The following is a 138,294-nucleotide window of genomic DNA, read 5'->3' as shown; positions in this document are numbered from 1 at the left end:
ATGAAAAGCAGAACTTTCTCACTCCGGGGCTGTGTGAACCCTGAAACCCTGCCTTCCCCGTTTCTGGCAGAGCTCCCACCGAAACCACATACAATCTTAAATGTCTCCTCACACACACACATGCACTAAACACACACGCAACATCCTCCCACCCGCCAGCCCCCGCATTCTTGCTGACTATTTGAACTTTTCAGCGAGGGCAGTCTATCTTGGAAGCATTGACCAAACGTCAGGTGTTATTAGTCGACGTCTCATTCACACAGATCACTGCTGAGGATAATGATGTCTGCGGATAAAGGTCCACCTTTGTCTTGTCACAAACCAGCCAATCTACTGGAAATGGCCCCCACATGCAGACACACACACGCTGCCCGGACCCACAAGCAAAAAAACCTGCGATAGAGACATCAGCACAAAGAATAATGAGCAATACCGTGTTGCGGTTGAACTTTGGTTGGGCTTAAGAAACAAGTCTGGCACCGTGGCAGGCAGAGCTTGTTGTACTATATGCAGAGATGCGTGAAGCTACCTTTTGACCTGCAGATTCTCTCCCATAGTTTGGCCTTATCTCTGCTGCTCGTGGCTTTGAGTTTATGACAGCGCTGAGGCCGGTGCTGTATCTGGTTTCTCTGAACTGGAAAAGAAGGGATCTCACATGAGACTGTTTAGTAAGGGTATATATGGAGAAAGGCCACTGATTGGTCCCGATATGTTCTTCTTGTCAACATTACACATTGGTAGAGCAACATAGGCTATTTATAAGCTATAGGAGTGCATGATAGTCCATCCATCCATCGTCTTCCGCTTTATCATATTCAGGATCGCGAGTGGGGGGAGCCGATCCCAGCTGACATTGGACGAAGGTGGGGTACATCCCGGACAGGACGCCAGTCCATCACAGGGCCGACATGTAGAGACGGATAACCATTCTACAGGCAATTTAGAGTCATCAATGAACCTATCCCCATCCTGCTTATCTTTGGACTGTGGGAGGAAGCCGGAGTGAACCGGAGTGAGCCGGAGTGCATGAGATGCGAATGGTAAATATGTAGAACATTCTGAAACGATTAATTTGTGGAAAACGGGTCCATTAAATGCAATTGATGTTTACCTGTTTAATAACACTGCATTCATTGTTAAAAACACAAATTATGTTATTACATTTACATGTCATTACAGTGATTTAATATGTTTTATATGTTATTTTTCTATAATTTTTCTTTAATCTAACAGTTCATCTGTGATAATGTCGGAACAGAATATTTTTTTAAGTTTTCATTATTGTTCATGCCTCATTTTCCCCCATCATAGCTCTTCTGGGTTGTTTTATTCTCGGGTCATTAATAATAATTTCAACACATTATAACTGATGATTTGTATTAATGCTGGACTACATCAAAGAAGGCTTTAGGTGACAGTGTTTGGTTCATTGGAGACTATTACAGTGACTTAGTTAAAACATATAAACTTTCTTACAGCTGTAAAAGTCTGTGGAACGAAAATAAACAGTTTGTCTCTTTCTCTGAAATCTGCAGAGTCTGGTCTTCAAGCTGCCGGATGATGGTCTAAATACAGCCTGCTCTCGGGTACCGCATATGTCACCAAAGTAAGGATAATTCATATATCAGAGCATGCTTTCAGTGGATCTTTGGTATTGGGAGCAGTGAATTCATTATAGAATAATAGACAGTCACCATCAAGGTAAATTGGCACCATACAGAAAGTACTGCAAACATTCAGAAGGCAACAACAGTACATTTCTTTTTATCATAATTGATGTGAAGGGTGGGGGAAAAAATGACAACATTGTCTCAGGCCCGCTCCCTGGACGGTTGCCGTGGTAACCAATGCTTACGCTGTCTGTTGTCTGAGGCTAAATTAGGAGAAGACTGAATCGCTGCCAGATAACGTCCTCTGCAAAATGCAAACGGAGAAAGAAGTAACTCCACCAGAACTCTATGGTATATAACATTAGTCATTCTGCCTCCTTGACAGATTGTTCTCCTTGTAATGAGCACGAGGGAAAGCCTCATTGTATTCCCTCATTAACCAAAGCCAGTCTGCATTGATTTCCTAGAAGACCAAAATCACAACTGTTTCCCTTCCAACTACAAACATTTTTAAAATATTGGTCACAACCCTTTCAGACCCTGAGTGAAACCTGATGATACTAATTTTTTAGAGCCATTGGCTCTGCAGTAATCTGAGCTTACATTTGTTTCCATATTCACATATATATATAATATAATTTCACCAGTACAGCTCCACTTGATGATCTAACTTGATTGACATTTAGACAGTTTGAATGACTCATCAACGCATTATGTGAACATCTGTAATGTCAATCTCCTGGGGAATGGCTTACTGTCTATAATCAAATCATACTGAGCATAATGTAGCTACATGTCCTTGACTGGAGAAAAACATCCCTGCTGTAGTTTTCCAGGAATACTGTCCTTTAAAACACACACTTGCATTAAGCCGAACCTGCAAAGCTTTTACGTCAACCTCGCGGGGATAGAGAGAGAGAGGAGAACGTGTGTCACAGAGTTGTTGTCTTTTTTATTTCTCCTACAAAACAATGCCTCTGTTTTTATAACTTCACACAGAATATATCACAACTTGCTAAAAATGGTTCTGCTATACTCCCACAGCAGGGTGGGTGGCAACAACAGAGACCACTTTGAACCTGAAACAATTTACATTGTTACAGTTGGATCGGTGCCTTCACAGCTCTCGGGTGTAGAACCGCATCGGCACACACACACACACACACACACACACACACACACACACACACACGTAATCACTCACACACATGTCGCAGTGGTGTGGAAATAGACTGTTTACCTAAGTGGAGGAGCCGGCTGTAGTTCCTACAGTGGTTTTCTTTGGACGGTCTCCATGTTGGAGATCTAGTGGTTAGTGTGTGGTTCACTTCAGCTCAGGGCTGAGGTGGCGGTCTGGTTAGCAGATTCGTCATATGTGTCACATTGCAACCAACACTCTGGGAAAATGAAGTGTTGATTTTCAATTCAGCAATGCTGTGAAATTCCTGCAAACCACTAAAGAGTAAAGCAAAAAGCCGACGTTTACTACACATTGAAAAACGTCCCAAATTTAGTGCGATAAAGGTATGGCGTTTATTTCCAAGTGCACTAAGTGACGAGCCGATGACACGATAAAACTTAATCGGACATAGAATTCATAAAATGAAACTTGTAAAAAGGCAAACAGGAACAGTCCATTACACAAGTCAAAGGGTTTGGTCACAACCTGCCCTTTTCAGCTTTTATGGCTGTCTATAACTCACATCACCAGACACACATTTTATGAAATCCTGTTTCTGCCCGAGCCCTACATCTAAAGTCAACAAATGCTTGTTCATGTTTTTAGGGGGTGACATTAATTGAAAGCAGCTGTTTGAAGCCTCTGCAGCTGGAGTTGACAGTGCAGCTGCAGACAGGTCAGTTTGCCAATAAAAGACCGACCACAACGCTAAAAGTTAGGAAACTCTGTAAAAAATAGACGCAATCAAGCCTTAGAAAAGACCTAATGCACAGACCGCATACATACCACGTCTTTTATCTGATATTTTGGAAATAGTTTCACAGAAACATGTAGCATGTTAAATGTCCTTTAGCTGCTATCACCACATTGAGAAAAACCTCTTACTCTCCTCTCTTAACTCTTCAAAGCCCACAGATCCCAAAACTACACCATGCCACGCAACGTATGTGCTCTGTTCTCCAGCAAATACCTTCTTCAATGAGCTAAAAAAAAAAGGTAAAAAGAAACTTACTGTGTTGGTGGTTTTTCACAATTATCCTGCAGGAGAATTCTTCGGGTTTTACTTCAAACTCCCACAGTTCCAGCAGTTGCTAGCTGTTTACATTATCACTTTGAAGAGGGTCATCTGGTTTCCCAGAAGAGAGGCAACTGCTGCTTTGCCTCTGATCTCCTGAACTCCCTCGGCTTCTCTGTGACGGCGACTGCCTATTCTCACAGAAAAGCAAGGCAACTTGTCGGAGGAGGTTCTGGAGAACGACCTTTTAAATTTAATATATATATATATATATTTATATTAAACTCTGTATATATTTCCCTAAATCACATGATTTAAAGCACTTCAAAGCCCGATATTTTTAAGGATAATACTAAATGTTTAATAAGCGGGAATTACTGGAAAATCTGTATCTAGCTATAAATGGAGGAAAACTGCAGCGATCTCCTGCCAGGCATATTTTCCCTCTGCTTATTGAGCTCGCATCATGTTTCTAAATTTCGCTTTCGAGGAGGACATAGCACACAGCGAATGCTTGCCCGCTATCACCTTCCTCCCACATACTCTCTAACAGTGAGTGAGTAGGATGTGCTGCTCTCCCTCTTTGCTGCACCTCCTGAATATATCAGGCAGTATATGTGGGATGCATGGCCGTGACAGGCCTGTCTGGATGCAGTTTGTCTTATCAAAATAATAACACTTAAAAGCCCATCAAGCACCAAGAGAGGGAAAAAATGTTCTATTTTTTGTCTTATTGTGCAGATTTCCCGCTATGCTGAGACATCTTTAATAATTATGTTGTTGATAAAGATAGATATTATCCATCTAATGAGAATCCAGATGTGTTTGAAGAGAAATCACAGGAAACCACCCTTTTATTTAAGTTGGCAGCAGCTGATGAGTTAAATTTAGATGTTTCTCTTTTCCTCCCCACTCCACTGCTGTTGTTGTTGTCTTTGCACGGGCTGATAAAACATTCATTTCCTGAGCTTTCTGCAGCCACTGAACCACACCCATAGGATAGCCCCGGCCCAAGAGTGCACCCAGCGGGGTCAAAGGTCACAGTCAGATGAAGGCAAGTTATTAAAATAAACATCCATACGGCAAGGCTCAGACACATCCTCCATTCTGCCATAACTCTGAGCTGTTATTGTATTTTTGCTTTACCAACACAGACACCTACACTTACACCTACACACACACACACACACACACACACACACACACACACACACACACACACACCGAGAGAAAGTTTCTGAAATGATGCCATGTCTGGTAAAACTTGTCAAACAATATTCCTACACTACACTGCCATCTAGTGAGGACTCTGCAAACATAATGACAGTTAAAGATGTCACCTCTCTTCCTGTGTCTCCTGTCACAAACACTCTCGTGCTCTCTCTCTCTCATTTGATTTTTGGACAGGCTGAACTAGCTATCTGGAAAATCAAGAAAATAAGAAGCAGTGGAGGCAGGGACGTCACTCTGTGTATGGTTGGTAGCTTTGGGCCGTGAGGTTCTGAGCCTCAGATTTGGCCAAAACATGCAGTTTGTTTTTTTGAGGACTGTCGGTCAGATATGTTGTGTTGTTGATGTGCTGGGCGAGTCGAACTACAACTGCAAAAATGTATTTAATTTTAGTGTATTTCAATAATTATATTTAGTATAATTAAGACACTTTGACAAGACAATTTGTTTTATGAGAAAACGAGACTAGCAATAGGTATAAAATGCGATTTATTAGAATATTAGAACATATTAGAGGTCAGAATCCCTATCGTTTTGCAGTGAAATTCCAAAGAATTGTTTTCATAGCAACTCCCCCCCAGCAAGCTTTGACTGGGTATGAGATTCATGAGTATTAAGGATAAACATGGCTTCAATATATGAAGGATCTTCTTCAGGTCACAGAGGGAAGTAGTGACATGATCACAAAAATTGGCTACAGCAGGAGATCACCCAGCATATGAGGGAACATGTCAGGTATGTTGATATAACAGATGTGACGAAAATGGCAAAAAAATACTCAGTTTCATCTGATATAGGCGGTTATATAAGCTCCGCGAATGACTTTCATGGAGATATTAAGATTGGATCAATTTAGTTTTGGTTAAGGCTCTGATTCCAACAAAGCAATAAGTAAAAAAAAACACATTTTGCCCTCTTGGGAAGACACTAGAATATTGTGTATTTCAATGAGGTATTCGTCACTGACAACAAGCTGCAACAGGCTGTGAAGCTAAAGGGCGACACAAGTTGAGAGATTTTTATCAAGATGTTTTACAGAGGGAAGCGTTTGTACGAGTGACTGTGACGAGTGAAGTGTCACCTTAAAACTTGTAACCCATCACACACCTTTTTTGAAAGGCTGATGCGTGTAGCGCATCACCTTAATCTGGCAGCGGATGGCAGCGGCAAAGATAGTCTGAGACAGATCTCGTGATAGATATCTCGTGATATCTTTCATGTAGGCAAGAACACCAGCATGCACCAACCAGTGTTTGACTCTGATGTCATTACTTATCACGGAGCTCAACAGTTTTGTAAATAAATCAGAGCTTTCCCCTTGAGGGCTACAGGCCTATGCTCTTTGTATTCAAGGAGTCTTTGCAGCTTGCCATTCTTGTGTTGTGCTCTTGTCATGGGAGGCGTTGCTTCAGCCGTTTACACCAACCAGCTCCTTTGGACGGAAACACACAGATAGGATGGAAATCTTAATCAGGCTCCCCTCATTGACTGGCTGGACCACTCTTGGCTCCCTGCACCCCCCCCCCCCCCCCCCCCCCCAGCTTAGTGCCTGGCCCGCTCGCCCGAGAGCAAAAGAAGAATGGCTCTGATCTAAAAGGCGAAGCCTCAGCTGGGGTTTCACTTTATGTTGGAAGGACAAGGTGCTATCAGACCATATTCTGAAGTACTTGAAGAGGCTGTTGCGTGCACAGAGCAATTATCCGTTGTTGTGGTTGTCATGGAGCCAACGGGGATGCACTGCTGCCTTTATTATAGATAGATTTAGTCCTTTAGTGATATATCACATCTGATAGCATAATTCACAGCCTTTGCTTTACTCTGCATGTTATGATGAGCCTCACAAATCTGTGAAAATGGGAAAAGTGCTATTCACTTCTATAATGGTGTTCATTAGCGGTGTGTGCCAGGTAATATGCTTGACAACAGGCAGCACTATAGCATTAATATTTGAAAGGTAGAGGACTCACTCTGAAAATGACCCTAGGTAGCCTAATGGCTGTTGCAGATATAGTGTAATTTCCTTCTGCCGCACCATAATAAAGACAAAAATAGTCTCTTTCTTTAAACAATTATGCCTCTGTCATCCCAAACAATACCAATGGACTCGGACAGGTTCACTCAGGAGGACATGAGGCACTTCTCCTTGCAGTCTGGCTTAGACTGTCGTTGAATTGCCCCCTACGCTGTGCCACAGATTGCTAAAGCCAGCTAGTTTGAGGAGCCACAATATCTCCTGAGGTGACTCCGGACCTTAATTACCTGAGGAACAGAGGCATAGATGGATATCTAAGACAGCGTCTCACTGAGTACTGCCCTGCTTCAGAATCCCTGTAAGGCAATTACTACCTCTGCAAAGAATCAGGAGGCAGGGATAAAGAAAGAAAAAAACAAACTTCATTAAAATGAAAAACATTAAAAGCATATCCCCTACTGGGATCATCATTTTCTTGTCCTGCAGTTCTCCAAACCTGGCCGAAGCCCAGGATCATAGAGGCATCAGACATAGCAGTATCAAACCGAGAAGGACTTTAAGACCGCAAAGCCCCGCCAAAACCTGCCCGCACAACAAACACACTCAATGACATCATTCCCGTCGTGTCATTTATAACTTAAATTAATTCCTCAGCCCTGCAAACATATCCTCGGAATCTGGAATCGAGCATCTGCCTCAAATTCATCGTTATGGATTAAAAACAATAACTGTCTAATAGTGGAAATCCCAGAGCTGGAGCACGACCAAAATGTGATCAATTGTTCTTTGGCACAAGGCCTACCTGCCCAGATGATATCATGTAAATCCATCCATGCATTCTGAGTATATTTGGTAGAACATAATAATTCAGTGGCAAAAACACAACCCTGTTGTTGTAGGTAATGAGATAGCGTGTGTGAGATAAATATTTAACACATCCTGAGAAACTTTATATAGTTTCTAGGTCAGTGAACGGTTTCTAACATTGGGCTTTAAAGCACAATTATTTTCTAGTTATTTCTAGTAGAATAACAAGGGAACATGTCATTAAAAGTTACTTTCACTGACTTTTAATGACTGAGATGATGATGTGGATGATCACTCCTCTGAGGGCTGTAATACTTTGATATGCCTTATAAGCAGGAGTGATACAAGGACTTTATAATGTAAAACAATGTCGTGAAGGAATTTAATGTTAGGATGTGTGAAGCAGATTTTCTCACTGACAGCGCGATTTGTTACCTTTTTATTGTCCCCAGAGTGCCCAATTATTTATTTGATCTTCCATGGCTTTTTCAAAATAACAAAAGTATTTGTGATCTGAAATACCACGCTGAGTATTTCACATAACACACCTGGTCATTGGGATTCATATCTGGGAGATCAAAAACTATTTTCAACGTTCCAGCTGCAAGAAAAATAACATTTTCAGCTCATTTGCATCACGGTGTTCTCCCGACCCCGAGGTATCAAATAAACATGCATCCGTCTTATATTAGGTGTTTTTGCAGAGGCAATTACTAAAAAAAAAAAAACATTCAGTACATTTGTCTTCTGGTTATTGTCTGTCCAAGATCCTTGAGGAGTGTGTTGAGACTATTCAGCGATAATGTGCGGCAGCAGCATATGTCCAACTTGCACCTGAACTTGATCCCTGGGTGGCTCTTGATGTGATTATCATTGAATACTTGTGGGGCTTCAATGTGCCAGAAAACATTATGTTACTGTAGCAGAACCATTTAGCTCAGGGTTGCGTTTAGTGAAGGAGGGGCAGGGACATAAATGGCTTATCTAACCTTAATTTAATGCTGTGTTTTGTCGCAACTCATCAGGCCCGTACTGATGGCAACATTTTTCATTGTTGGGTGTCAAATGAGGACAACCATTGAGAAAATATTCAGTCTGCTGAAGTTGAGATTGGTTTTGCTACTCTTTTACTCTTTCTTGTTTCTAATTTAAAAAGACTAAGAGTATTAAAATCATTCAAGCACCTCTGTGGGGCTAAATGTTAGCTAAATGAGCATGCTAATATGTTGACGTTTAGGGAATATAGAGGTCATCAGGTTCATATTAGTGTAGTGTTAGCATGCTAGCATATGCTAATTAGCATTCATCTCAAAATCTAGCTGAGGCTGATTGGACGATCATTAAATCTGCACATCATTTGCCATAAACCAAAGAATAATACGAATCTTGAGAAGATGGCTCTAGATGAAAAGGAATCTCCAATATTGTTACAATTCATCAGCATCAGGGGAAAGTCAGTATCCTCTGAGGACCATGAATATCTGTGTTCATTTTGTGCATTCTTGTAGGTATTTTCCTGGAAAGGTAAATATTTTTGACCTGCTTGTTGTCCTAAATAAAACGTTGGGGGTGACAACGTCATCAGGATTAATCCTCTGGAGACCACGACTGTCTGTACAAAAATACCATAGCATTTGATCCAATAGTTCTTGAGATATTTCAGTTGGAACCAAAGCACTGAACAGACTGACAGAGATGTGCCGTAAGCATTCTAAAATAATAACTTTCAGTGTGAACCCTTCTGAAGCTGTATTCTCATCTCAACTCCCCCCCCCCCCCCCCCAGTGCTTATGTCCTGCCCAACAAGAACTCCAATTGTGAAGAAGAGGTGCTAGCAAAGGCCGATGCAACATTAGACATGAAAGCAGAGAGGGAGTCATATAACTTTTTTTTCCTTTAGGATAGAGAATAGGAACATAAATGCAGAATGCAGCAATCTCAGTCTTCTGAGTTGAGACTTCACTTAACTTTGGCCACAGCTGACAGTATAGATCCCAAGGTAATTCATCTCAGGCAACAGTGTTGTACATAACAACTTTTCTTATGTTGAAAGGATCGTTAAACCAAGTGCGAAACCATTCAATATCAATATTCTTCTCCACAATGTGGAAGAACTGCTTTTTGATAGAGGATAAAGAACTGGACATAAGATTATTATTACAGTGGCAAAAAATGCAGTCTGGGGTATTCTTACTAAACACAAACTGTGATTTTATAAATATACAACCACATTGTATATTTGTAATAGATTTGTCAGGAGTGTTGTCAGACCATGCTCAATCCTCTTTCAAAGAACTCTTCCTGCCTTCTGGGAATTTGGGGCTGTGGTGTACATCAGTGTACAAAATATATATCATTTTTTTACATGCATTTTTCAGAATTTCAGCAAATAATGATATCCTGTCAGCTGTATACACTGTTGGTACAGGTGGGCATGACTTCCATGGATTTTTGTTACCTGGATAGTGACAGTTTCCGACAATCTCAACAAATACGTATGGCTGATCATTCTACCTTTAATTTACCAAATTATAGTATTGATTCAGCCGATAAAAGTTAGAATCCTGTACACAGGATATTTTTCACAATGCTAAAAACACACACTGTAGCCGTGTACGAGGTCCACAGCTCTATCGAAAATGCTGCAGCTTATTCCAAACTCTGCTGCCAGAGTCCTCACAAGACAGCAAATCTCTCCGGCACTCAGATCTTTGCACCGGCTTCCCGTTATGAAACATTGATTTTCAAATAGGAAGAATAGATTTTTTTGTAAAGCACTGAATGGTTTGTCCAACACATGTCTGATCTGCAGCCATGAACCTTCCAGAGGTTGTCTGGGGCATGTTTTCTTCTGTCCCCAGTGTTTCTTTCCTCCACAAATCTGAAAACTAGAGGTCTACTTGCAGTTCTTTTAAATCAAAGCTTTAAATGTTTCTCGCTGCCTTTGTAGGAAAAGCAATCAGTCCACCACTCTTTTGAAATATCTTGTAAAATATTGCACAACATTCCGTACAGACGTTCACGTTCCTCCGGAAGGCTGATTTCGGTGATCTTGTATCTTTTTCCTGCAGCGCCACCATGAGGTCGACGTTTGTGGTTTGGAGCATATATTCAAAGTCCATAGAGGATTCATTCTAATGACGTTAGAATGTCTAGCGCCACCACCAGGTCAGAGTTTTCCTTTATCCCTAACAAAAACAACTCAACATCTACTTAATAGATTGGCACAATGTTTGGTGCAGATATCGATGGTGCCAAGATGATGTTTTCCTGCTGACGTTGGCGATTGCATGACACAATTTTTCCTACATTCCTTTATGTTCCTATGTCCTGTTTAAAGCACTTTCAATTTTCTTGTTTTTGAATGCTGTAGAAATGAACTTGACTCGTATAAACACTGGTAAAAAAACAAGTTCAGCTTTTTAATTTATGTCAAAGGGCAGGAATCTAATTTATGCAGCCATAATACACTTATTATACACCTATTAGAGCCGTTTTTTAATTCTTTGTTGTGTTTATTGTGAATTATTTACTATTGTTTGACCTCTCGCTTTATTAGTTAGTCTCTTGATTCTTGATTAGTGTTCAATGAATGTTCCTCAGTCAAATGTCACATTTGCATATTTCTATATTTACACAGGTCTTTGTTTTTTGACAATGGATTGCTGGTTTTTGTTATTATTGGTACATTTCTGTGATCTAATAGAGCAAACTTTCTCCAGGAAAATATTGATGAAATTAAAATTGAAGTTGAAAAAACCTGAAAAATTCAAGACCTTGGGTGATCTCTGATTTTGAGTGGGTCATCAATGTGGATTGTATTTAATCGACGTCTAAAATCTTGTACACACTAGTCTTGTTGTGCGTCTGCCTTTCTCTGCCTTTCTTTGCATTGACTCATGATGCACACTTTAGAAAGAGAGGGCAGATATAGTTAAACTGCACTCTTCTGGGAGAAAACAGGGAGAATGGAAAAGGTTTAAAAAAAAAAGATTCAACAGAAACCCAAGGGAATCGCTACCTATAATTCACAATAATGTTTGCAATAGATAGATATAAAAGCCCGTTTGCTTCATGAAATATAGCCGAGGGTTGGGCGCTGTACCTGGTGCTCTTGGTTGTCATTGTCATTATCAAAGAGCAACACAGTTAAATGAAAGAATTAAGGTCACGACTCCAGTATCTCGGCTGTGATTCATGTTACCCAGCTGTCCTGGGATTTGAACTGCAGCTTTTTGAAGACCAACTTCAATCATTTTAATGAGTTCATCATATTGCTGCTGACTGAGATGTCCCTGATGTCACTGCGGGGTCCACACTAAATGTATTCTATTGTTGTATCCATTGATTTTTCCCCCTCTGTTACATTCATTTTTTAATGAGCCAAGTCTCCTCATTGCCCCTAGGAGACAATCAAAAAAGTGACACATACAGTAGACTCCCCAATGGGGTTCAAACACTGCACTATAGGTTAAAGATGGAGAAAATCACAGGGTCCTGTTGTATCACCAAAACAATGCACTGGTCCTCATGGAGATAATCATCCTATGTGGAGTCTGCAACAGGCAGAAAGACTATACATTGGGGTTCACATCCTGGGTCCTGTCTGTAGTTGGGTTTAAGCAATAAAAGCACTCTGGTTATTTTTATGCCAAGACCAAGGATTTGGTTCAATGTTAATAAAGTTGTTCCCTAGCGTATCGTACTAACATTTTCTAATTAGCACACAACACATTTAGTTGAAAACGAATGAATTGGACAAATTAAAATGTTTACCTGATGATGGCGCTGGAGGAAAAGGTCACGAAAGCGATTTCAATTAATTCTACTTATTTAATGCCAATCAATCCAATTCAGGTTGTAAAGACATTTCACAGAAAAAACATTAACATTAACATTTAAAACGTCATGGTGGTGTGATAGGATCCAAAAGTTGTTGAGACAATTCAGTCAAGGACCAAGTGTATGACCTACCATGTCATTATTGTGCCCATGTTTTGAAGGGTCCTTGGACACCTTGTATGGTTGCTTGTTGCCATTAGTGTGTGTGTGTGTGTGTGTGTGTGTGTGTGTGTGTGTGTGGGCGTCTGTGTGTGAGTGTGAATGATAAATCACTATACAGTTGCATTTACGTCGCACATAAGTTGTACAGCTGTCACCCCATTTTGCATTAAAAGGAACCCACATCACGCTAATATCACAGGATGACATTTTTCTATTTTAATTGAACAGAATCACTGTTGCATATGAATGTAATCTAGGAAAGTATAAAGATGAATGAGTCGTATTGACGTTACCCATGCAGAAGTCACACACAAAAGCAAACTCCCCTCGACTTTTGTCATTTGGTCTTTAAACGCCGCTGAATTAGCATTGTGTTAGCCTCGTTATCGTCTGTCATGACTTACAATGTGTGACAGCTGCTGTGACCGATACCTTTATGAGCAGAATTAATGGGATTCCCATTTTTAAATGATTATCAAAGCCACCATGGGCCAGGAATCTAACAAACAAATGAATCCATCAAAATGCAATTAAATCATCATTAGGGCTCTAATTTAGGAAAATAATGAGATAAGCTCACTTTAGATAGATTTCTTTCATGCATGGCAATAGACTCACTGAGATTTTGATTTTGAAAAGACATGCTAAAAGTGACAGCGAGTTTGTTCGTGTGTGTGTTTTTTTCCCCTCTCTTTCTTCATAGAAGATCTATTTGAAATCATTGTAGAACAACCCAGACAGCGTTTCTTTTTGTTACTTAAGCACACCCATGTGAACATCATATTTTATTTATGAAGTCTGAAAAGTGTGCCACAGAGAAGGCTCGCTACGTCAGGCTTCAAAAAGCTGGATGGTGATCATAAAAGTTTCAGCTCCTTTCAGAACGCAGAGTTTAGACATGTTGTCTTTAATTATTTTATTTCACATTAAAAGTTTGAAAACATTCACTGCATATACAAAAATGTCTCTTTTACCAACCTACGAATCCACTTCCGTCTAAAAAGCCTCGACAGCTGCGTTCCCGTTCACGGGGTGCCATGAAATAGGACAATCACAGCACCATGGAAAATAGAGATACGGGCCGCTGAAATAGGGTGAATTTACAATTTATCAGAGCTAATTATTAAGGCAAAAGAAACAGAGCTAATCTTTTAGCTTCTGAAATAATCACATAAGTTACGCTGCAGTTCCTCCCGTGTAAATGTGATTAGCCTGTCTCACCTGTCAGCAGCTCTGCTCTGCTGTCTGATATGTCCACATTTCATAGAATGTACCGTAATTGATACGTGCCTCATAAATGATGTATTATTTAATTTACCTGCAACCCATCCATATCTACCGCACAAGTTGAGTTGAAATTCCATTTCACTGGAGTTGTACCTTTTACGATTTCATGTGACAAATAAATTGATTGATAATAAAGTTTGCTTGCAGCTTGAACTGCAGTATAGCTGTGAATATGAAATAGCCTGAGCTGTCTGCTGGCTGGAAGTGATATACGATTATTTTTCATTGTATAGGTGTCACAGGCCCCAGGAATGGGGCCCGATACCAGATAATAGGCTGTTTCAAACACATGGCAGAAACCATATTTATTAAACATTTCTTTATCATCCAACTATGCTTTGTTTCCTCTCTTTTGTCAAAGGTAATTTCAAAATAAAATATGCACAAAGATTTCTTTGTGTCTTTGTGTGTATCAGCTTTTATCATTTAAGCCTAGAAAGGAAGTTATTCTCGCTTTTCTGTAATTATATTAAAAACAGGAATAGTTTGGATGTTCTCGCTGCAAAGAGAGCAGGGGTCCTGGCTACTTGTTGGGCTCAGATAGAGTCTCTGGGGGCCAAGTCTTGACAATGGCACTAATTTTGTCTAATTTGTGGTCTGATAAAGCGTACATTCATTAAATTCAGTGCCCCATATTGCTAATTTCCAAGCTACTGAAGCTTGCGGGACCCACCTGAACACCGTTTCCATGGGAACACAGCTGTCGAAGTTTTCGTCATAGTGGAAGTGGTTTAATCTAAATTAGGTTGGAAAAACCATCGTCGCCTTCTGGACTTTCTATAAAAGTCGCCTTCTGTCTCTATAAAAAAAAAAGGGAGAAAAATCAGCACGTCTCCAGTGATCATATCCGACTGCCTTTTCTTTGAGATTTGATTCTTGTTTCGGTGTATCAGATGTATGCAAACTTTTCACACGCTAACTTTTCTCACTCCTTTCACAAAAGCAAAACATTTTAAAAAAAATACTAGTGTTTTCACTGCAGGGCTAAATGGCTACTTCAAAGTCACGCTACAATTAAGCATGCATGAATTTCAGAAGAGTTCTTTGAATTAAGAACCAAATAGAAATGGATGCATCTGTGTTTGTTATCTTAGAAATAACACTTAAAGTCTCACTTGTTATGTCGTGTGCTCCTGCGTAGCTTTAGTGTCCACAAATGTATGGACCACGAAATCTGTGGAAACACCATATCACTGCAATTCATCATTAGGAAAGAGTTTGCCCCCAAAATTTGTGGCTTTGATGCGAGCAATATTTCCAATGCTGTCACATCAAAAATGTTCTGAGAAGCCACTGAACTCTGATAGTCTCCCATGTGTGATGCTTGTACCTCATTTGTGACATGTTCCTCATTTCAGTAGCGCACAACAAAGTGTGCGGCGTGAAGCTGGATGACGATGAGGTCATGCAGTTAAATCAAGTATCAGTGTCATCACCCTAACGCCGAATACTGATGCGTCCGTAAATATAGCCTATTGACGTCACCGCAAGACTCCGCGCGCAGATTAATTTCAACCTACACACGGTTTGTGAATACAATTCTGATGGCCTTGACAACTCTTCTCTCACACCTCCGATAAAACTCAACGGAGGAGTCTGCAAGCCTTTGTATTTGCTTTTCACAGAGGCAAATCTCAGAGGAGCAACGCTACGTCGCGCTATGACAGTCGAGCCTGGGACGTTGAAGTCTCGCACTTTTCTTCTTTTTCTTTATCTTTTTTCCCCCTCCCCTTACTTGGCTACTGAGAATAGGCTGAGTCTTCCCAATTAGCAGTTTTCTGAAGAGGTGTTGTGACAGCCGGGGAATACAATTTACAGTTTGTTAAAGCCTATGTGAAGTCGGAGTCTAACAAAGATAATATTAAGCTTGATAATAATCCGGAAACTCCGCAGAAGTGAAGCAACGCGATGATTGATTGTGCATGTTGAATCAAAGGCGGTCTAATCCTTACAGCACATCTGTCCAAGCCGCTTAAAAAACGCTCCCCAAATTGCAGTTTGCTGCCAAATAATGCCGACCAGTCACAAATCACACCTGCCCACTGTAAGCTGGTGGGAGACCTGCGCAGCTTAACTGGAAACAGGAAGAAAGTTGACAATGGGGGAGATGTGAGAAAATAAGCATTACATTGGTGCTGTTGTTTCCTCTAAGTACTGCCGCTCCATTTATTATTATCTGACGGACGGAGACCGTGAGCAATGTGTGAATGAAAAATGGAATAGAGTCATTTCACAGATCTTTATTAGAAATATGGTCAGCATATTTTATTTCACTATCAAAACAAATTGCCACTATATGAATTAAATGAGCAACATGGATTTTGTCACTTTTGGATGGAGTCCGGTTAGCTGTTTCTCCCATTTTCCAGCCTTTGTGCTAAGCTAAGTTAGCTTGCCAACTTAATAACAGGTGGTGTCGATCGTCTCATTTGACTCTCTGCTAGAATAAGTGTATTTCCCAAGACATCAAACTTTTTCTTTAAATAAGTTCCCGTCTACCACTCGCACCATGTCTGAATCATGAAGGTGATCTCATCGTACCTCCTGGGATCACGCCGTTAGCCAGCCGCTCGCCGCTGTGGCGTTGGGAGCGAAAACAAACATTGATTTCTAATGACGGCTTTTGGTCTTAAATGACAGCTCTCTGTGAGCGCCATTGAGAAAGCTGCTCCAATGAACTCCATTGATTAATGTCTTTTGAAATGGCAGCCGTGAGTCCAGTAAGTACATTTCTTTTATACTGATACTGAGTCAATATGTGACTTTATTGTCCTCCGTTTCACTCAGTCAACTTCCCCACCCGCAGCCCAGCGTGTCTTCGAGATGACGTGGCCGAGATGAAACGGGGTCCGTCAATAGAATGAATGCTGACATACTCTCAATAGGTCCTCCCCCCCTTTGCTGTGGAATAGATTTATTTCATTTTCTCTTTATTCATGTGCCATTGGCGACAGTCACCTGCATGCTGATGACTTCCTCTCCGAGATGCTCAATGCCTGAGCATTGTAAATATGAGCACACACAGTTGCGGCTACAGTTTGGGGGTAAAGCCTGCTGCAGTGCAGACCAGCTCTCTGTGTAATGGAGAACTGGGAATAGCGGTGAAAGGGCTGACCTATATGAAAGGAGCTGTGCATTTTAGACCTTCAAGCTACTAAATTAAAACCTTCATAAGTGGAGATTGACAGCATGGTTGCCTTCTGTGCTCGGGGATTCTCAGGGAAAGTGCTGCCAGAAATGCTGTACCTGCGTCCCTGAGCTGCAGTGCTGGGTCAGTGCTGGAGGTGGCCGCCTCACCTGGGTGTAAAACGGCCAGTAAATCACAGGCGATACAGTGCTTGTGTGTGTGTGTGTGTGTGTGAGCCTGTGTGTGAGGGGCAGACTATGTGTTCAATCTTTTACATTTCAATGCGGTTGATCCTCAGAGCTCAGACTACACAATGCATGTATGATCAGCCAAGAGATTACGCATTCGATATCTCTTTGTGCACTGCTGAATGTTTATGTTTGCTTCCATGCCAGTATTTGCATGTTTATGCGTGTGTTGTGTGTTGTGTGTGTGTGTGTGCGTGCATGCGGGTCACCCTGAAGCTGCCAGACCAGATGTGCAGGAGTCTGGATTGCGCGGAGTGATGAGTGGCTCCCTCGCTGACTCTGCAGACTTGGAACAATGCACACAGGTCTCTCCAACTAATGAGCTCTCTATATAGAGAGCACACAGTGAGAGAGCCTCCACTCTGCCTACAGTTTCAATCAGGGCCTCCATATCTGGGGAGCAGAGCTTTTTTTTTTTTTTTGTTATCCGTGTGCTGGCGTCGGACCAAGGAACTTGATACAAAATTCAAATCAGCATCGAGTACCTGAGGTGGTTCCAGTTTGTTTGTGTCACAAGGTTGCAGAGAGACAGGTCCTTTGGATCAGAATGGAGTAGGCTTAGGAATGCCGAGGCAGCGGAGCTATTTTTTGCTTTAGACTTTCCAACAGATACGAATGCACAGGCTTTCAATTCGGTCACAAAGCAATTTCTATATCTGTGACTGCACCCAAAAATCTTATAAAATAAACAACAACATTTTAAATAACTTCAGCGGTACGTTTTGTGGGCAGACTTACTGTATCACATTTACGCGTCACGGCACAAGGACAAAGATGAATCATCTGTTTTCACGTCGCAAGCTTGTTCAATTGGAAAGCTCCCGCTCCCGATGGGCTGTTAAAACCGACTCAAACAAATATAGGTTACAGGGGGCTCGGAGAGTGATGCAGCCCCCCTTGAGGCAAGTGTCCAAACTTCTCACTGAGAAACGACTACATTATTCATTTCACCTCTAATGTCTTTGTTTTGCAACGGTGCTTAAAACGGAGCAGGAACACTAACTTAACTCTGCTTACTAACAATGGGAAGCTGCCCCCCCGAAAAACGAGCTAAAAGTTCACTCGGCGCCTTAAAAGAAGAAAAAAAATCTAATAATAGAAGGTTTTTTTTTGTCAGCTGAAAATATACAATAAAGGCACCATGGCAACTGTATCTCATCATTATTAAAAGCACCCACAAGGAGGGGGAAACTTCCTTTTATCATCACGGGTAGCAGCAGAGTGAAATAGGGCACAAGCTGAAATCTAGTCTTACCAGTGCTAAATATGGCTCTAATGAGTCGTGGGAATTGTGGGCTTTTAACCTAAGGTAAATATTTTTACCTGTCTTGTGGTTTTTAACCCCAGGGGAGACAATAGAAAACACCACACCGCATGTGTTTGGACTTCTGGCTACATTAAGACTTATCTAAGGTTGGTAGTGATAATTTTTTTGCACAACAGGCAGTTTGGAATGCAAATCTACTCTTATGCTACCAATCATAGCCTGGTAGCGATGTCATAAAATATTCATTTTCACAGGAACCCTATTCTGTGGTGGTGCAAAATCCTCTGCCTCTGATGGAGAAGTACAAAGATAGACTCGCATACCCTACAGTGTTCCTGTGCCATATCGTGTACCTGTCAGGGAAATTACAAAGACTCGCGAGTTCACGTCAGATTTCAAACGCCTAACCTTTCTGTCTTAGGAGTGATTCTCTGGCAACGCTAAATGTATGAGATGCCCTCTAGTATCTTACAAGCTTGCTGTTTTGATCTATGAGGTTGTGATATAAGCTTTGGTTAATAATTGATGTCAGAAAAGGAGGTCTCTCTCCGGCTCCTTGATACGACTCAAAAATGACATTCCTGAAAATAAGAGGGGTCTTCTGCAGGATGAAATATTTCACTTTGTGAATTACTGATGCTCCGTGTGGGAGTTCCCACTCCCTCCCCGCTCCCGCTCCCTTGTTATTGTGCAGAGTTCAGTGTTTTTTAAGTTTTTCCATGGCCTTTAGACCAGCAAGGAAAGGCTGCACGGACCTCATTAGTGCTGACTGGCTAGCACGCAAAGCTAGTGAAGTTTCTTACGCTAAACAACAAAAAAAATGAGCTTCTCTCCTTCTCATACGTGTCTCTCCAAGACTAATGAAGGGGGCTGGAAGATGAGTGCTTAACAAGGAGAAACATGTGAACAGCATGTTGCTGCAAAGCCAAGATCAGAGGAATCATATATTCACTCATTGGCTTTCTTGCTGAGAATGACATAAGAACATCTATGCCGCTCTTATGTGTAAAAATGTGAGCTGCAGCCAGCGGCGGGGTTGCTTAGCTCAGCATAAAGGCTGGACGCTTGGGAAACGGCTAAATAGCTAGCCTGACCAGCTGGTGCAAGGATGGATGTTACAATAGTGATTCTTCTAATCATTATTCAGTAATCTATGACCACAGGTCACTAGGTTTGATGACTCGTGTCATGCGCAAATTGACGAGACGGTTTGAATGGGGACCTCTATAATTGATCATTACAATTGTGCTGCTGTGGTCGAAATGACTTTATATAAACTGTAACAGCTGAGGGATGAAGATCTGGTTTGTCTCGTCATGCCCCAAGATTACTTTAGAAATGTTAGTCACGTGACTTTATTATAGTCACATATGTGGTTATGACTGATTATCACCGTTGCAAAACTGCTGGAGTCATCTCTGAAGTAAGTCCGTCAAAAAGAAAGAGGAAACTGTTTAATGAGGAATTCTTCAGCGGGGTACCCAGCCTTCTGTCACCACCACACAGCCTTTAAGTGGACACAATAGACTTCTTAAAGTTTAATTACAAGCTACTTCAGAACTTTGGCCCGCTGAGCCAATATTTCAATATTTTTCACAGATATTAATGTTTACAGCCAGGGTGTCTCTAACTAGAGGTTATTTTTCATTATGCACTCTCAGGGATTCCTTTTACCACCTGAAGCCCTCTGCCAGGAATCAAATTTGCTAATCTAATTAAGGGATGGATCATCTTCGCTATCATTTCCCAAGGTGTCCATTTGTATAAAGAACAATAAGAATAGAGCCATTATCTGCAAACTATGCGTTTGTTACCCTAAAAGCAACTTTCCCTCGAGTTTAGAAGCATCTTCTCACGAATCACTTTCTTTTTAGAATGTATTTGACCAAATGACAATTATATTTAATGCAACAATGATGTACACCCACGGGGTGAAAGCTAAATCAACATCTCATCTAGCTCTAACTAATGTTTTTAGAACATCTCTTTCTGAAAATGTTACTTTATTAGGCTGGGAAATAATGCAAGGATAATTTTATTCCAGTGTGCAGATCAGTGGGATATTAATTAAAGAGGCTGTTTTTATTTTAACGGAAGGTATGGGCTCAAACATTAATGATGGTTGTTTTACTCAAACCTGGAGGCTGGACTGTAGCTTTTTTAAGAATATTGTTTCTCACAGAGCAAAAGTAATGGCATTTACTTGTGAAATAATTTCACATTATGACACGGAAAATGAAATGAAAGAAGTAATTTTTCATTTAGTGTCGACAGGGAAATATCAATTTTACCCCAGAGCTAGTTTATTTTACTTAACAGGCTTTTCATTGTATTCTCTGCATACTTGGTCTTGCACAGAAAAAAAAACTTTTTCTTAGAAATATGTCCAGTAGAACAAACATCTTTTTTCGTGAGAGAACTCGTCAAGGCTTCATTCCCCACTGAACCTTGTTTATCCAGAACTTTCTTGACAGTGAAACATAAAAGGTAAAATACGACTTTGTGAGTGTGTCTACTGTATAGTTTAGATCTGAATGGATGTTCTTGTTGGCAATGCAAGCAGACGGTAACGTTCACACATTTCCAACATCCAAGCACTGATGCTGTGAGGAACGCCTTATGGAACAATCTGCTGCATTTGTTCCAAAGTGCCATGTGCTTATTGGGGCCTGCATTACCTCTAATATTTGCTTGTTAACAAAACATAACTAGTTTTTGAGTCTTTGTCGGATGCGTAATGTAAAAACGTTTAATATGATCCAAAAATATCTCAGAAGAAATCCGTGTAACTATACACTCTATACTGCTGTTGTTATCGCTGTGAATACTGAAGGTTAAGAGTAAAAAATACAGAAAAAAAAGAAAATGGAACAATGAAAATTAACGTAATGGTGAAGAGGTACTTTAATGGGAAAATCCGCCTCACTGATTACTGAATCTGTGCTGAATAAATTCTGCTTTTTAATCAGACAGCATATTCAGGAGCTGAAGGTTGAAATCGACTGTATCATGAAATATGCAGGAATGGACAGCAGCAAAAGCTATACATGCTGTATATTTCTTTATGTGTCTGTACAGATCTGTGAGATTTGACTTCACTTACAACATATCGGGCTGCAAACCTCATATCACATAGCAGGAAGATAAAGGATGTGTGATATCAAATAGGCAGAAGGCATTTCACTGGGGTCAGAGCACTTAACCTGCTGGCTGTATTGCATTCCAGCGTATCTCTCAATAATGTAATTGAAATCATTATTTGAAAAGGCGATTTCCTCTCCTGGTGCCCCAGAGGTGTGTTCCACACTAATTGAAGTGGCTGTCTCGGTGTCTATAGCTAAAACACCTTCGCTCTTAGCACGAGTGCCTCTGCAACGCATTTGCACGAAGGCTAAAACCGGCACAGAAGTTTCACACTTTTTTTTCTCCTCCGTTTCTTTTTTCAGAGAAAAGCACCGGGTGTACATTATTATTGAACGCTGAAGAGAGAGAGATCATTTTTTCCATGGCAATGTTGTGTGGCTCTACACACACATACACACATTGCTGCTTATATTCAATGCAGCACTTCAGGCAGATGTTAGCTTTTTAGCTGGAGCAGAAGAGCGAGACAATGTACTTTGCATGACTAATGTCCTGAGTGTCTTTGTTCCTCTCCTCTTTTTTTTTTTTTACTGTTATGAGCACAGGAGTTATTTGAACAGTTGTAAAAGTGAACCAGACATCAGAGTGGAAAAGGTCTCTCATTTAAGAGATAGGCTCCACAGAGTGTTCCTTTTCCACTGAAATATGTTTAATTAAAAAAAAACAGGGAATAATCCATGGATTGCTGTCGTCTCGGTCCTTTGTGTGCTTTTCACACTCTCTGCTCACAAGTTTCCATCACAGAAGTATGAGCTCAGGGAGCGTAACGCAGTTTGTATTCAGTATGTGTGACAGGCGGCAAAGCAGCAATCTTGTCTGTCGAAAGACAATGATTCCACTCAGCTGCCATGTTGTGCACACAAATGTGCTGCAAGACATCAGTACTAAAAATCTGTCACCCGGCACAGTGAAATTTAAAGTCTGCGAACAAGTCGGAACCATCCCGCACGTGTGATGTGTGATTTTTAGAGCACGTCTCCCAAAAGTCTGCTCGTACTTTCATTTGCCTACACGGGTTTTGTTTTAACATGTGATCCCTATCCTGGGTTTTGATTTTTGAAAATCCTATGACATTTGCACAGCTTCACAACGGGAAATCCACATTATGAATAAATGCAGAAGGAGTGCTTTCATCCAGAGCTTAAACGCCAAGTCCACTACTCCATTAGTCTGCAATTGTTTTGAATCATTGTTTATGTCATTTTGGAAGTTCTGGCTCCTAAAATGGGACATTTTCTTGTTGTTCACTGATTTAAATCGCTGTAAATTGAATAAAATGTTTGGGCTGTTGTCAGATGAAGCAACTTATTTGTGTGGGGAAATTACGATGGGGCCTTTTTCATTATTCTCTGACATTTATACAATTAATTGGTTAATGCGCATTAGTTTAATCCACATCCCTCTGACCGTTAGTTGCATTAGTCTTTGGGAAATGATTTTCTGCACAGGAATATTCCAAGCAAAAAAAACCAAACAGACAAAGCGCCAAAAATGAGGCATACACAGACCCAGCGTGTGCACAACCATCCGTGTCTAAACTCAGCAGGCAGGTCAGGCAAAAATCCATTATGTTCACTCCACAATGTCATTGCAGATGTATCCCAGACGAAGCCACGGCGAGTTGTAAAAAAAAAAAAAACATGTAAAAGTCGTACAGGTGCCCCCCCACACACACACGAGCATTCGTTAATTTAAGTCGTCGTCTGCATTGTAATAGTTGAACTGTGCATTAGGTTTGCATTACAGTCAAGACTGGAGCTTTTTAGCCAACGTTCTCCATGATTGAAATTCTCAGTCAGCCATCAATCTGCATTATAGACTGGTTTCCCCTTGTCTGGTGGGGGCTAACTGAAACAGATTGAGACAGCTCTTGCTCACTGCATCACTAATGGCTGCCAATGAAAGACATCTCTGTGCGGTTGACCCGTGTGTTGAACAGAAGCACGTCGCAGCTCAGAGCGATGGGGAGAACACAGCTCAATATAGGGAGTCTCTTCGGCATCAGTCACCAGTCAACAGCATCCTCATCCTATTGACTAAACGTTGCCTAGAAATAGAATCTAATCACAGGGTTTGGACAGGCTCTAGTTCTCCTAATGGTTTACCATTAGCTGACTGGAACAAAGCCCAAAGTATAGAGGAACATTATATTCCAACATGTCCACATTGCATGGCAGTAATAGGTTCTCGGTTATTGCGACGGCTCAAATACAACCGCAGAGACCAAAGCTGTTTGATAGGGAAAAGTATTACTTAATTACTTCCTCACCTCTTGTGCGACTCCTTCTCTATTGTATGTCAGACAACCCTACATCAACCTGAGAAAAGGACAGAAAAAAAGAACTTTTTTTTTTTAATCCACTGTGTTGAATTTATAATTCCTGAATGAAACAATTTCCAAGCCATTTTGCAGACAGGACGACAATGTCATTACTGGCATAACATAATTGACCGGGAATGCAGGCAATCTTGTTAATTGATAACCTGGGCATTTGCTAATGGGAAACACAAAAAGCCCCATTGTATCTTCCACAAAGGCCCGAACATCCCCACATAATTACCTATAGGATGGGGATGCAGTTAAATATTTGGAAGAGCAGCCTATCCGACACACTGATGGTCAAAAACAGAATAAAAAGAACCCTCTACAGAAATCTAACTTAATAAAGAGTACGCCCAGTTTCTGGGGTTTTTTCTGTGTGTTTGTTTTTTTTCATCCAGGTTGAGATGGGGATGCGGGGGTATGGCCCCCCTCTCGTCCAGCATTCAGCCTCCAGCTCCTCCTCTCGCGCATCGTTTGCATCACTACTTGGGAACACTTGTCCGCGCGCCACCGCCGCACCTCCCCACAGTGCATTCGCGGACTTTACCAGGTGATGACAGACCGACGCTCGAGAGTGACAATGATATGTTTTTAACACCGCCCGAAGTCGGAATTAACGTATGATGGAGACGCGTCTCGGCCACTGCCTTTTTCTCGTTTTCTCCGAGTGGATTTGGCTCTTCACCCTAACTTCCATCCCGAGCGGAACAACAGTGGAGCTGAGATGCATCCCCTCGTGCCAGCTGCCGCGTTTTGCCGCCGTGCCCCGGGAACTCTCGGAGCTGGATTTGACTCGTCTTGGCGAGGCGCCGGCTGAGGGATTTGTTGGATTTACGGCGGGACCACCGGGCGTCGAATCCGCCGCCGACGGGGACTTCAAGCACGACGACGCAGAATTAACCGCGAGCGAAGAAAGTTCGTCCAAAGTGCGGACGCGGTTAGAGGAGAACGGCGCGAGCTCTCTCCAGAAGGAAGCTCGTGAGAAACTTTCTCGCCGCGAAGTGTTTCCTGGAAGTGCTTCGGCCGCGGCTGCCACTTCTGAAGTGACCGAACATGGCGAGGGAACAACTAACAACGTTGAAAACGGGACGCGGGTCGACGTGGCGCTGGACCGGGATACGGACGTGGCCGGTTGGAGACGAACGCGCGGTGCGAGGAGCGCGGAGACCTGGTCCGGATTCAGAGTCGAGGAGGGCGACGAGGACGCGTCGTTTTCGGATCAGGAGGGGTTCGAGCTCACGAGTTCGACATTCGCGCTCGCCGGGGACACGGCACATAACCAGGCGATGGTGCACTGGTCCGGACACAACAGCAGCGTGAGTAGTTTTTGTGCAAAAAAAAAAGATTTACGCATGGCCCTCTCTTTTGACGCAGTGTGGTCAGCATTCACTCACAAAGGTGGCGTGGTCGTTTGAAGCACTTAAAACATTCGTTTGCATTGATAATGGCCGAACATGGTCGAAGATGGGAGAGAGTTTAAAAATGTGTCTGCTGAGAGGTTGCAGAGTTTGTGGCAATCAGTCCTCCCTTGTTTCATTCTCTCTCTCTCTCTCTCTCTCTCTCTCTCTCTCTCTCTCTCTCTCTCTCTCTCTCAAACACACACACACACACACACACACACACACACACACACACACACACACACACACACACACACACTCTAGGATTATTAGCAAATAAGTTCAAATAATACTTCTGAGTTGGGTTGTCTTTTTCCTTCACAGATTTTAGCTGCAGGCATATTTTCCATGAGAGATCAATTCACCTTTTTTTTCTACGCACCTGACTTCTTGCTGGAGTCTTAGCCCGCCTTGCTCCAAAATAGATGGTTGGGTGATGCGACTGAAGGTTAAGCAAAGCAGCTCGCTGAAAATATAAGGGCAAAAGTGAAACGTGCTCTCTTTGTCTTGTTTTGATTAGTAGTCAAGTAGCGGAGTTTGAATTATTTGTCATCCCTAAATAGACCCTTCAGTCAGGCCATGGAAATTGTGGAACTCTAGCCTGATTGAGATGTAAGCATGAATTGTTTTTTTTTGACAACTTGCTGGCTAAAATCGCACCCTGGCAATATTTCTGAGATGAAAGAAGCTGATTTAGAGGTGTGATTTAATACTAAAGCATCTATCACACTATCAAGGGGGGGGGGGGGGGGGGGTGGACCAGAGATCCAAGGCTCTTGGATGGTGCATCTCCTTAGGCCCAGAGCTGAGGTAAAATTATTAATGTCTTGCTTGTGTAAATTGAAGTTATGATGATATCATCCAAGGGAAGTATGGAGACTGATGAGTCCCAGTCATGTATTAAACATATTCAGAAAGACCAACCCAGTTATAAGAAAGCTGCAGTCAGAGGCTCAGAATGCAGCCCACCAGAACGGAACCTGATACATTTTAAAACCTTCAACTTCTGTAATGCTTTATGAATAATATATCACATTTGAAATGCAGAACTTTTTTTAGGAATATATTACATCTATTTCTTTGTAGTTTTATACCAAAATCCATCCCTTTTTTACAAAATATGACGAATTTCAACCAATAAATTTCAACCAATGATGTCATGACGTCCATCAATCCATCTGCACAGAGCGAGAGAAGGTCGTGAGTGAATCCTTTGAACGATCAAATCGAATTCCTCCCATCGTTATGTCCACAGAGACAACTATATCCCCAACTTTGTTATGCTAAGCTATAAGCTAATCATCATGCTACCTTTAGCTTCATTTTTAGTGTCCAGATACGAGAGTCAATCTCCTCACTTTAAAGATCAGCAAGTCATGCTACATTATTATCAAGTATTATCCATCAAAGTATTTGGGAACATTCTGTTTCCAATTAGCAACATTATCTCCAGGTTCTGGCATCATTCTTTTCACAGGTACACGAGGAACTTTCTAGTCCTGCTTTGAGAAATATCTCCCCCAATCACACAGTCTCATCCAACAATGTAATAATGTCTGTGAGCGTTCGGCAACGTGCCACACCCTCTGTCTGTGTGGGTGCTGGCCAGGTGGTCACCAAGGAAGCGTGCGCATTTCCCAGTCGATTTGCTCATTAGAAATCTATTTAAAGTACTAATCTATTTCAAAAGTGGCCAATTTCCGTTTTTCTATCCCCCACATGTTGACTGCATGAAATCACAGACATTTCAGACATTTCTTAGTTATCTATAACAGTGCAGCTCTCGTTTGTTTGCTGCGAATTGTGGAATCTGGAAATTGGTTTAATTCTACAGAACATCAGCCAATGTGAGCATACAGTTAGTGAGACACATTGTCTGAGCTTGTTATTGACTTTGATATCCAGTTTTTCCTGTCCAAGTCGTTTGCTGCTGAAGCCTAGTTGTTGGATGTTACTGTTCTTTTATCATTTGGCCAATTATCCCGGTTTGATAAGCTGCAGTGTCGTTTCGGCTTTGTAATCAACATGAAAACCGATGAAAATGTAAGAGTGCTCAGTTCATTGCTGCTCAAAGGGCTGGGAAAAATATTGATATGCTGTCGATATTGTGATTAGACTAGATTTTGATTTTGATTTGGGATATTGTAATATGTCACATGCGTTTCAATACCAAAAGTACTCTCTCTGAATTTAACCAGGTGAAGTGCATTTACCAGCACACCTTAAATGTTTGATTACAACTGCAATAGACATATTTCAAATATGAAGCTTACAGTATTTCTAGAATATTTGCTTTCTTCAGAAAGTGGCTTTATTCTGAAGTAGCATCCCTGCTGCCCTGGCCTTGAATGGTTTATCTAGAGGAGCTGGTACAGCAGAGTCATAATTCACTCAGTCGATTCAAAAATTCAAACTCAAACAGACCTTTATTAGAAGTCAGCCAAAAGCATCTTTCACCACATCCTGTGTTACCTTGAGTTCCAGAAGAAAACGTTGTTTTTCTTGCATTCCTCCACGGTGAACGGGCACATTTAAAACGACCAAACTACATCAAAATATCTGTTTACAAACTCTCTCAGAACTTGTGCAGTTTGACCCCAGTCTCATTTATCCAGTCATATGCTGGGCTCGGCCCGGACCTCATGAGGTTTCTAAAATAAAATGAAACAATCATGGTGAATTGAAATGTAGTCTACTTAATACTATAACTCACAAGACATCGGCTCACTTATTGCACCTCTGCCATTTCTCCTCTACTCTTCCCACTGACGATATGAGTCACTCAGCTGACGTCATCCCCCCTGTGCACACACACGCACGCACACACACACAAACACACACACACACACACACACACACACACACACACACACACACACACACACACACACACACACACAAACACACACAAACACACACACACACACACACACACACACACACACACACACACACACACACACACACACACACACACACACAGTTTAGAGACCTGTGTTTACTTTGACAGTCTGCTTTGTGAAGAACACCAACTCGCATTTGTACACTTCTGCTCCAAATATTTGGGGCTTAAGCTCCCACCGATGTTCCCAAACACAATCTTTTTCATTAAAAGTGGTATTAAAAACACTCCCGTGCAAACATCTAATGATTGTGCAGGCAGGTTTATGCGGAAGTAATACATAGCAAAGACACATATGTTTCTACAATCAACAGAAAAATATTAAGTATTCTAGTTTAAATGAATTTGAATTCATGTTAAAGGAGGTGTTGGCTTTAATTGGTTTGATGTCAAAGATATTTTTTTCCCGGTGCTCTAGTTTATCCTCGCGGTTCGTCCACATGCAAGGAAGGTGAATCAGAAGGTCTAAATTGCCTGTAGCTGTGAATGTGTTTGTCATTCTGTGTTAGCTGTCTGAGACTGTCAAACTGTTTTGGGTGTTGCCCAGTGCATGCTGGGATAGGCTCCAGCCCCCCATGACCTTGAGCACATCTGTCCTGTTTTGTTTCCAGTCTATCCAGCTTTTTTAAATGCTACATGCATAATGTTAATCACTTAAAATTCTCCCCAGAAGACATACAGGGAGCAGACTGTATTAGTTATTCGATATCAGAAGTAATAGATAACAAAATAAAAAGGTACTTATTTCCTAATTATGTCCAGAAGCAGTTTGAATTGGACACTGTCTTCCTCTCATTTTTCTTCTTATTCTTCTTCTTCCTCCACATTGGGGACGATGGAGATCTCAACAGCAATCCAGGACATTTCTTGGGAGTTTTCGTCCTGAAATAATGAACATATTGATGGATAGTCTGTGTCTAGTTATCACTGCCCTCGAGGTTAAGCCTGCTCTTCAGTATTTAAGGCATTTAGTCAGAGTGACTTTTTCTCCAGTTCTTGGCAAAAGGGAGCCTCATAATTCTCTACTGAATGGCTGCTTCTGCGTTCTGAAAAACTTTGGTGTCTGGAGCGTTTGTTGAGTTTCTCAATTTTTGGCAAAAATGGCAAACGATAGCCTTTTTCTCCGCCTTGAGCAACCCCGAGGAGCAGCTTCTCAATTCTTGAAATGCCTCCACCATCTTACAGTCATTTAATGTTCATGCGCTGCTCATGCTTTTGTTGCATTTCAGCTCCTCCATTTTATAGCGGATGATATCCACTTTTTCATCACCTTTTTGCTTGATAGTCAGGTGTGAGACTTCTCCTCATCTGCCTCTTCAGATGACGTGCCAGGTACGCACTTGTTCATCCCATTTCTTCTTCTCCCTTCTGTGACTCGCTGACTGAACGGTGAATAAAATACTGTATTCGGTGGCATTCTCCAGTTCAACTTTTAATACCAAGGTATCTGATCTTTGCAGATGTATCTGCTGTCAGTCAGTGCAAACATCTGTCTTATTCTACTTTAATAATTGACCTGTTTATGTAACTACGCATTCTTATGAAAAAGTCCATGAAATTCAACATGTTGGTGCTACTGGGCAAAAAGCCCACTAACACCCGTTGCCATCTGGCTTTTGTCTTTATTGGCAAAGGTTACATTTACATTTAGGTCATTTCGCAGACGCTTTTGTCCAAAGCGTCTTACAATAAGTACATTTGTCAAAAGAAGGAAACAAAGAAACCACAACATATTATTGCCGATAAAGTAAGAGCTAAAAATAGAACAAGGGTTAGATCCTAGTCTGAGTAAAGTAGCTGTTCAGCAAAACATACCTTAAGAGCAACAGTGCTATGATCGGAGTGCTATAGAGGTTATACTCGTCTTTTATTCCCGGGATAAATGACTCTGCAGTAGCCACAGGTATTCATTAGCTCCTCCTCCAATTGGATTGACGGAAAGATGGCACCCTGGTGGACATGCTTGTTTCAGCACCCTTTTGCGGTGGGATGCTAAATGACAGGCTGCTGAAGTTCATTTATTACAATTAAAATCAACATGGATTTGGACAATTATTATAATTTCCATCAGACTCCATTAAGACAACAGTAATTTTAACCTCCCTGATCATCAAATTGCACATTCAATCTCGACTGAAACACAATAAAACTCATCAAATTATTTTGGTTTGTCTTAATTTTTGCCTAAAAAGGACCCCTAAACAGTCTTGGAATTCCATAAATTGTGTATGACTGAAAAGCTGAGACAGAAGTTCTTCAATCCAATCACAGAACCCAAATCACAGCCTGGATTGTTCCATGGTGTTCCTCAAGGTCATGGTGTGGTAATGTGGTATTTTGGAGGGGTTTTGAATCACTTTTAACAATTTTGATTTCTGATTAATGACAAGACACTGACACTAGACACTGCTGAGCCACTTTTATGTGGCAGCTGCTGTTGATCTGATTCCCCCTAAAGATCCCCTGCCCCTCCTTAAAAAAAGATAAAAAGGGCTCTATTGTGGAGAGGAAGAGGTTGACAAAAACAACACAACTAAAAAGTAACTAAAATAGCTGCACCATAGTATGTTCTGCAGTCAGTGTGCAGTATGGCATAAAATTCTGCAACTGAATACACCAACCCCAAATTCTAAACCACATTTATAAATATTCTATTTGATTCGTAGCTCTTTAGTTTCTCTTTGAGTTAGTAATATGATTATAACCATATTTATTACTTCTCAAATAACAGCACCTGCAAGACACACATATATATATGTATTTAGATATTTATCTGTTTCATACACACAGTATACGGTTTTCATTTACATTTATAATTAAATTATTTAAAAGAAATTTACTACTAAGCTTGCCATACTACGGCAACATCTATTTTCTTTAAGATGGGTCCATTTAGTCAGCAATCATACCTGTTCAGCCCTGGCTGTCCATGTTGTACCAAAGGGGGAGGAATGGGAGACTTAATACGAACACCAATTAAGTTCAGTTTAGTCCTAAACACGTTTCCACCATTTAATCTCCCCCGCATTGATTGTGTCTCCTCAGCGTACCATCAACAGGCCTGTTGCGGACACTGCGATGCATGTAGTTTGCTGCATATAGCCCGTCGACATGCTCAAACAACCCCGTGCTGTCAATATGGACGCCCAGCAGCTCCCGTCTCTCCTGGGCGGCTGTGATGGACAGCCTGCTGAGGGGGCAGGGTTGCTATGGCCTTTTTTTTTTTTTACAGGGAGCGAGCATCACGCATTCCACTAAAGAAACATACATAAATTCATTAAATGCATATTGTTAAGAATTGTAACCCCATGATGCAACAAAAACAAAAAAAAAAAAAACATTTATGTTCCCTCACAAATTCCAGTATGTGGAATTCATCGTTCTGGTTTCTTTCCTTCTTCATCTCTCTGGCTAAAAGAGCAGAAATCACATAACAATCCAAAGGATAAAGTTGATTTGTGATATTATTATTTATTTAGTCTTTGTGTGTTGTTAAACCAAGCTCATTTTTGGCAGGTCCATATTTTTTCTTAATGTGCTCTGCCTGTTTTCACTGCTTCACTGTTTTTCAAATTAAACTTATAGCTTTATCCTTTGATATACATTTCAATAAATACAGCTATAATACATTTAAGTCCTCGGATAGTTGGTGTGTTTAGATCCAAACTTATAGTCAGTGCCTCACTTCTTCATCTACGAGTGAGAAATATTGTGGTAAATATAGTGTTTTTGGCCATCGGTCTGTCGCCACCTCATTTTGTGTTTCAGAACTCTTTCATTTTACAGTGGCCACCTGCACCACTCATTCATACAGTATGAGTTACACCATCTGGCTGCTGCATGAAGAGCCTCAAATCCAACCCCTAACTTTGATTTATTCACTGAAGTTTCCTTTTTGGGGATTTATATGCAAACGCAGGAGTTTTCAAACACTGTTGGTGAGCCTAAGGAGGCATATGGTTGAGAGAAATCCTTACCGGGCATATGTATCTAATCGGGTGTTTTACTTTATTCATGTCAGAGAAAATGTAATTTATTAAATAGTCTGGGGAGCTTTTAGTTTGTCAACATGCGACCAATCTTCTACCATTGCACTCGGCACTTTCAAACGGAGTGTTGAAGATTCAAATGTAAAAAAACATGTAACTTTTTCGGTTGGGTTGGAAAAGCCACCCTCTTACTTCCTAATGTTGCATTGATCAGACTCCCTCCTTCTTGCACACTGAAGCTTCCGAGCTCAGCAGGCCGCTGTAGCCTAGCTGCTGAACTAGCCTTGACTTTCATTCATGGTGAAGAAGCGAATGATGCGACGCTTTGAAGCCTGAAGGAAAGCCGTTTCAGATGACTCGTCAACCGAGCCGCGACTTCCACACGAGGGCCGTTGTCTCAGCGCGAGTCGGGCAATTTCCTTTCTGCTTGAAAGCGGGAGCTGTAACACGGAGAATCTGGTCTCTATTAATTTAAAAGGCTGGCTATTTGATGTTCACAGATCAATGTTATTACCGCCTGCCAAGGTAACAGTGTGTTGCCGTCAGTCACATCGCAGCTGAACTTCATCGCTTCGAGAATCGCGTTTTTAAAAAAACGCCCTTCAAGTGATTAAAGCAATGACAGAATATATTTTATTCACTGTGATGTCATCCCTCACTGTATTTGTGTATCAGGCTTTATTAGGACGCCAATCGCTTTTTTGTGTGTGTGCAAAGTGTTATTGTGAAGTCGTTTTATTATTCATGATTGCAGTGACCTGCTATCCATGTGAGAGCCAACAGCTCTGACTTCAAACAACCTAGCTTCAGCACAACATCTGGTCTACGAGGAAATGTTGCCTTTGTTAATTAACTGGTAGGATTTGAAGTGACAGACAAAAGCCTCTGTACATTATGTGTCTCACCGAGGTGGTATAGAAGTATACAAGGGTGTGCTTCCCTGCAGGCTTCTGTTGCTGCGGAGTGAGTCGCCGGGTCATAAACACTGTAATGGGAATAGACAATTCTTTCTTTGTTCAAGATGTTAAATTATGCTGTTTAATGTGGTGATTTTATCAAATCAATATTCATACTTTATGCTATACAGGCCCCCAGGGGCCTGTGAATTTGCTCTGTAAGTTGTCTTTTTTTATCCCTCGGAAGGCGTCTGTTGACACATTGTTGACACTTCTGTGGTGTTAGTATCTTGCAGGCAGGTGTTCCCACCCTTCACCTCCCAATTAGCTTGTCTTAGTGCTGACATTTAACGTCTCTAGTTATCATAACCTTTGAATGCCAGCATTAGATTAAGTCTTCTCTGTCCTATGAAAATGTGAAGTTCAAAGCTTTATAAGTAAAGCTGCAGGAAGCAACTTTACTTCTATAAACAATGGAGCACATGACCACTTGCATAGTGATGAACCTACAGATAATTTAATGAAGAGTTTTGGCATCTTTTAATTCATCGTTGGGGTTTTATCACCCTGCGACTTTAATGCTAGATACAATTATAGAGTTCTGATGGCGATAGCAGTATCGGAAATACCTCCGAGCACTCAAATGCTGGATCGACTACCGGCCAGATGATAAAAGAGCGAGATAGCTAGATCATCACCTACTCGTTTATACCATACTTTTATTTTCCTAAATTATTGCTGCAATTTAACTGATAATGTAGATGATGTGTTCCTAGATTTATTTAAGTTATCTTTCGGTTCCATAACGATCATTTTCTGTTTGTATTTGTTGCTGTATGTTTTACATTTATTCCTGTACAGCGGCCTGGAGCCTATCCCATCATGCATTTGGACAAAAGGCAGGGACCTCAGACACGTAACTAGCTTTTGATATGTCATATTTGTCTTGATTATTAATATTCCAGTCAGTAGTTCCTGTAACAATTGCTTTTATGGAATCATCCATCTGTTTAATTGCGTTGGCTAAATATGATGACAGTTTTATTGATGAGGCAACTTAATTCCAATAGCTGAAGAGGCTGGATCAACGGCTTGGTGAGAGGAGGAATGCATGGTAATGTGCTTTCTTTCATTCGTCTCAGGTGTTCACCCTTCAATAACAGAATCCCCCTTCTGCCTTCTTCATACCCCATCCCTTCTCCTCTTCACACAACACCTTCATTCAGTAATCTCTTCACCCTAAGCCCCCTTAAGTCACCATTAAGCCTCCATTCATTCCTACATAATGATCAAATTCATCCCAGTCCATTTACCTCCAAGCTTTAAGATTTACAAAGGATTAGAGGGTAAAAAATCAATTTGCTTGCTCTTGGATGTCAAGTAATCCAGTTTGGAGATATGTTGGTGCCACTGCAGCCTAATGGGCTGTGAACTACACGGTAGCTGGAATCAAATGTGACAACTTTGTTGAAATTCAAAGGGGAAAGATTTCCTAATACATATGGCATTCATATTTCAAAGAGTGTAAATTCCGCCATAATCCATGTGTGGTGTAATTATTAAAAGAAGTAGCCTTCGTCCGGTGATTTCAAAAAGCAATTTTAAGGCTTATGTGATGAGTTGAACTTCAAACACCTGTTTCAGGCGGAAATTTCTACAAAGTGAATATCGTATCGCCGTATTGATGCGTTAACTGCAGCCATCGGGCTTCACCTTTTACTTTCAACATCCCCCAGAACACAGGAAACTTTTCCAACAGGCATAGTTGGATGCAAATTACATCTGACTGTAATCCTGGATCCTTCCCAAGCAAATGCATAAAGTTAATTGCCATACAGAATGGGGGCATATATTTTCTCCTAATTTTCAGACTGCCGCTGCAGGTTGTTTTATTGCATATGACAGTGTCCATGAGGGTATGACTTTTGGAAGGTATAAAGGCCATTTTATCGGAAGACTATAAATCTCTGCAACCCAGTCTGGACAATTGGTACCATAGTTATAACAAGCTACATGGATTATCGCCGAACTCGGGCTCATATAAAGGATTTCATACATTCAGCACAAAGTAATGGAGTCGGAGTTTTCTTATTCAGCTTTTTCGGGGCAATAATTGGGAAAGCACAGAGACTGTGCAGTTAAAATCTATTGAAGAAGTTATAAACGTGTCATACATGACTTCTTATCACAATACAAAAATGTAAGATATCATCTTTATGATAGAAAACATAAAAGAGCAAAATGATTAATATGCAGGACACGTAAGACATTTCAGGATAATCAACATGGAATTAATCAGCATGTTTTAATCATTTAATCATTTGAATGATAAGTAATTTCTAAAGGAAATATAAAACATGTCTGTTTTCAGCTTCTCATTTGTGAGCATTTGATGTTTTTCTGGGTTTTAAATCATTTTAATTGTGTTTGCCTTGTCTTGTGGTTGGACAAAACATTGAAATATGTTGTCATCGACTCTGGGACTACTTCTAGAAAAATGTTTTAAATTTATAAAACAGAGTTACCGTTACTGTTTTGTTCTGTTTCGCTAGTTAAGTATATTGCCAGACAGATGGCATTGACTAACTTAGCTTTAAAAAAATATTTTCTCAAATTGATTTTACAGCTAAAAGCTGGAGTCGATTCTAAGGCACGGACTTGCCTCATCTGTGTGTTTGTCAGTTAGTCTCAAGAAGCGTCAGGCTTTTATTTAGCGAGGACAATTGACTTGTGTGACATGAGTGAAAGCCTAGAGAAAGGCTGCAATTTGCACAAACTATGCAAGCAGGGTTTTTAAAAGTTCAAATTTTCTTGTTTGTATGATGGAGTTCTTACTCGTTATACAGAATGTTACCCCAAACACCCATAACACTCCATAATTAGAGGATAGCTATGAAAAGATGCCCAGAGAGACTTCCCCAGGGAGCTATAGGATCTGCAGATTTTACGATAGCACGTAACTACACATTCCGTGTAGAGGCTGAAGGGCACGATGTGAACAACTGTTTTTGTGTATCGGACCTTTGAGATTTTATGCAACGGCATTAAGAACCGATGCATTCTTTCGGACGGAAGTTATCGTTATAATATTGGCAGTTTTTCATCCTATTATTGCCTCATTGAGGAAAAAAGGAAACCAAAGTTAAATTTGAGTAAAATGTAAATAAACATGACTTTATGTTATTCATTTCACAAACACAGGCTTTGATTAAGGTTCTGCTATTTGCTGAGGGAAAAATAAACAGATGTAAATAGAAACGGTGAACCATTCATTAATATCTGGAGCATTTGCAGCTTTTTGATGTATATCAAGTGAAGACCTGTTTATTGTAAACCTCATACGACTGTGACTTTTTATGATCCTCTTCAAAAAAAAGATGTCCATGATATTTACGAGGTCTGTCTCTCTGTGCCTGGAATGAATTATATTATTTATTCATTTAGTCATAGGTTACCAGCGGTAGCATTTGCTGCTAGTCTACTGGGTCTTAGCCATTATAGAATACATATGTGGTCAGCTTTTTCTCAGAGTATATACACAAAGTTTATAGCATCAAACAACAGAAGGGGTGACATGTGCATGGATGGTTGGGCTCCTTTGTTTCTCTGCTGTTCCCAAACCTGATGGCACCACTCCTTCCAAGCTAGTAATCCGTTTAATCTGTTTTGTAGGTGATCCTCATGTTGACAAAGTACTATGACTTCAACTCCGGCAGAGTAACAGAAAGTTCTTTATGGAGGTAAGGTCTTTCATTTCAAACTGATTGTTAAAAAAAAAAGTTACATCTGTGACTGATGTTTATAGCACTTTCTGCATAACAGCACATCTCTTTGTCTGGGACTGACTTTCTGGCAGACAAAAGAAATATATATTTCTTTATATAGTGAATATTTTTTATAACAACAATTTATCAAATGACAATTTGAAAACAATGCGACAATGTGAAAGGGGTCCCTGGTTGTGAACCTACAGAACTAGTGCCTGAATCTGCAGCTCTCCTCGGCTTTATGGAGTCTTTATAGTGAGTTTCAGCTGGCACTGAGAAAATCCAATGTCAGAATATTTTTCACTAAATACGTTGAAATCGATATAAAGTATCCACAAACTATTTTTTTCATTATTTTCTATTATCCAGTTTAAAACAAATCTAAGACCAGCTGATAATTCATATAAAGACATCCAAAATGAGGCCATTAAAGTGAATAGTTTTTTATTTTGAAGTATATTTGTGGTTTTGAAAGTTTTTTTTATAGCCAACAGGCAAATATTTTCTCCACTCCATGTGAGTTTGAAAACATGAAAATCACAAACATGAAATTAATTGTTTTTACCCCAAAACATAAAAAATGATGATAATAATACCCTTGCTGCACAAAATATTCTTGTTTATTTTGATAATTAAACAAAAAAAACCCTCTATTCATCAAGCAAATAGCTTCATCATTTCTGTTGTTGCAATTTTCTGCTTGCCTGATATGCTTAATGATATCATCCGCGCCTTAACTCGTAGGTTTTCCTCCATTCTCCATCACTCTCCACCACAACCAATTTACTTCATCCTCATAATCGAATCTTAGGTCAACGGATTATGGGACCACATATGAGAAACTAAATGAGAAAGTCGGGCCAAAAACCATCCTGAGCTACTTGTACGTGAGTCCGAACAACAAAAGGAAGGTAAGTGATGACATTGCCGTGTGTTGAATAAATCAGTCAAGTATTATTTCTGCGAAGCAGAGTTTTTATCATTTCCAGTACATAACAGCCCCACGGTAGTCTGCACCACACGTCTGTTCAATGCGGTGCCTCGCACAAGAACACATAAGCCCTGTGGTACGGATGCTGTCAAGGTGGGCCGCTGATTCCCCCGTCTCCTCTCTTGTCTCGTCTCAGATCATGTTACTTACCGACCCAGAGGTGGAGAGCAGTCTGCTCATTAGCCTTGACGAGGGGGCGACCTATCAGAAACACAGCTTAGCCTTTGATATCCTCAGCCTGCTTTTTCACCCCGAGCAAGAGGACTGGATCCTGGCTTACAGCCACGACCAAAAGGTAACATGGAGCTGTCAGGAGGCATGAAATATAAAGGAATAAAAAAAAAATGAAAAATGCGACAGAAAAAAAAACCTGCTGCCTATTATGTAAGGTTCTTTTGCTGCTCCTCATGCGCATGCCGGCTCAACGCGAGCGCTCTGCCAGATTATTCTGTCCGATGACATATCGCAAGCCTGTTGGCTCACAACAAAATGAATATCTCTATAAAATGATAGGAAACACAGATTGTTGTCACGGTCAAAAGCATTCATTTTGATAATGGCGCCTAGATTTCAGGACGCGGTTCTCATCAGCAGAGACATCTGCCACTTAAGGCGAGGCTGCAGTCGCCAGAATAGAGACATCTGATCCCCTGCTCCCCTAAACAAGTCATAAGGTCTGGCTGCACTGAATGGATATGTCCGAGAAAATTCAGGGGGAAGTTAACAAGGAAGACAATCTCACACACACACACACACACACACACACACACACACACACACACGCACACAGACAAGCGATTGCAAGCATAAACACACACCTTTCATTACACGGTGTGAGAACCCTGCTGTCGGCTTTACTCAACACCACAGACATCAAACTCGGCCTTCCCAGCCTGCTATTGCAAGACTTGATTTTCCGCGAGAAAAACAGTCCGGGTCTGAAAAGTGAGATAAATGGGGAAGGGGGGGAAGATGAAAGCTTAGTTGAGAACCGTTGACGGGTCAAACTAACGAAGCTCCAGAGAAGTTTGCCTTCAGGTCATTCTCTATGTCTTTGTAAAGCTAAATTTAATCCATTCTCTTTTTCCTTTTAACTGCTGAAATTAATCTTAGGTTAGTTTCATTTTACATTTATTGATTGCCTGTCATGTCTATTTAAAAGTTTAAAGCCCTTAGATAAGTCAAAATGATGTTGCTTATCCTTGTAAAGCTCCGGGCTTAAGATGCCTGCAGCTCGATCATTATGGCAAGATGACAGGCCGTCTATGCTTGGACATAAGTCCAGCTTTGCAGTAAAAAGAAGTCTAATGGCTTTATGAAATAAAAAGACGACAATGACAGTTAAATGAGTGATTTTATAACACCAATTAGGCCGGAATCCTGCTGAGTTATGAAGGGGAGACTTTGATTTTAATACGAAGGCCAATTTGTCTGTCCTCCCTTCCCTCTTTCCAAGGCATCAGAACCAATAATCTTCACTCTTTTTTCTATTTTTTTTTTTTTTCTGGCTTCAGACCATCACCATATTTTTACAGGAAGTGATAGATTTTCTCATCAGCGATACAGTTGCACAAAGTATACACTCAGTGGTGCAATATCCAAAACAACATCAACACATCAACGCCACAAAATCAACAAATCTTGACAGCTGCTTAATAATCCAGAAAGACATATATCAGTGAACAATTCTCTTGGATATTCTGTATGGAACATTCTTTATGCCGTAACTCATTTGGTTAATGCATTCTTCTCATTTTTCAGCTCTATGTCTCTGTTGAATTCGGGAGGAGATGGCAGCTTGTGCACGACGGCGTCGTCCCCAACCGATTCTACTGGTGAGATCAACAATCAGTCATTTGCAGATGTTTTGTCTTTCTGTGAGGGAAATGTTGCCATATTGCCACATTTTTATTTATTTCCACCAATACTATGAATAATAGACGAGCACAGATCAATTATACATTAATTAATGAAAAATGCATGGTTTTTTTGCGTTCTCTTCACAGCAGTGGTACGGAGGAGTACATATGAACTCACTCAATAAAATATGTTAATTTATACTTTTTCTGACATGATAGCACTCAAGTACTAGTACTAGTACTTGAGTAAACATGAGTACTGACTCCCAGTGTGTTAATATTGTATGTTTCCGATCAGTCAGCAGTTTATTTCTAGCAATGTCATAAACACATCAACACATTGTAACAAGTTGAAGAAGTACTCAGATACTTAAATCGCTATTATCACAATGTAAACATATTTTTAAATACATTTCCTGTATTTAAAAAACATAAGTAAAAGAAAATAAGTATTAGCAAAATGTACTTCAAGTATAAAGATTAAAAGTCCATACCCCCTTATCATATATGGCATCATTGAATTGTTAATATTAATGCATGAATGCATTTTTGGCAGAACTGCAAACATCTCATAGACCCTTGAAACCTGTACACACTGCAGGTATTATATTATATAATAACTGATAACAGTAAACATTGAGTTAAAGAAATTACATGTTTTAACATCATTACTTTTATTATTTTATGCTTTAACAATGTAGTTTTTTAGTAAAGGGAGAACTTTCTTTCTGATCAATTATTCATCTGCTGAATGCAATGTGCTCATGAAATATTGTTAGGATACCACAGCATTACAAATAGAATCATATCCAAATATTACCAGCTTGTGGTTTATTTAGTTTGATGCCTGATCTATATTGCATGTAATCAGCTCTGATGGTGTGGCAGAGAGCTTCTCGGTGTCTCTCAGAGTGTTTTAGCTTTATTAGCTGTCGGCTGCTGGTTCAGGGATTATGGCGCAGGATAAATGTTTAATTTATAATGTTTTTTTTATAGTTGTTGGCTCCAGAATCCCTTTCACACATAGAACTAAAGAAGCAGAACCACAGATTAATCAAAGAAGTTGGTGCAACCTCCAGTACATGGTTACTCCCAGTAAATAAGCATCACTTTAGGGAAGAGGTGACGCATGTTGACCAAACCAAAACTCTTTTGTTTAACAAAGGGAAGGTGGATGCGTGATATACATTTCGTATGGGGGTGGAATAGTAATGTAGAGTTCTAAACAAATTGCACTGATCCTCTTAATTATAGGCTACAACCTGTTTTGGAAAAAAAAAAAAAAAAAAAAAACGTATACCACATAAAGATTTTACATCACCAACTCATGGATGTCCATGCCAAAATATCTGTCTAGTCAGCTGCTGCTAGAGTATATTCACAAGTCAGGTATATATTTACAGCTTGAGTTTATATGCTAATAAAGAACAAGGGGATATTTTGGGACCATCCTGAAGTTTGATCGTTAAGGTTTTTTCATCTTCTTTATGTTCACTGGTCACATATGAACTTACTTTTATCTTTGAGGAAATAAGTCGACCAAAGCATGCCAGAAAAGAGAAAAAAAATGAAACAAAACCCTGCCCACGCTATCAGAGATCAAGTACGGAGGAATTTCTTTTCATCGTGTCCGGCACTGCTCATCTTATGCGAAAAGATTGGACGAATATGATTCACAAAAACGTGTGAACTGCCACCCTCGCTGGGCAGACATACTGGTGTGTGTCGGCTACGGGGGAACAGCGTGTAACATTGCAGGGGTTTATTTAAGAGCAAGCGCCTCTGTTCACTGATAGACTTGGATGAAGTATTGGACAGAAAGTCCATTAAAAGAGATGGAGCTGTGAGGCAATTACAGAGTGCTGAGGGAAGCAGGACGGAGGCTTTTTATATTATAGTTCAGACACGGTATGGAAAATGAGACGAAACCCATCTTCTGTCACAACAGCTGCTATTAATACAACAAGTGGGGACTCTTGTCACTCTGCATGTCCTGATGAATCTCTATTGAAATTGAATAAAAATGGCTAAGTGCACCTTACCCATAAAGTGCAGCGCAGTTCAGATGTCCGTCGGAGAAGTGTATCTGGATACGGTTGTTGTATTAATGCTCTTGAGGGAACCGTTAAGACCACAGCTATAATTCTCACGCCCTCTTACACGTTCCAAATGAAGAGCTACTATAACTCACAAATATGCACTTCTAATAACAGCACAACAAAATGTTGTGTATTTGTTTTTTGTTATAATCAAGGGCGTATCTAGCCTGTTTTTGAGGGTGCTTTAGCACCCCTCAATTGAGTCCCAGCACCCCTAAAAAATATTGCATCGATAAATGCAATATAAAAATAGTCATGTTGTTTTTTTTAAACGCAAGTCTGTGTTTGAAAAAGCTTAAACATGGTAAAAAAAAACCATAGACAGTACTTATGGTTTACTTTAAACTTAATATTTTAACAACAAAATACAACAGACCCCCCCCAACCGCGTCATGGTATGGTATGATCCACTTTCTCTCTCTCCCACCTGCCCCGTTCACCCCCATTATACCTCATTATCTTTTCATTTTAGTACAATTTCATTTGAAAACCAAGTGATGGCTTTTTTGCTCAGCATTAAAGTAAGATTTCCAGTCACAATGATTTCCCAAAAGTCTGATGTTCTTCATTCACAAATGTGGGAATGATAGTCCAGTTTGTTTGTGCTCAGCACCCCTAAAGATCTGTTCCTAGAATCGCTCCTGGTTATAATATTTAGCATCAATTTATTAGATATGCCTTGGGGCAGCAGAAAAATAGTTGATAAAGCTTTTTGCAGAGATGCCACCTGATGTTCAAAATAAGTAACAAAACTTTGTAAGCAAGTCTACTATATGCACACTCACTGCATGCTGCATAACCTTAATCATTGGCTCCCACGGGGTGTCACAACCCAGTGTTGATAAATGGATGAGAAAGAAAATGATGGTGATTCTGTTTAACAGAAAAAAATTACTCCAGACTTTCTCTTGTTTACTGCTTTTTTCCCCTGTGAAATACTGCATTCTTTCATCCGTCCTGGACTGGGTTGCACCAGCTAATCATTAATCCATCTCTAAGTCCGTGTGTAAAGTCCTTCCTTTAATAACCAGCTCGTTAGAAAGTAGTGATTTTTCTAAATCAAGTTGCATGTTAAAATGTTTTTATTGTAATTCAACATTTTCCCAAGCACACATCATTTAAAAACCGCCTTTTGCAAATGTCAGATATCGATATCCATATTACTCTGCAATCTACATTTTTGTCTTATTATAATTTTGTGTGAATTATATTAAGACAAAAATGTGCAACAGTTACAGGCAGCTAACTAGTGTGTGTCAAGCTCTCCCTATTTATATTTCGATGCCTAAATCTCCACTTGCATTACAACTTAGTCATTATTAACGGAAACAATGTTGTTATTAACAGACACAATGTCAGTATTAACGTACACAAAGTCATTCTTAACGGACACCATGCTATAATTAATATACACAATGGTATTATTAATGCACACAAAGTGATTATTAATGAACATACTATTATTAATAGACACAATGTCCATGATACTTTCCTTTAGAAATCTAATGTTTCTTCCATGTTACAGGTCCAGACTGGGTTTAGACAAAGAACAAGGAATGATTCACTTGGAGATCAGCGTTTCCGATGGACGTGAGTAATAAAGATGTTACCTGCTCAGTATCACAGAAACCTGTCAACATTTTAATCGTTTCTTGTAATTCCTGAACCTTAATTTGAAAATAACAACAATAAGTGAGAGCTTTTATTTATTTTATTCCATTTTTCTCGCTGCACTAAAACTTTGCCTCCTCATCTGCATTGGCTGCATGGAGACTCTTCATACGATTAAGCTAATTCATTTTTCAAGGGCCAGCTGTGACTTGGCCCTTTTTATTGGCCACAGAGCAGAGAGGGGGAACTTCCACAAGGCCTTGTGTGTTAATGCCCTGTCCCTGGAGAGACTGCCTCATTTGGCTGATGCTGACACACTGGGACAGCTTTCTCTCTACTTTATCTATTAGTGAGAATAAGTATTGGCCTCCAAAATGTTCCGCCTGTATGGCTCACTTCATACCATCAGCACAAGCTAAACCGTGATTGTGGACTAGAGAAGGTTGTTTGTTTTTCTCTCTGTTATATTTTTAGCACTGATTTCTTGCTTACCCACAGGGTCACAGTACATCACTTGTAAACTTCAGAATTGCTCTGATGGAAACAAGGGCAAGCCTTTCCCTGGATTTATCATCCCTAATTCCCTGGTGGTTCAGGATGAATACGTTTTCATCCAGGTGGGTTTTTTATTGCAAGGTCTGGCTTCATTAAAGGACAATTAAAAGCTGTAAAACCACTGCATTCAATGGCATCTTAATGTACAGTCGTGTTTTTCATTAACTAAAAGGGGCCATTATCCTGGGAAAGGATGGCATGAAATTGAAATCGTGATGTTGTGTATTATATTGCAGCTCCACGCTGCCATAATGCACAGTATCCTAATTAGTATCAAGCCCAGAGTTGAGATGGTGGCTTAAATTGCTTGTTACGTGCTGCTCGCAATCAGTGTGCACAGTGAAGTTTGTGAATATTTACCTGAAATGTGATTGAACTGCAAATTGCGCTGTGTTGCCGTTCCAGGTGCCGGTAGGTGGTCAGTCTGTCCATTACGTGTCCTATAGAAGAAATGCTTTCTACCCAATGAAGCTTCCCAAGTACACTCTGCCAAAGGTGAGGCCGCTGGAAAGGATGCCGTGTTTGTTTGTTGAGCACATGCAGAGTAAGAAGCAGCATTCATTTTTACTGTGGAATAATATTTATTCCTTCAGGCTGTTTTGTTGAATCATGATAACTTGGCGATGGTTGATTTTAACTGTGTTAGTCATCATTTTTTCATTTTTTCTGACAAATCCATTACATGGTTTTCCCCCACTTTATTATCCTCCTGAAAAATTATTTCTATATACATGCATAATACCATCTTTAGAGCTTGTGTTTATTTAGGACCTGTGGATGGTTTTTAATCAGTTGCCCTTTCGTCTGTATCAACAAATATTAACTTAAAAAATGGACGTGGACTTGCACAGTTTCCCCACAACTCCAAAAGGAACTTTTTTCAAGCAGAAAGTTCCATTTGCATTTCCACAAAAACAGTGTTCTGCACTGAATCCCATTTGCTAAAAGCTCAGCGGGGTGACTTAGTGTTTTCAAAGACCATATCACAACAACAGAAGGGGAAGCCTGTGGTGTTGTTTCGATCAGTCCGTCCATCCATCCATCCATGGGTGGGTCAAAACTTCCTCGAGAAGGACACACATCACCTCCCTCGCATCACTCCGGAGAGAGGATTCAGTCAAATTAAACTGAGCTTGTATGAAATGCCTGAGGTTTAACCTCCGTGGCCAGATTTAAATTGTCTGTTGTTGTTGAGAAAACACCTTCAATTCAATTTGTAAAAAAACATGTTCGCATCTGCGGTATTCATCGATTTCCCATATTTAGGACCTGCAGATAATCAGCTCAGATGACAACCAGGTGGTGGCAGCGATTCAGGACTGGCACCAGAATGACTCCTACAACCTGTACATGTCTGAGTCCAGAGGGCTGTTCTTCACCTTGATGCTGGAGAACGTTGTAAGCAGTGGAGGACCGGAGGGCAACATCATGATAGACCTCTATGAGGTAGGCAGCGTCTGTGCCGTCGAGCATTGCTGTCATCCTTTACATGTTTTCACCTTATTCAAGCATGCTGGACCGACTCACATCTCTGGCCTGGGATTATAACTGCTGCAGTTTATAGGACAATGGGACATGTTCATTCATGTTTGCTATCAAACCAATCAGTATCATTTGTGTAATTATACATGTTAAATAGTTTTCTGTTATTCAATACTATAAACCTTATGTGCTGTTCTACACTCATAGATGTATATGTTACTGTGCTACACACACTTGATTAATAAGCACTGAAATGAAATTACTCAACTGACAAATTCAATCAGCAACAATTTTGATTAGTGAGTAATCATTTAAATAACTTATCAAAAAATTAAAAAGCCAAACATCAGCGAGGTTCATAGTAGAGCTGATGATGTCATCAGATGTCTGCCTTATTTTATCCAACCAACATGCTTCATGTCGCATTTAAGAAGGAGTATGTGTTAAAGATCCAGAGCAGAGCAGAGCATTTTTCACTATCTTATGACATTGTTTATATTATTAATAAGAAATAATATTGGACAGATGTATCAATAATAACAATAATACTTACTTATACACTGTAGTAACATACCCCTTAGCTTTATTCATCAGTCCACTCACATTCACATGAAGATGTTCCAATCCACCTGACTTCTTTTTCACCACAAGAGAAAGAATGGAAAGTGTTTATATAAGAGTACCATACAAATTGAAATTCCGAGTTTGGGAGCTTGAACAGTAACAAGAGACTATGACAAGTTAAGTAGCAGCATTCAGACTAAAACTTTGCTCACAGTTGCTTTTGATGGTCTGCCATGCTTTCCTTAAAAGCCCCCTGCGATGTCTCGGAGAGGACATCCAAGACAGATGTTGTTGTTGGAACAGACGTTGGTACATTGCATTTCATTCTGCTGCATCTGAGTGTCTTTTCTCATATCAATGTTTGCTTTTTATTATGTTTTTCAAAACATTTCGTCGGTTCAGTCTTCAGGTAACGCACCATCTATACACAAGCGAAGAGAACTACCGGTGTCACGTGACGCCCGTAGTCACAATGCAGGGAAACTAGCGGCTTTTACTTGTGCCCTGAACATGTTATATTTGTGTTGACAGATGTGCTGTGAAGTTCGCAGTGGCTGCACATGTATGCATCACTTTAGATCATCCTCATCTGCAGCCAGCAGTGAAAGCCTCACATTGTTACAAACACACCTAAGATAGCCGTCGACATCGGTTACTCGCACTGCTTACTGACCTACACGTGCCTTTTATTGCCTAATGTTTAATATGAAGATCTTATCAGCCAGTGCAGAGGATTGGTGCTGATAGAGGTTGGATGTCGAGGATTTGCTGCCCCTGAAGGCAAAAAAAAAGAAGAGGAGAGACATTTGATAGAACTCCAGCATAGCAGAAAGAACATGGCTATGGCTAAAGAGAGAACAAACCTCGGTGTGAAGTAGTTAGTTGTTACCAGCTGGACACAAGAAGAGGTCTGATCCAAAACACCTGCAACATCACTGACGATATGTCCAGAAATATTCAGCTACAAGAACCAGGAGAGGATATGAAACGGTGACACGGTTTGACAAAGATTTCCACTCTTTAAATGGAAGAGAAATGCGAAAAGCTGCACATGAGGTTCTGCATCTCTGTGCACAGGAGAAGAAATATCTCAGGGCTGCGCCATATGTTGTTTTGATTCAGCCGAGTCCTACAGATGGTCCAAAATAGTGCTCCCTGTCAGAAAAACTATCACTTTAAGACATCTCTTCCTCTCCGAACTAGGCCTTCAGCTTTACTTAAGTCTGAATAATTTACAGATATTTTTTTTTTCTCCCTTTTTTGTTTTTTTTCTCTCCCCCTACCGCTCTCCGTCTCTCATGTTTGCAGGTTGCCGGGATTAAAGGGGTGTTCTTGTCAAATAAAGTTGTTGAGAACCAAGTGAAAACTTATATCACATACAACAAGGGGAGAGACTGGCGTCTTCTTCAGGCTCCAACAACTGATCTCCAGGGAAACAAAGTCTATTGTGAACAAGTAAGTGGGCCACTGAGAAGAAATAGATTCGTTTATTTGGATTTCCATATCCTCTAAAAAACCCACTACACTGGATCATGCCATGCTGTGGTCAATGTGTATACACATATGTAACTGTGCACCATGCAGTAACGGGAATATCTGGGTTGTGAATGAAGGCAGAGTTTGACGTTGGCTTTGGTTTTTATTCGTTTAAAAATAAAGTTTTGATACACTGCCACATGGAAAAAAGCTTTACATTATCAGATGGCGACAGGAGCAGGAAATACTAAAAGATTTGTGTAGGAAGTGGGAAAAACGTGCAATTAAATCAAATGAAAATGAATACAATACCAAGCATTCTTACATGCATAAAATTTTAATTTTTATGAGTCCAATAAAAAACGCATTTGCCAAACTCCCTTTTAATCTACAGTGCATACTCCAGTGATTATATTTCAGCTGTAGTAATACCAACCATAACACCTGAAATACATATTTTGATATATTCAGTTTTTTAGTAAACATAAATCAGAAGTCACAACACTAACAGTCAGTGCTTCATGCAACTCGCACTCTGTTTTTTAAGGCTGGTGCATGTTTGAATGTTTGGTATGGTGAAAACGTTTCTACTACTTTAACATACTGAACACATTTTGACCAAAATGTTTTCCATGTTCTAATTCCCTTCCCTTCTCTGCCATAAAAGTTAACATTTCATTTGATGAATTGTGAATGATTCATTGATTTAAATCAATCAATTCAGGAGCATTATTATGACACTGAATATTTTTGCGTGAATCAGATCTGCATCAACTTTCAATTTCACATTTTGTCTCCAGCAAACTAATCCCCTCGTGTTTGTGTTCTGCAGCCTTACTGTTCCTTACATCTCCACCTTCACGTGTCGGAGAATCCTTACACCTCCGGAAACATCGTCAGCAAAGATTCAGCTCCGGGAATTATTATAGCGTCAGGTGAGGAGGATTATTTCAATTGAACACCAATACTGTTGTTTCCTGTTAATGTCCTCGATTGCATCTTTCAGCCAAACCTGTTCACAAAGTTCTCTTCCCAGCGCCGTCTTTCACAGTCAACAACAGTTTCCAACTGAAATGAAATCGATCTTTGCTGCACACATGTTCCATGTTACAATGGAATGAATAATGAATTCATGTGTTTGTCTTGTTTGAATAAATACTCAAATGTAAAGAAAAGGCAACTGTACTGAAAACAGTGCTGTTCTGCCTTTTTGTATTCAGGTGTGGTTGGACCTGAGCTGACCAGTAATAATGTCAGTATTTTCATCACATCTGATGCTGGAAACAGCTGGAGAGAGGTACAGACCGGTCGCCATACAATACCTACCTTTCTGCAAAAATGCATTCCTTTGCTGAACTTGAAATCTTATGTAATAACTCCCGTCTTTCCCCTGAACTTTCCCTCAATTTAATACGGAATAAAATGAAAAATATGACTTAAAAGTCGCGCATTGTCTGAATAAACAATAGGAATGTGACGGAGCTTTCGGTGCCAACCCTCAGTTCTAGCTTCTGAGTTCTTGTTGACACAGCCACAATTGCAACAAAATATAGAATGGAGTTTTGACACCCGGCCTTGTGAAGACATGCGCCTATCTGATCTGTAAAACAAATAAACCAAAAGGAGCGTACAGCTTTTTTGCCATCGGCTTGAAAATCAACAGAGGGAGAGCAACGCTTGCTTGACGTGTTTGTTTATTCATCCGACTGGGACTCTCGTGTGAAGAACAGTTGTGGCTTCTCCTTGTTTAGTGTGTAGGTGTAAGTATGCGCGTTCCTTATGTCGTCGTCGGTGCACACTTTGCGTTGCCTTGAAATTTTCCTCTGGTGTGATGAAAAATGAAGCCGGTCGTTGTCTGCAGGTTTTTCAGGAAGAGTACAGCGTGTTTTTCCTGAATCAAGGAGGATCTCTGGTGGCCATCCGACACACACCTCTGCCAATTAGACACATTTGGTAAGGCTCTCCGAGGGTGTACCCGCATCTTTTAAAGAGACTATACTCAATCTTCAAAAGCAAAGACTGAGACTGCTTTTCTGCAGAGGATTTTCTTACTGAATTCAACTGTTATTTGTGGCTAGTCTGTCTGCGATCCAACCATTGTTCTCTCCCCCAGGCTGAGTTTTGATGAGGGCAGAAACTGGGACAAATACAGCTTCACCTCCTCCCCGCTGTATGTTGATGGGGTGCTGGGAGAGCCTGGAGAGGACACTCTCATAATGACGTAAGATACGAAGGAACCAAAAAAAGAGCTCATGTGTGTCTAGTCCGTTAATTATTACACTGGGTAATTATATATTACCCCCAATGAAAAGTTAGAAGTGTACATAAGTCTATTTAATGTGGCCCAGATGTAGAAACCATAGGGAAATAAGGATTATAGTCAGTGCATTAAAATAATAATTATTTTTAAATTTGCCCCATTTACCAAATGTTTTTTAACCTTTGTTTTCCTTGTTTGTGAAGAATATTTGGTCATTTCAGTCATCGATCCGAGTGGCAACTTGTCAAAATTGACTTCCGGTCCATTTTCCAACAACAATGCACGTCTGAAGATTATATGACATGGCAGTTACACAATGAGGTAAGCTGCTACTCGCTGATCACACCCAAGTGAATCTCTTTGATTCAGGCACAATAAAAGCAAGATGTTACAAGACAAAAAGAAAAAAAGGGACCTCTGAAATGTTTATGATGCATTATTCATCACAGGGCGAAGTGTGCATCATGGGAATGAAGAGAATCTTCCAAAAACTGAGAGCAAACGTTCGATGTGTCAAGGCCAGAAATCAGTATATTTCCCAGATGTCAGATTCCTGCCCATGCACAGAGGCAGATTTTGAGTGGTGAGTTCCCCGCTCTGCAGCTCCTCTTTTCATTCCATTAAATCCAGTGCACAACCCCTTTATCAATCTCAAGAGGCAGACTCTGTGAAGCCAACCTAAGGCTGTGTTTGAAGAGATATATTTTTATCATTTACAACTTGTTATTTTTTATTTCTGTTTTTCTTTCTATCGACCGAGGATGTTAATTCCTACCGTGATTTAAAAAACATGTAACCATGCCAACATGCCAGTATGAATGCTCTTTATATAAGATTATGTTTGTAATCAATATCCCCATACACATTAGAAAACACAAGAAACGTGTTACATCAAACATATCTTAAAATACATTTTAACTACAATCGGCATAGAATAATTAGGACAACATCATATCAGAAAACATTTATGATCATCTTATCACAACACAATTTAACACAGGATGTGATAGCTGTACATTATTATTACATATGATTATATACTTATGTATGTTTAAAAAGTGTCACTTCGATTAATACTCCATTTAATTCTGTATCGCTTGACTTTGTCTCATATTTGTATCCTTTTATCTTTCTGATCACACTGGTGCTAAATGAACAGCACATAAACACGCTTTATTTCTAAAAGGCTTATTACACTTTCAAACTCGACTGTGTTTCTCTGACCAGGATGAAAAAGAAATCTGACAGATCACTTTGCCTTCCTCATCGTATAATTACAGTTTGTGTAAAAACACACATTTTTTTTTCCTGCTTCAGAAGTTTGATACATAAAACATTAAATCTCAAATACTCTGAGCTGCTGTGCTGTCAAAGGTTTCCTCAAAGCCTGAAACACCTCTATCCACAGTAGACAGGTACTCACTGTGTATGATTCTATTTGAGCAGAGCCATTCTATTTTATATTTTTAATAAGTGGCGACTAATCTCCCTCGTGTATCTTGTTCTGTGCTTGTTCCAACTGAAACAGCGACTACGGGTTTGAAAGGCAGATCGATGGCAGCTGCTCTCCTGCTTTCTGGTTCGTTCCCGCGGCAACATCTAGAGACTGCATTACGGGGGACAGCTTCCTCAACACCACGGGGTACGCCTGATTCCTTTGTATTGACATGAGCAAAGGGGAGTAGGGGATGTAAAAAATGTGCCTGGTTAAATTTAAGTTTAACTTTTGTGAAAATCATTTTATGTGATATTCTCGGTGACAATGGTTGCGTACAATACGCGATCCATGGAAGCTTCTTTACCTTCAGAACGGAAGTTAGGAGGACATTTAGGATTCCAAAGGTGTTGTTAGGCTGATATGTGTTGCCAAAATAACTAACAAATTACCCGCCGTAATAAGCCGACTGCACCTGAACACCACATGGTGCCATAGAGAGTGCTTCAAAACTATTTTGTAAGCGGGGCAGAGAATTCAAAATAGCTAATGGGTAAATAGTTGAACCATCAACAATTTTCCGAGCTATGTTTCGTATGACGAAAATATTCTAACACTCTAATTTTTTTTTCTATAAAATAGTAAACCGACACCTGGTGTTTGTAACAAAAGATAATTGAGCCCATCTAACAGAGCTGTGGGGGTACGGTAGTCTAAAAATATTGTATTTCCTTTATGAATGTCTCATCTGTGTCTTTAATGAATGCCAGATATCGCCGGGCTTTGTCGAACAACTGCACCGAGGGAACACTGTTGAAGTTCAGCCCGCGGCGACAAAAGTGTCCCAGCCAGGCCCCCAGGGGCCTCCAGCTCTTCACCAACGAGGGAACACTGGTTGCAACACTGGGGAAGAATGTGACTTTCTTGGTCTTCCTGGAAGAGGTGCTGACTTCACTTTATCAAAGCAAAAAGTAGTTTGTCTTACAGCAGGATACTCGGAGGCTGCATGCTTCTTCTCCAGTGTTTTTAAGTGTGTATCAAGATGCTGTCAGGAAGGCCGGACCACCAGTGTTTCAAATATATATGCAGTGGCACGGTTTACCACTTGACCTTGTTCTTGTAGATATTATGGACAAATTCATTCTGTTACGTGTCAGCGAGGACATCGACAAAACAACCGAGGCCGCTGCGTGAGTGACAGTATTTTGTTTTCTTTTTGAAGGGTCTCGGTTCCATGACAAGTATCACAGTGGACTTTGGCGACGGGACGGCCATATCCTATGTTAACGTAAGCTCCATCGACGACGGGGTCAAGCACATCTACAGCAAAGTGGGCATCTACCAAGTTTCTGCTACAGCAAGCAACACTCTGGGCTTTGACAGGGTGATACTCTATCTCCACGTCTCCTGTGAGTCAAATAACGGGTCATTTGAAAGTGGTCGCTGCAATGTAAATATTATATTCTGACGCTGCTTTTTGAAAGTGAAAATCGGCCCCTTATTCCTCCAGAATTCTCTTTAAGTTAATGTCTGCATTGTTTTAATCAATTGTGCAAATAGCCCTTTGCTTCCTCTCATCACCTGCATACACGATGAGGTGAGCGGGTTAGGAACTAATTACATTTTTACTCATCACGGCTAATCGTGGAGATTTAATAGGTGTTCTTGTTGAAAGAGAAAATGAGCTTAGGTTAGTTTGAATTCAGCTCATTGTGACGGTTTCCATTGGGGACTTTTCCTGGCCACTAAAAAAAATGTTAAAACATCCATCAATATATTTAACCAGGTGTTAAACCACAGGTGTTAAACTCACAGAGCTCATGGTTTCTCTCCAAAGGTCAACTGGAACGCGTCGAGCTCTCGGCTCCTTCAGTAGTCATCAAGAACAAAGCAGTAAACCTCACGACAGCGTTACGCCCCGGCAATGTGGGAACAGTCAGCTATTACTGGTGGTTCGATAACAAAACCGAGGTGAGCTTCATTCTCTCATTCTCTACCACGCAGCCTATTTAGTGAATGACATGACAGATTCACACCGCCGCCCTCCATCTCTCCCTCTGTCTGTTTGCCTTTCAGCCTGTCGTGACTCTGGAAGGAGCGATGTCCTTCACTTTCTCCAAACAGGGAAGTCACACTGTCACCGTTCAGGCTTCAGTCGGCAATACTGTCCATCAGGACCGAATCACTTTGGCTGTTTATGGTAAACTCAATACACGTAAACAGCTTCTTAAATATCATTGAAAACTATGGAGGCAATTTTGTGTCTTCAAATGGAGAGTGATTCAATCCTTTTTTTTTTTAGATCTTCAAAGCCTTTCCACAATAAAAAGCCTTATCACATGTATTATGTTTTTTGGAGCTGTCATGGCCTTCATCGGTGGATGGACTTGGCTTAGTTGTCATGGTGATGGTTTAGTTGTTATTGCTCGACCAAAAAGTATGACATTTGGCCACAGTAACAGGTGGTTGATGAAGGCCATGAGATGTGGCTGAAAGTAAGAGTCTTACCAAGGGAATAGCTTTATAACACCAAAACTTAGAAAGCATACACACACACCGAGTCATTTATAAATATTACTAAGAGGCCTATATATCAAGCTCAGATCGTTTTTTCTGTTACAGTGTTATATTTTGAATATTTTCTAAATGTTTCCAAATAATAAAAAAAAAAAAGCCCACATTTTGTAAACATTTTGAGGCTGCGCTTTGATGTTGATGAATGAGTCTCCTTGCTGTCAATAGTGCGAGACCAATGTATTTTATCATGGGAACTCCAACCTCAGAGCCCATCGGCTGATCTGTTTAAAGAGATTAAATCCAGTTGAGGTTTTAGTGATAGATAATGCTGCATGAACAGGGATAAAATATCAACAACAATATTTAGACATATTGCTCCTTATTTAAGCCAAGATAGGCATTTTGCCGTTCATCTTTTATGGGGTATAATATTCAGCAGCTTTAAAAAAAGTATGCTGAAGATGTAAATAATATTAACATTCATGAATTTTGAGACAGGATTATGCTCAGTTCTCACATTTCCATTAAAGCCTAGCCTCCATATTTCTGATGAAAATACATAATTCACTCTACAGCACTCTATTATCTGAATCATCTGAGGTGGATTAGTGTGAAGATGGGTTCTTTAGGTCTGATGTGACAAACAAAATATTCAGCCTGTAGTGAAATGACAAATACATACATGCATATCTGTATCTCAGGTCTGAATTCGATTCGCGTTTGCATTTCAGATTATTTTCGGTCGCATGTTCTGGCCTTTTCCTCTAACTTGGACGAGCTGAACCCCGGGTTGCCTGAGTGGAGGGAAGACATCAACCGAGTGGTGAAGAGCTCCATGATTCAGGTCAGTTCTTCAGCTGCAAGCTTTTATTAAAGAGGCCGTAAAACAATTAGGAATTAACTCCACTCCTCAATCAAGCAGCTTTGCACTAGCGAGAGAGAAACTCAAGTCTCCGTCTAGTAACCCAAAGACATTTCCATTCTTGGTTACGATGTGTTTGTAATGCATGCGGTCTTGTGTCAAGTGGTGTACTCCGCTACCCGCAGTGTCTTTCACTTCACTCGCTGCATAATTGTAAGGTGAACCTCTTCTCGCTGACATGGCGCGTCACCTGAAATTATTTTTACTCATACAAGCTTTCAGCTGAACTCGTAGCAAACTCCAAAGTGAAAGCGTCACTTTGATAGCTTCCATTTGCTCTCTAAAGAGCTGAATGGCATTGCCTCGAGAGAACACCATAACCTCAAGTAAAGACAGCTTAACTGTGGTTAAGTGCGTCTGGTTTCCCCTGTCAGACACTGTGTGGATGTCAAAAAAAAGAAGCGACGAGTTATGTAAAAGACCTGGAGCCTGCGCTCTATATATATCCTACAGTAGCCCTCAGTATGAAACATTCACTTTGACCTTCAGTCTTGTCAGATATGACCATGGTTTACACCAGGAAACTGACAGGAGACCTCTGCTTATGGCGTAAATGCACTAAAAGCCCTGGCATTTACCAAAGACTGTCAAACTGAGCTTGCGTGTTTCACTTGATGTGTGCATTATATCTTGACAGTGACGGGTACTTAGGCAAATGATATATGAAACGGAGAGCCAGGAGTATTTACTCATTAATACTCGGCCAAAGCAGTGGATTTAAAAAAAAACACACAAAAAAAACGTTTTAATGAGGTTTGGTTGTTATTGCTAAAGGTCACAGGAATCAATGAGGAGCAGCTCTTGGTCACAGTGCTTCCAGGTTTACCGACAACAGCAGAGATTTTCATCGTGCCTGAGAAGAGGCCAAGAGAAGGAAACATGAATGAGAAGTTGGCGCACCTGGACCAGGTACTGTCTCATCGAATCATTCTAATGGTCCCCGGCAGATGCTCAGTAGAGTGTGGCCTCTCCGTGACAATTAACACCACAACAAACCAAAGCTGAGGAAGTCAAGAGAGGACATGCCCTGACACAGTACTTGTACAGATTCTTGTTATCGGCACAAATAAACATTTGCCTGCAGGCGTTTTGCATGATAGCTTCGCTCGTAGCCAAACGTATTAAACGTTTCCTGCACCAGGGGGTTATCCAGGATTTTGTCCTGGTACAATGTGACAAAAGAGCCATCAACCTCTATTCATCATTCTGTTTGCAAACTCTTGCCAGTATGAAAAAGTTGATTTCAGTTTTGGCAGTCATCGCCTGGCTTCCCCACATATGACTGTAATCAACCTAAATTATCTCCGATTCTTTCTCCGACTTCTGTTGGACAGGAGAAGTCGGGGGTTTTTTTTAGAGAGAGAGATATCTGTTCCACTCTCTAGTCTTGGTATTAGATTTTTGCGTTATTTAATATTATGTGCATCATTGAATATATTGACCAAATTAGTTCCACTATCCTGTATACAAAAAGCTGCAAGGCAAACATGCTTTGCATTATTATCACTTATTGTTCTCCAGTTCTTTTACGAAGTGTTTTACATTTGACACACTGTGCATTTAAAACCCTTTTCCTATCCTCCAGGCAGCCTTTGGTTTCCATAAACATCAGTCCCGTATGAAATGTACTTGTAGAGATTTAAAACATGTTTGTCCGTGAGGCAATTCATCACAATGAGCATCATGTCTACATTTATTTTTGTCAAAGTTACATTATTGTTGCATGGTAACATAGTTTTAAGTTTAGCTTGATTTGGAGAGTCTGCGCTCCGTCACCAAGCAACAATAAGGTTACGTTTGATGAAAATAAATGCGGACATGATGCTCATTGTGATGGATTACTGAAGTCGACCAAGTTTAAATTCTCTGCAGATGTATTTTGATACCATGGTGGAATGATTGGATGCCACTGGCTGCGTGGTATTGTTAACACTATGTTATTCTTTGGAAAAGGTCAGCAGTGATGAAGAGTGTTTTCTAGTAATTGGGGTAAAAGTCTCTGGTGTGGTTCATTAAGTGAACATTTTACTGGATTTGTGGTTTTATGGTGGTGTAATCATGCAACACATACTTAAAATACATTTGTATTTTACTTGACCTCTATACAAAAACATGATTGCAGTCGCTGTATCACAACGGCTTAAGCTTTCAAGCCCCATCTCCTAAATGACTTAATGTTCCCACACTCTTTATTGCAATCCCTCCTTAAGAGTAATGCATAATGTCAACACTAGAGGGCAATGTCTTCCCATGGAAAAGCACTGAAACGGGCTCCTTCGGAGCACAGAAATAACTCTGAAAGCATCTGAGTACATGTTGTAGACTAACTGCCACCTTTTAGAAGTTTGGAGACTTGCCTAAACCTTGAGATGATAATAATAACAAAACCATAATCACACCGAGCCCCCATGCTTCATGTTTATTATTTTCTTATGGCAATATAAGATTATTTCAATCTAATCTCTTATCACGTTATAGGAAAGCTATTAAATATGTAAACAAAACAATAATACAGCGTTGTTTTTCAAGCAGCAGCTAAACTCCAGCTTATTAATTCATCCTAACGGATAGGACCTCGATGTATCACAAGTAAACATAATATTGCTGGCTCACAGTCATTCTTGAACTAAGTTAATAGGTATTTAATTACATTGATGCATCATATAATTGGCAGCATTGAGAAAAGAGACAAACTGGGGCAGGCGGGCCTGGATTGGGAATTAAAGAGATGTATTTATCTAAAGCCTGTCTGATTACCTGGCAGAACCTCACAGACAATAGGGTAATAAATCTTCAGTTCACCGCTCTCATCTCCAGTGAATGACTTGCACCGCGGACGCACGAGCGCACACGCACACACACACACATGCATGCGGTGAGTGTATGTGTGGCGCAGCTTATTAAAATGTGTAATAGATTTACTGACCCTGATATGCCACTAGAACAAAAAGTAATTATTCATACTGTGTAGAGCAGTCTAATTTTAACCAGTGGAAAGATTTTAGAAAGTGCAAGATGGAATTAGTGAGGCATGGCTAAGGACTCAAATGGGCTCTGGAAAGGCATTCTGCTCTCCTGTTAAATGAGCGCTTCATCTAGGTGTGAAAAGCAGGCACTTCACTGGGCTGGAAATTAAAAGAACAATTTTATGGTATTAGAACATACTTTGATTTCCAATAGCTTACCTTTTAATCAGTAAATGATGTCATCTTGAAATGCTTGAATACGGCAAAAACAGGTGAGAAATCCTGTTAAGATTGAAAAAGCAATATATATGTATATATATTTTTTAAATGTCACCGTCACACCATAGGCAGTGTGGTGGAAACCTACCTGATAAGGTCTCCATTGTCATTAAAAGCCTGCCGGGTCTCGGTTTCGGGCTTTCGCAGGTTGGTTTTTTCCATGTCATATCAACGTTTGCTCCTCTTTAGAAGGAAGCGAAAATTCTGATTCATAATTCAGGCTGTTAGATGAAATGACTGCGGTTGAAATATTGATGACTGTGGAATATTGCTGTGCAGCCACTGCTAACGGAGTCCTCTCTGCTCCGCCACCCCTCCTCATAGCTTTCTCAGGTCCTGCTAAGTGCTGTGAACCAAGACCTCATCCAGTTCACACTCAAACCGGGGGTGCAGGTGAACGTGTACGCCATGCAGCTGTCTCCAGGTGAGTTCCGCGGCCTCTGCCACACACCTACCTAAAATAATTGTATCCGATCCATTTCTGGGGCGAGAGTTACATTTTGGGTGGTTGTCTCTCCGTTATTTGAGGTCAATCCTTCCAATATCGTGTTGAATATGACTAGTTAGTGTGCAGGCTTTCAGATGTAAACCGTTTTACATGTTAGAATTGTTCATCCTGGATAAAGTGAACTATGAAGAAAAAGCTGAAGCACCTATAGACATATATATAAAAGATAAAATGATATAGATATGCGTTTATACTCATTTGGCCTGCGTGTGCACATCATGTCTCTCTTTCTCTTCACAGCTCCTCTCGTGGACAGCAGTGACAGCGGCCACAGTGGCACCGCGGTCATCATGCTTGTGTCAGTCGTACTGATGGGCTTGGCTGTCTTTGTAATATATAAATTTAAAAGGTACAGTATAATGGGGATAATAAATTGTACCCACCACATACAAGGCACAGGGAAACCATAAAAGAAAGTGTGAAGATCAATGACGATCAATCCTCAGACTCCCGAGGTTTTCAGACTCCCATCAGCGCTGATATCTACGATAAGCTAGATGTTATTGTTTGTGTGCGTTTGCATAATGACCCTGTTCAGAGTCGGCCCCGTTATCTACAAGCAAAGACAATTGCACTGGTGAACTCCTAAAACTTTCCAAAAAGTATTTCGGACTCCATATATCTGTGAGTTATGGACACCGGCGACACAATAATAGCTCCAGGAATAAGACAATTCCCCTCTGTCTCAATCTGCAGGATATTACAGGGAATGACAGTCTAATCAATTCACCCAGAGTGCTGAATGGGTGTCAGAGTCCTGCAGTTATCAATATTCATCTGTCTGACAATGTGAGGGTTGACCTTTAGGAAATGCTAAACACAGCCATCCAAGGTGAGGCACACTCTGTCGAATGGCAGGAAAGGTTGAGGAGATAAGCCCTGAGACAACATATATTATACAGTGAGGGACATACAGTAAACAGTATCCTCTGCTGCAGGTAATCCCATGCCAATCATAGAGGAAGGCTCGAGTTCCTCCGGAGTTTGTGGGATTCCGCTCATTATAAAGTAAAACATTACTTAACTTTAACTTTCAAGATCTTAATTACAACATTAAGAAACAGACTTTCGGTTTCTAAAGCTGCCTCAAATGTCACCGTGCCAGCTGCGGCGCAAAATCACAAGGGGAGGCTCCGAAATTAGAAATGCAAGATGTTAGTTTTAAGCGGAATTGGGGGCTGCATCTGAGGGGATGAAAAATTGATTGAAAAATGGAGGTGAACAATATGAAAGTGAGAGAGCAATGCCCAGCGGAATGTGAAATGCCCTAGTTTCCGGCTTTCAAGCAATCCTCTCCCATCCTTAACAGTTAAAAATAGTGTGTGACACATTATGCTTAGTGAGAGCATTAGTGAAGCAGACCTGGTGGCAGGTTTCCATGAAACCTTTTTTTTTTTAATATTCCCCCTCTGCATGACCTACAGGAAGATTCCGGGCATCAACACTTACACAGCGGAGCAGCCTGATAAAGAACAAGAGGTCATCCCGACAGTGACCTCCATCGTCGTCCCAAACCCTGAGGGGGACAAGCTGACCTCACTGGATCATGTGGATGTACAGTTGGACTCAAAAGGCAGAGGTATTCATGTGTCTTCCTTTAAGCTACAGCATTTATTTCCAGGAATATCAGATACTTATGTTGGACATTGAAGGTCTGTTCTTGTTGCTGTGTTTTATTCTATCACTTGCCATAGAAAGTATTCAGTCTGTGGTGTTTAACTAATAATCAGCAACAGGGGGTCAGTTCACCCAAATGACAAAAACATTTTCTGATTTACATTTTGTTGGTATCTGGCGATAGTGGTTTTATATGCAAATTTTAAACGTAGTTTTATTTGTGAGCTATCCAACTATTTTGTGAAGTCGTTCCTATAAAAACACACCTGTGAAGAGTAAAGCTGTCGATCGTCACATTACATTTCTCTAAACCTTGGATTTCAGGAAAAGTACTTGGTTAAAACGCATTATTTTTGTTAAATGTGTGACGTTTTTATATCTAGCAGTGTCTTGTGGCCAAATGTTTGGCATGGCATAAAAAATCTAAACAGCAAAGTAAAGCACCTAGCAATGTGCAATCAACTTGTTTTGTTCAACATTACCCCACCAGATTACTAACATCACTCTCATAAACCACTTAAAGTTCAAGAATTGCTCAAAAAATGTTCATTACCACATCAAAATTGGGACATCACATCCTCACTTAGGGACTGAGTGTGGGACAGTTTAATCAAACAGAAGGCTAATGTGGCTGTACCGTTACAAGAACATTGTTTCTGGAGAGCCTTGTTGCTGTTGTATTTTTTTAAAATGCAATTACTTTAATGTTACGAGCACCACCAACAGCATTCAATTCTTTGTTTTTGAGTTTGGCGGTAAAGTGGTTAGCACTCACAACCAGAGGACTCCAGGTTTGAACCCAGCTGGCTGGCTGAAACAATCTAAATGGTCATAGTTATACACATCGTTACATATCACAAGGGATAAGTGAGAAAATGTTTTGTTTTTTGGCAAACTGTGTGAACTGACCCTTAAAGTCCCAGTCGGCAAGTCCGGCGGATCGAGGGCACTCTGTCAGATTTTTGAATGTTTACAACTCTTACGCTCCTCCCCCACGACCACCGAGCTCCCTCCCCTCGACTCCGTGCCCTTTGAAACCCCTTAGATCACGCCACCTTTGAAACACGGGTCCGATGTTGACTCTGGTTTTATCACGGGCTCCGTCGCAATCTTTCTTTTTTTCCTTCTTTTCGGTGTTTTCTTTTCCTTGGTTGTTTTGGACCTCCTTGTTTCGGTTTTTAACCAAGGAATTGGAAGCTTGTTGCTACTTCCCTCTACCTCCCCCCTGTGATAGTGGTACGACCCGAGGGAAGAGGGGCTCTGTGTGTGCACGAACACAGCCCTGCGTGCTGATTGGACAGGATGATCCGGGCGCTGTGGATTTTTTGCAAAACAAACAACAGGCTGTACGTAGAGGCGCGCTTTTTTTTTCTGAAACCAGATGATTTATGTTGTTCTATCGGAGCATAGTGTCGACTTCGGTGAATATGATCAAAAAAATGTTGCCGACTGGGACTTTAATGTTGTGACAGTATATGAAAAACGGCAGTGGCATAGAGGAACAATGGTCACAAGTTGAAGCTCACTGAAAGGAAAGAGATACTTGATATTCTCTTAACGCTGATGCGACCCCCCCTTGTATTAACATACAGGAGGTGCCAAGATTTAGTTATTCTTACGCGCGCCATATTTATGTATTTGCCAACCTGAGTTTGTCCCAGCAAGGTATTAGTATTCACGGGCAAGTGAAGCACGATCAAGTGCGAGCGAAAGAGATGAGAATGTCAAGGTGAATTATTTGACCCAATAAAATAATTAGCGCATCGGGAAAGTAGCGGACTGGTGAAAGCATTTTCATCAAGAAATATCCATGAGGTTCCAATTGATTTACTTCTAAACAATCGACCCTGCCGAGATAAATGTGTTTGCCTGCAAAAAAATACACCCGTATGTAAATGGATACATAAAATGCCTCCCCCTCTGTTTCTTTCCCTTTCTTCTCCCTTGTCAGGCTACCTGCCATCTCACACAGACATCAAGCTCTCTGATGAAGCGCCCCATGTGTTTTAATGTTGGGAGTCTATGACCAACTCAAAAGCAATACATCTTCTTTGGCAGTTACTTCCAGCAGGCTATGAAACCACGGTCACAATGAATGGTCTCGAGTGTTTTTGCTACCCATGCATGGATGGACCAGTTCACACTGTGCTGCCTAATCCCTCTGAGGAGACTGTACAGATTTATACTTGCTTCTTGAAAAGGGACACTTTTTGACTGAAAATACTTGTATTTTTGCAAGGACATTGATCTTTTTATGTAAATAATGTACATTCGTAATGGAAGGAGTATAAGTTATTTGTCCCAGCTGGTCGCAGCTGCATCTGCTCAAATATGAAAACATAACACGCAGCGGGACAGAAGCGATGTAGAATAATATCTCAAAAATGTGCTCCTGTTTCTGTTCTTTGGGCTCGTGTTTGTGAAGTTTACTTTGTTTAACTATGTGGAAATAGCTTATCTGATTAAGACAGTGAGGGAAGCAGATTCATTAAGCTCTGTGCAATCAGCAAATCTTATCACCAGATTGTCATCAAATGAAAGCTTGCAATATCCAGGAGATGAAGGAGGACTCCCAGTCCCAGATCTGGGCCTGTCTCTCTGCCGCTCAAAATGTTATATATGTCATAACAAAATAAGAACGGAAGATTAAAGTGGGTGTACTGCGTAGATAGGTATGTACAATAGATGAGGAAACTCAGCAATCCCTCAAACAAGTCATTTTAGTGACATGATAAATGTTGAACCTACTTAAAACCAGATTATACACAAGTCTTCTGTATAATCTAAATCATGCATATGGATTATTATTATTGCAGAGGCATTCTCATGTTTGATTGTTTCACAGTTGACTTTTGTTGCCCAGAGCATTTCTTGTACATTCTGGTTTCTATTATTAGAGGTAAAAATGTAAATCTTCAGAAGAACTGTGTGAACAAAGGAGCTACGGTTACACTCGCAAACAAGAAATGGCTGTATTTTTATTTAATTACTAATTAGTTTGAGATTTATTACCCATCTGTTTATGTTAAAAGCCTAGCGCTCCTTGACACAGTTACAACACATGTCTCACGCTCTTCTTTGAACTGATCTCGCCGTGAAGGTTACGGGAAGCGTGATGACACTGAAACTCCACCAGGTTTGAACGAAAACATGTTTTCATTATACTACCTTGTAATTTATTCTGGACTGTTGAGCTACTGCGGTGATACAGACATCTCCACATGGCATTTCCTCAGTTTTACAGTGATGCAGAGGAGCCTGCAGCCTGTTCAAGGTTTGCCCCCCAAAGACTCAGCGGACAAAAATGCTGCGGATTTGTTCGTCTCCTCCTTGGCTGCGATAGAGAAGACGTATCTCCTGTCAACAAGGCCCAGCCTACGCACAGAGCTTTGGTCAGCTGCTGTCTCTTTGGGATAAGTACTGAAGTTCTTCTTCATCCAACTTTTCTTTTTAAGAGTTGTCAGCATCGTATGTCAGCAAGACAAATTGACTGGCGGCTTTCTCTACGCTCCTTTCCTTCCGATCCTGCGATCGAGCCTGAAGCAGAAAGGAACTCGTACTCATCATCAGGCGAACACACTGTCTTTCCACACACCACCATCAGAAGAGACTTTTTGTCAAGTCCCGACCTGTGAATACGACTGAACATAATTGCATGTTTCCCCCCCCTCTTTCAAGATATTGAAATACATCTTAATTAGGAGAAAAATGTAACGTTAGAAATGTGAACTGCAGTATGTTTTGCGTTTCTCAAAGGCTAGACAACTCATTCATTACAAAGTGACTTGATTACTCAGTGGATTGTTTCTGTGTTTTTTTCCCATTTGATCTTGCAGAAGTTACCATGGCTGCAGAATAAAACAGAAATACAACATTAATGCAGCGTGGCTGACTTGATGGACTCATTTCCCAAAAGAATAAACAGCTTAATTTATTCGTGCTGTCTGTTCAAATCCACCTAGTTGACTGTAGCAGTGAGTCGTGTCTGCAAATTTGATAGGCAATCAACAGATCTCATGAAGGGCGAAACTATGACTCAAAGTGGTACTTTTGAACAACGGTCGGACGCTCTCACTTTGTCAACTTTGTTGCCTTTTTCTGCTTTGCCTCTTAACAATTGTTGCTCAGCATGCTCAAAAGTTTCAGCCATTTGCGTGATACAATGGGGCCGAACAGGAGGACAATGAAAAGCACCAAGTAGCCTGGAGTGATTCTAATGGGCTAGTTCCTTGGCTCTCCCACTGTGCAACAAATTAATTATCCTCTCTCCAGGAAATCGACACACGTACACACACACAATCGAGGAAGATTTTTTCCCAGTCTGGGTAGCACCTTGAATGAAAAATGTCCTACAACAATAACCCACAGCAATATTGTGTTAGCCACAGTGTGAAATTGATGAGCATGTTTCCTTTCATTGAGTACTACATTAGTGTCTGGCTGCAGCGAATCATCCATTAGGGATTGTCACCGTTCAATTTGATTGTGCACTGGCGAACATCCCAGGGCAGTTAGAGAAAGGCCTTGGTGTTAATTCAGACTGAGAGCAGGAGCGAGAATAAGACTCTTGGGGCGCCGGTGGCTGTTGGAGTGATGAAGATTGGTGTGCGATATGAAGCTGTTAAGGTGGCAAACAAAATACAAAAAACAGAAGGGACGTTGTTGCTGCATCTTTGTTTTGCGAGGAATCATTTCAGTCAATCAGCTGCAGTTCTGTCCTCCAAACCTTTTCTGTCTCTTTGTAATTTTAAACCCTTAATCTGAGCAATACTATTCTAAATAGGTCTCCTTAACAAAATAGCCTGTTGCTCATCTTTGACCAGAGCCTCAGTAATTGTTCCCATGAAATAGAATCCATCTGGAACTGGCAACTTGAGTGATAGAGGTAAAATGAAGCTCAATCAAAGTGTCAGATGGGAATCTTCACACAGGCGTTATCACACTTCTGCTCATTAAAGCTGACTTCAGAGCCTCTGAGGGATCACTGACAGTGTAACGCTTTCCGATAATGTAGGGCTTCATGAACCTTGTTTTCAGGTATAATCTTACATCTTCCATTACAACACATACTGTGGGTGCATGTATAATAGGAAAATATATATCTATATATATATAATTTCATATAAAAATACATTTATTTTGAACAATTTTAAAATGGTTATTTGTTCACAGTAAGAAATATGATTCAATACAAGACAATTTATATATCAGACAAAAATGAACAATATCATAGATCATGCACAAGTTTTGGCAATTGCACAACTAGACTATAAGACGAGGTGTTTAATAATTTGTTTAATATGTAAACTTCAAAACCAACCATGATCAACCCTAATAGTATTATGTCTTTCATCACAGATAATTAGGGCATGCTACTGTAAAAAAAAAAAAAATTAAATTAATAGTAAAAACGACATACAGCTTATTGTGAGTCTGAATGTCATAGAAATATACTAATCTACAGTCTTTTCAGTGAGTTGACTTTTTAATTAAGTAGAATGACGGTGATTTACATTCCATCTTTCTCTATGTACAAGTTTACAGTATTTCTACTTCTAAGGCCAGATGTTCATGTTCAAACATTAAAATTATTTTCTTGTGGACCGCTATCAGATAAAACAGTCATTGAAAGCACCATGTTATCTTACAGAGCAAAACCAACTATACATTCCTTTCTGGTGAGCATTCATAACAGCCAAATTCTGACATTTGTATATAAATATTCATTAGTGTGTATTTACAACTCAAAGACCTCTAGTTATTGGGCAGTAAATGTTAATGTTTACCCCGAGTGTAACATTAAAATGGTTTATTCAACAAAACAAAATTGTGATTTTTCTGTGGTACGGAGGCAGAGCAAGATGTGTTCTGCCTGAAACTGACTCCTCTTTTGTCTTTTAGGTTGTAATATCTATTCTGGATATAAAGAAATGAGACAAAATTACAAAAGCAAAATAAAAAGGTTACACTTGAGAAATTTAATAGCTATCTTCAATTTGTGCATTAGAGGGAAACATCAACAAATACTGTGAGATTTCACTTTTATTACCTTCAATATGTTTATCATTTTAAGCCTTGTAATATTCTTTAAGTGCCTAAATGCCCTTAAGTCATTCTAATTCTCTGTCATTCGATGCAGAATATAAAGTAACTTTTCCAAACTTATACATACAGTATATTCAGTCTATTCAATATGTCTCTTGTCCTGAACACATTTAGTTAATGGTACTTTCTCATTTACTGCTTTTAAGATATATCATTTCAACAACTCTGTTTTTCCTATCCTGTTCTCCTAATTAAAAAAAAAAATGTCAACAGCAAAAAGCCTTCATCAAAAGTACACGACAGCTGAATATGTATAAAATACTCATATTAGCATACTTCGATGGTGTTGATGTAGAGCGAGGCAATCTCGATGCTAATTGGAGATGTTGTGCTGGCTAACAATTTCACCGCCCGCAAACTAGAGGCCCTGGAGTCTGGCTCGGTGGATTGATCTTCATCAAGGATTGTAAAATAGATACTTAATCTATCCATGTGGGTTAAAAACATGACTTTGAACGATAGCAGCTATCACCGTGAAATGAATATTTAAAAAAGAAATAGGGTAAATAAATAAAAACAATGCCAACAAAGCAAACAATATCAGCACAATTGGAACACAACAATCTGTACTTACTCCGTAACAGAGTCTTAGACGTTAGTACAGTTTGGAAATTCCCTTGTAACAATTCTCTCCATATTTCTTCCAATTCCTCCTGAAAACATGCAAAGAAATAAATAAAAATAGACTAAATAAAGGGACATTCAACTGCTTTGACATCACATGCACATCAAAATGTTGCTTGTTTTAAGGATATGATAACGACAGAGATGTTGCAAACACAATTTCTGTGATTATCCGCCTCATCTATGACATTGATTTCTTGGTGAAGGAATAAACTACCATCAACATTAACTAAACAACATAAAATTCAAACTTGCGTTCTCTCTAATCTTTCCATTCGGAGAACAAATGGTTTGTACGAGCTTTTACCCTGAATTATAAATTCATCAGCCATACAATTTTGTTGAAAAGCCCCCTGTTGTCTCAAAGGAACGTGGCCTCTCAGAGTAGGGCTGAGCTGGTGATCGAGGGCTGATAAGATAGAATCACTATGACGATGTGGGGTCGTTCAGATTGTGCAGACACTGGCTTATTCGAAGGTGATACTTTTATCCCTCATCTGTCAGTAGTTTAAATTCAATGATTTGTAGAAAGCTGCGTGAAGCCAATTTCATGTCCGCCCCTATCACTAATAACCTGGTGGTAAATTCATATAGAAAAATATCCTGCAGTCAATTCAGATTTGCTCAAGAAAATATGATTAATCAAATTTAAATTGCTTTAACGTGGAGCATATTTTTAGACTTTTTTAGAAATCTATATGACCTGAATTTTAACTGAAGATAACTGCCTTTTTGGCCACTTGGGGGCAATGGAAACAAGATGCAAAACGTTATTGTGCAAAAACATTTGTATAAGTTGATATGGCCAACTATCAAAAGGCTGCTTGTTATCCAGCAGTTATGGAGCATTTGAGCTAGGTTTGTGGTCTCTACCAATTCCTGAAGAGAATATCAGGCTTTTAAGCTGCTAAATGCACTTATATTCACCAGTGATTTTCTAACGTTGTTGTTGTAGGAACAAGTCGCTTGATTAAATGTAGGATGTTTTTTTTTCTCCTAAGGTGGCTCTTTAATGTAAAACGTAAACATTTCAAAGTGCAATTGTTAGAAGTTTGATAAATACTTGCATCAAAATGAATTAAATTAGATTTAATTCACCTTCACAGTACATGAGCATCCAAGGTTCTCTAGCAGAGGACTGTGGTCATGTACTGTAAATAACACTTGACTGACGAGGCAGATCTGTTCTGACAACCTCATGCCTTGTTCTGAATGTCTTTTAATATAAAAAGTATATTAATATATTCATATTTCAACTGAACTGCAAATGTCTACTACTATGTGAACATGTTAATCATTCAGAACCAATTTGAATTAAATTAAATAATTTCAAGTAATTTCATTTAAATGAACATTTTAATCTGGATATGGTTATGTTTTAAATGTTCAAATCTTCATTTCAACCTTTTTGATTTTACTTCATAGCTCGTGCTGTGCTGAAAACTATCAGCGGTGAGCACAGTCTCCCTCTTCTTAGAGTTTGTAAAGCCATTTGGACTAAAATGAGAACACATAAAATTACTGAACCCAGACATTGATTAAATTAAAACTGGTTAATGTTTTTCCACTGGTAGGGGGCATGTTTTCCACTGGCTAGAGCAAGACCTACCTTAAAGGCAATGGAAAAAATCTGTACTTTCTAAAATATATTTTAGTGGATGTACTGTTTATACTACACATATTTTAAATACAATAACATCTACATGTTGAATTATTCACAATGTATTTGTCTTATTATGTTTTGTAAAATATATAGATACAAAAGACCCTAGCTGAAATCAGACTGCATACAAATCAAACCAAGCTTCAGAGTATTTTTTAAACAGCAGGTTCTAAATTAATTTAATCTAACGAGCCCTAAATCAGAAGGACCCCTGCTGCTCTGCCCTTTTGCAGATAAACACATTCGAAAACAACCAAAAGGAATTCATTGGTTTCAAATCAACAAGGACGTAGAAAGGTAGAAACAGCTGAGAAATGAAGAATAGTGCTGAGTGACCATAAAAACAGAGTGCAGCCCACATGTCTTTGTCAGGAGCACTGCAATGCTACTTTTGTCAAACAATCAGTGTCTGCAGGGACTTAATAGGTATCATCTAGAAACCTCACAGTGGATGTCAGCCACAGCAATCAAAAATTAAATTGTCATTGTGATAGCTGGTTATTGTGCCACAGTTGTGCTTGTGGTGTCCAATTTGCAAATTAGATTTACATTAGATTTATAGATGTTCCAGTAGCTCATATGTGTAATGAAACCATGTGATTTGTATCAACATAAACGTTGTAGCAGCTTATTCAAAACAGATGCTAAGTGGGTGTTTAAGGGTAATAAAATGTGAATCAGTATCCGTATCTTACAGTGACATCCTTTGAATCCTGAATTAGTGTCTCTGAGTAGTTAGTATGCCAATTCAAATGTTTTATCATAAAAAATTCGATAAAAAGTTAAACAGTATGTCAACAATTTTTGTATGTCATTAATATGTCATAAAACTGTGATAGTATATGTCATAAAAAGTAGATAAAGTAAATAAAGTCATGAAAATGTCTTTGTATAGTACGTCAGTGAAATGACGTACTAAAAGTATAACATGTCAGCATGTCATAAACAGATAATAAAAAGTCATAGTATAGTATGTCATTGAAATACACATGAAATAATATGAAATATGTATAGCATAGTATGTCGAAAAAGGTCATAGTATAGAATGATGAAAATAAGTAATGAAAAAAGTCATAGTATGTCATAAAAACTCGTAGTATAATATGTTAAAGAAAATCATAAAAAAGTCATAGTATAGTTTTTGAAAAAAGTAATTGAAAAAGTCATATTATAGCATGTCATATAAGGCAATAAAAATGGTCATACTATAGGATGTCGAAAAATATAATAATGAATATATATTTTCAGAGACATATTGTTGAGAAATTGTTAAGAATAATGTAAAATCAGTCTGCACGCCTCCAAAGTGAATTAGTCCTGATGTCATAGGAATGCCTAACTGGTCTTCCTGCAGTCAGTGTTAATCATCAACCATTATTGGGCAGATTTCTTATGATGATGTCATTGATGACTTTGCATCAAGGAAGCAAAGAAAGGTCAGGATTTAGATGACTGTTCTGCAACTGTGTGCAATAGTATTGTGTTGTTGAATTTGTGTATTTGTGTGATATAAGATTTGTGCTGTTTGGTTTTATTTGTGTGTGTTTTGTTAGCAATATGTTACAATTGAATGTGTATAGGTAGTGATTTGATTCTGTATTGTATTTCTATGTGTATGCTTAATTTTTTTGCTGTTCTCCATACTTTACTTTTGGTATTTATGATCATATATAATTGTACATCTACAAAGTTTTGTGTTGTTTCAATTTTTTTAGCCACTGCCAGCGCTATTTCACCTGACACATTTCATTTTTTTGTTAAAAAGCCATAGAATTATTGTTGAGTATATCACAAAAAGTCATCAAAAAGTCATAGGACAACATGTCTAAAGAAATCATATAAAAAGGATGTAAAAAAATTGTATAGCATGCGAAAAAGGTTATGAAAAGGTCATAGTATAGCATGTCGAAAAAAGGCATAAAAGAGTAATATTATAGTATGTTGAATAAAGTCGTAGCATAGTATGTGGAAATAAATCATAGTTTGGCATGTTGAAAAAAGTCATAGTATAGCACGTCAAAAAAAGTTGTTATAAAAGTCATTGTAAAGCATGTCAGAAAAATGTCATAGTATATAGCATGTTGAAAAAAACGCCATAGCATAACATGTCGATAACATGTTGAAAAAGGTCACAGTATGGTGTGTCGAAGAAAGTAATGAAAAAGTCACAGTATAGAATATCGGAAGACGATGGATGGATGGATAGAATGTTGATAAAAGTCAGAAAAGAAATAGCATGTCAAAAAAAGTTTTGGTACTGCATGTCGAGAACGGTCATAAAAAAGTAATACTATAGCATGTCGAAAAAAGTCATATAGCATGTTGAAAAAAGTTGCAGTAAAGCTGTCAAAATGTCATACAAAAGTCATCTAAAAAATGTCATAAAAATAAAAAAGTCATAGTATAGGATTAAAGTAAAAATTCCATAGCATGTCATAAAAATGGCATAATATAATTGTTTTTATCAAAATGTAGTATAATCATTAAGTATAGTACGCCATCAAAATGTCATAAAATAGTAAGACACCAAAAGCTCTTTGCAAAGTATGTCATTAAATTGTCAAAAACAGCCATAATATAGTAAGGCATGAAGATGTAAAATATGATATAGTCCAGTATGTTACACACACATGTCATTATAACTATAAGAATAGTAAGTAAGTAAGAATAGTAAGTAAGTATAGTATGTCGATAAACTGTCAGGAAAATGTCATAGTGTAGTTTGTCATAGCAACTTCTCAAAAAATGCCATAGTATGTCATAAACATTTGCTAAAAAAATCATAAAAAATGTCATAGTATAGTATGTCCAATGCATGTCACAAAAATGTGATTGTATAGTATGTCATACTTGTATTAATTTTTTGTAAATGTTACTTTAATTCCTTATCTATTTTCTTTGGATTATACCTCTTAAATATGGTTTTAAAAGCTGCCGTTTTACTTTAAATTTTGTGTTATTGCTCATTTCTAAATCATTATTACTAAATTATGCTAAATGATTTTATACTTCCTCCACCACTGCTTACAATATGGTATATTTTGTACAACACATGGTTTTTAATGGTGGTAAGTAGTAAATGTGTAGCCAACGTGCCTCTGCTCCTGGCCTCCAGCTCCTTTTCCATGAGTTCTTTCGGAGAGGGAAACTCACTGAGCTTGACCTTGGACATGTTGTTATTCTGACCAACTGTACTGATCACCTCCGGTTCCTTCTCATGACTGTTCTCAGTCTGAACATGGATCCAAGGGATTTTCCTGATGACAAAGAAATAGCAGACCTATTGTGTACATCATGATTTAGGGTAAATTCAATACAATTTATTGAATCGCATACATACCTTTTGAACTTGTAGATAAAGAATGCTGCTAAACCAACAAACACCACAGTGAGCAGCATCAGCATGGCTGACCCACTGTGGATGGAGTTTGAATCCACAAGCGGTGCTGAAAGTCGAATGCATCGAATTAGTGTCACATTTGGAACACGACAAAACAAAGACTTCATCACGTTTCCTCCACTGGAAGGGAACCCTAGAGGGCACATCATCCCCTATTCTTCCCTTAAACGGCATCCTAGTGGATACTTCATCATGTTTTCTCCACTAGAAAGGGTCCCTAGAATATACTTCATCACATTTTCTCCAACGGAAGGGACCCTAGAACCCTAGAGAGCACTTCATTACATTTTCTCTACTGGAAGGGCACCCTTGTTGATACTTCTTCATGTTTTCTCCACTAGAAGGAAATTATAGAGGGTACTTCATGATGTTTTCTCCACTGAAAGGGACCCTAGAGGGCCCTTCATAATATTTTCTCCACTGGAAAAAGAACCCTAGAGGGTACTTATTCATATTTTCTCCATTGGAAGGGCACCCAGGAGAGCATTTTTTCCCCCCGATGTCCACCAGCAGTTTAAGAGCTGCCCTCTGCATGTTATCATGGTATTACTACTGCCTCTCCCTGGGGTATATAGGTACCTCATGCATAGTCATGGGTTTTTAAATGCTGATATGCACTATTCAAAGTATTTCCCCTTGCCTCCCATCTTTCTCTCCTTCAGAGAGACGCATGTGAAGTCTATGACCTTTCTGGATCATCTAAAAGGTAACCCAGACCTTTGTACGCAGACACAAATGAAGACAGATCCATTGGAGGATGAAAAGGGTAAAGCCACGCAGGGCTGATCGACACGTTTTTGTGATATGCTAATGACCCTGTGACCTCGCTGATTTCCTCAGTGCATACCAAATGCCGTCTTTGTCAGTCATGTCATTGATTAGCTGTTTTCAAAACAGAGCTACTGTCTCACATTTTCAGGTGCAAAAACGGAATCACTGTGAAATATATTTAAATCCTGTGATATGCAGTATCAAATACATCTCGGGAATACTTTGTCTTCGTCTTATTTTTTTCAGTGTTTGAATACAACTTAATGTCAAATCATCTCAAGTAAGACATATGGCTTATCTTTTGCACATCTTCAAGTGGAACAAATACACTGTAGACATACTATATCGAATTGGCAAACATTAGGACTAAGCTCTATTTGGACAAATTGATATAGCAATGATGGGCTAAAGGTTACAGACAAACTTACCCAAAGTTTGATGAGTCAAATACACAATAATGCGAATACCCGCTTTCAGTTCAAACTGGATCAGGCCTTGGTTCAGGGCAGTGACAAAAATATCTGATATCTGTTTTAGGAATTTAACAAAAACACAAACAGAATGTCCAAATCATGTTATGAACAGGTGATTTAGAACTTACACTAACAAAAAACTTTTGTTAGATAAGAATATTGACACCACTCTTATGTCAGTATGTTATGTATAGAGCTTAAACTCGGAAGCAATTTTAGCATAATGACTGTAAGCAGGGGGAAACAGCTAGCCCGGACTGTCTAGTACACCTCTACCATTTGAGCTATCTAGCACCCCATGTGATGTGCATTTTTTATAAAAATGTCACATTATAATTAATCCAGTATTTCTATATATATACTGGTACTTACCGTCTCTAGAGTGTCCTCACTTCCTTTCCTGTGCTCACTTGCTGTCTGCTCATCAGGCAATATGAAGAGCTCCGCTGTAGATGGAAGTCCCGGATACAAAGACACCAGAAGCTGATCTTCAGGGACCCCAGACACCTGCAGTGCCACCACAACACAACAGGTGGGTATAAAGTTTGGACCTTCACTTCGGACAATAACGTCAAAATCGCTAAACATCAGCTTCAATTCAAATTCCCAATGTGCTCACTGTTGTTAAAGGTTAAGCCAGAAAAGACTAAATTACACATGTGGCCCATAAAACATCATGGCTACGATATCAATACTGCATACAGGTATAAAATAGTAATGACGGTGAAAGCCACTGGTGGCCGATGTTGGCTCCTGGAAAGACCTCAAAGCAATATGGTCCTGATGTACCTGTGACAGAGCTGTCCGCACCACGCGGCTTATGTCTTCCCTCCACTCTGGGATGTCAGGGTTGTGCTCATCAAGAGCTGGCGAGAACGTCAACAGCAGCGACCTGAAGAATGCTGGGAAGAAAAAGGCAAACATAAATAAATTAAATAATTAATGACTGCTGGAATATGAATGTTACTTCTGGTTTCGTTTTTGATCAATCTGATGCGCAGTTTTGTCTTTTCTCATTTGGCAACATACGCCTTGAAGTTAATTGCTCTTCAAGAATTCGTGTTCGCCCTGCGTGACATTTTATTCATTACATAAGTTGACAACAACGTGGTGTTGCTTTCAAAGCGGACTGAGAAAGTATCCCCAAGAAAGTATATTGCATATTCATGTAACGTGAATCACACCAATTAAAGCGCTTTGAAGACTGTCTTCCCCACTCACCTTTAAGAGTTATAACTTTTGAATCCTGCATTATGGTGCTCCCAGAAGCAACCTGGACCGTGACCTTGTTTTTTCCTTCTCTCTGAAATGTGAAGGCGATGCTTCCCTCCAAGGTTATAACAGGCTGGATTTCAAAAAAGAAAAAAACAAACACAGAGAAAGGCCCTGTATCCACTCAGCGATGATAGAAACCACATACGTGCAGCCCTTGACATACTGTATAATGAGGGGATGCGGCACGCAAGGCAATCAATGTGATTACTAAATAGAACCAGCAGTCCTTGCTGGATCATCCAGGAAGACGCGGTGCAGTCACGTGCACTCAAAAAATTTACATGATTTGTGCCAAAGCGCTGTAGATTTGCACTTTGTTAACAACAACACAAAGACATTAGGATGGAAAAGTGGGAATGGAACAATAGTGTGAGTAGGAGGAGAAGCTTCTCACCTCAGAGCTGTTGTCAAACCACCAGAAGAAGGTCAAGGTTCTGGTGTGACTTGGCCAAACCACCGCCGTCAGGTTAACTTCCTTTCCCCTGATGGCTACAATAGGAGCGGAGAGATAAACCCGCTCCACCGGACCTGAGGCAGCAACACATACACCACCACACATGGGTTACACACAAAGAAATAAAGGCACACACACAAATGACTCAACGACGGAGTATCACTTCAATCACAGCTGATGTGGATTTAGTGTGTTTTTCCCTTTTTCCAAGGCTAAAAAAAGGCATAAGTAATACAGCCATGACTCAAATTAAATGCAGCACAGTGGGAACGTGAGTATCCATGAAAGAGAAAAGAGCCATGCTTTATGCACTGCCGCAGGAATGAGTAATGATATTTCTTATTTCACATACTGGTGATGTGTAAAAACAGCGTGCTGCTGTCAGATCCCTGGTTGTTTTCAGCAGAAGCTGTCACTCTGTAAATCCCAGTCGCCCTGTAGATGTGGTTGATGCCATCGTCGGTCCTGCTCAGGTTCGAGTATGTGATCTTGATGCCGTCCCCAAAGTCGAGGCCAATGCTGGTCCTCAGCGAGTCACCCTGCAGACGGGCGGAAAGACATGGCATCTGTCACCACGGCTTAGGTCAGGCAACTTCAAAAAAGGCCACATACAAGCAGAATGAGAGCAGTCCACTGCTAAAGTGCATGGGCTACGAGCTGTGTCAGAAACACTTTGCTGGTGAATATGAATGGAAAGAGACAGAAATTCAACTGAGAGATTAAGAGGAAAAGTAAAAAGAGAGCTACAGAGTGCATGAAAGTGTCCCAGGGATTAGCTTACTATCTGGTGCCATCTCACCAACTGATAAAATCAAAATCATCCAAAAACAAACACACACATTCCCATTATTGAAGCGTTTTTCACCTAAATTACGAGAAAAAAAACAACATTTTTTCACAATTATCTTGTGACATCTAGCCATGTAGATAGCTTTGATTTTATTTACCCGTACTTTGGGATATCTGTGTTTCTCCCTCACTAATATAATGTCTTCGGGGCTTAATTTGTGATGCTCACAATATTAAAAAAATACATTTAAATAAACAACAACAGCTTGCATATCCAGAGACAGTGTATCCGTTTCTCTGCATATACCACAGTACACTCTGTCAACATATTTTCAGCAGAACGCCGTTTCAATGAAAAACATTCACAGAGAGATCTGACAGATTTCTTGTCCGGTAATGATATCGTTTGAATTTCTCAATTCACCACAAACAAAATTCCCTTTGGCCCCCAGGATTTTGCCTACAGACAGAAATCTCAGAGATATCTCAGAACCTGGTAAATAATAACAAAACTATGTCCATAGCTACACTTGAGGTAAGCGGGAAAATATACGAGCCATATTCGTGTGGCTCCAGATGAAAATATCTCAGGAACTTTTAGACAGACTGACATATTGCGCATAGATTTGGTGCACACATTCATGGTTCCCAGAGGGTGTATCATAATGACTTTGGTGGTCCCCTGACTGTTGCTCTGGCAGCATCATGTGGTTGTTATTTTTGGTTTTGTGTGAAATATCTTGCATATATTGGATGGACAGCCGTGACATTTGGTAATGACAGGGAACGGGAAGACAGGGTCTTCAGAGAAGGAATCATAAAAGCTATTACCTGATATCTTATTTCAATCAATTTATGACAGTTTTTATGAAATACTTTACTGTGACTTTTTAAAAATGACTTCTTTCATGACATATTGCAGATTCACAAGGCAAGATCTATTACTAGGGGGAACTACCTGGTACGTTTTGTCATGAAAACACATGTGAGAAGTGACATGGGAAACAATATTTTAATTCCAAAAGTCAGTTAAAAGGTTAAAAAGACAAACTAAATGACAACATGCTACTCTGACTTTTAATGACATTTTAATGCAATACTATACCATATAATGACTTTGAGACTCACATCGTCGAGGTAGACCATGAATGTAACATTGCTTCCAACGGTGGCACTGAGCTCTCCCTGACTGGTGGACAGTCGGAGGCCTCGGGGTGGTCTGGGACGACACGCCTGCCTCTTGGGCGAGTACACATTCCTCTCTTCCTCCTTACAGTTATTGGACAAAACCTTTCGATACCTTTGAAGCATAAAGGAAAAAAAAAAAGGTGTCTCATAATCCCATATTACATACTATTACAGCGTTATACTAGTTTAAAAGTAAAGACTATTTACTTTCTTCTAATAAAACGTTTTTTTTTTTTTAAATGGTTTCCCAACCATCCAGAATTCATTTAATTGATTCCTATTCATAGCAGTTCCTAAAATTCAATAAAGTACATTATTCATACTATTCAATCCTTTTTTTTTATTTGAACAAAAACTAAAAACGGCATCATCATGGAATTGGGACACAATCCAGGCTACTGGTTTCAGCTCTATCAGAGGCTTTCCCCCCCCTCCCCGAACCTTTGAAGAAGTGAATCATTATTTTGCGTTTGTGTTTGAGACAAGGTGACAAACAAGCTGGAAGGAAAATAATATTGTTTTGTGATGGATTGAACATTGTGGACCACTTACCCTGTGCTGTTAAGGAAGCTTTGGCTGGTGCTGCAGCTTTTAGTGGCACCATTTGGATTAAACCAAAAAGCAGGGGAGCACTTCCCATCCGTCTGGCGTTCCCAACCGTAATCACTGCAAAAACCCGAAACAAAACCAAAACAGGACACTTTATACAATGATAAATACTGCACCTCAAAGAAACTAACTTCTACAAGCTTCTGTCAACGGGCAAATGCTTCGCAGTTGGAGCTTCATGGTGTATTTTAAGACCATAAGTAGAGACATGATTGCCAGACAAGCAAGATCAAAAAGAATTTTAGACAGCTGGGTGAAAGACATTTAAAATTCATTTAGTGATTCATTATTAATTGAATTCTAATAAGTCACTTGACATTATGCAAATGACAGTAGCACAATGAAAAGTTCCTAACTCCCATGTTCCATTTCAAAACTATAATTAGATTCAATGAATACAGTCATATCGGTTTTCCAGTAAATGGGCGATGCAACATAGATATCAAGGCGTATATCAAGTCCTGCAAGCTGATACTTTTGTTTTTGTTTTTTTTATTATAAATGTCTAGAAGCAGCCATAATTAGGTTTACGTGAATTAGATGTTCGGAGAAGAGGGGCTGTTTTGGTAAACAAGTAATGAAAGAAATGAAGGACCACTGGGGATAAAAGTCTCAGTTACCGTATAGTCCCAGTTAGGAAAGCGGATAGAAGAAGTCATTACCATTCAAAATCATAGGATGTGCAGAGGCATGGCTCTGAAGAATAGATCCTCGAATAATCCTGGGCCAGCATGCAACGGTTGCCTGGTCTGCGCTTCATATAGATCTGCTTCTCGCCCATAACACACAGCTCCCCCTATCAAACGGAGAAAAAGATCATCTAGTTTTTCACAAAGTTGAAAGAAACTCTGGAAAGAAAAGAGAAGGAAATAACACATTTTGTCCATGCATTAAGTGTGTGTGTGCTGTGTTGGTATGAGGACCCGCAAACATGCATCTCTTTAAGCTGACAATACATCGATAGTGTTTAGTATTCCGGTAACCTTGTTGTGCAGATGCCATGTTTGATAATCTCCGTCCATGCATCTTCTGCTAAAGAGACCCTTGTAGTCAATCTTGATCAGCTGCCACTCTGACCGGTGACTGAAGTGTCCAAAGAAACTGGAAGGTGATTAACCAAGATGCACATTTCAGATAACACCATCATGAGATACAGATATACCAGTTTCTGATATGATACTGTTACAACAGCACCAAAAAGGTGACAGACAGGAACTTCAAGTGCACCTTTCTTTGTTTACATCCACAGAAGAACTAATTCTTAAAGACTCATATTATTTGTTTTATTCCTGCTAGATTGTAAATTCGTGTCTCTGCTTACGTGATGATGTGATTGTCAGATTCTGGCTCCATTAAAACTCCATCCACATACAAAGGTGCCAAGGAGAAACTGTGACGGTCCCATTTTTTCCCTTCGTCCAAACTGATCCTTCAGGGGGAAAGAAAAAACAACAACAAAGGGAAAAAAAGAAAAATCTGTCAACAAATGAAGATCTGTCTTTCTGTCTATCCATTCATTTATCTCTCTGCAGTGGCTAAACATATTGTTTCCTCTATGCATATAGCATTAAACATCACAGGAGGTTGAGCAGTGAAGAACAAGGTACAAAGAAGTATTAGGGGGGGGGGGGGGGGGGGGGGGGGGGGGGGGATATGGATGATGTAGCTTTTGCCACGGTTGAAAAATGGAGCACCTCAGATTCTCTTCAATGTGAAAAATTATCTCGACACTGAGCTGAACAATGGAACAAATGTTCCTCAGCCCAAGGAAATTTTCGAAGGTGACAAAACAACAGAAAAAGGAGATATGACTCAGGTTGTAACATTAGAAATAGATTTGGGGGGTTTTCAAATCACCATTCCTAGAGCTTAATCACTTTTGACAGGGCTATAATGTGCGGGGACATCAAAGTAGATAGTGTTACAAAGCGCCCACAATATGAGGGACTTATGAGGGCATTCTCAGTTTCATATTTCCACCCTGCTACTCTTTACATTTACATAAAAGCACTCAAACCATCATATCCAACCGAGAGTACAAAGCTGTAACAGACTCTCTTCTGTTGGAAATTATTCTGACAGTTCTGAAGCCGCAGTGCCGATACAATAATCATGCAAACGTGGCCCATCAGCATTTCAAAACATTAAATGTAATCATATGCTGCATCAAACCCAGAGAAAATAATTACACCCCAGATAATTTCCCACTATAAGTCCAACGACTACAGTTCCTACAGTAATTATGATGTCAGCGACTGTCAGTAGCTACACATACCACAAGTGTCGAATAGGAGTTGCTGCATGTAGGACGGCCAGCAAAGCCCCTCCGTTGTCAAGAAACCAAACGTTGTGCTCTTCGTCAAAAATCTGTGTTGGTGCACATTGAAAAGACACATTTGCTCCACTCCTGAGAGCACTCTTTCAATAGGAATACATCATCTCTTCAAAGGTACGCATGCGATGTCTAGACCCACCTGTCTCCAGCTATTTCCTGCATCTGACGTTATAAACATCCCAAGGTTAGAAGAGGACAGCTCTGTTCCGATGTTCCCTGATTACAACAACATGAATGATTTTACTCAGTGTGCATTAACATAGAAAAGACCCCATAACACACTTATGTGCACAATCTCTTGATGAAGTCATTAAGCTGAGTAATTTAGTGAATCTGTGCATGTCCTTCGTTTTCCACGGGAGGACACGTCTATGACTTACCGCTGTCTGGTCATCTCACTCGAAAAAATAGGAGATTTAGCTGTTTAGTAGTTTCAGTATCTGATTTCAATGACAGAAAGAGGACGTTGGGTGATTCGTGCTGTGTGTGTTTCTGCAGTTGCACTGCTACAATGCATTTAACCGAGACCGTAGGGATACCTCTAATCTGATCAGTTTATAAATGAAATGCACTTCCTCCAGGCAACTCTACCTGCAGCCACGATGATTCCTGGCACAGACTTCTTGCTGGTGATGGGTCCGGACGTGTAGGGATTCTCAGACATCTCCAGATGAAGATGCAGCGAACAAAATGGCTGTCAACAAAAAAAAAACGTATTCCAATGGAGCACAGGTTGAGACAATGTGCATCAGACGGATCAAAGAAGCAATTATAATTAGCTTTGCCTTCAAACTATGCTTCCCGTTGAGAGGAAAGTGCTAACATTCCCAGATACCATTTATAAAACAAAGATACTTTGTTCCTCACATCTCCTCTACCTCTCTTCTGTATAAAAAAAAAAGATGGCTGAGAGGACACAGAGGGTTATTTGAATTGTTTCATTCTAAAGCAAACAAGGCATGTAATTAAAATTCCCTAAGATGCACTGATAAAACTGGCAAAATTGATTCAAATCATTTTCACTCATCTCTCAAAGGAAAGCACAATGAAAAACATCAATACAGCTTTTCAAACAGCAGAGGTTGGAGCGGGGTCAGAAAGCAGACAAAAAGCATGATGGCCGTCTGTATGACAAAGAGCAATATTGTTACCCGCTATTACCGGAACCATTTACATTATTTCAAACAGACTCTAAAGTACACATGGACTGGATTAGATGAATATTGTACCTGCTGTAATAACAACACGGCTGCATAATGTAATTGACTGTAATCTAACATGCATTAGTCCAGCGTGACTACAGGTAGTAAATTTAAATCACAGAGGTTAATGGAAAGTCTGGAACCCTGAAACTATACACGATGACACTCTGTGCTTAACACTGATAATAAGAATATTCCAGCTGTGCATCTCCTTTGCCATTTAAGGAGGCCGATGCTAAAGCCTGCACCTTGCCATGCGTAAATATGGCTCCCAATCAAAAAACATCCAAAAGCCCAGCTGATGAGGTTGAACAATTTGATGAATGATATATGTCCTAAGCGCCATTTTGCATGAATGAGAGCGTAAATTCACCGCTGCCCAAAGGCTCAATCTCACCAGAATGCAGTGAAGGTTATTTCCAGCCACATCGGTGGCAGGAGCTGGCAGCAGGGCCCATGTTTGTCCCTTGTTGTATGTGACGAAAGTCTTGACATGACTGTCAAGCAGTTTGTTGGCGAGATACATGCCATTTATCCCCTCGACCTGCGAAGCGAAACGGAAAAACACTTTCAGGATATTCATGAAGCATTAGAGCTCAACAGAAAACCAATAACTAATAATCAGTTCATTGATTCAGACCCTTTACTTAAAGGCAGAGGATGTCATTCCATTCAGATATGTCTGTCAATGCTTAATGCCGACTTCCTGATTGTGCACACTCCAGCACTTGTTTGGCGTTCTCGGGGGAGCGGCTTTAAACAGAGGTCTGAAAGAAGGGGGCGGGACTTTTTCAGTTTGCGGTGCTTTCAAAATCAAACTTTCTGTTTTTTTCTAAATTACCTACTCAACCTTTAAATACAATAAGCAATACCACGATGTAAAAACACTTGTAAATGACAATTCGGATTTGTTTATGTTAATGTTCTTTATGTAAGGTTTTCTATAATGTTACAGCTAATCTTAACTACGTTGTTGTGTAGTTTAATCTCTACCAATGCACCATATTTTATAGACAACATTTTAAACTCAAAATTACCTCCTTACTAGTGTGAAATGAATGTGGCGGACAATTATTACCTCTCAAATTAGTGTAATGGGAGTGTAGCAGAATAAAAATGGAAATGCAAACGTGAAGTACCTCAAAATATTACTGAAGGTAGAGCATATGAATAAATGTACTCCTTGCATTCCACCACTGCCATCGAGCTTCTTCAGTGTGAGGATTTGCTGCTTTAATGGTTTTATATCATTTTAAAAATTAATAATTAGGGTGTTTACTGTTGAACAGATAAAAGAAGCAATTTGAATCCATCCCCTCAGGGTCTGAATTAAATGCGATGCAACATTTTATAGACAAAATGGAGAATTATAATAGCAAGATTATTTGATAATGAATTGCTAGTTGCTGCCCTATATATAGGAGAGTACTCTTAAAAAATGTAATTATACATATAGTGCTCTCCTTGTCTTCTGAAAGCATAGGGACCCTCTTAGCTTTACATGACACAATTAGGATCCATCATTTAAAGCAAATGGATTTGTCTGTTTGATCAAGACAAAATTGCTTCTAATGCATGGTTTCCTTACATAAATAATAAGTTTATGTGCTTAATTTTAAAACATGAGTTGCTACAGGGGCGATAGTGGTACAGTGACAGCAGCAACCCATGAACAAGACGAGCTACGCACCTTATAAAAGTCAACCAGTAGGTTACCAGCGGGTCCTCTGCTGGTTCTCAGGTCCTCTAATGAAAGGGTAAAGTAGACCCCGGGGGAGTCGGAGATATACAGGCTATAAGTGTTGTTCTGATTCCACTCCTGGACTGCAGCAAATACCTGCTTCTCATCCGTACTGATAATGTGCATGTCCTGCAGGGAAGTATTGGTGAGAGGAAGTGAGACAAGTGGAATGTGATTAAACACAAAATACACTTAAAAAGTGACGACAGAACTGTTGAGGAGCTTTAAAAAAAGGCTGAAATTTCTTCACAAAATAACAGTTGTATGACTTGCATTTAGTGTCTTTGTAGCTCACCTTTGGGAGACAATATTTAGGTAATTTCATCCGCTTAAATGCTTCTCTCATGTAGGAGACGAAGTAGCTGGCTCGTCCTGACTTCGTTACCTTTAAAATGAAGTCAAAAAAGCTTTGTCATTCTTTAAATAGACCACATATACATATTTTAGTTTCTCGTCACCTAACACCTTGTTTTTCTCTATTTTAGGTCAGTGACTCTTTTCATTTGTGGTTTTGATTGATGCCATGAGTTTTTCCCTACATAGAGAGAACTATGTAGACTGTTCGGGAATGAAAAGAAAAATGGGATGGGAGTTTTTTTTTTTTTTTACAAGACTGAGTCACATCCCAAATGTGAAATGAGGACATGAAGGTAACACATCTCCCAAAGAAGGTGCCTTCATTTGCGACGCTCCACTGACTTGATAAAACGCTCGCAATTTTGCAGCTTCACAGTGGCAAAAGCAGGCTTAACTTACAAGCAAACAAATTATTATCATTATCTCAATTTGTCTAAAGCAAAGAGGCACTGCAAAATTGTGTTAGTTTTATCTACCGTATGTCTAGAAGATCTTAATGCACTGGTGCTTCACAGTCCACTTGCAGGCAGGCCAACACTACTTGATTGCTTATTTTCTAATCAACTAGAAGGATGGTGTTTGTCCCCCAACATACTACATTAGGGCTCTAATGGAATAATCTATCGGAAATCAATGAGCTGCATTTTCCCAGGCCACATTTTTGAGGATGTTGCACTTGGCTGTTCCTTCTCTCCCAAGAGACTTTGGAGGTGTTGAAGACTGCTTATTTCGTTGTAGCCCCAATCGATAACCTCATTACTCTTTGTCAAGTTAAATCCAACTGCCCCGAGCAATGAAAGTCACAAGAAAGTCGTCTGTGCCACCACTGCACCGCGCAGACACTCTCCGTGTCCAGTTATTTTCACCAGACATCTTCCTCATGTCTGCCTTCTGCCTTGACGGTCAATCTCATCCCCGCTAAATGCAATTTGGGCATTTTATTGAATCACCATTTCTGAATCACGCTGTGATTTTTTTTTTTTTATTCCTCCCCCCCTCATACATTTTCATTCTTACATCACGGCCATTTCAATCAAGTTTGTGGATTAAGTGTGTTGAAAGTGAAACTGGGTCGCCGCAAAAGTATTGCTGCGGCAACATCATATCAAAAGATTAAATCTGTGGATAAATGCATTTTAATATGAACAGCAAACATTCAGGAAGGGCTAGGGGGATATTCAAAACACAAGAGTGCAGAGTGATTTACTACAAATACTGCCAAGAAAACGACATCATTTGTTTTTTTATTTTCCTGATACTTAGCTGGAGGCTTCCAAATGCATCACTGACCAGCGGAGAGAAAATTACTTCACTGTGGATGGAAATCAATGACAGCGGAGGGCATTTTAAAATTAAATTTCTAATAATGACCCTGACTGCCGCTGTCTAATTGGAGTCAAAGTCAGAGTGAATGGTAATAAGGACACCAACCTGTCTATTCACAGTTGCTTGGCAGTGTGTGATCTCAGCTAGCAAACACACATTTTTTATTTTTGTCTGTGCTGAAACTCAAACACTGAGTGTGCCTTCACATGAATGAGACAAAACATAATCAAAACACACATCCGGCAAGTGGGGAACAGGTGTGTCGGGGGAAAGCCATTATGTGGGTTTTGATACAAAAGCGTGAACTGGATGAACAAGAGACCAAAATAATGATAATAATAAAAAAGGGGAAAATAAGGAAAATTAAAGTTCACCAAGAAAGAAGCCTTTTTTTTTTGCGTGAAAAGATGAAGAAAAATAATCTATTATTACGCAAACCTGTGTGAAAACATATTCATCCTGCACCACCAGCGAGTTGGTGTCTACGTGTCCGGGGAAGAGGTACAGTCTATTGCCTTCGGTGCATCGTTGGGCTCTGCACTTCACGTACCTGGCGCCTGGAGAGAGGCAAAAGGAAATCAATCAGAAGTAAATTACATCCATTTACCCCATTCAAACTGTATTTTGCATGCAGGTGCTAAACAATATGCACACACTCAGCATACTTCACGGTTCTGAAAAAAGGCTTTAGGCTTGGGTAACTGTAGAAAACATAATATATAAAAATAGCCTAATACTACACTAGGCAGTTGGTCATTTTGCAATTCCAAAATTCAAGACTAATTTGATACTTGCATTGTGTCACAGTGCAAAAAGGAGTTCATTCAGATGTAGATTTCCCCACAACAGAACGAATATGACTATCTCCCCGTTAATTGGTTTGATAAAACGTAACATTCTATTTAGAAGCGGGGCGAGTTGAGGTTTTTCTATTAGACACAGGGGATAGATTAAAGGGAAGAAACATCCATCAACCCACTAAAACTCTGTTTTTGTCAGGAGACATTTATTCTGCTTTACTAGACTTCAGGGACCAATCTGAACAACAGAAGGGGTCTCATCTTCCCTGTGACCTCGCTCTAAATGAGAGGCAAAAGGGTCCTGCGGGTCTTGCTACTGTAGCAGACTGGAGTGCAGCACTCACGGCCTGTTGCGATGCGCGTCTCGATGTGGACCACATCTGATTCTCTGTCCAGCCCCATTACCGCCCTTGAACGAGCATGAGGAGAGGGAGACAGAGAGGAGGAGAAGAAGAAGAAGTGAGGATGGTGGAAGAGGAGAGAAAATTAAATAAAGGAGGGGGGAGGCCAGGTTGAGTATCACGGCAGTAGAGGGGCATCCCTATTCTGTGAAACCCATAGAAAAAGATGTTTTTATCTCCAGTAAACCAGTCATTGTCAAATCTGTGGCACTAGCGGAATTTAATCTTGATTCAGCATCAACATAGGAAACAACAACAAACATGAACTGTTCTAAAAAAACTACCGTAGCAAATGTGTATTGTTATGAAATTGTAGGTGGCTGCGATGCCATTTTGAAAAACAACTATCTCACATAATGTGCACGAAGGAATGATTTTCAAGAGCACAAATAATGCATTGTCTCGCCTGCTGCTATACCCACCGCACTGCTCTTATTTATCTAACGTCTTGCTGTTCGTGCACGTGGAGAGGATGTCCTCCAACCGGTGTCCTTTCTTTCACGGCTAAAAACCACTCCTGGGTTTGACACGTACCATGACAAACAGGGATAAACGGGCTCATCAATATTCGCCGCATTGTGCTCGAGCGGTCGAGATTACTAAATGACAGCGACAACAAAAACAGCATGTCATGTTTGTGCTATGGAAAAAGAAGCACAATATTCCTTCGGGCCTACGTGACATGGATATAATCAGTTTTGTGTTCCACTGCCACAGGGGGAGATCTGTTTTTGACAAGAGGTCGCTGGATTCTTCTGGCAGCGTATGGGTCATGAACACTATCATTATGCAAATAACAATCAATCATTGTTCGGAAACAGGATTCACACAATCATACCAGTAGAATCTGCCTGGCATCACGTTGTCGTGAACAAGTTGCCACTTCCTCCCAAAGTCCATGGAACTGTACAGCTGCAAGACAAAATGACACTGATCCTCATCACACGCGACTTAGGTGGAAGATATTGTTAATGAGCAGCAGAGCTATCATCAGACACCATATATTCTCCTCATCGCACATTCACTCAGAAGCTACCTTGCCGTCGTGACTGTAAGCCAGCATCCAGTTCTCCTGTGCCGGGTGGAAGAGCAGGCTGAGGATGTTGAAGTTAATGGGATGCTTCTCAAAGCTTGCCCCTTCGTCTGAACTGATGAGAACAGCGCTCTCTACCTCTGGGTCGCTAAGCATCATTATCTAAAGTACAGAGGGGCCAGACAAGGGACGTGGCATTAGAAGAGGGAGAGAGGGACGGAGATACCGTCATTTGGCAGCAATTTTTTTTAACTAACTGGAATTAGATGTCAGGACTGAGCTTATGAGAGACCAGAGGTAAAAGCAACAGGAGAATGCTGACCTTCTGTTTGTTGGTAGGGCAGACGTACAGGTAACTTAAAACTGTCCTCGAGCCCACTCTGTCATTGAGTTTGGTGTAGATGCTTCCATAATCAGAGGATCTGGAAAGAAAAACACGTTGTGCGTTTGATGAGAAATACATTACTGCCTGACCGATTTTTGAAGCAGCATAACAGTGGTTTAGCATGTTAAAGCCCATCAACTGCAAATCAGTTATCTCTCGCAATACTGCACCTCCAAAGCATAAGATACATTTTTTTTTAGGTTTAAGCCTCTCTGGCAGCCTTTTGCTTTCAAGAAAGAAAATCAACTTGCAGGGAGAAACTAGCTCCATGCTAATGTGTTATTTTTGTTTCACTTGTGAAGCACTTCTACAATCCTGGAAGAAATGTGCCATATTGAAAAAGAGTGGGCTGTCATTACTCCACTAGTATTCTGGGTGCTCAAATGGGACTTAATGGGGGAAAATAACACGGAACAAACGCACCCAATAATGGAAGAGTCTGCTGTTTATTCAACCAATATATTTCAGCGCAAGGTGGCGGTTGAAGAAAAAAACAGAGCTTTCAAGTAGTCAGTTAATGTTGCAGAGATCATATTTTACAGAAAAGTGTTGCGCATGGATTAAAGTGTTGAAGGAACCCTCCATGTGGTGTTTCTGACCACAAGTGAGAAATGTTTTGACGAGTTTGTACCAATTTTATTAGTCTCTTGTTCCCTGCTAGCAGTGTTGCTAACCGATTTCAATGGAAACTAGCTAATGTCCGCTACAAAAGTGGCTGGATTTAGCATGATTAGGCATAGCCAAGCACATTTTTTTGTACTAAACCCAAAGTAATTTTCTTGCGTAAATCCTAACTATGTCATTTTTTGGTGTTTTGTTCCTTAAACACGTGTTTCAAACAGTTTAAATCTGCGACTGCTTGGTCCGGAGGAAAATATCAGTTCCCCCCAGAACCATAATTGAGAGTGCATGTTAGTTGTATGGTAACGTAATTTGTGTACCAATCTACTAATGGCTACTTCCAGCAGGATAATATACCAATTTACAAAACTCAAATAATCTCAAACTGGTTTCCAGAAGGGGACAATGTCCTCAAATCCCTGTCCTCCAAAGTAACCAGATCTCAATCCCGTTCAGCACCTTTGGGATGTGGTGGAATTGGAGATTTGCATCAAACCTGCAGCAATTTTGCTAAATCCAATCCACAAAGACACCAAGCTGTACCTTATTAAGTGGACATAGAGTGGAAAATGTATATTGTAAATGCAAATTGCAGTGGAAAGGACAAAAACATCCAACATTCCCATAGTCCTTGAATACAACAGCATTGTGAGCGATGAACACATTGTTATCTTACAATAGATAAGCCATTATGTTCCTTCTATGCTGGTAGATGTTTGTACATTGAAGACAATGTGGAAGCAATTTATAGAGCAGTGATGAAATCCATTCATGCCACTTTTATTCATCTTAAATTAGTGGCTTTTTGTTCGGACTACGATATTTTGTTTCATCCTCTCGCATTCGGATTTCTTTTCAGCAAGGGAAGCGCAAGTGAGGAATGCCTGTTACTTTAATACAACAAATTAGCACACAAAGACAAATACATGGTTTAAATTAAAAAGAGGACAATAAATGAGAATACATGACGAATTGATTGCTCATTAATTAAATGGCCCGTGTTTAAATTAAATAAGACATTAAAGTCTGCGGCAACATGTAAAGGTACTTGTTCCTTACAGAACAGCATGTTCCTTACAAGCCTGCGACAAGGGTATATGTGTCATCGCAATCTTCATATTTCTTAACGCCACCAACAGCCAATCCGCACCCTCAGTTCTACCTGAGTGCCTCCAAATGTAATTTCACTGCATAATTGGATAGATACCCAGGGTCTGCTATCATTGTCTGTGCATTAATCTGAATCCTCCCATTTGGTGTTGACATTGTTTACAAAGACTTACCTCTCAACACGTTTGCATTTGGGCTTAAGGACTCCTCTCCGTTGGCATATCTGTGGTAGATTGAGGCTGTGGAAGAACGCCTCTTAAATAATGTTATTACCCCATGTTGCAAGTATCTTTAGCAGAAAGGGGGAGCCATCTAAAAGCACAAAGGGGCCTGATGGGTGCTTATATAGTAAGTCACCCATTGATCTGCACTTTGCATTCTGCCACCAACAGTGGCCAGGAGCTGTGGTCGTAAATCATTTATTGCGTTATCGCAGAAATCATTTACTCCCGTTTCTTCTCATAACATTCAAATCTCCGTTTTTCTAATACCCATGCTAAGAGCCTTCATGCACCCCCCTGAGGTACACTAATTTACTCGTGGCGCTATTGTTAAGCAGACACCTTGATGATGGAAGACCTCCTGTACACAATATGGAATTTCAAAATGTGTCAAGTCGGGTGTAAATCTCAGCGGCGCCTCTGGTGAAACAGATATTAATTTGAAACTCTATGCTTGGTGGACTGATGTTCTCTTTTTCATGTGTATTTCAGTATGAAATGAGTTCTCTGCGGGCTATACGGGAGAGGTGAGAAAAAAAGCCATCTGAGAGGGCTGGATTGGCCTCTGTGGTATAATCCTTAATGAATTCCATTCTTATTTATGATCAGACGGGGCACCGTAACTCACCTCTCTATACATACTGAATGGAATTACTGTGGCTATACAGTACGAATTGCATGTCAATTGCTTATGAAACAAAAGGTTATGGACGACAATCAATCAAAACAACTCCATCAGGAAGTTTCTAGGTCAGAGGAAAAGAGACATAAATAAAGAATCCTTCAAATAAGTCACACGAAAAAGTAGCCTTTCAAAAAGTTTCTTTGCTGATGAACAGAAAATATGATCGGGTCTTATCTAAAAGGTTTATTTATGGAAGCATATGAGGATGCTTCATTCTGAAGTACTTGAGACTGCTTTATTAAAACAAACTTCATATTGGCTTCCAGTGTTGCTTGATTGTTCATATCCTAGCAAGTGAGAACACAATAAATCATACATTCACTGCACTGCAATCTCTTTGAATATATTATCCTTGTTGTTTTGAGGGCAGTGCTTTTGGTATTTTTTTTTTTATAAAAACCCTTGCAATTATGTCATAACCTTTCTGATTAGATGGAAAAGGGGAAAAATAGAAATGATTAAGAAAAACAAACTTACCTCCAGAGTGAGCTCTCGGTAACAGCCCCCAGGTTGAAGTCATACAGCTTAGTCAAGATCAGGATCACCTACAACATAACAGCAGCAGACATGCTTAATAACATGCCAAGGTCTCCACTCAAAAGCCATTTCATAAATTCCTCATTAGCTGTCTGCACCTAATGGTGTGGAATGAATACAACATGTCTGTTCCCTTTATTGATACATATCGGTGTCATGCGGTATGTTATCCCAATGACAGGCGATGCTCATGTTGTCGGCAGGTGTCATTCTGCTGGTGGCCCGACTGTCAATAATTGTGTCTGTATATCATGTGGAATGATACATAACAGCAAAATCTGAACAGAATTGTTCACTGAACAATGGAAACAAACAGACGCTGGATGTGCACGGCAAGACCGTCTCGCCTTCCTTCCCTTTTTTCTTCAGTCCTGCTGTTACTTTCAACGTAGTGAATTAGATGCAAAAGCGCCAACAAATGTTGACCTCAAATGTTGTCGGAAGATGTTTTGTCGCTTATTTTTTTTCTTCTACTTGTTGGAAGACATCCAGTTCCAGTTTTGGGCTAAATGCTTTTGCATGTCCTCCGAGGATGGCTGGACAATGTGTTTCTGGGGGGAAACAAAAATGTGGCCCATAAAAGGCCTGCCAAAGCACAGAGGGCAGAGTGAAATGGTGTGCAAACGAATTATTGTCACTCCAATGGCATTATAAATGACTTCCCACGGGGATGCTCATAACTCAGGATAGAAAGGGAGGGGGAAGGGGAGGGGGGGCTGCAGAGTTTCGGGCAGGGCAATGAGGGCGGGAGAAGGAATGGGAGATAATAACAATCAAGGAGCAGGAACATGGCATAATATGAGGAATTTTTAAAAAGCCTGAAAGATATGTCAAAAGCTCAATTACAGTGAGTTTAAACACATTAACCTTATGGGACCCACAGAACAAGTCATTAAACCGAGAAAAAGCCACACAAGACTCGGAGGAACAAAGACATGCCTCTAAGCCCGCTTTGAAAATGTTAAAAACCCAATTGACCCACAATTTAGTCATCAATAGCCACTGTGCATGGCCGCCACTATCTGCGTTACAGGTTAATTAACCAATCACACAGCGAGATAAGCATTTGCATAACTAAATGCGCCATGTCTGCAAGGTCCAACGCTGGAGTCTGAATCAATTTGGAGTACAGACTTAGTTAAGTGGCTCTGATGTTAGGCCTAATTGCCTGCTTTGAAAAATAGATAGAAGAGGAAAACTCTGCCAAACTGTTGATCGTTTGTCTCTTCAGTTCTCTTACGCTAACAACAATGAGTCCGTGTCATGGGACATTATAATACTACGAGGTAAATTGAATTTGGAATTGATTTCATCAGTGTCAAACTAGAGGTGGTTCACTCCCAAACAAAAGGATTCAAATATCCAGCGCTGCAAATTAACTCAGCGAACGACGGAGAAATGGTCGCAGTTTTGTGGGTTTTCGATCACTGGCGCCGTCTCGCACGTGGATCCAATTTAATCGAATTGTCACGAATTTAAGGATGTAAAAACAATGTCCAAAAATAGCCCCAAAAGGCAACACGTGATAACTAAAAGCCTCTCAGCACTCGAGCTGTCATTAGTAGCCCCGTCTTAAATGTTGTCAACGTGTGCGGTCGGCTCATTAACAAAAGCTGACCCGCCAAAATTGGGTCAGTGGAGATCTACCTCAGGGACCGACAGACTAGCGAGGCAGATGACTGTTTGGATGATTTGTCCCTAAGTGGATACATCTAAAGTACATCACTGGAGACGACGCGTTCCCACGTCTTATTGATAGCTGTGCATCAGTGGAGAAAGTCAATGGGGAGCAATTACTATAAATGCTAAGGGATCAGATGTGTGACTAAAGGGAATACTTCACCCTCAAAATGACCATATATCAGTCACTCCACGCGATGTTGCCTTCAGTTCACGGAGAAAACTGTTGTTTTTCTCACATGTATCCGGGGGGAACAAAGAATCAAACAACAGAGAAACTTTATCAAAACTAAAGTATGAAGCACATGAATGGATAAGTGAGTTGTGGATTAATATATATGAGTTTGTGAACTCGTGTTTGATATAGTTTTGCTGTCGTTTAAATTCTGCTCCTATTAACCTAAATAAAGCAAGCCTTTTTTTCGTTTGCCACGATGAGTATCGTTGATGGTTATTTTGCGTGTGAAGTATTCCTTTAAACTACGAGACCCAAACAAATTAAGCAACGCTAAATGCAAATACTAAGAGTTTATGGTGCAGCCCTGCATTTATGTAAATACTGTGAGCAAACAAATACAAAATGGCTCTCAGAATTTTTTTGAGCCCTCTAGGTAAATACAATTTTCCATGCGTATCATCGCTCACTTGCATACATGAAATTAAGTAAGGACCCTGGAAGGCCAAAAGCAGCGCATTTATTCATGTTTATGTTTTATTGATGTGAGCAAAGAGAGCTTTGCCCCGGGAAAGTCAACCAATCATTTTTCAGATTGGCTCCCCCCCTCCGAGGAGTTGGAGTTTAGTCATCCTTTTATCCCAACGTTCTATTATTGTCACTTTCTTTCCTTTCTCTGCTTCCTTCCTTCCTTCCTTTCTTTCCCTTCTCGCGTTCTCTCTGTCTTTGTTTCTTTTTCTATCTTCCTTTTAAAATCAGACTCTCCAGGAACTTTTCTTTTGCTGTGTATTTTTTTTTGTGTGTGTCCATCATATTTCACAAAGGCAGAAAAAACCTTAAAGGCACAGTCAGGTGCTGTTTGGCCATGCAAAGGTATTAACTCTTTCTCTCTCAAAATGTTTAAAGTGCTTCAGTGGGACGTGAGAGGCATCTCAACGCCACGCTGATGGGCAGAGGATTTTCTACACAGCTCGCCATTTAGGTATGAATCATTCCTGTGTACTGTACTGCAATATGACTATTAATAAAATGAAATAGGCTGTTGCAGCACATCAGTGTATTTTTATAGTGCTTTCTAACATGCTCAGAATGGAACTTGTTGCCCTCAGTAAAGCATCATTAAGACAGCACCCGTCAAAAACCATTTCTATTTAATTGGGTTGTCAAGGGAAAACAAGGACCCTTACTCAAAAAAAAAAATCACACCTCCACATTTGTTGTTGCTTTCCATCTCAGGAGTCAAAGACAACAGGAAGTATGAGCATTCTTGCAAGAAATACAGCCACTTTCATGTAGATCTAGCACTGTTTTTGAACCTAGCCGGAGGGGCCAAAAGAAAGATCTAAATTAATTTCCAAGGGACCCCCAGAGTTGATAACAGTGAGTGATGTAAGGCTCTTTCTCATAACACAGCTAATGACTCAGGCTCAGCGAGGCATTGACACATATCTCCATTTTATTTACCTTTACTCCCCAGTGAAAGGTTCACTGGCAAAATGATACACATTTACATTCTCATGAATACACATAGGCGTTTGTGTATTGTACTGTAGGGTGAACGCCTCCATACACAGAGCGACCTCACAGGAGTCACCCTTGTTTATTTACTTCCTCTAGTCAAACCGCAACATCAAAAAATCCTGACAACTTGCTGAAATGTGTCAACAGTAATTAAATCATGTCTTAAATATAAGCTTTTATAAGCTGGCTTTTACCCAAATATGTCATCGTTCTCTGTCAGATGTCTGGGGGTCAGTTTTTTGTGACCTCATCAGATTTGTTAAAAAAAAAGTAAAGGTGCGTTTTGAATCAGTCAAAAGATTAAGTTAAAATCTAATCCGACAAGCCTCGATAGCACACGCTCTTTTTATTATTATTCTGTGTGTAGACATGTGTGTAAGGTTTTGCACAATTTCTTTGTTTTTCAATTTTCCAACAAGAGAGACCGACCATGAAGGTGATAATACGCATAATAATTTTATGATTTAAAATAATTATGATGATAATAACTTTATTTAACCGGAGAAGTGCTTCACTGAGACTAAAAATATTTTTTACACGAGTGAATTGGCAACAACAGCAGCAGCACACAGAACACACATTAGTCGCTAAAGAGCCGAATGGCTTCTCCCCTCAGGACTTGGTGCAGACCAAAAACAGAGATAAAAGAGAGTGAATATTTGATTGGATACATTTGTTGACATGAAAACTATTTCTACTATTTTGTTGTTTATGTGCGCTTTTATGTTTAAAAAATATTACTATCTAACATTTCCATGTTACATTTTCATGTACCAAACATGTCTACCAAATATCTTTATATCCATATATCAGACTTACAGTATATATGGTGAAATAGAAAAAGTCAATGAAAAATAGATCAGATCAAAAAATCAATGTAAAAACGATTTGGTAACAGCAGGCTACATGACACAATAAAATTATTAAAACATAATAATAAAAACACAGATGACCATAATCGTCAAAAATTTCTACAAACTAAAAAACTATAGAAATAACATGTATGTATATATATATATATATATATATATATATATATTTTAGAGCTAATTCTGTAGTAGTGCAGGTTGGGATAATGTCCGGCTTTTACATAATTTTCCGTACCTGTGTGTAGATTACCCCCAAATTGACTCCCTGCCATTACTGCTTTGAATAACAAGCAGAGAGAGAGAAAAAAAGAAGTGGTTTGGAAGAGAAAGCGGGGTGAAAAACGTAGCGGGAAGACTCAAGTCTAACAAATAATGCAGATCCATGGGGACCCCCCTAATGCATCCTGGCCATTATCAGACACCAAAGCTGGCATATCAATGTGAGAAAAGCAAGCTGGGATTCCATTCTTCACCTCGCCACACTGCATTTCACCGGCCTGTTAATGCGGATGCAATCCTGAGGACACAAATACAAAACCCATTTCATTTGCTATTGAACTCTTTTCATTCCCAAATTCATTAAGAAAAGTACGGAATCTGAGGGGGAAAAAAGTCACGTGAGTAATTTGACAAACACTGTGCTTTCTTTAAGTCATCTAGCTAATTAACTTTCCCGAGCTCTCTTACGCACACTGAACATGTTATCGCGTATAACTTCCATTTGTTTTGATGAGGGGAAAAGATCACAAACCTAACAAAGTAAGTATTGTTTCCTGTCTCTCATTAAGCCGTAAACACGCTTAAAATCTTATATGAATAATCAAATAAGATTTAATAATAAATCTAAAGTTTAGGAAGTAATCTGTGAATCACAATTAGCTCAAAACTTAAGTGTCACAATGCATCCAACACCAAAGACATAAATTGTGTACTCCTTTTTCCTCTCTCATAATATTAAAGATTAATATATTCATGCATCCATTAGAAATCATCTGATGCAAACACCTGCAGAGAAAAGAAATACAGTATTGGTTGCAAATTTGCATACATGTCTTCAAGGCTCGACAGAGACGGGAGCAAATGAAGACACGCAGCAAGTGGGTGGATATGAGCACAACATCTCAAATGTGACTCTGAGAGGACGTCTGCAAAAGCGAAGCACTTAGCAGAAAAGACAAGCGTCCTTAAAGAGAGATGGGGCGGTCGAAATAGCGGCCTTAGTCTGTCCTCATCTTATCTGTGGACCAAATTGATTGTTTGTACTTTTGTGGGTCAAAACATACTCTGGGGATGCTGTTTTCATCAAGTGGATCCCAGCGAAATGTCCCTGGTGCATTAGTGCACTGTCTATGTTTGCTTATCCTCCTGACTCCGGAGCTTTGGTCATACAGCCACTAATGCAGGCTTCAGCAATCAATTCAGCCCATTATGGAGGGAAACTAATGAAATGGGCTGAATAGAAAAGGATTTTTACTTCCAACACAGCTCTGTTGGGAGGAGGCTGCGAACAACAATACACAATAAACCACGCTGTTTGACATAAGTTGGAGAAAAGATGGTGATTGGTCTGCTTCATTTCTTTCAGGAAAACTAGGGATAAAAAGCTGATGAAATAGGTCTATGGACTATAGAGGAATATACGTGGCACTCTGTTTTTATTTGTGTGATTTGATGCAGCATAATGCACCTTGGTTTGCCCGGAAGGTGAAAAACAAGGAGCGGCGCATTCAAGGGCAGATTTGATTCTTTTAGAAGTAATTTCAATGTTTGACACATTTGAGAAAGTTTTAGTCACATCCCATGCAATTTAAAATTAATTTGATGCATTGTAAGTGGCGTGGAGAGCCCAAAAAAATACCACATTAGCATTTTGACTCTTGCAGGTCTTTTTGTTGTTGTTTGTTCATATTTATTGTTCAGCAGGTGAAGGTAAAGTCGCATGACTATTTCCTTCTTTGTGTGTGTTATCGCGTTATTCATGAAGCCATAGGAGATTGGAATATGACCAGGGTGCAAATATGATAATCATTGGGAAATGAACAGATTTATGATCAATTTGAACACTAGTTAGCAATGTAACACCCATTCAGACATTTCCTCCAGTCTCTTCTATTCCTTCACAGATTTGGCTCCGAATGGCTCGGCTTCTGCCAGCGGGGGTCTGAGCTGGAGCCAAAGGCAGTAGTGGGTCCAAATCGAGATTTTGGAAGAGAGAGGCTCTACACCTAAAAAGAACCCCTTTACTGCAAAACAATTGCTGTGAGACTGAGATCATGAGCTAAATGTGTCCCACAAATCCCTGCTTTGTCTCCCACCCCCAACATTGGTTTTGCATTTTTCATAATGTGTAGCGGTGAGTGCCTGCTCTTTAAGGTCAAGTCAACTTTCAGATTTGAGTTTCCACTTATCCTGAAAGTTAAGTTTGTATGCCGCCTATTTGTTTTTCCAGTCACATTTAGCAGGGAAACATAAATGCTGCCAGGTGGAGTGGGGACGTCTTTGCCATGCAACAAAGTGTGATATTCTTGGACTGAATTGAAGTCACCCTAAGTTAAGTTAAAGGGCATCAGAAATGATAAACTGGGTGTTTTTCCAGCAAACTGGGGCATTGTGTATCATTTGGGTGGTCTCCCCTGATAAAATGTTGAAGACCCAGTCCAGTGAATTGGCCCCTTCTCCTCCCCAGGTATTATGATTGTTCATTACACATGGCTGAAACTTTGGTAACAAAGTCAAAGCTTTGTGATGGTCTGTTCACAGAAGTGATGACCTTTTCATGTGTTATCTAATGTTATCTGAAAGCAGGGTTCACATCCTTACTCCCACATGTGGTGAAATTAAGCAACAGAATCACTTTAGTTAGGAAACACAATATTTCCATTAATGTTTAAGAAGTAAAAATGATATACATCAAGCGTCTAGTGACTCTAATGAACCAAAACCACCATTTAGTGTTTCTAGTGCAAGAATATAACAATTAAAAATCTTGCTTTGATTGGTATTGTAGGAAAACTAACTGAAGACTTTATCAGGAAACATTTTGCACCTTATCATATTCAAAATGTATTTGCTGTAGCAAATTAATCGCATATAATCATAATGTGTTGGAGACTGGGTTGATAATGTGGGTCAAGTCAATATTTGCTGTTTTGGTTAGCTGGTTTTTACACAGATCCTCCTTAACCTGAATTGCGTGTAATGTGACATTTTGAGCTTTTTGTTTGTTTGTTTTTGGGTTGTGGATTTGGTCACAAAAACAAAGTTATTACATTTAAAGCTTGAATTCTTTTTTACATAATTATTTCTAACACGATAATTGCAGCTGGCTGATCTGTATTTGTCACACCCAGTATTCTTTTGTTCTGTTATTTACACACAGCTGCAGTATGCCAGGTACACTTTCCAAAATTACTCCAGAATATCTCCCCATCAGAAAGAGACATTGGGTGAGGAAAGTTATCCAAAGGACAACCAACTACAACATCAATCGATGTGGCTATTTGGGCATTGAAGGAAAGAGAAAGAGTACAGGGAAGTGTGTGCCAAGTAGAAAAGCACAGAATACATTCAGTTATTATTTCAAATACAATTCTTAGTTGTTTAAATAATTTACAGTCTCATGACATTCTTGTCAATGACAATTCACATCCGCTCCAATACAATCAGCTCAAGTAAATGATGTGTAGTTTTTGACAAGTCTCTCCTCTGCTGATGAATACTTTGTCATTATCCCTGAATTACTGCCATAATTCTGTCCACATTGTTTTGCCCATTCATATAGTTTCCGATCTTGACACTAACTCAATTTTTGGAGATTTTGTTTTTGTTCGCAGCAAAAAGAGCCACTCATTTCAGGGGATTCGTTCCAGGACACCCATTGAGTGAGTATGCCGTTTTTTTCTAAATGTGTCATTTTGTGTTTGGAAGTTTTCCATCATCTCCATTGATTGCTCTCTCTCTCTGTGTGTGTGTGTGTGTGTGTGTGTGTGTGTGTGTGTGTGTGTGTGTGTGTGTGTGTGTGTGTGTGCAGTGCTTAGGTTGGGTCTTTTCTATCCCACTGGATAGGAAAAATATATTTCCTCCTGCAACTAATGCGTTCCTGTCACTGTGAACTGCCAAGTCAAACCATTATTTAAGCCGACTGCCACGGGAGCAATCCCCGTCATCTTTTAACATGATAGTAAATGCTACGTTGTCAAAATGCTACTTCAAGGCCCTGCAAGCCTTGAGGCATATTGTTACCAACTTAGTTCACCTGATATTGGGAATAAGGAAACTAGAGAACAGAACAAAATCAGTCCGTGACCTTTAGGCATAAAAATGTACTTTCATAAAGTGCTACGGTTTGCGTTAACTCGATCTCTGTGATGATTAATAAAGAGGTCATCACCCGATTTGAATATGAATTTTCTGATTTTCCCAATCAGAAAATGAATAAATTTGTTTTTATAACCTAATCACAGCTATAGTATGTGTCTACCACACAGCGACAGTTATTAAACTAATTAATCACATGCAAACCTGTCAAATAGGATTCTGCACCCGATTTGTCACTTTGATTAAAATGAGAGAGAGAGATACTGACAGAGAGAGAGAGAGAGAGAGAGAGAGAGAGAGAGAGAGAGAGAGAGATACTGAGAGTGAGAGAGAGGCAGATAGGAATCAAGCAACGACAGCGTGCCTTAACATACTGGTGGCAAGCCACTATATTTGCTGTTTAAAATGCACTTTGTGAGCCAAAACTACAGTCTAAGTGCTGAGGAAGTGCCGAAAGCCTATGGTGATGTGATGCATTACTGTCCCTGAGCACAAATGATTCATGAAAAAAAGGGCACATTCATGTCATTTGAGGAGTAAAAACTGGGATTTCACTGAATTATTTCTACAAAGAGGGTGAAAATTGTATCCTGTGTGCCACAAAATGAAACTGAAAAAGAAAACCAATCGGAAATGTTGTATTTGTCTGGGAAAATGTTTAAAAATTGCCCAGTCAGGCACCTGAGGAATTGCTTTTCCTGTTGTCACCATCAGTCTATCTCTTATCAAGGATTGCTACCGTTTCTATCAGCATCTTACAATCACCTCAGTGAACAGTGCCCCCCTAAAGGCCTGAGACGGGCTGGATTAATGAACAGACTTATGGTGCTGACATCCTGCGGGGCAAGCAAGTAGAGGACATAAATGGCTAGTAGAAAAGAATCACCTTTGTTTTTATTCTTTTCTTTGGCTACCACTTTCAAATCCATAATTAGTAAAAAAAAAAAAAAAAGCAAATCAAAAATCTTACAAATGCTACGGTGATGCAGAATATTATATCACATAAGGAAAAGAATTTGTACTGAAAGGTCGTCACACGTCAACTCCCCTCAGCTTGCAACAGACGGGCCAGAGGAAAATTAAAAATGCATGAATTAAATGTTTCACAACTTCACATCTCGGCCCTCTTTGACTGAACATCATGTGACTTTGGCTAATTTAAAAGGGACGTTTACCCCAAACGATAATTGCAAAAACAGAAAAAATGCAGTTTGTGCATCAAAAATATGGGGGAATTATCCGTGGTACAAAACCACATTTAAACTTTTCCCCTCTGTGTTGCATCCAACACCTCAGAGGCAGCCTTTTAATGTACTTTTCATCATCCCGTAACACCCACAAACTCTGGTCAAATGCCTCTGTGAATTGGGAACCCATTCCATTTGATTTTATGGATCAAGAAGTTTTTATGCAACCAGCTCTGGCATGTTAAATGGAATGGCTGTCTATCTAATGAACCAGTTTTAAACACAAGTGTCCCCCAGGGCCGTGCCATTTCCTCTTTTTTATTGTCTATTTATACCGTGGAGATTATGTGCAACAATAACTGCTTCGTTCTGATTAAGCATGCGAACGGCGGCGACCCAGGAGGCCTGTCTGATTCCCAGTCAGTCGCAGCAGAAAAAAGATAAAGAGATGTTACGGGGCTGACAGATTGTTTTGACTCTTGCCACCTCTGACAAAACATTAGAAGAAAGAAAAAAAATGGAGATCGACTCCCAAGCCAAGGAGAACAGCTGGCCTCGTTAATGTCCAGCTCCTTCCAGAGCGGGTTACTAAGAGCAGACTAATGAAGGCCACGGTAGGCAGACCTTATTTACACCCAACGTGTAGAACCATTTCTGCAGCAGGAGCTCAGGGGGGGCGTGATGTCAATAAAGACGCTCGTTAACTGCCTTCATCTTCAACACAGTGTCCCAGTTTGGTCAGCTGTCTGTGAGGAGCTTGCAAAAATGGTCAATCGGGAGCCTAAAAATCACTTGGCTGCCAATAACTCACTGATCATCAGCTGGCTTGCACACCAAGACTTTTGCCTTCAGGGGTAGCAGGGGGGGACTCTGCATCCCTTGAGTGTAGGATGTGCTGCAAAGGCTGCTTCAAAAGATAACCAACAGAGTATCACAGCTTGAACACTCATGTGAGGCGAAAAAGACTGAGACTTTGATTTTTACTATAAAATACATCCCTTGCCGAGCGTATTTATCAGTATTTTTAATTGGTTTAATTTCTATGTTAGCTCATAGTTATGGTCCACATCGTTATAAATCGTGAATGTTTATACCTCCATCCCCATTGACATTCTGGGGCACAAGAAGTGAGAAACATGCAGTCGATCAATACTACATGTAGTTAAGAAGCACAAATTTGAAGGGGAATTCATGCCGTATATGTTTTATTCCCATGGTCGAGTCCAATCAATGCTATCTCTCTTAAAGCCAGAAACCAGAACGCTATGACTCGAGGCTTTTGATGTCTCAGACAATCACAGAATAAATCCAAAAAAAAGAGTTGGGAGGAGATTTGTGGACAGATTTGAGGTTTTACACGATGAGGTTTTTGATCAAATCTGAACTGTGAAGATCCCCCTCCCCCACCTCCCCCCTGGCACTTTCACCATAACCTTCTACATCTTTCTCGTTTTACTCCCTGTGAGATTTAACATCTTGGCTGGATCACAGGCAAGTCACAGGCACGTCTTGAAGTGAATATTTGATAGACCACAGGAATTAAGTAATTTTCCTTCAAATGTCCCTTTTAGATTGGATTTATTATCAGTCATTTACATCTAATATAGCCTGAGCTCTAACATCCAGTCATAAAATGCCATCAATTTAAACTCAGCAGTTCCACTCACACTTTTGGGACCACACACAGGGGTTCAGACTGTATAAATCTCAGATGTTGACTGGCTGCTGTGACAAGCCCATCAGTGATGATCCAGTGAACGGTGTCCTGCAGTACAAAAGGCCATCGTTGGTGAAGACGTCTCCTACCAACAACATATTTCACGATACAGTCTACAAATCAGATGCATTTGTGGGGGTTTTCCATAGAGATCATGCACAGCAATGCATCAACGTGGCCATAGTCTGTAATGCCTTTAATGTTCCAAACAGAAAATCTAGACAAAAATAGGAGGTTGAATTAAACAAGCCATTCAGTTAAAGATATGTGCTTCTTTTGGGATAATGTGTGGATATTAACAATGTTTCTGGGGAACAAAAATCCTCTAATGTGGTTCCCGATAAATGTTACTGTCACACACCCTTTTGCCCAGCAAACTGGGGTGATCTGAATTACCTGCAGTAAAAAAAAATAAAAGGCAGAGTGGGTCCTTTTCTTTTGAACAAGGCTGTTTATCGTTGTTAGATCTTTGCATCTGATAAACGCTGGAGCTTGCAAACATGATGCACGCTGTATATGTAAAGGAAGAGATACAATCTCCGGGGCTTTGTCTTTGTGATGGTAAAATGCTGTGCACGTGTGTGTGTGTGTGTGTGTGTGTGTGTGTGAGGATGGGGGATGATGATCTGGGTTGTTGCTGCAATGTCTTGCCATCCGTTTAAGTCCACACGTCCCCATCAACCTGTTTTGAAGTGCGAAGCTTGGCGGCATTTCAACGACACACACACATTGCAATGCTGTATTCATCCAGGCAATTAGACAACTAACAACAAAGTGTGAGTCAAATGTCAACGACGAAAGCAGGGTTCATTTGCCAAAAGGTCACACTGTGTCTCATCAGCGTCACATTAAGAGCCAGATTGGACTCAGTCCCTATTAGTTGTAGCTACTGCGCCTTCCTGGGAGACAATACTTGATTATTTTCATAAATAATGAACATGCTGTGATTGCTGGCGACAGCTTCAAACAGCACCGTGTCACATCGATGCACCTGAAGGGGTTCGAGGTTCAGGAGACAACACTTTGTTGGAATAAACGATTCCACTCCGTTTGGGAAAAAGGGAGATGGAACCCTGCAGGTGCACAGTCGTATCCACGCAAACAGGCGCGCAGTCTGCCTACATGTAGGCAACAACAACAACAACAACGTGATCATACATGTAAGGAGAGAAAATGCAAATGTGTTTGGACTGAAATAATTAGTTTGGAGGTGGGAATTCGCCTCGCGCGCGTTAAAAAAAACTGTGCGTAAAAATGTGCCATATGCCCGTAAATGTATTTAAAACGTTTGGGAAAATGTACATTTCACATAAAAAAAATAAATAATTTGCCATCAGAGTGTACACCTAAATCTCTTTATGATATCATGTGTTTTTGTAGAACTGAAACTCACGCTGCTGTTGTGTCCGGACCAGTGCACCATCGCCTGGTTGTGCGCCGAGTCTCCCGATAGAGCAAAAGTCGAAGTGTCCAGGTGCGGCTCACTCTGCTTCTGGTTCGACCCTCTGGCTTCCTCCCCAGCACGCCGGTACTCTGATCTGGAGTTGGAAACCCCTTGGACGGTCTCCACGAACCTCTCTCTCGACTGAGCTTCCCCACTCACACCCCTATCCACATGTTCGCCGTGTGTTGGACGTACGCTCCTTTTTGCCCTCTTTCTTGTGGAAAATGTGTTTTCTAACACCTTATTCGCCGCAGCTCGCCCTCCGTTGTCCTCGGAAACGCCACCACACTTTTTACCAGGTATTTCGAGATGGTTGGCACAGTTTGGTGCCATTTCGCTGCCGATCGGCGCCTCGTCTCCAAGTCCACTCTGTGTTTCATCCCCCAATTGCTTGCCGTTTTTGCCGGCCGTTTCCGATTCAAAAGCGCGTAAAACTTCTGCGCTATCGGCCACGTTGACGCGTGCCTCCAGCGTTGTTATCTCCAGTCGATTAAATCTGTCGCTTGCTCGGAGAGAACTTATTTCCGCTTGAGCAACAAACTTGGGGTGAAAGGGGTACAGCAATACGAAAGCCACGAGGGAAAAACTCCAAAATGACCACAGTCCCATTGTGTTTCTTCCAAAGTGACGGTCTACCAGCGGACGGGGGGAAACGGGCGTAGCAACTTTTAAAAGAAACATTCAGGGGATCATCTTTACGAGCAACAAGCCATCCAGCACACCCGCTCACGTCCAGGAATTTGACAAAGTGAGGGACCAGTTGGGGAGGCGCTGCGCATCAGGCGAACGCGCCGACGGAGAGTGACTGCAGGAGCGAATGGAGCTCATTGTTCACGAGGACGCTTTTTTGGGGAGGGGGAGGAAAGGCTTTTAAAATGCTGGAATCATTTTTGACATTATTCCACTAATTTATTTTTCCTCACATTCCGTTTTTTTAAATTTCACTAACGTCTTGGAGGCTATTTATGTCAATAAAAGTTATCCAAAACAGCAGTTGATGGACTCGGAGCAGGTTGACAGCAAAAGTAAATGGTGCTTTTGCAGAACAGTGTTGTGTTCACGCTCTGCCAATTTTTTTTTTTTTTTTTTTTTTGCATCTGAAACGAAAGAAAAAACAATTTACTTGCATCAATCAACTCCGGATTCACCTGTCAAGAGTGTGCACGCGCGTGCGTGGGCTGAGGCGCGTGAGAGAGCGTGCAACATTTTGGGCAAATTCATTTGGACTTCTTGACAAAGAGCCAGGCGTTGGTAGTGATATCGTTTTGATGTGCAAAGCTGCAGAGGTGCAGGGTTTTCAACTGTGCCTGAATATCTGGTGACACTCGAATACTTTTTTTTTTAATTAGGCCACTAATAATACACCTCAGGCTTTCTACTGCACAGCAACCCAGGAAAACAAGAGGACCTTTGAAGTCACACTAGGAAATGTTTGCTGTCATCTTCATAACTTTTGGTACCACACAGGCAGGAAGCTTCCAATTCACATTTTCTATTATACATTCATTTTTAGTGTGCACATTTTGAGGAGAAAAAAAAAGAGCTCTCTCCAAATCAATATGCTATTTGAAAGTATTAGTTTCAATTAGTGGAGCCAAATGAAGTCTGAAAGGCAATTCCTATTTCCTGCTGACAACGCTCTCTGTCAGTTGTTACATTTAATTGTATATTGTATGTTATTCTTCTTATTTAAAAAAAAATGGATTTTACTCACAAAACGTACGAGAGGAAACACATCAAAAGTTTGCTTCAGCAGACAGCTGCTGAAGGCACGTTCTAAAGAAGGATTTCCATCTCTTCAAGGGCGACAAACACAGCTTTGGAAAACAAGAACAGGACAGAGAATGTTGCCAGATTTGTCCCTGTTGCGTGAGGACAGTTATATATGAAGTGAAAGCAACTACTCCTTTCTGTGAAGGTTAAACCAGCCCGGGAACCTGAAGATACTTTGTGCCAACTTCCACAATTCCATGAAGATGACGCGTTTTCCTGTTAGTTTTTTCAGATATAGCTGTGAAAACTGGACTACTGCCAACTGCCCTTCATGACTCTTCATTTGATGCATCATGGTGAAAACGGGACAACAGATATCACATACATTTTCAGAATTTGTATTTAGGACTGCAGCTTGTTACTTTTCTGTGGATGAACTCCTGGCTGCAAAATCATGCCTCTACTGAGATGTAAAAAAAGCTCTCATGTGGGGGATGAGAAAACTTGATGTCCTTGAAAGCTGCACAGTGAGAACTAAGCACAAAACAAGACAGTGGAAAGACTGACATTGACATGAGTTCATTGCTGAGAACAGCACCTTCTGATCTTGCACGTGCCATCAGTGCGGCGAAAACAACAATCGAAGAACGAGCCCGAACTGCCGTCCTCATCGACAGAGGACTCCCTTCTTGGTCATTTTTTTTTTTTGGCACATCCATACAAACAAATTGAGATTCAAACAAGTGAGGGCTCTGGGCAGCAGGTGCTAGCGTTACAACTCGGCAGCGCACCAGACAGCTCACTCTCTCTCCAGGCCATCCCCAGCCGAACACCACTGCAATGACGGGGTAATTGGACTGATCACACTCTGTTTACCCATTACGCTGCTAAAATGAAGTGGGTTGTTCCCAAACACACTGTGACAGGCCAGGGAAGGGGGGAGGAGCCTCTACCGCCGACGATGCCGTCTTTTAATCAGTACTAACCTTGGGCCGGGAGAGCATTGTGTGGATTTCGGCACGTTTGTGTGTGTGCATCAAAGAAAGAAATGTGTTTATATGTGAAGAAATATCTGGGTGGAAGAGTTATAACGTGTGTTACTGCACATCCTGCATGCGCTTAAAGTATGACAAAGAATATTGCATATCTTTCTGGGTGGCGAACATCTCACATTCTGCATAAATCTGAACGGATTCAAGTCGAACCACAGTGAAAGAGAAAAAGAGGAGGGAAAAAAAAGAGATCTGTGTACATCGGTGTAGCTCATTCAATTTCATGTGCTCTCCTCCCCAGTGTAGATCATTAGCAAGATTATCAGATGTAATCATCTCGTTTTCTGGTAGCGCATAACTCATCCCTGCAAACAGCACCACTCCTCTCTGTTTCCACTGAAGACGGGGAAGCGAACTCTACAGCTCTCAGGACAAAATCCCATTTGTGCATCCGCTGTCTGCATCCCAAGCTTGTTAGTTCCAACACTTCAGTGATCCCGGTGGAGCAGACGCATAGGCAGTAGCAGGAACCATAATGGCCATCACCCAGACAGCTCACACCCGCATGCAGGAGATGAACAGCAAGGTGCACACTCCACTCGGCTATGCCCATGCCATTAAAAAAAAGAGGAAACTCTCTTTTATTGCAGATGGCAACACTTATATTGTACCTCCTCCATCGCCTAGATGAAAGAAAGGCATTTGAAAATCACAGTGGGAGTAGTTGAGGACAGTTTGCCACTACAATAAACTGGCCCTGTCACTGAGAATACAACTATTTTCTCATTGGCGAATCGCTGGATTACTTTTATCTCTTCGATGTCTTTGTTCTTGAGCCTGTTCACTGTACATGACGAACACGGGGATGAGCCTGTCGAAGATATTAGTACAATTCGCTTGATCTCCCACAGCGGCAGTGGCTCGCCTTTCACACACGACTCTATTGTAGCAGTTTGCAGGATTTCCTCATATGTGCTGGGTCAGTTGTACTTTCTCTGTTCCTTCACACATATTCTTAAACATGAGCCATATTATTCACAGGATATTTCCAGTTTACTACAACCTGGATTATCATCATTTGACAATTGTCAATTAATCCAGGAACACAGAGAAACACAAGGGGAAAACACAAGGATCACAATGATCGGGTTGTAAGCCAACAGTTACCAAACCATTAACCAGTTTTTAGGTAAATGGTACAAAATTCTTTGGAGGAATTCAAAATGATGACAACCCAGAATGTTCCTCAATGCAATCCTGTCTCCGTGAATTCACATTTATATAAACACCTAATTAAGCAACAGCAAAAAGGTTTTCGTATGAATCATGATGCGACCCAAATTACGCTTATCTGTCAACATAATGAGAAAATTATGGAAATGAACATATCTGGCTCAAAATGAAGTCTCAAAAACTGAGCACATCAGTACAGTTGTCACTGCCAAGGTATTGCATTTGTTTTCCTGACAGAGCAATCTCCACTCTTACAATAGAATATTATATTAGCAATTATGCCTGACGTGTTTACTTTGTTAACATTTAACATAAACCACGATCTTTTCCAGACTACACAATCCAAGTCCTGAGCTTTGTATGCTGCCATCCACCCAAACACCTCCCCATGACTTCTGTGTAGTAAAAAGAGTGCTGCAGGAATAGGTTAGCATCATACTAGTTCCCTTGAAAAAAAGCCAATGGGATTGTTCCATTGGACTATGGACTATTGCAGAAAATAAACTCTGTGGCAAAAAGTTTATATTTGCATGATTTGTTCAGCAAAATAATCTTCACACGTTAACGCAATTTTGATTTTTGAACATTTTTCGTCAACTAAGAAAAACGTAAAACCAATATGAAATACGGACGATTGTACAAATTACCTCTCTGTTTCAATGCAAAGTCTTATTCAATAATATGCATGCATCCTTCACTTGCCAACATATTCAGAAGTCATCAATAACAATCAGCTATCTTTGTGTTTTCCAGGATTAAATATCTACAGCCAACGTTGTTTCATGCGTGTGAACAAGTAAACAGTGCCTTTTCTATTGACCTAAAGAGTAATAATAGATAAGAATGACACCTGTAACCATGGTAACAGTATACAACAAAGATGGCAAGTAGCCTCAAAAGACATCAATTACATAAAATAATGTGTGTGTGTGTGTGTGTGTGTGTGTGTGTGTGTGTGTGTGTGTGTGTGTGTGTGTGTGTGTGTGTATGAATGCATCTGCCTCCAAATAATGTCTTTGAATCATTTTTGCTCCAATATGTCACCACACTCTGGCCAGCAAACAGGACCACCAGATATATTAACACAATCATTAAGTTGCTCTGTTCATTCCTAATGAACGTGTTTGTTTGTTGACACTGGCGAGCAAACACCATCTGTTATCAAGCAGAAATTCTTTGACCCACTTTGAAAATGCCAGATCTGTCTCTTAAAGGGAAATACCGGCAGAAGGGCAGTTTGACTTGCGTTAATGAACATTTCAGCTCTTTTGAACCTTTGCCCAGTTGTAAGCATATGCCACGAACTGTGGCAGGGATTTTATATTCTCTCCCCCATGGGAGACGTTCATGCCGGAGAAAGTCATGTTTAGATTTCATCTCATGAATGGAGGCTATTTTTAATGTCAGACAGACAGACAGACAGACAGACGAAGAAGAGAGAAATCTTTAAAGCCGTACTTGTATAATGAGGCCTTCCGTGGAAAATGAAGCTATACTTATGCATAATTGCATTACAGTATATTGAAGAGTAGAAGGAAGTGGTGAGAAGTAACAAGGTTACTTGCTCATCTGGTGCCAGTTCCTATATGAGAACAAGCTGTACTGCACACTGTACTGGTGCAGCTCATTTACAGTTAATAAAATCTTTTTTTATTTTCTTTATTTTTAAGTTTAAAACATTCCCCCGAATCTACAAAGTGACCTCTGATAGCACCGGAACAGTATCAGTAAGATACTATCTTATGGACAACAATCTCGCTTCACTGGTTTCTTGCTTTAGGACATCTTTTATGTTGGCAGATATTGTTTAGACATTATTGTGGGAGGAATACATGCATGCTTAAAAAAATCAAGTAGTAGTCTTATTTAAGTTAGTTCCAGTAGGAACGAGCGGCAAACAACAACAACAGGAATAGATTTGATAAGTGATAAAAAAAAAAAAAAGAAGAACCAGCATGACAACAAGTTCATCCAAATCCGTTCTCTCCGTATTAGCATTAGGATGATGCCGGGGCAGATTTATAGCAGTATAACATGGCAAATTAAAAGGAACTAGGACGTGTTTGGCATGACAACTGATAAAATATCTTCCCTGCTCCGACATCATAAACAAGTAATGGTTGTATACTTTACTGTCGTGTTATATTTTATGCTGACAAGAGAGAAGCCAGAGGAAAGGAACGTCTTACCCGTTATGGATTATATCCCACACATGTGACTGTTTGGGCTAACTCAGACTCTCTGGGATTCCTTTAGGCTTTCCTTGCAGACTGAAAGGCGAGTCGATACTCCTGCAAACCCCGTGTAACTTTTATTTCTTTATTTAATATATGAGCACTTTAGAACTCATCCAAAGGTGGCGTGTCCTCTGCTCCCTCGATTTCCGGTTCTATTGGCAATCGGTGACCAACAACAGCCCCTTTCCTCCCACACACACACACACACATACACACATTTTATCCCTTTTGTCTCTTCCCTGGTCCGTCCGTCTTTCTTTCAAGTGCATTCCCACCACCACACCCCACCCTCTCTCTGTCTATGTGCCTCCACTTGCACTTCCTCGCTTCTTTTTCCCATCCCGTTGCCTTTTGAAGTCTGAGACAGCTCCAAATCCAAACGTGGTTCTTTTTCTGGACGGCCATGGGGAAATGGCTCAGAAAGATGGGGCTCAAGTTCGATTACAGCTGTTAATCAAAAAATCTACACTGCCCAGCATGGCGTGATGTGAGAAATGATTTTGGTTTCAATCCGTCAAAGCCACTATATGTTACATGCATGGGCCTATATGAAGATATATTGTACTGAAAATGTGCACACGCGTACTCCCTGGGCAGAATTTTGAAAAATGGAAAACTTGCTCGGACTGAATACACACCTGAATACACACCACCGTGACAATATGCAAGAGAGGACAAATGAAACTGAAAATAGAATAAATACACCACCATATATCCATGCTCAAGCGACTGTATCTTCTCTGCCTCAGTGGATTCATTGCATTCCCCAACTAGATATTACCATTCTGCAAACCCTGGATCATGTTGTGTGGCAATGTTACTGAACATTTATATGATTGTACCATTTTTCAAAACATTCTGATGGCATGTTTTTGTTTGTCGGTAAATGAGACCATCCTGGAAGGAGCAAGCATTTGTGTGTGCCAAATGTCTTTTTGTTTGTTTGTTATTGGACCCTTCCTCTTGGGGACAAGTTCAACATGTTCAAATTCTACATACAGGGGTTTTTAAAGGATGAGTTTAGTAGCAAAATTATTTTTTATTTTGTATTTTGTTGCCTGCATCATTTCCAATCATCAGTAACAATTATACAAAAACCAAGGAAGTGACTTTACTAACTACTCAACAGGGAATGTAATTAGTCTGACACTCAACGCTCATGTAAAAGTACCTTTAAAACTACTCCAAATCCACACGTCAGATATTCGTTAATAATAAAGTGTAAAAAAAAAATAAGCAGTCAAACGCCAAGTTTAGCCAACTTTGACCTATTGTACTTGCCATACTTACGTACAAATGAATAAATGTGAGCAATAGAAACCATGGCCATTGCGCTCATGTTAAATGATAAACAATTGTAAATATTAATATTGTATAAATGCGTATAAACTCACCCACCATCAACACTTAAGCCACACAATCCAGGTTGCACAATATTTTGAAATAAAAGCTTTAAAAAAATAAAATAATATATATATATATATATACATAAATATATATACTACTGCTGCGAATAAACTCAAGCAGTGTTTTTCCCCATCTCATTGGACTGTCATAGGAATGAACACTAATAATTTAAGCTGTCAGCATTCATCCAGCCACCATCTAGGCTTGTTGCATCTTCATCATTATCCCATGTTCCCACTATGGTTCATATTCATGCCGTGGAGCAGACTGACGCCGATACATTGCATGAGACTCACTTAATAGTTTTTTACATTTCAATTGGAATACCAAGTCACGTTTACATGCTCCACTGTAAATCCCATGCTAAAACTGAGCAAATAAAGAGCATTGGGCAGATGTATTAAACTTTCTCAATTCTCACTGTGCAAATGGATACTGAACCTAGAAGAGCAGAGCAGAGCAGAGCGGACAGCTAATTATAAAGCTATGGTCATTTCAGGTCAAAAAAAATGAAGACAAATGAAATGGAAGAAGGATGAGAGAGCCTGGGGGACTACATTAGATAGATGAGGTCTACACATGCTACAGATGGATATACGCTCAGAATCATCAAATTACATTTTATTGCTGTTGTTATAATGCATGAAAACAGTTAAATACATGTGTCAATGCTCTATTCTACTGTATATATACTGTAAATAGATTGCCAGTATTTTTCTGCATTATTCAGTGTTAAATGGACAAAAGTATGTGGACACCCCTATCTACAGGGCTTTTTATGCGATTTCGTCTATACACTCTTATGACTAAGGGACGTCTTGATGCTACAACATGCAGTAGAAGGATATTTTAGACAACAGTTTGCTTCCAAAAATGTTTTCAAAGCATCAGAAGGAATTTGCTTTTCGCGTTTGCTGTTGAAAACTTTGACAACCTCACCCATCACCTTTGTGATTATCACGGACTGAGATCTGGCCCTTATCAAACCCCTGCAACCAGCTTCCAGAATTTTTCGGAAAGCCTTCCCAGCAGAGTTGAGGTTGTTACAGTCGCATATTAATGGTTTTAGAATGATATTTTCTGCAATTACATGCAAGTGTGATGTTCAGGGGTCCACTTAGTTTCAGACACATAGTGTAAATTTGAGGTATGGCAACCCCATCTCCTAGCAATTACAGTTATATTCTAAGAATTCGTTTCACCATTTACCGTATGTTTTAATGGGAAAAAATGTTGCATGGTGTTTTGCCAGTGAACGAAGTCGCATGCAGCATACAACGCATACAAGTCACAGGGAGGAGGTCAGGTGGATGGCGGACGTACAAACCACGGGACTTTAACAACATCTGGACCAGGGTTTGCATCCTTTAGACCACTTTGGTTGTTATGAAAAGATAATGGTTAAGGGTAAATGTTCAAATTGTGCTTCAAATCTCTGCTGACTGTGCAGTACATAAACCTACTTCAATATATTGAAAATATTTTTTTTTAGTTTCTAAGTAAAGCCAATTTAAAATGAATGCCCTTCACCGTTCCTTGTCCATCTTGGATATACGTTTAAATTAATGTTGCATTCATCACACGTCCACTTGTAAAGTTAGGAAATATCATGTGATCACAATATGCATTTTTGACCAGATCTATAACTGGCGAACCTTAACAGATGAATGCAAGTTATACTTAATTAACCAATATTATTCCCTTTGTAGAGAAAAAATGTCCCCATACAACTAAACAGCACTTATTTTTTAGGAGACCAGGCTGCTTCATGCATTCATAATTTATACTGAAAACTTATTTTGGAACCACAGTTACCGACTGTTGTACGATTCAAGGACAACTTCCTTAAAACAGAAACTTAAAAACTGTACGCGTATCGCCTGAATGCGCTTTTAGTTTTCTCTCTGCAAGGTTAGAGCGTCTCATTTGGGCAGGTTCAGTCTAGCCTTTGGGTCTTTCAGAGGACACAGCTCTGTGGACCGCGTCCTTCAACGGATGCAAGCCTCTGAACCGGGACTCAGCAAAACAGAGACACGTAGCCTAAACGTGCAGCTGGAGTTAATACATAACTGAAGGGTGAAGTATGTTTCAAAACATTTTGATTAATTCTTTTTTTCTAATGGATGTTTTGTTAACAGTTTCTTATCATTTAAAAGGAAGAAAACAAACTTGTTAATACATATGAAGATGAAGCAAGAGATGAGGTAAACAAACTTGGCGATAGCCTACATGTCATGGGAAGTTGACGTCACGCGGTGTTGCCGCCATGTTGGATTGCATTGCCTGTACTGACCTAAGCTACATAATCAAAAACGACACACTCAAACATGTTCCAGCAGGAACCTGATCTAAAATCGGGGAGAAATTAACCATCTGCAACGTTACTGCGAATTACATCTATCTGTCAGGTATTGTTAGCTTAGTATGTATATGCATAAACTTTAACTAAACTTTACCCTCGGTTGTATGTCACTTCTGTGAGCAATGACCTACAGAACCCAAGAAAGCATTTGTTGTGAAGGGAGACAGGGGTAGCATGTTAGCATGTAGCTGATAGCTGCACACTTTCTGTACGTATGTCATTATTGTTAAACAGTAAAAGGCTCTATAAGAGTGAGGACCACACTAACTTCTAAACAGGCAGTTTAATGTGCGACAGCTAGTTAGCTAACTAGCCCTAGCTAACTAACCCATGTGAGTAGTGCACTGAATGATGGCCGTCACTAATTCAGCACGTTAAGGTGCCAGATGGCACCATTATAAACCAAAAATTATAAGAATATAAATAAAACCGGAGCGACAGAGCATACTAGATATGTATGCTGTAGCAGACAAAAGATTAATTTCAGTTGATAGAAGATTGATTCACACCTCCCTCTAATTTATGAAACTGACAAGTTGTAACGGACTTAATAAATCAAAGTGCATACAATTGTACTATAGTCCCAACAAACTTGGGTTACCTTTGCTATTTTAATTGATTTGTGGTTTCACTTGTCACAGAAACGCAGAAAGCAGCCATTATCAGTGAAAACGTTCTTAAAACTCACTGTACACTACATGCATTATGAAACAGTATATTGGAAAAGTTAGTGACTAACTTGTAAACACAGTGGAGCACTTAGCAGCTGAACAGCCAGATATTTCCCTCGGGAGTTTGTGGAGAGTCAAAAAGAAATCAGACGAAGAAGTGAATATTGAACTCACATTTGTAGGTCGCCACAAATGCAGCTCCAAATGAATAATATTGTTGCTCCATATCTGCAACTGTTTGCCAACATCTGTGTTTACAGATCGTCTTGCTGCCCCCAAGTGGCCACAATTTTTTTAAAACAACCAATGCAGGTTTAACACAATCAAGTTTTCACAAATTGCTGATGTAAACATCCCCATAAAACTATACTTAGACAGACTCAGATGTATTCTTGTCACAACGCAGGAAATGCAGATGGGATCCAAACCCAGATGCACTGCCTTCTTAATATGGCAGAGTTTCTACACACATCACTGCTGATTGGGTAACACCTCTGACACACCCACCAAAGGACAGAACATTTAAACTAAAGCCTGTTGCACTTTGTTTCATACCAAGAAACAAGCCATTTAACGGTAGCAAAAGGGCCTATTTCTGGCCATTTCACCATTTTCTGATTGAATTTGCCCCAGTTATGTTGAAGAGTGGGGAAGGAAAGTCCAAGGGCATCGAGCGGATGGATAAAACAAGGCAATGAAGGACCCTCGGGATAAGGATATGTCGCTGGAGAGAATAGAAACATCGTCTGTGACAACTAATCGTTGATTCATTACTAAACGGGTTCCTATACGGAGTTTGAATCATGCTTTGTGTCTTTAGAAAAACAACATTTTATATCCTCATTACACACTGTATGTATCCAAAACACTCTTTTGCCTGCAGTTTATTGGCTGAAGCATCTAAGACGACTGCACATGCTTGTGTGCCAAGATGAAAACAAAAAATCATGAATAAATGAAAGATCACATTTAATTTGTTGTTTTACCAAAGTGCCAACATTGTCATCGCAAGCCACTGAAGCACAAATAATTGTCAGAGCGACGTTTTTAAGGCTGCGGGTACAAACGTGGTAGAAGAGTCTGCCGGGTATTCATAAATTCCAAAGTTTAAACTGCCTCCTGTAGGGCCAGGGGTGGAGTCTTATCAGGGATGACACGACTTTTACTCTCCGGATCCCCCCCGACTTCTCGCTGTTGTAAACTCGAATGCTTTACATGTTTTTCACCCGCCGTTGAGAGGAAAACCATGCACAATGGTTACAGAGCAAGGATACCGACAAGGAGGGCGCGTGTTCATATCTGTTACACAATCACTCGTCGTTCTGGGAGGTCTGATGGAGGTGCTGTGATGTGAAGCAGACGATGAGAGAAGGGCAACGTACAGCTACAGCGCTTCACGCTGGGCGAGGATAGAGGCTTAATGCTTTCCTCTGAGACTAAATTAAAGGAGGCCCCCCTCTTGAGCCCTGCTTCCTCTATACTCCTCTCCCTCACTGTTGGCTGGCTTTCACCGCAATGAGATGGAAATGTGACACAGTTAGGTGGGACTCCTGCCTGGGCCCGTACAGGGAGGAGTGGCGGTTTGTGTGTGTGACACATTTCCTGCGACTCCTAGCTGCTTCCAGAACAGCTGCGGAGGACTGTTATGACAGCTTTCCACTGAGAGCACAGGAATCCATCTTCTCTCCACGACACTTCCATTCCAGTTCAGTCACTCTTATTTTTCCCTTTTTCCACAGTTTTTTTTTTTTGCCATGCTGTCATTCAAGGAGCCTAGATTAGGTTATGGGGGGCTGGGAAAAGCAGAAAGCATTACTTTTTTGAATATTTGGCAGGTGTAATTATCCAGTTCTGTGAAAACCTTCATGCGGTATCAGGAAACAGAGCTCCTAAATCTTCACATTGCTTACAGACAGATATTAGAAAGACGCCCTTTGATCTCGCTTCATCTAACCATCCTTTCATGTGACTTTTGACAGTTTTATCAGAATCTGATTGATGCCTAATGCTTGTCGTCAAATCTAGGATCAAATGGATACTAGAGACGGAGAAGAAAAACTCTTGTCTTTCCTTGTTTCTTTTCATTAAATGCCATTGTACTGCATTTAATTTGACGTGTGCCGACTAAAATCACATAATTTGTTCTTTCTGTGAACTCCGCAGAAAGGTGGAGGAGTGTGCGGTTCCCTTCCACGCAGCTCACTTACACTGAATAATCTGGAAAACGGGCACCTGTTTATCCCGTCTTTGCAGTAGGATAGCAGCAGGAGACCAGAGGAGACTTGTTTTTTTTTTCTTCTTTTCTGAGCTGTAGTTTATGCATAACGCTCTGCTGCAAGACACAAAAATAAAAGTAAGAATTTAAATCCTCCATCCCGAAAACAACCGAATAGGATTTAGTATGTTTGCTGTGAGTCATTCGGAAGGCGCAAAGCGAAAATGTTATTTCTTTTAAATAATCTCTCCCAAACAGATGACATTCACGTTCCACTGATGTTGTCTAGCTGTGGGTTAAACGCTGAAATATTCACTGGAATTTTTTTAGATATATGCGCATGCAGAAGTAAAGGGCTTAACAGTCGACCACAGGGCAGTTAGTCAGGCAGGCTCCCAGCTAGTGTGTTCACAATCAACAGAAGCAACCGGGCTCTTAGTTGTGTTAGTCACATTCAGGGCCGTAGCAATGAGGGGAAGAGTGGAACTAAGTAGGCAACCCCAAGATGTGAAAAAAAAAACCTAGAATTAAAAATGTGCTTTTTATCTGCAATTAAAAAATGTTATATAAATCGCATTATGAGTAAACTATTACTGTTGGCTCAATAAACAGTTTGACGGACTATTTCTTGCATCTAAAGCCAAAAAGGTTTCACAGGATCCATCAGAATTTCATCACTTCAGTGTAATACCATTTTGTAATAACATGACTCACTCATTTACATTTACATTTAGGTCATTTAGCAGACGCTTTTGTCCAAAGCGACTTACAATAAGTACATTTGTCAAAAGAAGGAAACAAAGAAACCACGACGTATCATTGCCGATGCAGTAAGAGCTAAAAATAGAACAAGTGCTAGGTCCTCATCTGAGTAAAGTAGTACTTCAAGAGTAACAGTGCTACGATCCGAGTTTTTTTTTTTTTTTTTTTTTTTTTTTTTTTTTTTTTGCGGGGGGGGGGGGGGGGGGGGGTCGAGGGAGGGTGTTAGTGGGACTCATGCTATGTAGAGTCGAGGTGAAGTCTGAACAGGTGAGTCTTGAGCCTTTTTCGGAAGATGGCAAATGACTCTGCTGTCCACTCCCATCCCTACGAAGGCGTATTAGGGCCACCGTAGGAAAAAAAAAGGGAAAAAAAAAGAAAGAAACGGAGCCGAGAGAGGTGGGAAATATTCAGAGAAAAAAAGTCACAAATTTGCTAGTTCAAAACAAGCAAATTTGCGACTTTATTACGATGCTAACAACCGGCATTAATGCTAGCTAAAATGGCATGACTCTCGCATATATTTTTCTAATTAATTATACATCACAACATGTGCCAACGCCTTGCTAAGGTCCTTACGGTGATGGCTGTAGATGGTTATTGTTGGTTAATTTTATATGGAACAAATTGTTATCTTATAGGTGTTTATTGATCGGGCAGTCGGGGTAAATGCTAGCAGTAGCTTTCACTTGTTGTCATAGCAATGGCAAACATCCGGTCAAGCAACGCGTGAGAAGATGGTGAAGAAAATGACGGAAATGTTTTGAGATTCCATATTCCGCAGACTATCTTCAATACGCTCACACAACAAACCACTAAAGACTTGTGTGTTTACTCGTTGATTGGGTTAAAGGTGTGACAGTGGAAGCATTAAAAAGGGGAAGCCTCAGCACCGAGACCAGATTCACATTTATTGATTGCAATTAAAATCACAGTTAAGAACAGCTGTAGCACCTCTTATCCCTGTCGTATATTTTAACATAATTTAGTGTCGTGTCTGTAATGGAGGATCTGCAATAAGGACAAACCTGTAAGTCTGGAAATGTTGGCTTCCACAGAATTCTGCGGGACAGAGGGAGCGCTCCGGTGTTGCCAGATAAAGAAAGATAAAGGTTACACTGGAGAGCAATTTATGCTTTCCAGAGGAATTAATTAAAATTTAGAGTGACCTTGCAGTCAGATGAGTGTAAGGCAATACTTAGGCAGCTGATTCTAAATACTGCTGGAGCAGGGGCAGATCAAACTCTGCCTAAAGCCTTTCTAAGCCCAAAACTCAGAAATCACCACTTCCCAACCAGCAGACCACAGTGCGTGGCCACACCGGCTCTTCCTGGCTTATGTGTATGTATTTCTGCCACTTTGTGCTGAGCCTTTATGCCTCACACCATTAGCAAGCCACCTCTCTCTCTCTCTCCCCCCCCTTTCTTTCTCTCTCCTCCTCTGTTTCCTGCACACGCCAGCAGGATTTAGATACCCTATGTATTATGGATGGGCAAAATAAACAGAATGTGCCAGCCTTTTATTTGACACACTTGTGAGATCACAGGGCAGGAGTGATTAGAGTGGTCAAGTAAAGCTTCAGTGGGAGACATCGAGAAAAAAAAAGGAAGAAGAAAGAAATGGAGATAGAGCAGGTCTTATAAATCTGCTTCATTTTTTTCGTGACGCTTCCCCGCTGCATGGCGTCTCGTAACCAATTACATTAAGCCGCCACTCCCACTCTTGCTGGGAGTCTATTAAAGTGAGTCTTAATCTAATAGAGGACTTATGTGTTGTTGTGATAATTATTCCTCTCATTGAGGGTGATAGCACCTTCATCAAGCACAGCCTGCCTCCGGAGGACCTCCCTATGCAGAAGTAAATTAAAATAGCTGCATATGCAATGTTGTCATGCACCACGGCATTACACTTATGAGAATAATTATTCCCAAGGTTAGGAAGGGGCACTTTTCTATTAAATGATCCCTAACTTTTACGGCACAGATAGTCCTCTAAATATATATAAAAAAAGAAATCCACAGAACGTTTAGCCTGAATGACCATTAGGCTAAACGTTCTGTGGATTTCTTTTTGTCCCTCCTTGAACTTTGAAACATTGCAGGGTGGATAAAAAAAAAAAGGCATACAGAATATTCACTGGCATTTTACGAAGGTCGACGGAGGTTCAAATTGGATCAGCGGATAAAATTAATTACTTGCACAGAATGTGTTGCTTGTTTCGTCTGGTTGGGAGAAAACCCACCATCTAAACCCTTTGTTATTCTCTACTCATGAGTAGATTTGTATGGCTGTAATGCTTTCATTAAAGGCCCTAAAAAAAACGTATTATCTGAGTCAGCTTCTCACTATGAACAATAATAAGAACACAGCAACAACTGTTTTGGTTATTTCACACAACAGAGGTCAGCATTATTGCTTTTTGTTTGTTTGTTTGTTCTGTTTCTGCCCTCCTTACTGGTTTGAAGTGGGCAGGTTTCAGTTGAATCAACGGGTGATGTTCTGGATTTCTGTGTCGCAATCAGGATTTAATATATATTCATGCAAATATTCAACTCGAAATGTGATGACAGAGAGAGTAGTTTAAGATGTTGGGTTTGTTTTACCTTTGATTGTTGCTTATTTAGGCGTGCGTTTAGTCAGTTAAAGAGATTTATGTTTTCAGGATGACGGTCTACAATTTTCTTAATACTCAGATTATTGAATATGAAGAAGGTGATCCAAACAGGAGATAATCTGTTGTTCCAAATCAAAATGTATTTCAGGAGAAATGCACTTTCCCTCCCACTAATGTTTAAATGGAGTTTGGCAGGTCAACTTTAACTAATGCCTGTAATCCACTGTCAGCGAGCAGCGGATGTAATGAGTCTTCATCGTGACAGAATAAAAGTTTTTGTCGGTAGGGACACATCCCGAGCAACAAACAATGTAAACTCCATGAATCACACAGTGTATGGGAGGTACACATAACCGCCTTTCATATAATGTCAAAAGTTCGTGATATCAAAAGGGCACTGGCTGATGATAAGCTACCCAGGAAATTCGAAGGCCTGCAGAGAAAATTACACACATCCCAACAGCAATATCTTGGCCAAAATGAAAGTGATAAGTGCATAACCTAGGTGGGAAATAAAGCTATGAATATATCACTGTGTTAGGGTGCAATCACTCTGATTGTCCAAGTGGATCCATAGCTTATGCTTTTCAACATTATTAATATGGATAGAAGAAGAAATTTATGACCTCTATTTACCAAAGATGGTTTACGGGTTGATGGATCAGACAAGCTGAAGATAAAACAGCAATCAGTAAAACACCACTGCTGCTGGCAAGCCTGTCCTCTCGGTGAATGTTCGCCGCACTCCTCTATCTCAGCAGACACTTCATCTGGTATCACAGGCTGTGTTGCTGTTTTGCAGAAAAGGGAAATTCAACAGCTGCTGCATCCTTGTGTATCAGATAGAAGGCCCACAGTATTAAAATAACCCTAAAAATAAAATACAAAATGAAAAAGTGAAAGCAAATCCAACATTTTTTACCAGAACAGGCACTTTGCCATCGTTATAACAGGGAATCTAATGAACATTTAACTTTCTTCCAAATCCATCTCACATCAACTCAAGAAATAAAGGGTTAAAGTAAGTGCAAGTGGATAAATTGTTTATTTTCTCACATTCCTCTCGCACTCACGCCTACCAAAGAGGATGAGGAGGCAGTCCACAACGCTGAGCAAAACGTGTTCTGTTTGGCACAGACACTAAGCCCATTTTTACAAGCGCCAACCGCACTGTTTCCTGTCAGCTGCATGACAAATAACACTCTGGGGTCCTCAAACGCACCAACTTTCCGAAGTTGGATAAAGATGAATTCAAGTTCTCATTTATGCATAATTCATTATCATTATTCTTTCTATCCTGTCAGTCGGCAATGTGTTTGAGTTCAAGGGCAAAGATGAAATGATAGTACAAAGGGGTTGGATAACTCACAATGGTAAAATGGCATTATATCTCTTCCTTAATGTTTAATCAACGCTGTCACTGAGCCCACACAAGGCTCAGTCAGACTACTCAATTTCAATGACTGTGTGCGCTGCGTGTGTGCGCGCGTGCATGTGCGTGTGTGCATTTGTGTCAGCGTGCACAACTGTGTATGTGACCAGCTTAGAAGCTAACGTTCTTTCTAAAATGTCCTAGAAACTTTCAGTGCCGTCGGTGTATTTTCAGTGCAGAATGAGAGCTGAAAATCACCAATTAAAATGTCAATGCTAAAACCAGCCGTCAGGACAATGACATACTTTCATCACGCCGATGCAGTGTGTTCCACATACATATTTCATAATTGCTTTACCAGTTAAATTAATGAATTCTTCGCCCTTTCATCAAAAGTAACTGCGACCAAACCTGGTCATCTCATTCATATGCTCAGCCGATTGGAAGGGGAAACTGGACCAGTGACAATTTTAATTATTACAACAAGCTGAAAACACTGTATGTTTTTTTCATGAACTGCCGGCTACTGTCATTGACTTTTAATTATGTGCAATATAGGCTCGGAAAAGCTTAAAGAATAGGGTCATGGTTTTTCCCAACGCAATCCTTTTAAAAAGTTGTTTATAGCAATTTGAGAAGTTTAACTACACTAACTGATCTCAACATCGTGTGGGAGAAGTTTTCGGGTCTTAAATTGTATTAAAAATATGCTTTTCGGAAATAGGAAGCTCACAATGTAACATTCAGGGGTTTTTAAACAATGCAAGGTTCTTCGACTGATACTTTCAGGTGACCATGGTTCTAATCCTGAAAAGGCCTGTTTGCCTTTATAAGTTGAAAAAAAAAATATTATTTATCTGCCTGCGACCCAGCAGCCTCAGCCTTTTAGAACAGAATCTTGAGCAATGAGAAACCTGTAGACCAGCACCAGTTATTTGTAGACCTAACATAATTAAGTTTCTTTTGGTTCAAATGCAAAATCTTAACAAAAATAGGTGAAGTTCCTTTCGTTCCTTCGTCACTGAAGCTGGTCTATGTAGATTTGCTATGAGAAGATGAGAAAGTACAATATCATGCTGTTGTATGGTGATTTTTCCCCCCCGTTGTCCTGAAAATGATGATATGCTAGACTGTCTAACTTTGGCCAATATAAAGACTGTTATGGTAAAATGAGGAAATGTCAGTTATGTCAGCTATTCATGAAAGACAGAACTTCACAGTCACAACAAAGGCTCGGCAGCATACCCCTCTATGGTTGAAAGAATAGTGGCAGTATATTCTGACTCTGCAGGTACTCTGGACCCACCACCTAAGGAACACTGGGCCTTTATACTCCGCTGTGCAGCCCTCTATGCAACACCCTATACATTATACACTGAATTTACATTTCAGGAGACACTGAAATGTATCTGCCTGCATAAGTTATTGAGGAAAACTACTTTACAAAAAAAAAAAAATGCTCTTGGTGACATTCAGCTAGTGTTAGATGTGCACAATAATAGCTCTACGGCAAAGATACTTTTCAAAAGCAGTAGTTATTATTATTATTATTATTATCTATTTGTGTACTGTGAAAGGTGGAGCTTGTAGCTATCATCGGATACCCGAGTGTTTTCAGCCATATGTTGCGAGTGCGTTATTATGATATTACATTTTGCATAATATACAATGAGTCCTAATAGATCACCTCAACAACCAATAGTTGAAATGAATGGTTGTTTGTATAGACCAAGCAGCACACTAAGCATCCACCACGCACTGAAAGTTTGTCTCACTGGTAACTCTGCTCTACAAGTTGACTCCTTCTCGCATCACAATGGCTCACAATGTATCGCATCCTCAAATTTCTATATCACTTATTAGAAAACCTAAACATATTAGAAAACATTCTCTCTCTCTCCGTCTGTCTGTCTCTCTATAGAAACCAAAACAATGGCTGACAATGTTATTCCATCCAAACAAAGGGGAAGATTTTTAACAAGTCAACGTATTTAATCCTGACAGATAAATTAAAATGATGACTATCCCTGAGCCTGTTGGAAACACTCCCCCGCTTTCTGACTTCTACTTCCGCTGCCAGGAAGCTGGTCGTCATCTGACAAGTGAGAAATTGCATGAGGAGAAAAGCATTGTTGACAGTCTTTGCTGAATAAGTTCTGAAGTGACAATCATTTAACACATGACTGATCAGCTGCCTCAAACTTTCCAGATATGTATTTATATCGTCTTTGTCTCCAGACAACATGAAACACAAATTTATACTGTCACTGATATTAGCTTACATGAAAGAAAAATAAAAGCGTGTCCACTTGGAACAAAATTCCCCTTTTTTCTCTTATAGATGGGAGTTTGTTTAAATTTAGATTCATCAGGGTTTTTTTTTACCCTAACGGATAAAATTCTAACGGTAAGTCTCTTAAAACTGAAGCTATGGGTGAGGTTGTAGTACACACACTCATCATAAATAGTTAATTTCAATAGGATCCCCATTAGCTACAGCTTTGCTAAGAGGATAGTGCCAATGCAACCATTACAAATTACATGATCACCAAAATATTACAGAATAGACAGGAATACAAGAATCAAAATACATGAAATTAGCCCATCTTCTCCCAGATCCCCAGTCCACAAACTCGGACAGAACCACAACAACTACAAAATCAACTTATTCAAACTAATATGTTTATTTTTTTCTTAAATGACCAGAAACATTGTTACACAATGTAAATGATACATGCGTTATGTTGTTGTTGTTTTTATTTTACAGTTACAGTGGATTTCACCACTGATTCTTCTTTAAAGGTTTGTGATTCTATTCAGAAACACTTTCTGTAAAATTACTTGAAATCCTCAATATATACCGATAGCAATCAATACCAAACTGATACTTTAAAGTGTATTTAACATTTTATCTATGGACTCAGATATCATAAACATATTGGTGTAGCTTTAATTAATACTTTTCTTATCTTTGATGATACAGTTGATCTATATCCTTCACATTATGTATTTATTTTCGTAATTACGGGCACTTAAGTATTTCTCTAGTGAATAGAGCCTGTCCAGGCCTGAATCTTATCTGCATGCACAGTGTTCCTCTGCTGCAGACTTTGAAGATTTCAAAATGAGAAGTCATTATGTTTGACGGCAAAATATCACTACCATTTCCCTTTCAAAGCAGTCCCGTGAACACAAAACAAACAAGCCAAGCCATCACAATATACAAGGCATCGTGGGAAGAGAAGATTATGCTCTCTTGACAAGTCTTATTTAGATGTGTGCACAAGACACACCAGACTCTTTATTTACTCTCTCTCAAGACATTAGAAACACTTAGCCAAGAGTGCCTGCCAGATCTATGCTGATGCATGTTTTAAACGTCTAGCTGGAAGTGAGTCCAATTTTCATTTCAAATGATTGCCAATTTGAAGTTACATTTGTAAACAACATTATCTTTTCGTTGTTTTTTTATTAGTTTGTTTGTTTTAAATGTGACCATTAACTCCACATCATAACCTTGTGGAATTAAAATCACTGATTATAATGGATCATGTTATATGTTGGGTGCACAAGATGAATAGGGCATGAAATTGCATGCTCTTAAAAAGGCAGGAGGACAGGACAGTGATGGATTTGTACCAGGCATGTTGCATATTGCTGCAGTTTAATGTCATGTAAAGTACATCCATCTGAGTGGAAGCGAATAATCTACTACTACACGAAGCGCCACTGGCAGCAGACCACTCTCCTGGTAACAGATAGCACTGAGGTGTTCAATCAGCAGTCAGGAGTGCAACAAGACAGAAATCCTTTTCCCGCGGTGTCTAATAGCAAAAGTCCCTCCGTCACAATACGCCCTGGGAGTCGGGGGGGCAAAGGTGATTCCACCTCTCGTGATATAAGAAACCACGGCGACAGATCTCCAGCAGATGCGTGACCAGAATACGGAAATAGGCCGGACTTAATGACTGTGGCACGTTTCCAAAAATGTGTCCCGCTCAGTGTCTATGAACTGTGAAAGTTATATGACTGGGGGAGAGGTGCTATCTTCTGCACCCGCAGTCAATTTGTGTCTTGAGTCAAGTCCTTTACGGATCAAGCTGTTTGATCCGGCTCTGTTTGGCGCCGTCATCTGCTCCAAGTCCGTGAGCAGCTCTGCTCTATTGACCGAGGCAGCTGTGTTGCCAGCGTCAGCCGATGCCTCCGAATTTCTGTCCAGTTCATTTCAGAGTTTTGAAAAAAAAGAAAAAAGAAAAAAGAAGAAGCTTCAGCTCTGGAAATAAGAACATGTCAACAATGATTCATATCAAAAAATAAAACAAAAAACAATTGTATCCTCGCATTGATATTTTGCCACTGGTTTTATACTTCAAAAGCAATACAATTATATAATAGCAATTGTCAAAGTAGCAGGCATCCTGTTTATTGGCTATACCCTCCTTTTAGCTAAACTAAAAGATATTTGACCCCTCCAATAATTTCCAAAGAGTCACTTGGCAGAGCAGACTAATTTTAGAAACAAAGGAAATGTAGTTTCTGACACTTTTCCAAATTGAGGGACATCTTGACATTCTGTAGAAAGCTAACAAAGTGTTAGACTTTTGAAAATGTGACAAAAGCATGTTTAAAGTGGCAGTTCGTAAGATTTGAGATATGTTGCTTCTAGCAGCCTAGATGTAACTGCAGGCGAGCCTCTGAGACCTCATCCAACAGTGTCAACTCAATGTCGTTTTCCCTCGTTCGCAGGCACTTTTCTTCTTGATGACTTGCCCTTCTTCTCTTCAATTCGTTAGTTTGTTTCTCTTTCTTCGGACTGGAAGTTGAATGCTCTTCTTTCTCTGGCTGTTGATCCTCCATTGTGAGTCAGCAGTAATCAAATGTATCTGGCTGTGCCATTCAAACACTTTAGACTAGAGGGAGCCTGACTCAGCAGTTGGAAGTTACTGATTTCCGATTACAAGTAAACGCAGCATGTGCTTCCGTGAGTATAGCTCCACCTGGGCAGACCAACCGCTGCTGACTGACGTAAAAAGCCTCACTAATTTTTTAATTTTGCGCGGGAATGTTGCCACAGACACGGAGATACTATTTCTAGGCAAAGCAGCAAATACACGCACTTTCATTAGTGGGTCACATGATCAATCACCATTGTTTTAACTCACTCTTTTATAGATAGTAACTTAAAAGACAATTAAATAGATGAAAATGTTACCCACTGCCACTTGTTACCCACTGCCAAGAAGAGAGGATTCAAGATTTCTGTGTAATGTTTGGATGTTTGGATACAAATGTCACTGCTCAAACATTAAAAAAAAAACAATGTTAAATGTTCAAACAATGAATCTGAAGCAATTCTTAGATGACTCCATCTGTTCCAATGACAAAAATTGCCTTAAAGATGGTCAAATCCCACAAAAACCTTCAGCGCCACTCAGATTAAATGCGATCTTAGACTAAACAACTTACATACACAGTTATCCTGTGATTACAGCACTTACAGTCATTATAGTTAAATTATATCAATTACATGTCATCTGCTTTTGAATTATTTCAATTTAGCACAACAGTGAACCACTGTTGTTCTTTGCTTGCTAATTGCTTTTGTAACAATTTGACATTGCAGTGGATACGAGAACACGCACGCTGTGCAGATGACGAGTTGTTCATAAATGCAAGTGATTGTCTTTCAAACGCACAAGTCACATTCCCACCATAAGGCCCAGATAATATGAGCTTCAGAGGGATGATGCTATTTTAGTGTTGCACAAGGAAAGAAAGAAATGGGAGGAGAGGCAGAGAGGAAGAGAGAGAGAGAGTTTTGTGTTTGTTGTGTGTATTTTGTCAGATGCAACGCAGGAGGCCTTGGCATACATTGAACTTAACACGAATGCCAGATGATCAAAAGAACGAATGCTACAGTGCTTTAATATGCCGACATTCACAGTATTTTCAATTCATTTACATTCTTCTTTGGTCAGCCTGTGCTTTGAGTTAAAAGACAATGCCCTGATAAGTACATTGTCATCCTCTTTTTACATAAGATCTCCCCCTGCAGCGGGTTAAGACAGAGCCCATTAGTTACATATCGAGATCTATGAGCGTAAGCATTCCAAGATGCTTTTGGCTTTATTCTAATGTGCACGTGCAGGTGTAAAGATTTTTTTTCCCTTCCTTGTTCCCTGCCTGAGCCTCTTTTTCATTCGCACTTATGACTTTTTAACAGCTGACCGGCAACAGTTCTGCTCCCAATTTGAACCAGCGTTTCTTCAGCTGCTGCACCTCCAGCTCTGGGAGACAGTCCTTCAGTTAGCAGAGCTAAAGTCTAACAGATTCAGCCAGTGTAAACCCCAGCTGGGGGTTTGATCCAAACTGAGGGTCCAACTCCCAGTCTTTTTTTTTTTCTGCCACGTTTAATCCAATAAACAAACTATTAGTATGTACTTGGATCCTGTGCCCTCAACGTGATTGACAAGCCCTCGATACAGCTTTGCTTCTTGGTCCGCTCATGTATCACCTTGGCTTGTTAGCACATGCTTATTATTTCAGTAGATATCGCTGCTACAAACTAAAAGATTGCACTTTTAACCAAGAAGTTATCTGAACTCAATCCTTCTTTCACTTTTAACATTTAATTTCTGCACAGAACAAGAAATGTGGAATTTTATCTGCCATCACATTGGAAAGGCAGCTCTTTACAGCCAGTATGAAGAAGACCAACTGCATGAGTTTCAGTGATTATGGGCAACTGAATATTGTTTTAGGAAAGACTTGAAAAACCTCTCAGAACCTATTCTTTAGGTTTACCACAGTATTTAGTGAACATCTTAAGAGAAAAATCTTTACAGATTATAAAACCCAATTGTGCAATAGTTAATAATAGAAAACATATTATACGGTATTCTACAAAAGCCAGAATGTTTAATGTTTAAATAAAATATGTTAACTTACATTTACAAGCCCGTTCAGTGGTCTTCAACAATGTGCAAGAGACGAAGTTAAGAACAAAAGCTTGCTGTAAATAATATAAATATTAAATGTGTAGGGGAGAAAGTAGCAGAGTTTAATGTGCAGAGACTTCATCCAAACAACTTCACACTCAACAATGTGCTGCTTTGAGTTCTGAGCAACACACCGGTCCATGACATAGATGCATCCTCTAGCAGTGCTCACAGCTAGATATAGGGGACCGGGCTATTTCCAGGGAAGAAAAACGTCAATCCAAACATGTGGAATGCCTGAAATGTTTAAATTTGCTACAATGTAACATCTTTGGTCTCTCTTTCTTTGTCTATCTTCAAAGTGCTGCACCCAGCATGCCATTTGCTGGTGACCGCAGTTAATAGGGGGCCCCTCTCGATACACTACACAGCACATAACACACTACTAATACATGTAATTAAATGCCGATGGGTGTTGAGAAAATCGAAGGACAGAGGAAAGGCAGAGACTCCTTCATTTGGACACTCCTTCCATTTGAGTCAGATGCTGTGAAAACCACAAAGTCACTTTTACTGATAACACATTATATTTGCCTCAATTGTGGTGTCAAGAATCTCTAAATGGGTAAATAAAAACAAATGTATCTGTACAAAGTGAAAGGTAGGATTTTGTACTTTTGATGAAGCGACCATTTAACATGAATTAATCAAAATGCAATAAAGTCTTAAAGGAATTAATGTACATAAATATATACATACATATAAGCATACATACATACATGTAGTGAATATACTTCTTCGACATGTTTTACTTCTTCGACATGTTTTACTTCTTCTACATGTTTTTATGTATGTCTGTATGTTTTTATGCATGCATGTTCAATAATTCTCTAGAAAATGTATCCAACGTGTGCAGTTCTCCATATTGAACATAATCAAATTGTGTTGTGGGAAATAGGCCTTCCAGTAGGCTACGGTAGGAGTTGATGTGAGGAGAATGAAATTGTATAAGAAATAGAGGCAATACTCATCTGCCCAGAGATTGCAGGCCAGACTGACATTTTGATATCTTTCCTGCAAGTTTGATGTTAATGATTTGGCTCTGGATGGGGGACCTTCATAGAGTCTGAGCCATATGAGTGCAATTTCCGTCCTGGGGATGAAAGCGCATCGATTGCCCTCTGATGGTTTTTATGGGGGGCGGCTTTCATCCAGACTGAGACATTATTGAACTGCGTTCACCATTTATGCTGGACTGATTCTGTGTATATCAACAGGAGTCTAGCAAACATCCAATACGCTATGCTTGTATGATGTATCTTCTATGCTACCGCATAAGAACCTCATTGTTTTTGAGTGAATATGCAAATATCACTCTGAAGTGGGATCATTTCATTTTCTGACAATGGAGCACAAAGCTCATATGAATCAGCCAGTCAAAACTACAGGAAGTCAGCATGCCAGCCACCCATGATGGGCATAAAAATGAGTTTTTTATTCCCTGTAATTGATTAATATTGCAATTAGACTTTGCAATCGGCAAACCCTTCTGCATTCGCATTGGGGAATTTGATCCCTGCTGGCGTGCAGTAGGGAGGATGCTGTTGGAAGCCTTTCTGTCTTCCCTCTCTCCCAGTGTCTGCTTGGATTAAAGAATCATCCACAGCTGCCTCTACTGCACTGATGGGGTTTATGCTCGGGTTAAACGCTGAAATGTGCTCAGGATCGCCTTATAGTCCAAACCTTACTGAATTCCCCCACAAAGACACAGAGGATTGCAACCTCTCAATGAATACGTCTAGACAAAAGCCACTTCTGAAGACATCACAAACACACACATTTTGGCCGTAGCGCTACAGAAGCCAACAAACAGATTTACATCTGGTTATTAAATATATCTGTTAAAAGAAATACAGTGAAAGAAGAATTTAGAGGAAATTATGGCTGTCATGCTATTGAGCTATGTGTGCTTTCACGAGTTGTGTTCATCACAGATAATATTCACGTTGACAGGACATAGATGGTTAAGGGTTAACTCTTAGTTGTCTTTGCAACAAAAATCCATTTGAAAAGGCCCTGAAAGCACGAACAACGTTCAATACATCTCGCCGCTTGGCTGAAGTGCATGATGACTAATGCTTTTATTCTTTAAAGAGAAATTTCCCAGTTAGACCACAATCTAAACCAGTAATAGGAACAATTGGTGATATTTAGTACCCAACACGAGACTGCAGAGTCTGCATATTTGCCTGGAGGGCAGGCGTTGACCTCTGCTCTTTTTTACTTAATTTACGGTCAAAATATAAATATGGAACATAGGGGACTCACCTTTGCACAGCGCAAGGAGCGCTTAAGGGCAGGGGTGATTCTAGAAGTCAGTTGTGTCCGCATTACTGTGGTATAAACATAAACCCATATGCATGTCAAGAGGTCCAATTAAATCCGTCATTATGCAGCTGTATGCGAAACGGGCAAAGTGTGACTTTCCTCCTAAATAATGAAATCAGAAGTTAACGGCGCCCACAAACAATGCAGCGCATCATCCCCATCCTTGTTGATCTGAGATCTGCTCGTTTCTCCTCTCTGCACCTAATAGTCCGGAGTTAAGGGAGCACAACTGATTGTTGGCCCTAACCTGAACGACATGTTACACAAAAAAAGCCAGCACACCCACAGGACACATGCATCTCATCCAATCCAATTTGCAGTCTTGTTCTTTAGCCCGCTCACTTTTCTCTTTTTTGTTTCTCTTTTTTTTTTGCTCTCACAACTAAGACCCACAATCCCTTTAGATCTCAAGAGGCTTAATCAGTGTCTGTGTCAGACTACTTCACAGCAGCCTTTGGCCACAGCGGATATTATCCATCTTTCCCTTCTAACAAATCTGTCAATCCACTCAACGGGAAATGAAACTTCTCCTTTTGCAGACAAGCAAACTGTTTGTCTGAAGCAACACAGTGTCAAAAAGAAATGAGAAAGCGGAGCAACATGAATTCAACATTAAATACACAATGAGGAGAGCTCAGAGGTGACATGGAAGTGGCACAGGCTCTGTGAAAAAGAATATGAGGAATAAAATATTGGTCTCAAATTCACAATGTATGCAAAGGGGTAACCAACCAAGGGAAAGCTTGCTTTGATTTGACTCAATTTGCATAAACCCTCCCAACTATGCTTTTAATAAGTGATCTTCACCCAGGGAGTTGCCGGTGCATAGCAGATTAGCATATTCCAGACAACATAACCACCGGTTGGTTTGAAAAAAAAAAAAAAAAAAAGAAAGGAAGAAAGGAAGAAAAAAATGGTATAAGGGCAATCAGAGGGATTGCTGGGGAGGGTGGGGGAATCTACCAAACAGACCTGTTTGTTTTGAATTTCATTTTCAGTAACACAGCAACAAACAGCTACTGCTGGAGAAATAACCATCCTTTATGACTCCCCTGCTAATTTGTTAATGGCTGTGTTGTTTCATAGTGCCCCCTAGTGGTTTGAAAAGAGCCTCTTTCTGTGATGCTGGAGGAATTTGTTGATCAGAAAAGAAAATGCACGCAACGGTAAGAGCAGCAGAGACTGAGGGCAGAACATGATTGGGAGGGGGGGGGGGGGGGGAGAGCACACAGTCAAGATGCAGCCTGACTGAAATGATATTTTAAGAGCAATTCTCTGTCTTTAAAATATGTTAGAAATGCTTTAACATTTGAATAATACATTGAATGCTTCTGTTGCATATATGATGTATGAGTTTCTTAAGGAGGACCTTTGAGTCAGGCGTCTCCATCATGATCATTTCTTTTCACACTAGAGGGGGCTAGATCATTGGGAGGAAGTTACATTAAATAAAGCTGATAATAGGAAGTACTCTTGTTATATATTTCACCACATTTTGTTCTACATCTATAGTAAGATTCACTCCCTCTAACCCACAGAGATACACATTTGCACACAAATAACAGATAAACAGCTGCATCAGTGTCGGCTCAATCAGATATTATGAGTTGGGTCGGGTTAATCTCCTTCCCATCATATTACCCTTGAGAACAAACTGACTTTGACTGGAGGAGAAATAATGACAAAATAAAAGATATAGTAGCAGTAAGTGGGTCCACACTTGAGTGCTCAGGATAAGCTGGAAAGCTAGTTAATTTGCAGCAACTTTAATTTGCATGTATTTGAAAAGACAGGCAGTAATTGGTATTAGATAGTTGTGTGTTGATAAAGGAGAAGTGCAAGAATATTGGCAGGGACGGGAACACAGGGTCCATTGTTTAATTGCCTTCCAGAGGGAGAAAAATCTCATTAATTGACAGAGTGAAATGGGAAATTATAATAAAATCCACCCAAGAGGACATCATGTTCAGATTTTGAACACACATTTTGTGATAAAAAAAAAGAAAATCAGACTGAAGAATCAATTTCAGCTCTAATCATGCTTATTGTGATGTGTTTATTCGGCTCACATCATTATGTGTCGCAGTTTCATTCACAGATGAGTCTTCTGGGCCTGTGAGACACACACACACACACACACACACACACACGCACACACACGCACACACACGCACACGTCATGAATTATTCTATACAGACATTCACAGCAATATCTTATCCCTAAAGTGACTGTCTAATGCAATATCAGCTGCGACAGTTTCCAGTTGCATAAGGAATATTTCTCACAGATTTTAAACGAGGTCCTTCTGTCAATGTCACACATCATTTGTAGTTTTTAAAATATTCATTGACTAACATGCTATCTACTTTATGAATGGCATTGTCGATCGGTATAAGGTTGTAAAATGATGAGAGGAAAAGCTGGAGGAAAAATCTCTCATGAATCTGCATGTTTAGATGTTAAAGTCCCTGTAGATACATCCAACGAGGTGTTCCTGCTACATTCATTATTGTTTGTAATTATACCGACCGGTTCTTTTCGTTCCTTACCTTGTCTGTTTGCACATGCATATACAATTGTATGTTAGATTGAAAGCAACAAGTCACAAATAAAATAAACCAAAAAAGATTTTGTCTCTTCCCATGTACTGCATGCATCTGATGGTTTTGGTCAGCAATTTACTGTGAGCCTCCAAGGCCACCCAACCAATTCTCTCCAGTTTCCTTGACAACAGAGTCCAACATCTCAGCCATTTTTCTTATCTGTATCCTTGGTGATTAAGCCTTACTCTTATTACTGTGATTTATGTGGAAAAAACAAAAAATACCTAAAAATAAAAATAAAAAAATGACCCATTTGCTTGCAGCCTGGAAGACAGAGACAATATTATTTTCTTTGTTTTTTTCTTCTTCTCCCCACTGACCTTCAATGTGCCTGCTTTGGGGTTCTGCATCCTGAATTCTGTCAGTTGTTCCAAACAGATGCCTACTGTTGATTTTGATTCATTTACCCCGTCCTCCATTTGTATGCTCCATGGGGCCTGTGCTGGGGGGAGTGTGTGTGTGGGAGTCGCATGTGTGGAGATGATGTCAGCTTTACACTGTGAGTAAAGACAGATGTGTTGAAGACAGACTGTGTCATAAGCATGGACACAGTCAAGAGAAACACTGTGCTGTGCTGCACTAAAGACGGTGTATAAATAGATAAAATGCACACTGCTAATAACTAATTTGGCATACTTTGTATGGAGGATATTTGCCAAAACGTAGGCTAACAGATGATACTATGTTCTGCAATATTCTGTTAGAAGACCCTGAAGCACTGGGGCCACATGGACATGAGCTGATGCAAAATCATGATGGGGGGGGGGAATTTTGGATCCTCTATAATCTGTGCAGCTTTTTCCTTGTGGCAAATTGATATTCGTCCAAACTTTAAAGTGTGTTAGAAAACTCAGCATCACTTCTGAACATCTGCATATTAAGACAGTGTCGGATGTGAAATCTGCGTTCCCGATGATGTGATGTTACTTTGGCTGTGTGGATTCTTGCAACCCTCATGGAAGCTTTATTAGTGATCGCCAAACAACCCACACCAGTATTCATATTTCATCCAGCTTTTGTTTCAGAAATGGGCATTGATCTATAAAAGATCCAAATGACTGGCTGGAGTGCAGCACTATAAAGATAAGCCAATAAAAGGGACATTTTAAAATATGTAACTGAATTCGCCGGAGACAACTTATGAGCTAAGGTTTTACAGCATTACACAGTCATTTCTGGATAAAGGCGAGAATAAACACACACGTATTACTGGTTTACTGGCAAGCTGAATTTAAAACAAAATGCAAAGAAAAAAGAGCTCAATGACATATGTTCAGGAGCAGCGCACGCACACACGCACACACAAACACACACTTATTGCACACACTCATGGAACCTATCATGGTGAATGACAGCTTATACATTGGAAGTCTTTGAATTGGGGCCATGGAGTGACAGTGCGTAGCTCCCATTGCTCAGCCAAGTATAAAGAGATTTGATGGAGCATCTGTTTGGGGAGCACAGAAACAACAGGCGGAACAAGAGTGTAAATCTGGCCAATAGTCTGCACACTGTCATGCGGCTTCAAATCATACACACAACAATGGAAAAACACATTCACACAAAAGTGTAGCCTTATAAAATGAAAAATCAACACATCATTCGATATGAATACGCTTCCTTGATATAGCTTACATATTGTGATACTAAACACTGAAATCATCTGCAGCAGCTGTTGGGAATGCGTAGCCCAGAGTGTGCGTGCCGAGATGGGAGGAAGCCATTTGTATCCGGAGGAGACGAGCTGTCATTCAGTTAGAACATGGCCTTCACCTTGTTGTCGACTTAATATGATTGTGAGTCACCGCCAATGACAGAGCATCTGTTTTTGACACAGAGGAATCAATACTCTGGAGTGAAGCGTCGTTTATCTTATTACGCACCGACTTTGAAAATAAAAGCACTCGTTCTTCCTGAAAGATGCAAAGGAGCACGAATGTTTGCTACATCTTCTCGTATTTGTCGCTATATGTTAAATGAGCAAGGTCATATTTTATAAGAGGAAGGACCTGGTTTCTTCTATGTTGATGTACAAAATTATAATTATACTCATTTGAATGAGCTGTAATCTTTAACTGTGCATCACCTGGGGAGAGAAATTAAAGCCAGTGTGTAGTATTGTGGTTAAGTCTCAGATTGCAGCCAACTGAAACTTCTCCCGAGTGTGTAGGAGAACTACAGGGGCCATTGTGAAAATGCGGTGGTTCGGTTTGTATGTTCTGGGCTGTGTACTCCGTGAAGAAGGAGAAACTCCTCCTCCTCCTCCTCCTCCCTCACAAAGCCCTCCACAACCAGGCCCCCTCTGACCTTTTGTCTATTTATTGTCTATTTCTATTTTTACTGTATTTTACTTTAAAGTGGCCACGAAAAGCGCTCTATAAATAAAATGTATTATTATTATTATTATTATTATTATTATTATTATTATACAAACCCATGCTATAATCAACACTACACTCTATAAATTTGAGTACACAGACAGAGACTTTTTGACATATCTGGCCCTACGGCAGATCCATGTCTATTTTCCGTGTGTATCTTCGATGACAATAATAAATGTTAAGAGCTCATAAAGTTAGTTTCCACTTCGTTGTCCAGGTGTGTTTGCCAGTAAGTTCCAGAAAGTGTGGAAAGATGTTTAAAGTTTTGTATACTACGCCTTGTAAACCTGTCTGAGAGATGACATGGTCGTGCTCCTCGCTCCATTAGCTTCCCCCTCCCCACGCTGACTCGCAGTGATCCATATACTATAGGAGTGGAAAGATTGCAGTGTCGCAATTTGTGCACGTGTCATGCCAAGTATTTAAGCCATCGGTACAATAAGACACTGATGGCAGCTCTTCATGTACAGTAGGCCTAAAATCATTGGATTTATTCATATCATGTCAAAGAACAGTTTGCATTTTCATTTACAGTTGAACAGGAGACAAATAATTGATTTTAATATTTTCTAATGGATCAAATTCCTGCGTGTGAAGCAAGATGTAAAAAATAGTACTGGAAAAAATGGGAGCAAATGGAGTGATGTTCTTCCCATCCTGAGTAGTCAACCTTGTACCAAGAACATGTCTGGCAAATAGCAGCATAAATATAAATAAATATATATACTAATATATATTAATACATATAATACTTCTATTGTCATTTTTAAAAAACAATATATAAAGCTGAAAAGGAACGGTCAATCATGACAAAGGCTTGCCAAAGTCTGTGATTCTCCCCAGATGCCATTAAATCAGTGTACGACCTCAAGAGGAATGACTGAAGCCATCAGTGACTCTCTCTGCATTACTGTGCACTCTGGGAAACCTTCAAGCTGTGTTAGGTTTCTCTTGGAAGTTTCAAATACGTTAATGAATGTTTGGCACCATGTCTCCACGTATCAGCCCTGTGATAGGCTGACGACCTGTCCAGCATTTTTTAACCTAGAATTTGTTTTATTGCTACAAGCTGGACAATGACATCTCCACGAACATCTTCTCGGAGGGTCCGTGGACGGTAAACAGTAAATGACAACTTTATCCTTGATAAACAAAATTAAATACTTTATACAAAAGAATGAGGTTACATTTTTCTCTGGAATGAAAGAAAAAACAATAACATCTCACTCTCTCTCGCTCTCTCTTTCAGTGAAGATGCCTACTTGCCCCGCCCAGCCTCCTTCATGTCCTCCATTGTAGACGATACCTGGAGCAGGTCTGCTTTAAAAGATGGAAATGGGTGGCCACCTGACGAAATCAAGGCTAGAAATTGCTGTCACTTCAATGGCTTGTATCAAACAGAGATTGGTGAGATTATGGAACATGTTTCGCCTGCTTTTAGCCTATTCATCATAATAGCAGGAAGCTTTGAATAGGCATTATTTTCCCTGCTACTCATTGTTAATATGCACCACTCTCTGACTCTCTTTCTTCTCCATGTAAATGCGTCACACAACGCAATTGTGATTTTCAACTGCTAGAGAGCAGCAGTACTGCTCGAGAGACATAATTGCGAGTTGATGACAGCACTCCACTGCAGACGGCGACATTTGAAAAAGAACAGCATTGTTCTCGGCCATTAGAGGCAGGGGTGTGTTTGTGTGTCTGCGTCACAGCACCAGAGGTGCATGTATATATAGAGAGATGTGAGGTCAGAAGGCCATTTAGACATCTTGAACGCACAATTACTTGCTGGGAGTTATGTCTGGCTATTATCATGTTTATGTGCAGGTGACAGACATATTACTAGATGCAGCTTTTTACAAATAAAAGGGGAGTTCAGGTTTATATGACTGCTTGTATTAATTGATGAACAAGTAGCCGCGTGCAGTAATGTAATTTGATATGCGGGAAATTGAGATGCATATTGAGACTTGGAATCATTAACATGCGAATCATTATTGAAAGCAAATGACCAAGCACCAGAATGTGGCAGGTTGGGAGTTTGAATGTGTTGCACTAAGCACAGATACATTCATCACAATAAGCCACTGATGTACACTTCACGTGTGAATAATCCTTCCTTTCATCGTATGCATACAATTTATTACTTTTTGTAAGGGTAATGTAAAGGGTAATTCGGCATTCATCAATTATGACCCGTTTTCCCATGTCTTTGTGTTTATGTGACTTATGGGGTCAACAATTTTCGAAATTGGTAAATCATTGAGGGATAACGCTGTAACCGGTATTCACAAAGTCAGCAGAGAGGGCAACAGCGCCGCGTCAATGTGCAGTTAACATTTACAAAAGGGCCCTACGGGGAAATAAAACGTTGTTCCTTGTTTCACCTGATCAAGTCTGTTTGTCATGTGCTCGAGGAGAAAATTCATTGTAAAATCTGGATATCGGGCAGCGACAGGTTCCCACCTCTTTACTGCTTTCCTTCTCTGTGGGCGTCGGGTCACAGCACCCACAGGAACACCACCACTCTCCCAAGCTTTGTGGCCTGGTTCACCCTCCTCTGCCCGTTGCCCCGCTCTCTATCCTCATCTGCTCTTTTCATCTCTTCATTGATATTCTCAGGCTCCAAGAAATATATACGGCCATAACATTTCAAGCACATAGCTGAAATCACCTAAATATTCAGCCGTGAGGCTACACTTTCCATACTCCGAAAACAACAAACTCTGCCGAGCTAGCAGAGCAAACGAGTCACCTCGCCAGATTTTAGAACAACACTTCTCCTAGACTCCTAGTTTCCATAATGTCAGAGACGTAAATAACAATTAGTTGCAAAAACAAGTAAGTGGATGCAAATGACTGTGCCAGCTTGCCCCGACAGGATTACATTGCAGCCACTGAGCAGCTGCTGCCGACAGCACTCTTGCTTAATGCTGGACCATTTTCAGGAGCGGTTGGTCCCAATAGTCAGTTAGTGGTCATCATAAGTAAAAAGACAAAAAAATGTAATCAATAAAGTTCAGCAAGTTAAATTATTACTAATTAAAAGTTAATTCTCTGGGTTTTTCTTGAGTGAATACA

The 138,294-nt window shown here is 40.1% G+C and overlaps 2 protein-coding genes across 2 annotated transcripts; one reads left to right on the top strand and one right to left on the bottom strand.

Moving 5' to 3' along the window:
* Nucleotides 1–24,837: 24,837 nt before the first annotated feature.
* Nucleotides 24,838–64,152, top strand: LOC311020716 (VPS10 domain-containing receptor SorCS1-like; the record flags this gene model as incomplete). The annotated part of the gene is made up of 27 exons (XM_084020924.1): nucleotides 24,838–25,530; nucleotides 37,074–37,141; nucleotides 37,980–38,079; nucleotides 38,296–38,454; nucleotides 39,921–39,994; nucleotides 43,643–43,707; nucleotides 44,227–44,345; nucleotides 44,689–44,778; nucleotides 45,550–45,729; nucleotides 47,638–47,784; nucleotides 48,638–48,740; nucleotides 49,026–49,102; nucleotides 49,667–49,758; nucleotides 49,919–50,026; nucleotides 50,269–50,386; nucleotides 50,515–50,648; nucleotides 51,594–51,707; nucleotides 52,271–52,442; nucleotides 52,723–52,909; nucleotides 53,338–53,471; nucleotides 53,577–53,700; nucleotides 54,749–54,861; nucleotides 55,714–55,848; nucleotides 58,509–58,608; nucleotides 58,933–59,041; nucleotides 60,117–60,271; nucleotides 62,261–64,152. 27 exons carry the CDS (start codon nucleotides 24,838–24,840, stop codon nucleotides 62,317–62,319), a joined length of 3,729 nt encoding a protein of 1,242 aa, XP_083877050.1. The 3' UTR covers nucleotides 62,320–64,152.
* A 1,273-nt stretch (nucleotides 64,153–65,425) lies between these two features.
* On the bottom strand, nucleotides 65,426–104,125 carry LOC311020946 (VPS10 domain-containing receptor SorCS3-like). Its single transcript, XM_084021228.1, has 27 exons — nucleotides 103,274–104,125; nucleotides 90,355–90,422; nucleotides 87,178–87,277; nucleotides 86,859–87,017; nucleotides 86,661–86,734; nucleotides 85,766–85,830; nucleotides 85,060–85,178; nucleotides 83,234–83,323; nucleotides 82,888–83,067; nucleotides 81,595–81,741; nucleotides 80,587–80,689; nucleotides 80,135–80,211; nucleotides 79,936–80,027; nucleotides 78,982–79,089; nucleotides 78,644–78,761; nucleotides 78,323–78,456; nucleotides 77,604–77,717; nucleotides 76,992–77,163; nucleotides 75,427–75,613; nucleotides 75,015–75,148; nucleotides 74,567–74,690; nucleotides 74,135–74,247; nucleotides 73,718–73,852; nucleotides 73,301–73,400; nucleotides 72,042–72,147; nucleotides 71,798–71,958; nucleotides 65,426–67,067 (listed from the first exon to the last, which is right to left on the bottom strand). Exons 1-27 carry the CDS (start codon nucleotides 104,003–104,005, stop codon nucleotides 67,003–67,005), a joined length of 3,777 nt encoding a protein of 1,258 aa, XP_083877354.1. The 5' UTR covers nucleotides 104,006–104,125; the 3' UTR covers nucleotides 65,426–67,002.
* Nucleotides 104,126–138,294: the final 34,169 nt, after the last annotated feature.

Source organism: Eutrigla gurnardus (assembly GCF_963514095.1).
Source record: "Eutrigla gurnardus genome assembly, chromosome: 11".
NCBI classification, from domain to species: domain Eukaryota; kingdom Metazoa; phylum Chordata; class Actinopteri; order Perciformes; family Triglidae; genus Eutrigla; species Eutrigla gurnardus.
The sequence above is the reverse complement of the archived record's forward strand: the minus strand, read 5'-3'. Positions and strand labels throughout refer to the sequence as shown.

What these genes read in the sequence shown, in the direction of transcription:
- LOC311020946 (XM_084021228.1), bottom strand. Translation starts at nt 104,005, where the DNA reads ATGTTTCTTTTAAAAGTTGCTACGCCCGTTTCCCCCCGTCCGCTGGTA. An exon ending in ATGAATATGTTTTCACACAG is followed by an intron (nt 83,324 to 85,059) that starts GTTTGCGTAATA and finishes TTCATTTTAAAG; the next exon opens with GTAACGAAGTCAGGACGAGC. An exon ending in GCTGGAGGCCAGGAGCAGAG is followed by an intron (nt 67,068 to 71,797) that starts GCACGTTGGCTA and finishes GCATGTTTTCAG; the next exon opens with GAGGAATTGGAAGAAATATG.